This window comes from Drosophila rhopaloa, unplaced genomic scaffold (genome assembly GCF_018152115.1).
Source record: "Drosophila rhopaloa isolate 14029-0021.01 unplaced genomic scaffold, ASM1815211v1 contig_3, whole genome shotgun sequence".
NCBI classification, from domain to species: Eukaryota; Metazoa; Arthropoda; class Insecta; order Diptera; family Drosophilidae; genus Drosophila; species Drosophila rhopaloa.
The window spans coordinates 9,885,343-10,023,850 of record NW_025335123.1 but is presented as its reverse complement, the minus strand read 5'-3'; the positions used below and the strand labels follow the sequence as shown (position 1 = coordinate 10,023,850).

At 47.5% G+C, this 138,508-nt stretch overlaps 14 protein-coding genes and 1 long non-coding RNA gene across 20 annotated transcripts; 10 read left to right on the top strand and 5 right to left on the bottom strand.

The window, feature by feature from the left end:
* The first annotated feature begins 1,253 nt into the window (after positions 1–1,253).
* On the top strand, positions 1,254–18,487 carry LOC108049788 (gastrin/cholecystokinin type B receptor). The gene is given in 6 exon segments (XM_017131103.1): positions 1,254–1,268; positions 1,348–2,122; positions 12,782–12,982; positions 13,047–13,362; positions 17,044–17,343; positions 17,409–18,487. Coding segments are annotated over 6 exon segments (2,025 nt in total). The 3' UTR covers positions 17,827–18,487.
* LOC108049821 (mitochondrial import inner membrane translocase subunit Tim13) lies at positions 2,202–2,699 on the top strand. Its single transcript, XM_017131151.1, has one exon. The coding sequence runs from the start codon at positions 2,275–2,277 to the stop codon at positions 2,590–2,592; it is 318 nt and encodes a 105-aa protein (XP_016986640.1). The 5' UTR covers positions 2,202–2,274; the 3' UTR covers positions 2,593–2,699.
* Positions 14,974–16,928, bottom strand: LOC108049820 (probable cytochrome P450 308a1). The gene is made up of 3 exons (XM_017131150.1): positions 16,121–16,928; positions 15,596–16,066; positions 14,974–15,541 (listed from the first exon to the last, which is right to left on the bottom strand). Exons 1-3 carry the CDS (start codon positions 16,831–16,833, stop codon positions 15,250–15,252), a joined length of 1,476 nt encoding a protein of 491 aa, XP_016986639.1. The 5' UTR covers positions 16,834–16,928; the 3' UTR covers positions 14,974–15,249.
* Positions 18,488–33,686: 15,199 nt separating the features above from the next.
* LOC108049904 (cytochrome P450 18a1) lies at positions 33,687–37,815 on the top strand. The gene is made up of 5 exons (XM_017131302.2): positions 33,687–34,554; positions 35,343–35,464; positions 35,559–35,988; positions 36,093–36,357; positions 36,773–37,815. Exons 1-5 carry the CDS (start codon positions 34,164–34,166, stop codon positions 37,179–37,181), a joined length of 1,617 nt encoding a protein of 538 aa, XP_016986791.1. The 5' UTR covers positions 33,687–34,163; the 3' UTR covers positions 37,182–37,815.
* Positions 37,816–37,898: 83 nt separating this feature from the next.
* Positions 37,899–40,980, bottom strand: LOC108049903 (cytochrome P450 306a1). Its single transcript, XM_017131301.2, has 3 exons — positions 40,475–40,980; positions 40,255–40,403; positions 37,899–39,727 (listed from the first exon to the last, which is right to left on the bottom strand). Exons 1-3 carry the CDS (start codon positions 40,851–40,853, stop codon positions 38,339–38,341), a joined length of 1,917 nt encoding a protein of 638 aa, XP_016986790.1. The 5' UTR covers positions 40,854–40,980; the 3' UTR covers positions 37,899–38,338.
* An 8,648-nt stretch (positions 40,981–49,628) lies between these two features.
* LOC108049848 lies at positions 49,629–49,950 on the bottom strand. The gene is made up of 2 exons (XR_001769559.1): positions 49,869–49,950; positions 49,629–49,800 (listed from the first exon to the last, which is right to left on the bottom strand). It is a non-coding gene; the product is annotated as an uncharacterized LOC108049848 (long non-coding RNA).
* Positions 49,951–65,634: 15,684 nt separating this feature from the next.
* Positions 65,635–67,965, top strand: LOC108049916 (zinc metalloproteinase nas-14). The gene is made up of 4 exons (XM_017131317.2): positions 65,635–65,812; positions 66,376–66,549; positions 66,602–67,038; positions 67,786–67,965. Exons 1-4 carry the CDS (start codon positions 65,635–65,637, stop codon positions 67,963–67,965), a joined length of 969 nt encoding a protein of 322 aa, XP_016986806.1.
* On the bottom strand, positions 67,135–70,688 carry LOC108049915 (serine/threonine-protein kinase fused). The gene is made up of 4 exons (XM_017131316.1): positions 70,487–70,688; positions 69,058–70,421; positions 68,417–68,991; positions 67,135–68,359 (listed from the first exon to the last, which is right to left on the bottom strand). The coding sequence occupies exons 1-4, from the start codon at positions 70,595–70,597 to the stop codon at positions 67,998–68,000; spliced, it is 2,412 nt and encodes an 803-aa protein (XP_016986805.1). The 5' UTR covers positions 70,598–70,688; the 3' UTR covers positions 67,135–67,997.
* Positions 70,689–71,246: 558 nt separating this feature from the next.
* Positions 71,247–75,064, top strand: LOC108049917 (C-mannosyltransferase dpy-19 homolog). The gene is made up of 7 exons (XM_017131318.1): positions 71,247–71,442; positions 71,539–71,800; positions 71,870–72,191; positions 72,253–73,695; positions 73,756–73,949; positions 74,058–74,183; positions 74,309–75,064. The coding sequence occupies exons 1-7, from the start codon at positions 71,397–71,399 to the stop codon at positions 74,511–74,513; spliced, it is 2,598 nt and encodes an 865-aa protein (XP_016986807.1). The 5' UTR covers positions 71,247–71,396; the 3' UTR covers positions 74,514–75,064.
* Positions 75,065–76,132: 1,068 nt separating this feature from the next.
* On the top strand, positions 76,133–78,620 carry LOC108049938 (inhibitor of growth protein 3). Its single transcript, XM_017131345.2, has 2 exons — positions 76,133–76,335; positions 76,415–78,620. Exons 1-2 carry the CDS (start codon positions 76,236–76,238, stop codon positions 78,385–78,387), a joined length of 2,073 nt encoding a protein of 690 aa, XP_016986834.1. The 5' UTR covers positions 76,133–76,235; the 3' UTR covers positions 78,388–78,620.
* A 455-nt stretch (positions 78,621–79,075) lies between these two features.
* LOC108049896 (glucose-induced degradation protein 8-B homolog) lies at positions 79,076–80,156 on the top strand. Its single transcript, XM_017131290.2, has 2 exons — positions 79,076–79,379; positions 79,453–80,156. The coding sequence occupies exons 1-2, from the start codon at positions 79,262–79,264 to the stop codon at positions 80,010–80,012; spliced, it is 678 nt and encodes a 225-aa protein (XP_016986779.1). The 5' UTR covers positions 79,076–79,261; the 3' UTR covers positions 80,013–80,156.
* Positions 80,072–81,367, bottom strand: LOC108049895 (nucleoporin Nup35). The gene is made up of 2 exons (XM_017131289.2): positions 81,115–81,367; positions 80,072–81,051 (listed from the first exon to the last, which is right to left on the bottom strand). The coding sequence occupies exons 1-2, from the start codon at positions 81,263–81,265 to the stop codon at positions 80,183–80,185; spliced, it is 1,020 nt and encodes a 339-aa protein (XP_016986778.1). The 5' UTR covers positions 81,266–81,367; the 3' UTR covers positions 80,072–80,182.
* Positions 81,368–81,448: 81 nt separating this feature from the next.
* LOC108049894 (fibrous sheath CABYR-binding protein) lies at positions 81,449–93,584 on the top strand. Of its 5 annotated transcripts, none has more exons than XR_001769567.2 (7): positions 81,449–81,770; positions 89,045–89,189; positions 89,254–90,011; positions 91,679–91,830; positions 91,895–92,055; positions 92,439–92,680; positions 92,934–93,584. XR_001769567.2 is itself a non-coding variant. In XM_017131288.2 (6 exons), the coding sequence occupies exons 1-6, from the start codon at positions 81,740–81,742 to the stop codon at positions 92,938–92,940; spliced, it is 2,505 nt and encodes an 834-aa protein (XP_016986777.1). In that variant the 5' UTR covers positions 81,449–81,739; the 3' UTR covers positions 92,941–93,584. The 5 variants fall into 5 exon arrangements, 1 of the variants encoding a protein (XP_016986777.1); XR_001769566.2 differs by having other exon boundaries at positions 91,895–92,131; XR_001769565.2 differs by having other exon boundaries at positions 89,254–91,262.
* Positions 93,585–96,225: 2,641 nt separating this feature from the next.
* On the top strand, positions 96,226–107,234 carry LOC108049907 (tumor necrosis factor receptor superfamily member wengen). The gene is made up of 5 exons (XM_017131306.1): positions 96,226–96,651; positions 101,604–102,110; positions 102,171–102,405; positions 105,210–105,389; positions 106,293–107,234. Exons 2-5 carry the CDS (start codon positions 101,604–101,606, stop codon positions 106,418–106,420), a joined length of 1,050 nt encoding a protein of 349 aa, XP_016986795.1. The 5' UTR covers positions 96,226–96,651; the 3' UTR covers positions 106,421–107,234.
* Positions 107,235–113,002: 5,768 nt separating this feature from the next.
* On the top strand, positions 113,003–122,514 carry LOC108049936 (trithorax group protein osa). 2 transcript variants are annotated; one of them, XM_044461064.1, is made up of 7 exons: positions 113,003–113,186; positions 117,285–117,466; positions 117,534–117,657; positions 117,712–118,823; positions 118,889–118,984; positions 119,040–119,319; positions 119,374–122,514. In XM_044461064.1, exons 3-7 carry the CDS (start codon positions 117,564–117,566, stop codon positions 122,355–122,357), a joined length of 4,566 nt encoding a protein of 1,521 aa, XP_044316999.1. In that variant the 5' UTR covers positions 113,003–113,186; positions 117,285–117,466; positions 117,534–117,563; the 3' UTR covers positions 122,358–122,514. The 2 variants fall into 2 exon arrangements, with proteins under 2 accessions (XP_044316999.1, XP_016986831.2); XM_017131342.2 differs by having other exon boundaries at positions 117,282–117,466.
* The last annotated feature ends 15,994 nt before the right edge of the window (positions 122,515–138,508 follow it).

Sequence of the window (138,508 nt, the reverse complement as noted above, 5' to 3'; positions counted from 1 at the left end):
GGCAAACTTTGTCTTTCACGCGGCTCCCTCAAGAGTCAAATGGAATTAATCAATTTAGGCAACCGTTCGACCCAATTTGGGCAACGATCACTTAAGGAGGAGGTCCTTGGGAATGCGGTCCGCCGAAGGATTCCCAGTTGAAGTGACTTCGTGGAAACTTTCGGAGTGCTCACTTGCCCAAAGAATGCGTCTGCACTTAATTTAGTCCCCCAAAGTCGATTACCCGCTTGAGATGAGTAGCGAGTGCCGAAATAAAGTTTGCAACTTGCAACCTGTTGACACCGCAAAGGGTGGACTCCACCAAAGTTCCTTGGCCGCCAAAAACCACTCGGGTCCGGATCCCACTTTATGGCTCCTCCAGTGGCGCAGTGATTTATAAACTCGGGTCGCAGAGCAAACAAACGGCGGCAGTGCCTTAAAGTAATGAGCCAAAGGTGTAAGCAGGTGGCAGGCGGTGCCGAATTGCCGATTTGCCGGAGGTGCGCTAATTAAGTTGACAAATGTGGCCTTTCCTTGTCGTTTCTGATTCCGCATTTCCCCGGGGAGACATGCAAATAATTCAGACAGCGACTGATACTCCCACTGATGCTAAACATTGTGGGGCTCAATCATCTCGTTTGCCCCGGAATGTATGCTAAATTTGTACATTTGCGAAGTTCACTTGGGTGAAAAAATTGTTGGGCATCTTTGGTTGGTAGTAAAAACCGTACAATTTAAACCTTTGCGGAAGAGATTAATCTGCTGATCGGTGACGTAGTGAATGAGAAATTTATAAAGTCTTCTTGATCTCAATTATCTTTGCTTAATCATTTGTATTTCATATCCCAACATCAGAACGATCCTGCATAATCTCACTACTTTTGTTGTAATTTAACATCGGTGGACTTAATTTAAATGGGTATAAATGTTGGAGAGAGCACATAAACTTTTGATAAAGAAATAATTGAACAATTTTTGTTTAATTATTTGCGTTAAGACAGTAATAAAAATCCTGCCTTGTCACAGCACATCAATCTTCAGGCTTTGTCCCTGTTTTCCTCCGCTCTTCCATGGCCAATCAATTACTTCTTGGTAATGATAAAAATGGTCACGGTGCTTTGAAAAATGGTAATTTGCCATAATTAAACTCCCCTTTTGTGAGACAATTCAGGATATCTTTTGTTTCACCAGAGTTAAGTTCGTTTCATGAGAATGATGAATTATATTAGCTTAGCTAAGCTTCGATCGGGACTTTCCTAAAAAAATAACCAAACATGATTCCAATTAAAGTAGTGGAATATCAACAAGTCCGTTGGCAACATGTTGCCACCGAGGCTGTGGTGAATTGTGGACCGCCTCCTTCGGCAGCATGTTGCGGTCGCTTGGCGCCGGCTGGTGGCCACAAAAGTCGCCGACGATTGCCGTCAGTGCTTCGCGAAGATTGCGAGGCGCGACACACGACGCGGAACGCGAACTCCATACCGTTGCGACACCCACACACACACAGCCTGCCCCAAAGTTTTTTTTTTGCGTGACGTCGACGAAGTGCCGCGAGTGCGGGTGTGATTCGAGGGATCCGATTGGAGCCCCTTCGGCCTCACGATTGACGCCCTCTACCGCTTCCTGCGCCAGGCGCTGCCGCTGGCCAAGGAGGCAGTGATCCGCCTGAATGCCAGCCACGAGATCCCCATCCCGCTCCCGATCCCGATCCCGAGTGACGCCGGGGTGACCCTAAGCAGCCCCTCCGTCGATCTCTTCAACTACACCGGCCTGGAACTGGACTTGGGTCTGGGAATGGGTGGTGGTCTGGATCTGGGAGGGACCAGCACTGTGGCGCCCAACGGCGCCGTCAAGTCAACGGCGGGGAACAGGAGTGTGGCACGCGTGAGCGCCGACGTGCCCATCTGGGTGGTGCCCTGCTACTCGGCCATCCTCCTGTGCGCCGTCGTCGGAAATCTGCTGGTGGTGCTCACCCTGGTCCAGAACCGTCGCATGCGCACCATAACCAACGTTTTCCTGCTCAACCTGGCCATCTCGGACATCCTGCTCGGCGTGTTCTGCATGCCGGTGACCCTGGTGGGCACCCTGCTGCGCCACTTCATCTTCGGCGAGCTGCTCTGCAAGCTGATCCAGTTTGCACAGGGTAAGTGTGGTCGATGGGTTGGGGGGCAGGCCAGTTCATTCTTGTCAGGCCCGTGTCCAAATTAAAAGGTGATCCTAGCTCACAACTGTGAATCCGACAATCCGTTAGTCCAGCCCCGAGGCCGAGTCCCCGAATCGCTCGCCAGCAGACCAATGGCCCCCAATCACCACGACCTCGAGCAAATCCGCCAGCAGATCGTGCTGGCCAACATCCAGGAGCTGATTCAGAAGATGACGCATCGGTGCTTCAACGCGTGCATCGTGCTGCCGGGCCTGGAGCTGCGCTCCTCGGAGCGCGACTGCCTGTCCAACTGCATGGATCGGTTCCTGGACTCGGTTCAGGTGGTGTCGCGCCAGTACTTCCGGCGCCGGCGCCGCCAGCAGCAGTTACGCATGGCCTCCTCCGCATCCGCAACCGCATCCGCATCCGCTTCGGCATCTAGTGCTCCCACCGACGAGAGAGGGAAGTGAAGATGATGATTAGGTCCAAGGGACAAACCGACCGATGAATGTTGCAGATGGCCATTTTGGTCCTTCCAACCACAAAACGGAGCAGTCCGTCCCCCCAATCTCCCCCCCTCCGGCTATAAAGCCCACCTGGGAGTTGGATAAGGTCACTTATCTTATGGCTCCCCAAAGCTGCCAGAGGATTTCAGCCCTTTGGCCTTCGGAAATGAACTGGAAATGGAAGTGCAGCGGCAGGAGGAAGTGGCTTTACTTCTGGTGGGGCTACTTATGATGTCTTCGTGTTGGTCTTTAACAAATCCTAGTAGTGTCATCGGTGAATTCAGATTGACAGAAAATAAAGATGTCCTTTTTGTACTTTTTGTACTTCCCTTTGCCTTATAAGACTCCCTTTTTCGGAGTTTAAGAACCCTTGCCTAAACTAAATTTAATGCATAAACTTTCCGGCGTCCCCAGGACACATGTTTGTCCCATAACTTTCAGATGACCATACTAAGCATTTTGATTACGCGCTTATGCACATCGGCTTTCCACTTAAGGAAACTGTCTTCCATCGATTTTACGCACAATTTCCGCGCTTATTTATGGCTTAAATCATATTTCGTTGGCAAGAGCACACTATATCTCATCTCCCCATCCGCCTGTCAATGGCCGCATTTTATGGTGGCCCGCATCTGCGTAACGACAGTCGGGGAACACGGGTTCTGGGTTCTGGGTTCTGGGTTCCTCGAGGGTTCAAACGATTAAATAGGCCCACGCACACAGAACACACTGAGCGTATGTGCGAGAGCTGTTTAAAATCATTTTAACAGAATGACTCAACCCCAAGTTCGAGTTTGATCCTTGAACAGTCCGGTCAGAAAGGAGAGCATGCTTGCCAGACATTAATTTGAGTCCCAGGCACAGATAGGGCTGTCTATCTGGATGGACAGGGCTCACCCGTCTGTGATATAGTTGGCCTTGGGCCTCCAAGGGAGATGCTTCTGACACCTGTCTGTCCCAAGTGCCCGAATTGGGCAGTTAATTGCGGAGCTGGTGGCGGAGAATGGCCTTGCGTGGCATTAATTTGCTTATTTAATCAAAGTGCATGACAAAGTATATTCTAATTAGCCGATGTTCTGGAAGCTGTTCGTTGTTCTGGGAGCTGTTCGTTGTTCTGGGAAGCATCCAATTGGCAGATGCCGAGTCACGGCGAATGCAGTGCGAAAGTTCCCCCATTTAATCCACGCTGATCCCCATTTCCAATGCAAATTACTCGGCAGCCGGGAGCTGCTGCACTGCTGCTGCGCATGTATAGTACTCGGTATTCTGGCCAATTTGCATATGCACACAACGCCAGCACCATAATCGATCCTAAGCCAGAGCACCCAAGTCGCCGTCTAAGCAGTCTGGAATTGCTTTCACCGAGGCAAAATTGCGAAAATCATACCACTAAGCAGCGTCACGTTGCGTTTCTCCTTTAGTGTTCGTCCCCCCACCTCAACCCCCCCTCTCCCCCACCCCCTGCACTTTCATAGCTTGTTTCCTGTTTCCTGCGCCGTTTTAGACGTGCTGGTAATGTTGTTTGTCTTGCTGCAAGTTTGTTTTTGGGGCTGCCGGAACCGCCGCTGCGAAGCCTCTTGGCATCCATCTTAGCCGCCCCCGCAGTAACTTATTAACAACATAATAACAATGGGAGGCAAACAAGTTGAGCGCTCAACTCGAAAATACACGCACACATGCCAATTTGTTGAGCAAGCACTCAGCGTTGTCTTGGTGAGGGGAGAGGGTGGGGTTGGGTTGGTCCTTTGCCAAGGACCTCTCCCCCCACCAACCCACTAACTCCCACGCAGCTTTTCGCCACCACCATCTGTTGCATGGGGCGTCGACTGGCTCGTAAATCTGGAAATGTCATCACTGGGCGATGGGCGATGGCCGATGGTTGAGCTGGCCGAGCTGTGACACCAATTTATGGGATTCAGGACGTCAAGGTGCAGTGCAAAGTCCTGCAACGTCCTGGCGTCCTGGCTTTCGCATGGGCGTGATCACAGCCACACCCTATGATTTATTGCCGTAATTATGCATTTGTGGCCAGTGGCATTTCCTTGGACTGCTGGCTTTGCTCAACTCCACCCACTATCATTCGATTTCCGCAACTGCTTGGGGAAGTACAGCAGGTAATGGCAAATCCCTATAGAAGGACAGCTTTTGCAAATCCATATGGGAACAACTACCTATTTAAAAACGTGTGCAGAAAAAAGTATCTCAAGACGGAAATTATATTTTCAATTTAATAATCTGTTGCAAAAAGTTGTTCCCAACAATGATTACAAAGCATTCAAAGCGTAATTAATTAAGTCATCATCACGTATTATAAATAATTCAACAAAGGTATTGTTCAGCTTTGGGGTAAAACTGAAAGCCTTTCAAAGAGTTTTGTCTCCCAAAAAAGAATTGGTTTCTGGATGGCCAGGTCCATTTGAAAGGACAGAGCAAAAGGTCAAATTGGCGGAATAGACTCTTGTTTATGGCCGCAAGCCTTTCCATTTCGCCCTTTGTTATGGAAGGCACAGAAGAAGAAGACCGTATTCCGTCTGTGGGCCTGTCGACCTGGCTGCACTTGTTGCCCCCAAGGCCGCGGCCTTGAACCCTGACCTGCGGACGGACCACCCATTGGGCTTGGCCAACTCGCTGACAGCTGAGCAAATTAATGATTAATTGAATTTTTTCTCAAATGCCCTGCTTTGTTTTTGCCATTCGTCCAGCTTCTGTTTTTATTTGTTCGTTTTCTTGGCAACACAAATCAGCGCCACGTCGACGTAATCATTAATTTGGCTGGCGGGGAGAAGAAGGAAATGGGAGGAGGAGGAGGAGGTTCTTAAATCCGCCACAGATGCCAACTTGGCCGCAAAGCAAGTTTTGCCACTTTTTCAAGGGCATCAGTAATGAGCAAAATTATGCACACACACTCGAGGAACTCGGTGGGCATTATGGGGGCAAATGGCATAAGTGGAGAAGCGAATTGAAATAAAACTAACCTCGCCGCTCTTGAGTCGCAGCATTCGCATTTTCGTGGGCGGTAACGAGGGGGTGGCAAGCCCACGACCCCCTGACCTCCTGACCTCCAGCGCTCATGTTTGGCTCCAAAGTTTGCACAGAAACGGCAAAGAAACGCTCTTATTTGACTGGGGTCGCAATCGCACGAACTTATGTGTATGCTCTCCATGTTGTTTTTTCGCTTTTAATGAGAGTTAACTGGGCGCAAACTGGAAACTGCGGGGCATCCAATGAATACGAATGTGGGCACTCAACTTAATCCTACTCAATCATAATGAATCCAGCATTCATGGGTCCGCAATTGTCCTCTGTTTGCCAACGACCATCTACTGTTTGCCCATCTGCTCATTCAAACAAGCTTCCGCAGTCGCATTCTGTGCAAAGTGCAAATCGAGACTTTATTGCCCACAGCAAATTGTTTCGAAACGAAATAATGGCGAGTTATGACACCCACACTTACAATCCATTGACATGGCTATTGATTTTCAATTATTTAAATATTTGCAACTAAGGAAAAAAAAACACTCTGCTGGCATTGATGGCCCAGTGGTGTACTTCATCACTGGTCCCGACAAAAAAAAAAAAAAAACATTAAAACATTGCTTTCATCTGCAACCTGTGTTTCCGATTTCAATTTGCATACCGCCGTGAAGGGGCAAAAGTGAAGCGTAAAATGGAAATGTGTTTCTAATAAAAATTTCCTCCTCCACTTGAATGAGTTTTGCGGCTCTTCATATAATTGATCATTGTAATACCACCATCCTTACTTTTCCGCGACCTGTACACTGCTCGAAATCAGTGCAATCTGTGGGTGGAATAAAATCATCATATATATTTTGTAACATTTAAAAACCCATTGTTATTGCTTTCAGGCGAAAGCTTATATTTGTCAAGATCATAATCAAAGCTGTCGTCCATTAAGTGAAATGCACAAAAAAAAAAACCCATTAAAACTGAGCAAATTAAAACGATATTTAATGCCACTTTTTGCGTGTGGTTATTGTTTGCGTGGAGGGAAATGAAATATACTTTTCAGCTGAATTAATGAGTCGGGGCGGGATGGAAAGGTGGGCGGCCGAGTCGGCATCTTATGGGAACATGGCACAAAGTGAAAGGTGATTTTTCATCTCCTTTTCGCCTTTAAAGATTTTCAGGGGCACCTTTTCTTTGCCACAGGTCTCAATGCGAAATAAACTTGGCTTGTGTGAAACACATAGGGGAATGTAGTGGCGAATTCAGGATTCGGTTGTGGGAGTGGAGCTTTAGAATTCAATTTGAGTAGCATACTTATTACCACACTCACTATTATTTGTACGACCCCCCCCCCCCTACGCCACTGATGGAATGCATTGATGTCAGCCGCATACACACAACTCAGCTGTCCACCTTTTGTTGCGGGTCAAGTTGCTGTCGTTCACCGCCCAGAAACCCCCCATCCCCATTGCTTTCCCCACTTTCACCACCTTTTCCTTGAACCCAATTTATTTAGCAATGACTACGCAAGTCATTTAAAAGTGGAGAGGCAAAAGAATGTGAAAACATTGCCATGGCTACAATTATGGCGTGTTTTAATAGTTCGTATTCTGCGTAAAAAATACAGGATAAATCACAAATTGCTGAAGATTGAAAAAAACTGTGTCTTCACTTTATTTCATTTAGTAGTAGTTATTATTATACTAAAATGTGCCACGATGTGCAGTTCTTTGTCACATTTTTGTAATATAGATTAATAGATGATTTAAATGATACCCCAAATTTAAGCATAAGCTTAAAAACTTTCTTTATACATTTGTAAAAAGAGTAAAAGAGGAAAAAGTGAGAAAAAAAAATAGTGCTTCTTGAAGGAGCTACTGCGAACTTTGGACGCGAAATGCATTATTCAATTTTATCTCTTTTTTCACGGCACTGCCAGGCCAAGTGAGAATCTCAGGTCAAGAGTTTAACGTCGAGCTGCGACAGCTACTTGAACTTCTTGGCCCTCCGGAGCTCCTCCGTGATGCAGTGCAGCGACAATTTGGGTGACCGTAAAGCAAGCGACATAATCAGGTCACCAACAATAGATTTCCACCATTTTTCTTCCAACTTCCAACTCATGCATGCGAAATGGAGTTCTCAAGGAGGGCACCGTGTGAATCTTTAATGACGTTAAAGGAAACAGAAACCCAACTATCCGTAGCTCACTAGTTTTCTGTAGCCAGATATTCAAGATAAATGTGTCCAATCATGCGAAAAATATGCAACAGCCTTATGGCCAAGTTTCTTATTACCCAAGTAAATGCGTGATTTTCCGACCACTAACCCCTTCCGCAATCCACTTCCCAACTAACAAGATTTGCCAATAGCCATGTAGGACATTTTAATTTGTTGTGTTTTACAATGCTCCCTTACAAATTCATTTCGATTTGGATGCTCGTGGCTTGAGTCCACTCAGTTTATGGCACTTTTATAACTGGCAAAAAGACACGGCCAGAGTGGCCCCCAGGCGGAAAAGTTACTCCGTCCAAATAACTTTCCGTATCAATACGGGAAAACAATGGGACCCAATTTTTTATACATATATAATTCACAATTTCGCAAGGCGAACGCTGGCGCAATCAAAAAGGAAGAAGTCCGTAAAAATAACAATAATCGGTAAACCGACCATCTGATACTCCTTGTCTGCCACGGCCACGAATCTTTTGTAGGACATAATTGTAGAGGGTAGGGACTCTTTCATACTGGTGTATCGGCAGGGCATTGTGCTTTTCAATCTGGACTGCGATGACAGGCCAAACTTTTGCCAACCGTTTTTTATTGTTGCCTCAAATTTGGAATTATTTTTATTGACGACTCTGGCACGCACAAGCTCCACACAGCCGAGTCCATAAAAATCCACTTTCAGTTATGCCTGCGAGTCGTGTTGGGTAACTGGCAATGGAAATGGCAAAGATGAACTTATTGTCATTGAGTAGCGAATGGGGCGCTAAATCAAAAACAACGACCAGAGGGCAATCCGGAATTGGATTGGATTTGAAAAAAGGACATGGTGAAGACTGGGAAATTGAAAATGGGCCATATTCGGCCATTGATTTGCATCAGCCGCTTAAAGTCATTTCCAATTCGATAATCATAATTTATGAAACTGTTCCTGTATGGCAATTTTCGCATATAAATTGCATTAAATATTTACGTTAGCCGTGGAAAATAGAGTGCGTGGAACTGGGAAATGTTAAAACAAACAAACTGCAAATATTTACGCACCAAATGAAAACCATTTAAATCCAGCTCAGAGGGTCACCGTACGGGTTTTAAAGCCGTAAGGATGCAGGACTCGGCGAACTCTTGGAGCCACCCTCGCATTTAGTTGATGCCACATCACGCTCTGCGGTTGCATCCCCACATTGTTAGCAGTATTTACTTTAAATTACACTCATTTAACAGCCTAAATTATAATGCATTGCAGGGTCTGGGATTATAGTGTTAAATTTGATCCCAAGCCACTTGATGTAAGTGCATTGGCAGGTGGCAGTATTTTAAATTGTTACTCAAATTTCATCCTCAACCTCACAACTTGGGAGTAAATTGCAGGGCAACTAACAAACTCGGATCTGGACCACCGGAAAAGCTTTAGACACTTTTCCCAGGACCGCACTTGCCGTAGAGATGCAGATGTGGATGAGGTGGTGGTCACCACCCACCCAGGTCAGTCAAATGGCCCGTGGCAGGTGGCTTTCCCGAGAGGTTAGCCCGCCGAACTGCAGTTCTCCTGGACGGAGGCCAGTAACACTTTTGCGGTTGCAAGTTTAATTTATTGCAACTTTTAAGATGGCCAAATGGAAAAGTTGAGCCAGAATGCGGGGAAGATCGAAAGGCAAATAGCCAGCAGGAAAATGTTTGGCCACAACCCTCGGAGTAGCCACTTGGCTTTCAGAGTGCGTAATTGGGGGGACGGGGGGATGGGGGGACGGGGGGATGGGGGGATGGAGCGATACCTGACCAGTACACACAGCACAATTAGCAACAACGAAAAGTTGAAAGTTCAATTTATGCAGCGTATAAGGCCAGAGCAGTTCACACTGACCTTTCAACATTGCGGGTGAAGAGTTTTCGCAATATGATTTAGCCAGAAGTCAGAGGCAAGGATAAACAGCAGAAATATGAGGTATGGATGAGCCATTTTAATTGCACCAGGGCAGAAGGAAATAAGAAATTGTGGATTCTCAACTGACCGAACGAAATGAATGTGCAACAAAGATACCAAAATATTAGAAAGATTTTCCGTTTGAGAAACCAGTCTTTCATTTGGCTTCCCACAATTTGCCCAATACATAAAGTTATAAATCCACTCACACTCACCCATGCCTGAATATTTCTGCATGGCTAAATCATATATGTTTTGCCACACAAACACGCACCAGAATCGAAGGGGAAGAGGAGGGGGAGGAGGAGGAGGTGGCCATGCCACGAGGGAAACGGAAACGGGAGCACACGGCTCATTGTGATTTGCTGACCCGAGTTGGCTTTCACCGCTTGGGAATGTGGACACAGGCCTTGGCCCGGCTAATTTCGGCTCCATTCGAGATGGTTGAATGTTGCTCACCGGCAGTGACACCCATTTCTCCTTTTTCCGATCCGATATGTCCGCTTGCATAATTGGAATTGAACTTGCCAGGTTGAATGACGCCTTTGCAGCTTAAACAGTTTTAAACCTATCAAACGGAATTGATAACAAATATAAGTAGTTAGATTAAGCACCCAAATAATATATATATACATATAACAAAAAAACCTTTTTCCCGACATTAAGCTGCACATTAAATAAATCCAAACCATTGTACAAAATATATGAAAATATTTATCACGACAAAACTACAATAAAAGAAAACAGGAAAAGTAAAAAACCCTGGTGGTTAATGCTTTCATTTTTTAAAACGTTAAAACGTCTCTGCCCCATCTGTCATGTTTTTGAAAAAGGTCGCAAACAGCACTGTCTGCCAGATAAAAAATGCATATTTAATAATTTCATTGTTCCACTCAGCAGGGTCCCCAGGAGCTTAGCTCCTTTTATGACTGACTCGACAAAATAATCCCGATAAAAAGAAAGGCGAAGACAGGTTTTCACCTGTGATTATCGGAGATATCTCACACAGATGTGTGTGGGACTTAGCCTGGCATTATGGAAAGCCTGTGTGGCGGAAGAACTCATACCCATATCCAGAATAAATTAGCCAAGTCAAAGTTCCCGATGCTTGTTTCCGTTCAATCAGCGATTCTATTTACGACTGCCATCGACACGGTTTTCCGCTTAGCTGTTTCCACCAAGAAAATTTGGGCGTGCCACACTTTGCGTCTCATTCGATTCATTGTTGGCCCACGTTGCGGTCCGTTTTTCTATTTTCAGCATTTCCATAAAATTTACATTTTTGTTACGGACTGCGGACTGCGGACTGTGGACACAAAATCATTGAGCCGTGCTACGTGGTCCAGTGTCCGTTTTCCCAGGGTAAAGGGTTCGTATGGGGGCGCCACGCGACAGAGCTAAATTTAATTTTGTTAATGAGCTCTGCCCGCTTCATCATCTCGCCAATGTGGCCACACCCGCATCCTTCACAGTCCCACTCAACCCGTTTCCGAGGTGCTCCCACTTCAAGTCCCAGAATCCACTTACCAAGTTATGTCTGTGTGTTTTGGCCTTTATTGCGTTGTTGCTGCTGGCCAGGCTCAGACTGGGGATTGGCATTGGGATTGGGAATGGGATTGGGATTGCGATTGTGATGGCGATTAGAACGACGATGGCCCATTGCAGGGAAAACTTCTGAAAAAAGTGTTCGTAGGTCGGGGACTTTGATTAAATGCGGACCATTGCCGCTATCATAGCGCCATCCCCAAAAAAAACAAGTTGGAGCCGACAAGGACATTAACATTTTAATTGTTCCTGGGACGCAATAGAGTCATGGACCGAGCGGAACAATTGCCAATGAGTGCTCGAATAAAACTTTATGGGGGGAACGAAGGGCGGCTAGGGAAAAGGCCATTAATATCGGAGCCGTAAAAGGCGAATCTTTACGGAGGTTGGACAGCGAATGGCAGGCGTAAATGGGCAATATTTTTGATTCCGACCCCAAATTGACTCCAGTAATTTCTTCCCACAAAGATAATTATGATTCCGTGCTACAAAATCAACAAGATTCCAGTATTATTAAAAGTTTTTAAGGCTTTTCGCCTTTTTTTGTTTTTTTTTTTGGATTACTTATTTATGTTTAATCTGCTGTTTAACAATAATTATATTTTATGATTAATTTTAAAGTAACAGAAAGAAAAGCTAGATAGCGTAGTTCCAAACAGGCTTCAGTAACATTGTTTTCCAAAGTAGTCGCTATTCGACTTTGAAACCAATCAATTTTTAGTGTTTTCGATATGAGTTGCTGACATTTCAATTTAATGTGTTTTTTCCATGTCAATCTGCGGTCGAGCTGCAAGGCTAGATTCTTCACATAGTTAATTCGCGGAATTACCTCAACTTAGTGGCAAATTATAGGGTGACCCAAGAAAGATTTGTTCTTTCACTTCTGTTAAGAGTTAAAGAAGTGGCTGAAATATAGAGTGCGGATGTTGTACAAATGCTTCAGCGCTTTCATCATCAGATCAACACCAAGTTCTATTCAATTTACGAATATTTATGTTTATTGTTTCTGATCTCTCAAGGTTTTTAATTGGGTGTAATTATAATATATTTAAATTCTTTAAATATTGATAACAACTTGTAATCATTATTATTTAAGATAAAGCTATGTAAAAAGGTGACCCAATCCTGTGTTTCGGGTTCCATTACCCGACTTTTTAAAACAGCTTACCTTTTGTTGGTTATTATTACCATATATACCATACCATATTTTGTTGGTTATATATTACCATTTTAAATTCACATTTTTTTAAATTTTATGTGAGTTTTTCGTTGGCTTCTGTGATGAAAGGATTTAATAAGGAGGTTTTAAAACCTTTGAAGAGTTGGTTAAGTTACAAAAGACATAACATTTCATTATGTAACTGTTTTTAGCTAAGTTATGATGTGTTGAAGATGTAATTCGGTGACTATTAAGCTCTCACCCTGACTGGCTTAAATTTCTTAATTTAAATTAAATTCTAATTTTGGTCAACTATCTGATTTCGTTTTTTGCAGCTGCCTCAGTGGCGGTTTCTTCTTGGACACTGGTGGCCATCTCCTGCGAGCGCTACTACGCCATCTGCCATCCTTTGAGATCGCGCACCTGGCAGACGATCAACCACGCCAACAAGATCATCGCCATCATTTGGCTGGGGAGTCTGGTGTGCATGACGCCCATCGCCGCCTTCAGCCAGCTGATGCCGACCAGCCGTCCAGGTGGGTGCTTTGTCCTAGGAGCACAGTCCTCCAGATTAACCTCCCACCCCATCCTCTTTTAAAGGACTGCGCAAGTGCCGCGAGCAGTGGCCGGCGCACAGCCTCAACTACGAGCGGGCCTACAACCTGTTCCTGCTCCTGGCCCTGCTGGTCCTGCCCCTGCTGGCCCTGAGTTTCACCTACCTGTTCATCACCCGCACTCTGTACGTGAGCATGCGCAACGAGCGGGCCATGAACTTCGGCAGCAGTGGCCCGGAGGTGGCCTCCGCCTCCGGAGGACCTGGTAGCCAGCGGCCCCCCAACGGTGGCCACTGCCACCAGTCTCTCGACACGATTGTGCCGCACCAGCAGCACCATTCCCAGTACTACTACGGTAAGGGGTTTGCTTGTTTAAATTTGACAGTTTTTTTCTGTTCCAGCCACAGGGGTCAAAGGGTTGTGTGTGGGCACAGGATGGTGCAGGGTGGTGCCTCCCGGGGGAGGCGTCATTCGAGATTAGTTCAAGCCCACGAACTACGTCACACACAATTTGCACGGCCAAGTTTGCCACGCACGAAAGGCATTCCGCTTAAATCCCGGACGTGGAATGGATGGGTGGATGGAGGATTCCTGGTTGGAGCTTTGCGGTTGGAGCAGGGGAAATGGAGAATGGAGGTTGGAGTTTGGAGGTAGGAGATTGGAGGTAGGAGATTGGAGGAGTTGCAGGTTGGAGCCTCGAGAAGTGCCAACCAAGTCCTCGAAAGAGAGGGTGGACCGGGAAACAATGCCCCCACGATAGCTGCGGGCGTTGAAAGTGATTTCATTTGCATTCGCATCGACGGCTTTAAGAGCACTCCCCGTGGCTAGATGGCTCTGCCTTCCAGATGCTGTGGTGCTGTGAATAATCCCCAGATTAAGGGCGAAAGAATTTCAGTCAGCCCAAGGCAAAGCTGGCCCAAATCAATTCTTCTAATTCGCTCTTAATGCCGACTTAAAGTACGCCCTCAATGTATTCCAAAGCTGCAGTGAATGTCTGCCGAGTGGCAAAGACATGAAAGACTGTAAATATAGAACAGTCCCGGTGGAGAGCCTCCTTGAACTCAGTGGCAGCAAGCTGATAACGTGACATGTATGATAAACGCAAACCACTCGCACAGCGAAGTCATCCGTAGAGTCCCCGTGGAAATCACACTGAGCCTCTGCCGGCAGACTTTTTCATCTTCAGAAATGTTACTCTTGTCCTTGGTCCAATTAAACATGGGAGGAGGTCCTCCTCGAATATGATGTAGTCCCGGGGCGCCTCATTTGCATGAAAGGGTTCCGTGTTAAGCCCTTTAAAGGCGGAGTCCTTTAAGTAAATGGAAAGTGAGCATTAGCATAGACTTCCACTTAAAACGTGAAATCAAAGCTCTCTCGGTGGAGGGGGGGGTTGGAGGTCATCGGGTGATTCATTTCCGGGTGTTGGTGCTCTCTTCTAGGTGGCTGACCTCAGGACACTCCACTGCCACTATCTGGAGGGGACATGGCACCCGGCCTGCTGCCAAAAAGGTCAATATAAGTGCCGTAAATTATGCACGAAGCAAGCGTTTAAGCGCTCGTTAAAGGACGTTACCCCACTCCCTGGATTTCCCGCGGAGGCTGGAGCTTCGTGCCACTTATTTTCACACATATAGTACTACTCGTACTTTCAGCCGGGCATGCTGCTGTGTGACAATAAATTTGATTAAATTTTCAAACTTTTTCGTTTCGCTTCGTTCACGGCCATCGTTTGACATTACCCTGTCATAAATTGCCAGCCCGAAGCGCATACACTGTTTGTGTGTAGGCCGTGCTCGCAAATGTCCTATCATTGACTAGACACTTTCATGGGAATTGCCATATTATTAGAAGCTTTAAATGTTACCCAAGAACTCGTGTATGCTATCATCCGCATACTGCGCTTTTAATGGCATTTTAAATTATATTCAACTCAACTACTTTCCAAACCGCTGATAGCAATTAAAATGATAAAGGACTGGTTTGCAGACCGCATCAGTGAGATTAATATCCTCAATGGTTCTGTTTGGATTACTTTTCACATCAAATTATGTAGCAGCATGAAAATATTGCCTAAAAATATTTAGTTATTAGATGAACTTTAAAACTTTATGTCATGGCAATTATTTCAAGTTTAGACAGTCACAGTTGGAAAATGTTACCATCTTCATTGGTTAGTTTTTCTTTTTTCTAGAAAGTATACGGTTTGAACTTCAGTATTTTTCCTAATAGTCATAACATAATGATGCTCCTCAGTTGGGTGACCTCCTCTCCAAACGCAGCCAAATGCCCTGTTTGGTAGTCGTTAGGAATGTCAGCGGAGACACCTCCACTCTTGCCCGATCCTGGTTGTGGTCCGCCAGAAGGACGCAGTGGTCCTGCAGGAGTGTGACCAGCGCAGCCTTCGTCTGGAGCAACCCGAGCCGCATTCCCGGACACATCCGAGGTCCGGCGCCAAAGCCCAGGAATCGGCAGCCCATCGGTGACTGGTTTAAGAAGCGCTCTGGACGAAACTTGTTGCATTCCGGATACAATTCGGGATCTCTGAAAGGAGAACAATTAGAAGTGCTCCCAAATGAGTTGCAGAAGGGCACCCACAGGTGGATGGCCTGGACAGGTACCACCAGGACGGTGCCCAAATCCACCCTGACTTCGCCGCTGCCATCAGATTTCTGCGCCGGAAGGGTGAAGGATTTGGTGCAGCGCTTCTGCAAGGCCTGCATGGCCGGATGAAGACGCAGTGCCTCGAGGAGCGCTGCTTCGGTATAGCGAAGTTCGCCCAGGGGCGCTTGGGCCAGCAGATTACTGCCATGTCGTTGGGCCACCTCATCCAATTCCATTTGGACCCTTTGCTGTCTATCCCGGTTGAGGGCCAACTCGTAAAGGGTGAATGCCAGGAGCATCGCCGAGGTTTCATAGCCCTCCAACAGAAGTGTGGTGGCGTATCCAGTTAGCTCGTCCTGCCCCAACGTCCGCTTGCCATCCACCAGCCACTGGAGGAGGTTGTCCCCGCCGCTCCTGGCTGCCACCAATTCCCTGAACCAATGCTGCAGGTTTAGGGGCACGTATCTGCAAGGGGGCATGTGGGTTAGAGATACAGATTGAGGGGCTCAGTTGACCCACCGATGGCCGATGAGTCGGCCCAGTCGAGGTGAGTGCAACAGGGCAATCGTCTCCAGCAAACTCCAGGCATTCGGTTGGAAAAGCGGGGCCAACCACTCCAGCCAGCGGCTCGGAATCCCGGTTGCTTCCCGGCGGCCCAGGCAATGGGCATCCAGGCCGAAGACCACAGAGGCAACCACCTGCAGGGTGTACCGGGTGGCCAGCTCCTTGGCATCGAAGCGTTCGCGGGGCACTTGCTCCCGGAGCAACCGACAGGCGGCTGCCACATGGGGCAAGGTCTGGCGCACACGACTGGGCGTGACGAGGGCCACCAGGTCGGCTCGAAAGATCCGCCACCGTTCACCGCAGGCGATGAAGGGATTGTGACTGGCCAGGACATCTCGGTGGGGGTCCACATGGACGACATTGTCCGCGCAGTCGGCAAAGTGGCTGCCCACCAGGATCTGGCGCAGCAGCTCCTGATCCCGCACCAGAATGGCGGGTTCGTTGAACAGGCGATAGAATCCCACGTATTTTAGGCCGTGGCTCTCCCTGTAAATCCGTTCGTAGACTTCCCCGTACGATTGCCTGGCCAGAGCAAAGTTCACCATATTTCCAACCAGTGGCCAGCCGCAGGGTCCTTCCAATCCCAGGCGTAGCCAGTGTCGTCCATGCCATACCGAACGCAGACAAATGACCACCAAGAGGACGCACAAGAACAGTATCAGCAACATCGACGTTTGGACAGCGGGAACAGATATACACAATTGAGTTGGTGAGATTGTTTGGAACACCTTTGCCACGAGACAGCTGAGAGTTGCGTGATTCCATGATATCGACTCATTAGCCGCGTGACGACTATACTTAAAGCGAACGTTTCCAACACGCAAGATACGAGCTAACTAATTTGTTGTATTCGTTTTCCTTTCTGTAGCGGATTACAGCCACTGCGGCAGCAAACGCAGGCTGCTCGGCGGAGGTGGTCCATGTGAAGGACGACGGCATCTCTACTGCATGCGCAGTGCCTCAGTGAAGTCCCTGCGCCAGCATCAGATCAACGGAGTGGGAGTTGGAGGAGGTGCACCCGGAACGGGAGCCACTGACTGCTGCAGTCGGGTGCAGAGGATGCGCCACCAGTTGCAGCAGCAGCAGCAGCAGCAGCAGGGATACATCAGCGACAACGAGTCCCGGCGAAAGTCCTTGTCCCAGCCCAGCCTGCGCATCACGGAGGCGGGCCTGCGAAGGTAAGTGCCCTCCAGAGGAGGCCCCACCAGAAGACCCATGTCCATTTGCCAATTGTGCCGCGCAGGTCCAACGAGAGCAAGAGCCTGGAGAGCAAGAAGCGGGTGGTCAAGATGCTGTTCGTCCTGGTCCTGGAGTTCTTCATCTGCTGGACGCCACTGTACGCGATCAACACGATGACCATGCTGTTGGGGCCGGCAGTGTACGAGTACGTCGGCTACACGTCCATCAGTTTCCTGCAGCTGCTGGCCTACTCCTCCAGCTGCTGCAATCCGATCACCTACTGCTTCATGAACGCCAGCTTCCGGCGCGCCTTCGTGGACACCTTCAAGGGGATGCGGGTGTGCGAGCGCCTCTGCGCCCCCTGCTGCTTCTGGAGGCGCCGCTCCAAGAACGAGACCAACCTCTCCGTGGCCGGCAACTCGATCGCGCTGGCCAACTCGGTCATGTCCAGCCACACGATCCTGGAGAGCCCGCGCCTCTGAGCCAGCCGCCGGCGACAGCAACTGGCGGAGACGGAGTCACTCTAGTCACTCCGGTCACTCAAGTTGCTCTGCGGATCGGTTCGTGTGCGTGGTGGTGCCCCGTTTCCACCGGCAGCAATTTGTGATGATGCAATGTAACTGCAAATGAAACTGTGGTTGTCAACGATTCCGCCGCGTTCTGAATGTGTGTGGATGTGGCGGAGGAGGAGGAGGAGGTTCCGGGTCGGGAGCTCCCTTTTAAACGCCCTTACTCTTACCCCTTACCAATAAGTGTTTTAATATATGTGTGTATGCTTAGAGTTGCGCTAATGCCAGTTATTCAGTGTGAGTTATTAGACTTTGACCTCGCGTTTCTGTGTTTACACCTAAAGGCCGATGCAAATTGAGATCACCACACGCTATAGAGATTGGGGTGGACCTTAGTTGGAAGAATACCTAGGGGTGTCCATTCATTACGGCAATATCGCCCCAAATAATACAAAAATCTACAAAGTCCATAGGAGTAATCAACTTGCTGACCTCCCCCTTTGATTATTACCTAATGTATGGACGCCCAAAAACAGAATAGATTAATTGGAAACTGTGGTCTTAAGAGTATGCAAAATGGTTTCAAGGATTTTTAAAAAAACCGTAGCCTCGTTTTTGGTTTATATCTTGACCCTTTACAAAAAATATACACATTTCTATTACAAACTTTGATTTCTTATCAATTTTCATAATTTTATTTTCTGTATGTTAAAAATCATGAAGTTTTAGTAGTGATTTGCTGAAAATTCATTTTTACTTGTCCCACGTGTCGTATGAGTAATATTTACTGAAATTTGTAAACCATTTTTGCTTGTTTCACGTGTCGTATGAGTAATATTTAAATTTTTTAAATTTTTAGACCATTGTGCTACCCTTAAAGCCCTCAAAATCAGATCTGGTTTTCCGAATTTCCCCGTATAGAAGTCAACCTCTAAAGTAGAAATTCCGCTGATCACGGCACAGTGGAAGGTTTCAACGAATCAAGAAGCATTTGACAGCAGGCTGATTTTACAGGGTAGACAGGGATTCCGGTCGAATTCCTCTCATTCAAAAAAGGTTGTCAGACGGAGCTTATGGAGTGCCAGTCACTCCAAGGTCCAAATTACGTAAATAAGAAACCCGAAACCCGATCGAAATCAATATGGATCGGGGCCAAATCCAATTTTAAGTAGATGAATGTAGCTGAAAATACATCATATGTAAATTTTGAATTGTGGAGTAGCAAACAAATAATAATAAACATGCAAACGTTTCATTTTAGCTCCCACATACACACTTCAACGAACTTGGCAATTGCAATTATTATGATATTTATATATGAATAAATCTCAATGTTTTTTATGTAAATAAGATGAAATCAAATCAAATCAAATAAAGCGACATCTAAATTCGGGTTCAGCACCAGAGCGTTGTATACTTTTGGGCATTCCTTTCGTCTACACTGTTCCCCAAACTTGGTCATCGTAAACACAAGGTCCGTAGTTCGTAGTTCGTAGTCAATGTCGGAGGCTAATTGATTGCCTGCCAGTTTGACCTCACCACGCCACTCGGTGCTAGGATGGGATTTTGGAGATGCAAATCCCCCTCACTGTTGACCTTTTCCAGCTAATGAGTTGGGCATTAATTCCGCTGCTGCATGCGATGGTCCGTTTAAGTAGTCGCTGCCAAAGCATCCTGTTCACCGGTCAGCCAGTGGTTGAGCTGTCAGCCGCAGAGCGGTGAGTCCAGCACAAAGAAGTGTCCAGAGTGAGCAGCCCTCAAGGCATCAAGGCCTCAAAAAGGCTCCACAAATAGCCATAAGGATGAGCGGTGTTAGAATGGGTGCAAAATGGAGTCGGCGGGGTAAAATCAATTGCCGCTTTGAGGACAGAAAATTAATTGGCTTGTGGCGGGGGCTTTGATGTATGATATACGATTCCGGAGTGGGAAGCATTGAAGCAATTTCCACCTCTTTTTAAAGTGCAGGAATGCCGAGTGTCCCTGCCGGGCAATCACTCATGATTGTCGCATTTCAAATTGCCTATGCCGTTGCAATGGGCCAACTGCATATGTAATTTGGCGATGAGAAGGGTCTTACACATATACCATTTCGCACAGCACATGGCCTATTCCCACGGAAACCGACTGGCCAGTCAAGTGCCCTTTGTTGCCCTCTTGAGCTACGTGACAATTACAGCAGCTATTACACGTAATAAACGCTTCGGCCTGGAAATGCCCAAGGAGCAGGACCTGGTCTGGTATTCGCAATTCGAGCCATGTCCCAGTCCAATGCGAACCCTAACCAGATTATGGCCAACTGGCATCTGAACTGGCTATGCCCTTCGGGTCACGTATGCCTTTCCGGCGGTGACTGAATGATCGGTCCAATAACTTATACGCAGGCGGAAATTCCCACGCAATTCCTTATAAACAAGTCCTCCCTGAATTGAAGGGGGGAGGTACATTTATAAAGTATTTATTGTTTGGCAAGTCCTCTTTGTGAAGATTGGGGGGAGGGGGCCACTGATGGGGCTGTAAATCGCAGATGACTACGCTCCATTCTCCTCTGCCACTCATGGAAATACCAACTGTGGACATTTTATTGATGTACTCAACTTGGGCAGCAGTTAGAGAAATAAATGTCTCTAGCGGAGACCAATTTTTCGTTGGTGCTACGTTTCTCAAGTCCCTGTAACAGATTGCCCAACATTATTCGATTTATTAAACTAATAAAATTATTGACAGTACAAAGTTCCAATGCCCTAACATTGTTCACAAAAATAAGGTGCACATAATTCAAACCAAAAAATTTGGATAAAGATCTATAGGCAGTTGCAGTTTCAAATGCGGTTTCAAATGCGGTTTCTTTCTGCAGTAATAAACACATCGTTTAAATGAGCAATCCTTTTTACAGAAACTTTAATGCGGATTGGTAGAGAAATAAGCCACAAACTTAATCTGATGTATCACTTTAACAACATTACATACATTTTTCTATTATGCTGTGCAACAATTAGTCAAAGTCTGTAATTAGAATCATAATTAGAAACCATTAGGAGAATATATTTGTTGTATGCCATCAACGTTTCCAAATATTTGAATTGAGAAATTTCAATTACATGTTGACTGAAAGGATACTTTTTGCCTCACATTTGTCACCGCACATGGCACACAATAAATTTCGGAAAACCTTTTAAACTCTCTCTCAACTCATATTTCTCATAATTAAGGCATATTACGTTGTCCTTTTGTTTTGGTAAAAAGCCGTGCCACCCCTCCACTTCTTGTTGTTCTGTCCCTGCCCCGCCTTCCACATCCCCATCCCATTGGTCAGCCCAACTCCAGGGACAGTAGCGATATGGCACCGCAGTGACACACGTGCCTGCCCAAAAATACAATACCGAAATGCCAAAGAGCTCGGCGTGGATGTGATTGTGATTATGCAACCACATCACAAGCCTGACAATTTGTAGCGCGTCGGGGCATGGAGGTAGATTCAATTTCGAAATGTTCGGAAATCCATGCCGTACCAGGTCATTGCATGCGATGATTACCATTGTGTGGGGAGGGGGGTTTGAGCTACTGGTAGGACAACAGATGCCCCGCCTCTTAAATGGGTCCAGGACTTATAGGATAGGGTACTTGGCCTTCGACCCATCCATAGGTGCTCCATGCAGACAGGCACTAATCGCCAAAGACGACCACAATCGAACTGAAGCTAATTGAGCCGCTGAGCCGGGCTCTTGGAGCTTAGGTGTATGGTCTACGGTGTTTGGTATATGGTCTTTGGTGTATAGTGTTTGGTATATGGTGCCTGGTGTCTGGTCTTTAGTGTCTGGCATTTGGGGGGGGGCCGCTATCGCACTACATAGGGCTGCTCGAAGCCAGACCGACCTTGACCAGATTTCGATTGTTGCCTTTTTGGATTACATTTTCAGTTTCAGTTTAACGGTGAAGGCGAGTGCAGAGGCAAAACAGCAAAGACCACATAAGGCGGATTTGCGCAATGCACAACACACACGCCCTTTTTGCCCGAAATTATACAATTGTCGGCGGGCGGGCCGTTTACTTAACGGATCCCAGTTGAAACGGGTTTCGAATTGTATATTAATTATGCTGTTTATCTGGCTAAATTTCGAAACGCTGCCCAAGTATCGCCTCGGTTTATTTATTTATTTTTTTTTTTTGGGAGAAGTTTTGCGACAGCGTACATCTGACCTTCGGACGAGCGAAATTGTCGACGGCCCGACATGTATATTTGCCTTTTTTTTATCATATATACGCAGGTACTACCCATTATTGGTCGTCTTTGATCCATGAATTCCAAGTGCTTGTCACTTGAAAAATTCGGTGAAAGTTTTAAGCCTACATGAAGTCGGCCTACAAGTATTCGGCCAGATGCCCAGCTACCTGCCAGGTGTGGCATTGCATAAAGGTCCGAGAGAGTGGTGGCGATCGGAGGGGGAAACCGATTGCTGGCCAAGAATCCCAACCACAGCGCCCCCTGGTGGTCGGTCGGCGCAACCAATGACGAAGTGCAGCCAAGATCAGAACCTGTAGAACACCGATCTGTGCTGTATAACAAGTGCCAAGTCCAAATCGATTCGGCTAGCGATGCTGATCAAGATAACGCGTACTTTATAGGCTTTAGGGCTCTTCATACCCTTGCAGAGGGTATTATAAGTTCAATCTAAAGTTTGCAACGCAGTGAAAAGACATTCCGACCCTATAAAGTATATATATTCTTGATCAGCATCACCAGGAGAGTCCCTCAGTTTTAAAGCTATCTGCTTGAAACTTTCCCAAAAGTCTTTCTATTGCAGGTGGTATATAAGACGTAACGAGCCGGATCGGGCAACTATATAATATAGCTCCCATAGGACCAATCGGAAACAAAAAATTTTAAAAAGTATAATTGTTTTTAATTTTTTTTTTAGTTTGGGATTTGGTAATATTTTTATACTATGGAATTACGGTTTTAATTAAATTAAAATCGGACAACAATATCATATAGCTGCCATATAAACGAAAGCAAAATTCAGCGCAAAATCTTCATAACTTGATTGTTTTTAGTAAAATGGGCATAGAAATCGAAATGTAGTCGATTTGTAATAATTGTAAGGGTATAAACTGCCAAAGGTTGCTTCCTTTCTTGTTATTAATTGGAATTACCAAACTTATTGCTCATTTATATTTATTTTTACCAACAAACATTGTTATCGGGCTAATTTAATATCTAATTAAAACCAACACTGTTATAATATATATTTAGAGAGTTATATTTTTAGCCTTTTAAAACCTAAGACTGCCTTAAGATACTTATTACATTACTTTACAAAAATGATGTTAGCAAAGCGTTAGAATAGTTAAAAACCAATTTATTTTATGGTTGAGACTCTTCTTTTCATTATTTGATTAGGTAAAACAATATTAAGTTCGTATTGTTTTAATAGGAAAGCATTTTCTTGTGTGCTGCTGAATTGCTTTTAAGCCCAAGCAATAAGAAAACATTCAAGAACTTCAGGGCATTGAGCCCAAGCACCAGATTTTTGATAAAGAAAAACAATGGCTTTCTATTCGACAGAAAATAGAAGACCTTCAAATAAATCTTCAAAATCAATAAAATTATTTCAAATTGCATTGTTTATTCTATAAACAATAATGGCCCATATAAGTACAGAAACTTTAAATGCAGAATTTTTGCTTGAAGGTTTTAGTATATAAAATTTTTGACTATACTGCGTCTGATTTACACACAGTGGGTTTTCGTTTAACAATAGGGGAATTTTAAGTGCAAGGCTGTGGTATTTGATAAATTTGAGTATAAATTTGGCAATTCATTTTTCATCTATTACTAAACAGTGCTCGAATCCTTGCATTTTCAGTAAGCTCTTGCTCACCATTGCGTATAAGTAATATTTATGTGACTAACTAGTCTCAGGCTTTAAATTCAAATCGCTGCCACTTTCAGCCAGCAGATAAAAGCTGCAGAAAGTGCAGTTTCAATGTCAGTTAAAAGCAAACATCATTTCTTTCCGAAGCACAGAATAAACGTGCAGTTGCGGGTCCATGTGTGTCCATTTCTTGGTGGTCCTCGGGCAGTGGAGAAAATGTCTGCAATAGAATTTTAATTAAATTGCCTGCCACAGACAGCGCATTGTGTGCAAATGTCGATTTAATCCGATTAGGAGAAGCAAACACAACAATGTGGGGATTTGTCAGGTTAGCCAGACAAACGGCTGGATTCGGTGATTTCTTATTAATTTGGCCGACTCAAGGGCAGGCCACTTCATTAGTTCGGGTTAAGGGATATTTGGCGAAATCTCTGATTCTTATGTGCTACTAAAAGTGCCAGCGAATGCCTGAAAACTTTATACATACACACATAGTTTCTATGACGCACTTTCCCAGTTGTTTTTAGCACAGGCCAGATAATGACCTGATGGACCTGATAGCTTATTGGGAGCAGCGAGATTGCATCTTTGTATTCCAGCAGGTGAGAAACTCTGCCACGGGGCCAAGTTATGATGCGTAAACAGTAAACATGGGCCAAGCAGACGTGCCGTATTACCGAATCCAAAACAAAGGTGCCCAAGTTCAAAAGCTAAAAATACTTCGACTGCCCATGACCACGACGAGTGCAATCAGGCACTTTGCGCTGTGCCCAGCACTTTTTCGCAGTGACTAAGGGTCTATTTTCCAGAACTTGTCAGTTCAACTGCGTCATCCTAGGGCTTTGGGTACAGGTACAGGTATGACTCATAACCAGCGAGAACTTTCAAGAAGTTGATAAACAATAAGATACTCCTTTTGCTTACCCCCCATTACCATCCCTCGATCCCAGGCACTGCCAACAGGCAACCACGAAAAACAAGCAGGCAAAGCTCATTTGCATGCCTGTAAAACCAAATAGGTCAATGGACATGAAAACAAGAGTAACCTTGAATGCCGAAAATCAGAATCAGAAAACTATCAGAACCAAAACGTAAACACTCGATATCGACGGGCAAACGTAACCCGTTCGGCCATCATCGATCGTCCACGCGGTTTCTGTTCTGTTTTGGTCTCCTCGCGGATGGCTTTTTTTTTTTTTTTACAACCCAATACGAGAGGTTTCAATGGAGGCAAGCACGCACGCAGCGCGGATCTAGTTCTAAGCGGATGATCAATGGGCAGAGGAGGGGATACGAGCGCCATTCAAAGAATATGGCAAAAAAACCCACCGAGCATTTCAGTCAGCTCTATTTTGGCGGGCTCGCCATATGGCCAGAATGATCAGAGCAGTCAGAATGATCAGAATTGAGCCCGTAAGAGCCCGCATTGCCAGCTGCCAGGTCGTAATCCGGAAATCTACGAACGGGCTCTCATTCACAGGTGCCTCGAAATCAGGTATGCCTTGTTTTGGTTTTTGGCGACTGCTACCAATACCGATACCGATACCCGATGGCGGGAAACAGGAATGTGCGATTGGAAATTGGATGTCATTTGTTTTGGCGAAAAAAATTCGCATTATAATATATTCGATTAGACTATACACCCCGTCATTATCCGATCGCTGCCTTTGATGATCACGGGATGTGTGTTGTTCAGTTCCATTTACGCAAATCGTCGGGTTCTTACAGATTCTGCGGAATATCTAAATTTATGCGTCGTCGGGGGGAGGGCCACCCCAAAGGTGTTTGAACCCCAGGTGACAGAGCCAGGGTGTGTAGTATGTAGTTCCAGGCACCACCTAGCCACCACCACCACCACCATCACCACCCTGGCTTGGACCCAGTGCCAGCCCGCTATGGCGCAATAGCCAGAACCACGGCAAGAATGCTAAACAAACCGCTTGAGATTGAGACTGAGATTGGGCATTGACGTGTTGCCAACTGTGGCATGCCCATGCCCATGCTCAAGCTCATGCTCATGCTCGGCCACACAAGCCCGAGCCGGTGATGCCTGCTCCGGCTCCGGCCGGAGGTGTCAGCGTCCGCGCTCAAGGCCGTGCTATGGCTATGTCTATGTCTATGTCTGTGTCTATGGCTATGGCTGATACTATGGCTAATGCTATGGCTATGGCTATGTCTATGGAGTGGCGCATCGCTCGTCATTATATAATCGGCAGCAGTTCATTTGGTAATTATAATGAGTCTTTCGGCTCGGAGCGCGGGAATGCGCGGCGAACCCGTTTGAATAACTACGCGAGGTGGGGTGGCAGGGCCTCCCCCTCTCAGAGTTCATTGCCACCCAGCCAAGATCTGCAGATGGTCAAGGGTCTTCGCCCAGTGCCACCTTGACTTTCGTCAGTGGATTACCCACATACTTGTATCGCAAGCGTTGCAAATATCTTTTCGACTTTTACTGACTTGATTCGGAATTCCTCCAGGATAATATCTATAACAGAATACTTGTTTGTATAATCGTATCACATAAATATTTGTAAATTTCCAAATAAATGTTAATCCAAATATGTATATTTGCCCTATTTTAATTTTGTTTAATTGATAGTTATATACTTTCATAAGCTTTAGAATGTTATAGTAAATAAATAAATAATTATCTGAAACTTTTACCTTTCCCCAATATAGAAAATATCATTTGGTCTTAAATGTATCTAGTAAGAGTCCGAACTTTTTTTTTGAAAAGCTTCTCATCCTGAAATGCTGAGGCTGTTGGTAGATCCCAAGACAGCGGATACGAATTGGCCTTTCCTCCAGCAGCACCTTCACTTTCTTTTGGTTCTCACTTCATTTGTTTTGACCCTGGGTCCGCATCGAACCAACACGCAGATACGTGGAGATACAAGGGCTGCGAAAGGCAGCCCCCATGAGTCATGGGTCCACGAGTCCACGACTCAACAACAGGTTGAATGACGTCTAGCCCCAACCATACACATAAGCCGCTACCTGCCCCCGGCCTCCAAACTGGCCCTTCTACCACCGGATTGCCAGATCGACAGATTGCCAGACTGAACGATCTGATCAGCAGATCATCAGATCGTCAGATCATCAGATCGTCAGATCATCAGATCGTCAGATCGCCAGATCGAAATGTCGCCGTTTTGTTTACGGTTTGAGCCGGGCCCTTAAAGCTGATCAACAAGCCAGCAGCCGCTGACAGTTTAATGAACCGCATATTCTGTGCATATTTACGAGCGGACCGCTCTGTTTGTGTTTTCGTTTTTATAATTTTTTTTTTTTTTTTTTGTATTTTCATTGGCCGCGAATTGTGGACGACGCAGTGGGTCCCACCCCCACCACCAGAAGTTTTCGTTGCATAATGCAGCGCAAACAGTTTTCCCTTTTTTTTTTGTTTCCCGCCCCAGACGAGTTCAATGAATTGCAGGCATTTTCACACGTACTCCTAGTTTGTTTAAAAAAATAAAAATTAAGAACCAGACCTCTGCAAAAGTGCAGGGGAGCCAAGGGAACAGGAGCGGATTCTGATGATCGTGCGCTTTCTTTAGGGTTCTTTCACGCCCGGCATGAATGACTCTTGGCTTACGTAAAACAACAATTTACAGTGTAGTACGATTTGTTTTATTTTGACCAGCAAATCCAGGAGGGCGTCTGATTTCGCTTGGCTTGGGTGACAGCCTGGGAAGTGGTAATACAACGCCAGCTGTTTGTTTGCAAGGATATAAATAGATGGCAAAAACTGGCGCCAAATTGTATCTTTTCTGTTGATGACATTATGAGCCCTTGTATTTACATATATGAAAGAATATAACCAAAGGAACATTATCTGTTTGGGAAAGAATTTATATAAACGCATTTATCTCAGAGTAAATGATCTCTACAGAAAGATCTCTATTTAAAAGATGAAAGTATAAGAGAATAAGCCCGGCTACTTTTGTACATATTATATAGTAAGTATCACATTATATAATAAGAATTTGTATTAATTAATAACCCTTTTAATTATATAGAAGGATATGTCAAAGGACAAGTAATCTCCGCAGAATCATATCTGATGATAAAATCGCAATATATGTGGCTTGGAATACAAATGAAAGGATATCTGCAGGGAAAAGTGATGCCCGCAGAGCAATATCCTTTTTGGGGATAACATGATGGACAGAACCCTATAATTTGAATGAAAGGGAACACGAATCATTTCTTATCCGGTGAGAAATGCCACTGCCCGACGTGAGTTGAGGCGATTGTATAATCGCGGTAGCGCACCTGACGGCATACCAGCACGAAGCTCTTCACATTTTTTGTCCGCTCAATTGCCGTGAAATTCTCAAGACGTCTCGAGTGGCGGCGTTTTTAGATTCTGCTTCTGGCCCGGCTTCGCGACATCGTGGTGTGATGGTGATGGTGATGGTGGTGAATGGAAACTAATGAATGCTCAAGGCCACAAGGATGAACTGGGCGGCGGGGGTTCAGTGAGAGCGAGGGGTGTGCGGGATATGCAGATGAGACTCAAAGCGTTTCGATTCGATTCCATTCGATTCGCATCGATCGGACGGACTGATTTATTTTTGTTATTGTCGCCGATTTCATAATATTCCACTCGATTCCCGTTCCACAATGTCCAGATCAGAAGCGTCCGCCTGCGACATCTTCGTTGTCATGAGGGTCTGGCGTTTATTTTTGTATTTATTTGTATTTTTCTCTTTAATTCTTCGTTGTTGTTTATGATTTTGTTGCTTACCAGGAATTCGAGTCGCTTTTCAAGTTCAAGAGCACCTCGATAATGAGGTGCTGCTTAGCATATTTCGCGCCACTACGAATGGTGTTCAGTGTTCAGTGTTTGGTGCCATTAGTGCCAATAGGACTATTATGGGCATTCTTCTTCTGCGCAGAACTTTCGGGAATTGTTTACACTTGTTTACAAATTCCAGCGACGGGTCATCGTCATCCCCCTGGTGGCATAAACAACAGAACCGGGTTCAAGGTAATCCACCAGGATGCTTAGATTTCGGGTGTGGGATCATGGCAACGCTTTAATGGTTTTCGCACGCATTTCAAACTACATTAATCTTCAATGAATTGTGATAAGAAAAGACCCATTAAGTGGAAAAATTGCTCTGTTGAATGCAAACATATATGTTGTATTTTGCAGCTTATCGCTGATGCATGCTTTTTTTCCCACCATGTTTCGACCAATTAATAGTTAAGTTCCCTATTACTTTGTTTACAAATATATGTTTTCAATAAACAAAGAAAGGTGACCCATAGCTAGGCACAGTACCTTTGTGCAGGTGATTGAATAATCATTTGTCAGTTAATTAATAGTACTTATTTTAACCAAAATAACCACAATATTTAGTCTTTAATTAGGTACACAATTCCTATTCAAAAAAAATTGGGATTTACAAAGCTGCTTCTCAAAAAATTGTATTTCTAATGCACATTTTTGAATTGGGTCTATTTCTGGTCCTTTTAATGATGTACATTTCTATTTAATTTATGCAACAAGTTCCGTACTGCTTTCAATGTTAGATTATGTATATACAAGTATGTACTTTTAGGCTTAAAAAGTTGAATAAGAATTAATACTTATATTTTCTCTGCCCCTGAATTAGTTATGCCACAGATCGTATTTAATAACATGCTCGTTATGAGCCGCACTGTAAGTGCAAATAGCGCACATGAAAACAATTGGCCAGCCAAATCACTATCAATCGATGATTGTTTTTGCCGCTGTCTGTGTTTTGTGTTTTTTGTTTGGTGTTTTGTGTTCTGCGGGACTGCACGTATTTTGGGAATGTGGAAGGCGTGCAGAGCGCTATCCGTTCATTGAAGACCCCTTTCCACTCCACTCCACTCCACTCCACTCGACTCCATTCGATTCCATTTGATACCACATCCCCATCCCAACACTAACCTGCGTTTGTGGTAGTTAATTCCGAGTGTGTGTGCTTTTTTGGCAGTGGCGAATTTGTTATTTATTGCGATTTGTGTTTAAGTATAGAATGGGGCTTTGTTCGGTTTCCCAAGGTCGCGCCGCGCATTAAAGCATCGCCGTCAGCATCAGAAAACAATTCTAAATATTGCATCACGAGCCAAGGAGCAGGGTGACACCGAAGATGCGATACCCTACAGGGGGTAGTCAGTATCCCCGTCTAAAATAGTGCTCGACCATAGAGATCGACGCACTCAAATATTCCCCATATACCTTACATAGGGTACTTGCAAGATAATACGCATTAGAATATATTGATAGAATTGCGTTCGCAATCGCTGGCGGGCCTTACTTGCGCATTAATTCAGTCTTTCCCCACATATGTATGCGCTGTGTGAAATCACGTTACTCACTATACTATATTCAATATAGCATATATATAGCATATATACTGTATACTTGTAGTATGCATAAATCGCACAGAGAGATATGAGTTGCGAGTGGCGAAAACACGTTATCAAATCGGATGTGTCGGTCCACAATTAATGATATAAGATGTGGTCTGTTGCCACGTGGGAATCACCGGCTATTCCTGGAACCCCATCCCCATCCCCGTTTCACTATCCAATCTCCAATATACAATATCCACTATCCACCATCCAGTATCCCATATCCAATGTCCAGCAACCAGCTCTTCGCATTCCTGCGCCGCCTTGGCCCGTCTACAGATTTCCTGATGTGATGCATACTTTGGCTGTGAGTCATCCAGCTGAGTTGCCCGGCGGCATCCTTGAAGGCCCTTCGTGACTGTACGCTTGGAGTCGGGTCCATTGGGATCTGCCCTCTGCCGACTGATGCCCAGTTGACTGTTTCCAAGTTGCCTGTTTCCAAGTTGCCTGTTTCCAAGTTGCCTGTTCTGCTCGCATCGCGACTAGCAGTCATTAGCCTTTTGGCAGCAGTTCCTGGAAACTTCTGCGCAATGACCGCACTCAAGGCCATTTAGAGAGAGAGATGAAACAGTTTTCCTGTTCTCGTTTTTCATTTCTCTGCTTCGTTGATCCTTAGCATAGTTGGACGTGGACAGGTCCTGCTCTGGAGTCATTGACCCCCGGGGCCATTGTCTCGTTTCAAGTGCTTTGTGTTTTGTATTTCCTAGACAGCCTTTTCGCTGGGTAACCTGAGTGTCCTAGGCTGCAGCTGGCGATCTCGATCTCGATCTCGACTCGGGTTCAATGACTACTGTGTCCCAATCTCGGCACTCTGGCATCTTTACCTGCCTCCGGGGCAAAGGGCTGTGGCTGTAGCTGTACTGACGATCGAGATCGATATTCCCTAGCTGTTACTCATCGAGTTTCTCTGGCGCGTGTTGGCCTTGATATTTGCATCTTCACATTTGGCATTTTGCATTTCGAATCGGGAATTGGAGACTGGGCACTGGGCATTGGGTACTGGGTACCCCATCTAGCTCCCTGGCTCGTGCCGTCTTTCGTCTAATGGAATCTAAATCGCATCGAATGGAATCGAATCGAATCGACAATTGCCTAACAACACACAGATCACAGATCCCCAGATCCCGGGTCATCTGTCCTCGGCGAGATACGTATTCGCGGTATTCTAATGGCGATTAAACAGAGCCGAATCGAAATTGAGCAGATGCAAATTAGTTCATTGGCCGCAGAACAGATATAAATTGTTCAAAAAGCAAAAAGTTTAACCAGCTGCAATTTGCATAAATATTTGTTAATTGTTTCTGGACACAACCGGATCATAGCTTTGGCATGGCTTCAGTCTTAGGGCCAAAAATATAAAACAAGTACAAGCCTTGAGCGATTCCAGGTAGAAGAACTGGGTCAAAGGCATCCAAATTTCTAGGGTTTTCCAGTGGGACGGCCTTCGGCGACTTCATGCTCAAGTCGATGGAAATGCCGCTCCAGTTGGTTTTTGGTCTCTTTAAACCAAACCGATTCCAATGACAACATTTTCATATGCATATGAATATTTCGAAATGTCTTTTGACTGTGCGTATTTTCCGTATTCGACGTCAGCCAAACCGAGGGTCGAACCTTGTCCTTAAGCAAAAAGAACCGGCATAACAGATAAATATTAAAGGCCAAAAACAGCCGAAAACAAACAAAAGCCAAGCCAAAGATACAAAACGAATCTTCGAGTTGAAACAAAACAGACACTTCTGCAGAATTGATTACAGATGCATTTGAATTTAAATTTTGAATTCCGAAAATGAGCTCAAATGGGTGTCTGTTGTTATTTGATGGTTTATTTCGTTATGGTGATTGTTAATATCGATTCTGAACTTGAATACGCTGCAAGCGGTTGACGTCACGCCACAGATTGAAATCCAGAAACCCGTTGAACGGCCCGAGGGAGTTCCAGTGTCCAGTGAAACCCCTCCTCCCCCCCCCCACTCCGCGCCCCTTTCTGGATCACTCCAGCTTGTTTCTAAGCCTCTCTCGGGCCCCCACTCGATCTAGATTGGCGATAACTCGCTGAAGGCTTCGCTATTGACCCAAAATGCAAATTTGCATTGGATTTCGGTCTTTCGATTCCGCTTGGCCCGAGCTGCAGACCATCCGCGGATGAGGTCTCCAGTGCAGCAGCTTCCGCCTTGCGGCTCTGGGTTGCTCTTTATAAAGCCGCCTCTCCTCGTCGCTATTTACCTATCGAATCGAATCCATTTCCACATCGTATCGCAGTAGATCTCGGTTCAGCGAACAACAATATGTTGGGAAATCACTTTCACAGATTTGCAACATCTTAAAATCAGAGCAAATTTAAAGCAGATCCACAGATATACGAGTACATGTAAGAACAAACAAAACAATGACGATCTCAACATTAAATTTTAACATTTAATACATTTCATTCATAAAATATAAACTAAATTGGACCCCAAGTAAACAACTAAAGGTACGGGCATAAATATTTAGCTGTTGTTAATAATCAAATGAATTGTTCTATGAATGTACATACATATGTAGTTAAAAGAGGATTTTAAAATAGTAATAGTAGTAAATTATGAATATATTGTAGTGAGCTGTTTATTTTTAGCTTTATTGGAAGAATCAGATCGCAGTAAAGAGTTATGATCGCAATATTTCATTATAACGCTAAAACATAAATATTAATATTAATGCAGAAAAAAGAAGACTTCTGTAAGGGATCCGAAAGTTAACAGCCATAAATATATTTAAATAACTATAAAGAAGGGGTTATTGGAGAATAAAATATTAAGTTGTTGGGATGATAAGACAAAAAGAAATCATTGGATTTCGACCTGGTAAGCTAAGAGAAAGAGAGAGTGAGAGTGTCGGCTGGGATCTCTTGAGCCCGTCTCTGTTGCGTTTTGCTCAAACCGAATGAGCGCTCGAACATGTTGGTTGCGGTTCGAAGTTGGATTGCTCGCTGCCCGCTCGATCGAACCGAGTGATAGTGGCCACTGCCGCCGACTGAGGCTGCGCTGCTTGTGAGTGTGGGGATGGGGGGTGGGGGGTTGTTTGAGGTTGGAACTTGTTGAACTGTTTGGCGCTGCTTCGTCTAGAGAGCTTGTGACCCAGGGCGGCAGAGGAGGGGGTGGGGGGAGCAAGGGCAGTGGCTGGGGCGGGGGCACAGGGCAATCCCCCCCTTCCCCCTACTACATAGATTCTTAAGCGACTTTGAGGAGGAAGGCAGAGCGGGACGGCTCAGAGCGGAGCGGGCCTCTGCCGGCGTCGAGCCAGAGCCACAGTCAGAGCCAAAAGCCAGAGGCGGAGGCAGAGCGCACAGACGCCAAACAGACGTCGTCGGGCGCTTGGAGCTGAAGAGCTGAGGCTGACGCTGAAGCTGAAGCTGAAGCTCTGAAGCTGAAACTGAAGCCGAAACTGAAGCTGAAGCTGAAGCTAAAGCTAAAGCTGAAGCTGAAGAGCTGCGGCGAGGTGAGGCGGTTGTGGTTCCGCCGAGAAGCCGAAGCCGAGACCGAGCGCCGCGCGCTTCGATCGCCGTCGATCACTCGTTTGGCGCTCTGCTCGCTCGCTCACTCGCGCGCTCGAAGCGGGCTCGAGTTGTTATAAAAGTGGCAAGGACATACGGTCGAGCCATTAGTCGAAAACTATAAACGCTCGACGCGAAATCGTCTCCGGGTCTCCGTCTCCGACTCCGTAACCAAGCGCCAACCGCCAACCGCCAACCGACATTCGACAACCGCCAACCGAAACTGTTTTCGTTACGAATAAATATATATATATTTTTTTTGTTTGTTTTTGGCGCCCATTCCCCCAAAAAGGAATCGAACCGTGTCGAAGGAGTCGAATATTTTTCGAATAATTTTTTTTCAAGTGCCAGTCAATAGCCAATAAAAGCAAAAGTGACCAATGGCCGAGGAGTGCAGTAAATAAGAGACACCACCACCAGCCAAGGGAAATAAGCCAAAGGCGAGAGCCGCCAAAAAAGAAAACCAAGTCAAAACCGCACAGAGAAGCAAAAGAAGGAGAACCACCACCATGCTGGCCGACTCGTACCTGATCAAGTTTCTCCTGCGCCAGCTGCAGGTGCAGCAGGATGGGGATGCCCAGCACCTGCTGATGGTCTTCCTGGGCCTCCTGGCCATTGTCAGCCTGCTCCAGTGGCTGCTGAGGAACTACCGTGAGCTCCGGAAGCTGCCACCGGGTCCGTGGGGACTGCCCGTGATCGGGTATCTGCTGTTCATGGGCAACGAGAAGCACACCCGCTTCATGGAGCTGGCCAAGCGCTATGGATCCCTGTTCTCCACGCGATTGGGCAGCCAGCTGACGGTCGTGATGAGCGACTACAAGATGATCCGCGAGTGTTTCCGGCGCGAGGAGTTCACCGGACGCCCGGACACCCCCTTCATGCAGACCCTCAACGGATACGGTAAGTTTCGGGAACGGAATGGCAGATGAAAACCCCAAAGAGGGAGAGGGGGTTGTGATATAACTGGGGGCTGATAGCCCGCTTACATATATTATTTATGTCAAATTAGTTTTTACTACTCTGTTTACTATGTCCGAGAATAGTATACGTTGCCTGGAAATATTTTCCACAAATCCGCTGCGAAAGCGAAAAGTTATCACGGCATCTGCGGGAACCAAGTCCAGGCTTTGCCCGTATATAGTATGCATATACACAGTACCTGTAGTGAGATTGTAGTGAGATTGCAAAGAATAATCAGACAAAAATGGGCTTTTAAAGCCACACAATTAAGTGAAGAAATTCCACTGGCATTTCTTTGTCGGCGGTTTATTTTCTTTCCGCTCTCTTTGATTTTCGATTTTCGATTTTATTTTTATTTTCATTTTTAATTTTATTTTGATTTCGATTGCCTTTAGCTGCACTTATTATGTATATATATATATAAATATACTGAATGATAAGGCATTGCGGCACTTTTTGTTTTCCTGCCGCAAAATCACGTTTTTGGCTTTTGTTTCGTTTTTGAATGTTGTGCATTTTTCGCTGGGATTTCTTTTCTGGTATTTCGTTATTGCCGGAGCCCCAAACAGTTGACAAAGTAGGGCAACCGTCCCGAGCCCATCAAGAGCCTACCTCAATTAAATGAAAAATAGCGACATAAAAAATTCAAAAATAAAGATAAGAGCGGGCACTCCCCAACCGATGCGATACGCTGCGAAACCACCTCTCATCCCGATCCCCCATTGCAGGCATCATCAACAGCACTGGCAAACTGTGGAAGGATCAGCGCCGCTTTCTGCACGACAAGCTCCGCCAGTTCGGCATGACCTACATGGGCAACGGCAAGCAGCAGATGCAGAAGCGCATCATGGTGAGTGCAGCTAATCCCGACCAGCGATCCGCGGAGCAGCAAGTAACCCCCGCCCTTTCCCTTTCTCTCTCTCTCCCCGCTTGCCTACCGACAGACGGAAGTGCACGAGTTCATCGGTCATCTGCATGCCAGCGATGGCCAGCCCGTGGACATGTCACCCGTCATCTCGGTGGCCGTGAGCAACGTGATCTGCAGCCTGATGATGTCCACACGGTTCAGCATCGACGACCCCAAGTTCCGTCGCTTCAACTTCCTCATCGAGGAGGGCATGCGGCTGTTTGGGGAGATCCACACGGTCGACTACATCCCCACGATGCAGTGCTTCCCCAGCATCTCGACGGCCAAGAACAAGATCGCCCAGAATCGGGCAGAGATGCAGCGCTTCTACCAGGACGTGATCGATGACCACAAGCGCAGCTTTGACCCCAGCAACATCCGCGACCTGGTGGACTTCTATCTCTGCGAGATCGAGAAGGCCAAGGCCGAGGGCACGGATGCCGAGCTCTTCGACGGCAAGAATCATGGTAAGTTGGAGTCCCTCCTCCTCACCCGTCCAAGCCCACAGCAGTCATTTCCAATTGGAACGCCATTGACCTTCAACCCCGTTGTCTCGTTTTGCGTTTTGCAGAGGAGCAAATGGTCCAGGTGATTATCGACCTGTTCTCCGCCGGCATGGAAACCATCAAGACCACGCTGCTGTGGATCAACGTGTTCATGCTGCGCAACCCCAAGGAGATGCGCCGCGTCCAGGACGAACTGGACCAGGTGGTGGGACGCCACCGCCTGCCCACCATTGAGGATCTGCAGTACCTGCCCGTCACCGAGTCCACCATCCTGGAGTCGATGCGCCGTTCCAGCATCGTTCCCTTGGCCACCACTCACTCGCCCACAAGGTAAGCATCGATCGAGATTGGGGGATTGAAAGGGGAGATTGGAAAGCTGGGGAGCAGGGGACCTGGCCAGAGGAGCTATCAGCAGATGGAGTGCTTACGCACTGGCGCGTGGAGATCTACGCAAATGCCGCGAGGTCCGTTCATTCACACCAGATCTCGGCGATTGCCATTCATTGTCGTGGCTCTCCATTCAGCTGGCTCGTGCCCCGGACCCCCTGCTGCCCCCCACCCAATCGAGACCTCACCAGTGCGTGGCCCACTTTTGTTCTACGACCAGATTAGTGGCAGTGCGCAGTGGGCCCAGCCCCTGCCTCTAGCTGATAATGGTCGATGCACCGATGATCACAGAACTAATCACAGTTTCCCCTTCCTGTCCATTCCCCCCTACCCCACCACCCCCCTCTCGCCCATACAGAGATGTGGAACTCAATGGGTACACCATACCGGCCGGCTCGCATGTCATCCCGCTGATCAACAGCGTCCACATGGACCCCAACCTGTGGGAGAAGCCGGAGGAGTTCCGGCCGTCGCGATTCATCGACACGGAGGGCAAGGTGCGCAAGCCGGAGTACTTTATCCCCTTCGGAGTCGGTCGCCGGATGTGCCTGGGCGATGTGCTGGCGCGGATGGAGCTCTTCCTGTTCTTCGCCTCCTTCATGCACTGCTTCGACATCGCCCTGCCCGAGGGCCAGCCGCTGCCCAGCCTGAAGGGCAACGTGGGCGCCACCATCACGCCGGAGGCCTTCAAGGTCTGCCTCAAGCGCCGCCCCCTGGCGCCCACCGCCGCCGATCCGCACCACATGCGCAACGTGGGCGCCAACTGAGGCGGTCTGCCATTTGGGCCGCTCCACAGAGCACGGTTTTGTTCCTACACACAAACAAAAAGCACACAACACAAAGCAGAAAAAGAAACACATTTGAGGAAGGAGAAGGGAGAGGCCACCTCCATTCTGGCCTCGAGCTATCCATGCTATCCATTTAGCCATAAGTTAGTAGCTATCCGCCCGCGGGAGGAGAGGGGATCCTGGATCCGGGATCCCAGCTTGATCCTGGCCAGGATCCGGACAAGACAAGGAGCAGAGCAGCCGGAAACTGTGACCAACACACAGAGGACTGCAACCAATTCTATTCTTTCACCCCCAAGAAGCTGTGTTCAACTAATTGTAATTAAACCCCTAGTTAGGCACCTTAGTTACGTTCGATTCTATTGCTAATGTTAATGTTTTTTATTATTATTAATATTATTATTATTGCCGCTAATATTACGATATGCTATGTCTAAAGCCAGCAGGCCGATTAAGTGTAGTTAGCTAACGTTCTTGTTTATTCCTAGTATTAGTGCTAGCTTAATGTCCAAACAACAAACAACAAAACAAACTGTGGTTTAGTCTTACAAGCACACATCAAAATAGGCAAACGATTCGAAATAAAGAAAAACGTGTGAAAAATACTTGAAAACAAAAACTGGGCCAAATCACTTTTAAATACTTTACTGGTGGACAACAATTGTGCCCTAAATGTTTCATTTAAAACGCCTTAAATCTCATCGAAATGTGAGCCACTCAAATGCGCAGAATTTGGTTTTAAAAGCAAGGGATCTCGGATTTATTATGTTTAGTTTCGAAAGGGTTTGATTTAAAAACAAAAGAAATTATTTACCATAAAATAATGTATGGAATTTGTTAAATCAGAATCCGTTTTTATTTTAATACTCTATCAAAGACACGCGAACGAAACTATTGATTTAAATCTTAAAATAACTTTTCATTTATTGAATTCCTTATTTAACATTAAAAGGTAATTAAATGCTTAGCGAATCATTGTAGTGAAAATGCCTCACCTTTAAATGTAGAAGGCCCAAATGTTTTACCCGCCCAAATAAAACACGCATTCAATAGACCCACCATTCACAAAAGGTTATAATATAATTGTTCAAGAAATAAAAAAAAATGGGATACGAATAGGATACCTAATCTGATACCTAATCCTGCTCCAACTCCGCTTTTGGTGCTTCGCGCAAGTAGACCGCCGGCAGCTTGGTGAAGCGCAGGGTGTGGGGCGCGGGGGTCAGGGTGATGCCGCTCTCGCCCTCCATGTCCACCTGGCCGCCCGTCGGCAGGTCCAGGTGGAAGCGCCTCAGGATGCGCCCCGCGAAGAGCGTGAGGATCATGCGGGCCATCTCGTCGCCAGGACACATGCGGTTGCCCGTCGAAAAGGGGATGAACTGCGGCGGTGCCGCATACGCTCCATCGGGACTGAGGAAGCGCTCCGGGCGAAACTGTTCCGGTTCGGGGAAGGCCTCCGGGTCCATGTGGATGGCCCACTGCAGGGGCACGATCATCGATCCACCCTTGATGTGGTAGTCGCCCATGGTGAAGGGCTGCTTGCTGCCGTGCGGAATGCCCAGCGGCACCACGCTGCGGATGCGCTGCGTCTCGGAAATGCAGGCCCTCAGATAGGTCAGCGGCTCCAGGTCCGCCAAGGTGGGAGCCAGTCCCAGCGGGAGCAGCTCCTCGTGCAGGCGGCGCTGGCAGCGCTGCTCGGTGGCCAAGTAGAGCAGGAACCAGCGCAGGGTGGCCAACGAGGTGTCCACTCCGGCACCGAACAGATCGGCGAGCAGGTGGCGCAGCTGGTCGTCGCAGTAGAGCTGCGAGTACGGGTCCCGGTGGATGAGGAAGTGCTCCAGAATGCAGTGTGGTTCGTACTCCTCCTCGTCGTCGTCCTCGTCGCTCTCTTCTGGCTCCTCTTCTGGATCCTCTCGTGGTTTCTCTTTTGGCCTCACATCTATCTCTTCAGCTGGCTTCTGTTCCTGTCCAGACTCCTGCTGCCTTTCCTGTCCAGACTCCTGCTCCCTTTCCTGTCCAGACTCATGCTCCCTTTCCTCTCCAGAAACCTGCTCCCTTTCCTGTCCAGACTCCTGCTCCTTGGCAACAGCTTCCAGCTTTGCCGCCTCCTCCGCCTTGATTGCCTCCTCCTGCCTGCGCTGCTCCCTCTCCAGCTTCTTCTTCTGGCGCCTCAGCTCCTGGCGCTCCTTGTGCTTCCTCAGCTTCTCCTTGAGACGCTTCTCACAGGCCTCCACTATGCGGTCGTAGATGGCGTGCGTCTTGGCCTTGCCCTCTAACAGGAAGCGGATGTTGCGCTCGTTGGCGGGCAGGTGCCGCAGCCAGGGCAGGAAGTTGACCACGCCCGAGACCCCGATCAGCTTGACGCCCTCCTCCTGCAGCCGCTGCAGGTACAGCCAGTCGGGGTCGTTCCGCTTGTAGGTGACCCCGAACACCAGGTCGTTGATGATGTTGCCCAGCGTGTGGTGGAGGGCCGGTTGCGGGTTGAACTCCGACCCACTGCTGTTTTTCCCCTCGGCCTCATAAAGCTGCAGGGGAAAAGTTAGGACAAAAAAACATTTCTCAATTGGCTTCCATAGAACCTCTATATAAAATAAGGTTACATTATAAACTTAACTTGACTAAGTCATATGATGATCTGATTTCAAAAGGGGCCATTACATTTTGTTATTCATTTTTCGAACATTTAAAAAATGTAAATACTAAAATTTACGACCACTAGAAACTAAATTATTTATAGAGATTAGAAGAGAATTAAACTTCGAATTTTTAGTTATATACCATGTGGAAATCCTTTCTATAAGGCTTTTTACAGATTTGACTTTACGCATAGCAAAATAGTTATCTTAAGTAATGGCACTCGAATTTTTCTTAAAATTCCAATAAATAAAGTTATTGGATTAGATTGCTGAGAAGCTCTTAACATTTTATATCTAAAAATTTGTTGTTAAGCCAGATTTGACGAAAAAGACATGCGAAAACATAAATGATTTTAATGCAATGTCGTAGTTTAAAGCTATCCAAATAATGGATGCAGTGCAGTGGAGCCACTTACCCGGACGCACTCGTCGACGCCCCGGGCGATGCGCCTCTCCAGCCGGGCACGCAGTTCCCCAGGACGACGGGTCATGCCCAGAGCCTTGAGCCAGTCGATCACCTCACGCCGCGCATTCCGCCAGATGTCACGCTGGGCGCAGATGATTCCTGGTATCCGGAAAGGAGGTGGGAGAAAGTGAGCCTTTAGAAGCTCTGGTCAGGATTAGCCGTCGTCTTACCAAATCCACCCATGATGCCGTGCGTAAGGTAGAGTGGGGCCCGGTCGGTCATCACGTCGCGGCGGAAGAAGTCCCTCACCAGAGCCGCATCCGACAGGACCACGGTCCGCACACTGCCCATCTTCAGCTCGAAGATGCCCCCATACCGCTTGGCCAAAGCCTGGAGCGATTTGTGCGGGGCGCGGGAGTTCAGGAAGGGCAGGTAGCCCAGCCAGGGCAGGCCCCAGGGTCCCGGGGGCGAGACTCCGATGATGTCGTCGTACTGGTGCTCGCACAGATAGAGGATCACCATGATCAGCACGCCCGGCACCACCAGCACACTGAGGCACTGCACCGAGGGCATCCAACCGGTGTAGCTCACATCGACGATGGCCGACATCACTTTCGATTTCCGCTCGCTCGCGCTCTCACTTTTACCTTGTTACCTTGTTCTTCTCCTGTTAGAGCCTCTCGGATCCCGACGTCCAGTCGCCAGCAGAGCTCTGCGATTACTGGAATTTCTTTAGAATTTGAAACGGGTCTCTCCTCGGCCAGAAATGCAAACAGGGCAGCGGCGAGCTGTCAACGTGTCTACGTCAGCAACGGGAACGGGATCGGGACAGGAAACGGGCACGGGAACGGGAAGGCCAGACAATGGTAACATCAGCAATATCAATACCCTGGCAGAGTCTGCTATCGGTTGGGTTTTCTGATTTCAGATTTCGGCTGCGAAGAAGGAGAGTGCGAAAGTAAAATTTAAAAACGAAATCGATTACCCGGCCACTGGTATTTATCATATGCACATTCATTACACCCACTCAACGGATTTGGCTGGCTGGGATCGGAGCTAGCTGAGCTACCTTTCGGACTCAATATGGGTATATGGGTATTCAAGGGTATTCAGATACCCTGCTGGCCCATCCCAGACTACCTAACTTCGCATACATTTATTCAATCGACTACCTTTTCATTTCTATATCTGCCACATTTGCACATTTCTTGTGTATTCCTTAATTTCGTGGCTGCTGAATTGGTTTCGATTTGGGTCTACCTAAGCCACAGGCAACCATAGAAAGGCCTAAGGAAATGTCTGGGTTTTTCCCCGCAGCGAACGAACAATCTGTATGATATGGATCAGATAGGAGTAGATATACTACAATGTCAAGACAACAGCCTCAATAATAATATAATATCAAAATGCATGGTTAATGTTGAAAATATTAATAACTAATTTGCTTGACCATCGAACTGTGTTATTTCTCTGTGTGGAAAAGACAAGGAGCTTCTATAGATGCCTTGGCCTGGGGATTTCCAGCAGCCTGGGCCGTCTGAGTCATGTCATGTGCTGCAACTTCTGGAATGGCGAATGGGTATGGGAATGCGTATGGGAATGGGAATGGGAATGGGAAAGGAAGTGGAAAGGGCTCGCGAGGCTGGACAAACAAGTTCAGGGCCAATGGCATGCGCTAAAATAGATCCGCCCGCCAGCGAGCGGGCCGGACAAAGGAGCAGGGCATCAAGATCTACGATCAGTGGGATCGCCGCCGCCTCAGCCGTGGCATTAACTTGAAATTTACCTGTACATTTTAATGACCCGCCAGTGGCAACGGGGCGAGAGAGATCTGGCTGCGTGCAACGGTCGCCGAACCTTTCCATTGTCCCGACACTTGGGACCAGGTCCAGTCCACGTCCACCAGTCCAGCAGTCTGCCAGTCCAGCGACAATGTTCTTGAGTGGCAGACGGTTCAACAGACGCCAAGATCATTGGCCTGTCGGGGCAACATCCTATGGCGAAGGGAAAGGACATGAACCTGAACCTGAACCCGAACCCGAAGACTGTGCTGTGAGCGGATGCTGGCTGTCAACGCGGCCTGAATTATTTTTAAACCCTTTTGACTGCCTTTTGGCTTGGCAGTGTGTTTAAAATAAAACAATCCGCAAAAGATCGAAGCTCGAAGATCCAAGAGGGGGTTGGGCCTGGCCATACAAATGGTTGGGGTCACCAAAACCTAACTTAACTAAAAGTAGTCAGTGTATTGGAATGTTATACCCTTGAATTTGAGCACTTTGACTACTTTCAAGCATTTCTCAAATGCTATACCCTTAAGAAGTCTGTGCTTCGGGGTCACCTATCTTTATGGCCTTCGAGTAATGTTGCATCCTGGAAATCCTGGCTAGTGAAACCACCAAATAGCAAACTTTGAAGATCAAAGAGGGCACGAAGATTGGGTTTGAGGTGGCCACCTCATCCAAAGAGATAGCGCACGACGCATTTCCACACAATCAAGCTGATATATAATGCGTCTAATCAGCGCATTGCGCACGAAATTTCGGAGTGTGCTGGAACTGGAACTGGAAATCGAAATCGAATCGAATCGGGGCCACCTCATGGCACCCAGCTCACGTGGCGTATTCGCGTTCTCTTATCAGGCACACAGTGACACGGGTTTCGTCAAGCGTTTTTATTACAGTTGCAACAGCATATTGATACTGGAGTGGGCTGGGAATGGGTGGATCACCACCCCCTCCCCCGCCTTTGGCTTTGTTCCTTCTGTATGACTGCATCCCATTATGTTTACTCTTTGCACACCCAATATTTTTTCAAAAGCGCACAACCACTCCACACCCCCTCCCGTTCACACCCGAACTGCTGCTGCTGCTGCTGCTGCTGCTCCAGTGCAAAAAATGTGTCAAGGTAGTTTGCATGCTTTATTTTTTAACCCAATTCCAATGTTTATACACTCATCCAATATATGTGTTTGGTTGTTGTGTTGCTTCTATGCGACGAAGCTTTATGGCACGCGCCGCGAATGGAATGGTAATTCAAGCACCGCACCACCCCCCTACACCCCTACCCCCTCACCCGCTCTGAATGTGCTGCGTCCGATGGTTTTTGCGACATTAATGGAGCACAAGCATCTCGCATTTGGTGGCAAAGTCCAAGGTTGAGCTCCAGAACCGCTGGCCAGGCCCTCGTCTGCTCTTTCACTTAATGTCAGCGCTTTTGCACGCCGAGCAGCTCAAGTCGCACCTCGGATACCCCAGCTGACTAAGCTCTACACTGAATGGCCAAACAGCGGAGGCAGTGCATCCGGCAGTCGGCTCCCTTGGCCCCCCCGCCCAGCGGAATGCGCCGACGAATCGGTAAAATCAAGACGTTCAAGCCGATCCGCAGAAGACGACACCCGAGTAAAGTCAGCTGCTTGTGGTCATCCGATCCAGATACAGATTTCGCAGGGACAGGGCACGTTGCATCTGGCGTCTCCCAAAAAAAACCTGCGACTTCGGCAATTAGTGGCTTTGTTTTCTGCGGTTCGTGTGCTTTGCGGCTCGACGGTGACTGTTTGCACGACGGAATGGATGTGATTGGCGTACGAAATCGCATACGAATTTTACAGATACCTTGACATCTTTCATAGGCCAAGCCAGCGTTCGTTTAACCCATCCAACCGACGGCTGCTACGGCAGCCACCCAAAGAACGTGCCGGTGGATTCCAGTGACTGCATTCGCTCGGCTCTTAGAACAGCCAACAGCGTTGGCAATAAAATTAAAAGAATTTACATTCGGTCACATTTTCATTTCATTCTCGGTTTCGATAGCCGCAGCTTCGGAATCAGATTTTTCGAACTTGGACTGGGATCCGGACCCAGACCACATACATCATTCCTGCTATAGTTCTTCATAATCCTCACATTTTAAGAATTCTCGCAAACCACTCTTTAAAGGTTTAAAATTTAACTTTAGGATAGGTTATTTACCAGGAATGGAGTTACGTCTCAAACTTACAGGGTTTATATTTAAAAGTACAATACAGGTACCTTGTTAGCTTATGTTTTTTTCCACTGACAGTAGATTAAAGGGTAAAAATCAGAAAAAGGCAATTTAGACTCTATAAAGTTTAGGAAATAAAAGCCAAAGGGGTGTTTCTAAAATTCTCAAACATTCACGGCCACAAATCGCGTAACTCCATGGCATCCATATTTGTAATTCTAGATACATTTTTGGTATGAGTAACATCAATAATGTTATTATAACTAATTTAATAGGGCTATCAATATGCAAAACAATTAAGTCTTTCAATAATTAAGCTATAATTATTCGAAGAAGGTTTTTTCTGCAATATTATATATACATACACTCATACAAAGCTTATACAAAATTGCTAAATGTTATGCCTTTTATATGTACTTCTAACATAGAAGAGTATTTTTTATCTGAGCTTAAAAAAGCTGTCAATACCTACAAAAAAAATAATTGAAAGGAATAGAAAAACTATTATTAAAGAAAAGAAAAGCGAATTATGGAGTGCAAATTTGTATAAATACAAAAATCCACGAATAAAGTACTCCACTGCCACAATCTAAACTGGGTTTTATTAAGGGGGTTATTTAATTTGGGCGATTTGTAGAATAGTATTATCTTCAAGTGAAAACTTTCTGTTTAAATAATTCGCATTATCAGAACCCCTGGAAGATTTAATTTTTATCATGAAGTGTATCTGTAGTTTGTGTAATTCAAACTCTAGAATTGCGAAAGTTAGCATATTACTTATGAGAATAAGTTCTGTTCTGTTCTGTCCGATCAGATCTGCTCCGATCCAAGCCGATCCAAGCCGAGCCGAGCCAAGCCAAGCCAAGCCAAGTCAGAGGCACAGCCAGAGCGACTGCAGCAGTTCAATGGCTTTTGAGCCATTTTGAGGTCAATGCACCCAGTGCCAGTGGGCTGCTGGGGTGGCGGGTGGCCAAAGATCGGGCCCCACAGCCGAAAACCTTGCGCATGAACGGATCCATGGACATGGACACACACTGGCCGGGCCAACAAGTTGGCCAGTTCGAGCCTGTCTGGCGAATCAGAAAATGAGAGCTGTCGGATATGTGGTCGTGTCTGTATCAGTATCTGCATCTGTATCTGTACAAGTATCTCCATCTGTTTCTGTATCTCCATCTGTATCTGTATCGGTATCTCCATCTGTATGTCGTATGCAAAAAAATGCATTTCGAATGTAAAGTGGGGACTTGGCCGCGTGTCTAGTTGGTTGCTGCCGCTGCTGGTTGACAAATTGCCGCCTCAACTTGTTCTGACACTTTTATTCGGGCGCGTTTTGCTGCTGGCTCTAGCTACCAATGTGGCAACATTCTAATTAAGCTGCGCGCCACACATTGTTTCGACACCTGCCCGCCCATCACACAATCAACAAATACAAAACCAAAAACAAAAACAAAAATAAAACATCAAACGCATGCACGTGCCGCTCACAAACACAGATAGCCGATACGCTCGATTTTAAATGAAGTCATCGTGGAAAATAGTTGGGGGTTTTTCTGGCCGCGTGCCGGGGAAGCACCTCAGATCTTGGCCAGTATTGCGGCCAATTTGTCCTTTCTGCGGACTGATCAGCACTTATTTCTGCGGACTTGGCCGGAAGAATTGCTGGTATTCTCTTTCATATATTTTAACATTATGTTGCAACGAGGATATGAAAGCTTTATGTTATATTCAACTTAAGCGAAATGATATAAAAAAAGCGGGATATACGCATTATTCTCCGAAAACCCCTAAATTTAGCAATTTAAATTGTAAAAAAGTGACCCTCAATTGGACTTCTACAGTCCATAACATTACTAAATTTAATCTGATCTCAAAGTGGCATACCTCTAAAGACTTGTGGGTTGATTCTCTAAAAATCTGCATTCAAAATTTTCATTTTAGCGTTGGTCAAATTTTCGACCCATTTTCATGTTAGTTATTTTCAAGTTTCCGATGTCTTGTAAAAAGGAGACCCTCAATTGGACTTATACAGTCCATAACATTACTAAATTTAATCTGATCTCAAAGTGGCATACCTCTAAAGACTTGTGGGTTGATTCTCTAAAAATCTGCATTCAAAATTTTCATTTTAGCGTTGGTCAAATTTTCGACCCATTTTCATGTTACTTATTTCCAAGTTTCCGATGGCTTGTAAAAAGGTGACCCTCAATTGGACTTCTACAGTCCATAACTTTACTAAATTTTATCCGATCTCAAAGTGACATACCTCTAAAGACTTGTGGGTTGATTCTCTAAAAAATCTGCATTCAAAATTTTCATTTTAGCGTTGGTCAAATTTTCGACCCATTTTCATGTTAGTTATTTCTAAGTTCGATGTCTTGTAAAAAGGTGGCCCTCAATTGGACTTCTACAGTCCATAACTTTACTAAATTTTATCCGATCTCAAAGTGGCATACCTCTAAAGACTTGTGGGTTGATTCTCTAAAAATCTGCATTCAAAATTTTCATTTTAGCGTTGGTCAAATTTATGACCCATTTTCATGTTAGTTATTTTTAAGTTTCCAATGACTTGTAAAAATGAGACCCTCAATTAGACTTACTGAAAATTTTAAAATTCAATGTTTATATTTTTGGTGTATGTGTTATGTTGATTTCTTTAAAAGCTACTATATACCTAATTGATATTAAGTAACGATTTTTAATCGAACAAATCTACATATTGCCCTGAAAAATGTAGTACTGAACCTACATTTTAGTTTTCTTAACTTAATTATGGCTTCAATCCTCTCTAAGCCTTTAAACTAATACAAAGGAAATCTGCATATTTAAACTTAAGAACATTGTATGTATACAAAGGAAATCTGCATATTTAAACTTAAGACCAAAAAGTTAAAAAAAATTACTGATTTTCCCCATGATTTTCTTGATCCGGCTGTCAGTCTTTGAAGTCCGACTGTCCTCCAGATCCGGGGATCCCGCGCATTAGCCGAGGAGTGTCGGAGAGTCGGACTACATATGTGGGGGAGCACCGATCTATGCTAATTCCAAGGCTCTGCATTGGTGGGGTCAACGAATCGCAGCGATTCGATGCTGAAACTGAAGCAGTTCCAATTCCAATTTCAATTCCAATTCCAAGCCACATCGAAGCGACGCTGCTTAATCGCTCATAACCAGCCCACTAATCCGCTAATCATCGCATATATTAGTGGCAGAAACGAAAGAAAACAGCGCGAACAGCGACTGAAATCAATATGACAAAGACAAAGAAAAAGGCGGGTTGTATTCATTTCGTTTTTAGATTTCGATTTCAATTTCAATTTCCTATTGAAAGCGTTCGTTGATCTCGGCCAGTCAGTCAGCCAGTCAGCCAGATCTCAGGCATTCTTGGCTCATCGTGCAGAGTTGGTCTCACAAAGAAAAATCAGCCAAGGTTGTGGGGCAGCTTTTGGGCAGCTATTTATGGGTATGGGTATGGGTATGGATATGGGCATAGGTATATTCCACAAGGGCAAGGGCTGCAGCTTCCCCAACCTGGCCAAGATCATCTCCCAGCGCCAGTGAATACGCACTCGCGCGTCCATGGCGATCGCTCGAATAATAATATGATAATTTCGACTAGGCCTTGGACTAGGCATTGGATAATGCCAGTGCCAGTGCCAGTGTCACAGTGCCAGTTCTATTGCCAGTGCCAGGACCAATCGATCGATCGATCGATTCATCGATCAGCGACTAGCAGCTCGACTGACAAGCTCAATGAAACGCGGCGATCCATTCTGATTGTGCAACGCTCCACGGACTCGCATTGAATATGCTGAAAGGAGGATGGTGATGAGGGAGGGGGGGTCTAATCAGGGGACAAGATTAACAAATCTCATCTTGAGCACTTCCATTTCCATTTTTCCATTTGCATGAATTGCGCTCTCGGGCAATTACAATGTCAGCGATTGGCAATTCAATTACGGCGACAAATCTCAATGCAAATGCACTGCACTGCACTGCACTGCACTGCTACCCTGTAACTACATAGCCACATAGCAGCTAGAATGCGAGGGTGTCTCTCGAGTTTCGAGGCCGTGAACTAGGGGAAGCACCTGGCGCAGTGGTGCATTATATAAAGTGACAAACATCGAACATCGAGTCGGCGACGGCCGGAGCATGCTAATCCGCATCAGCATGCAATTGCGACTCGGCCACTTGGATCCCCGCGATTCATGCGCTGCATGCAAATGCATTGGGCCCCAAAACATGGTACCCACCTCCAAGACCCCCTCCCCCTTCCATTTGTCGTACGGCTGAAGCTAAGAAAGTAGCTCTGAAATCTCTGTGCCCATAAATTACAAGAGATCTCGTAATCAGCAGGCAGAACGCATGAGCTCTTCAACATCTCAGCACCCTTCGTTGATTTATCAGATATGCAACAAGCGGCCAGCCCTATTGTTTTGGCCGTGACTGTGTGCTGGGCCCTGATTTTGGCTAAGAGACAAGCCCCAAACACGCCGGACACGTGACTTTCCACGAGTGGCGCCCACTGCATCAGTGCTGCCAACTTCTTGCCCCAAAAATATGACAAATCGACCAAGGAAAAATATCACATCCCCAGTTTAATTTTGTATACGTAGTCTATTAAATGTAATTACCTAATAAAACAATCAAAACACCTTTAATATCATTGATATTTTTGTAGCCATTTATTTCCTCTTAAAGACATTTTCCACAATTGAAACCACAACTTATTGGTAGAAAATTCTTGACAACCATTGTTCATTTTTTTCCACATTTTAATCTTTTAAAACTTTAAAGAAAATTAGAAAACAAATTATACAGCATACGTACTTATTCAAATTATTAAAAAATAAAAAATACCAAAAATTTCTATATCATACAGCTACACTTTTAAGGAATTACAGTTCTGGCCCAACAGCAACACTGAGCAGCCTGAGTGGGTCAGGCTCTTATCTCTGGAGGAAGGTGATAGTGTGGTGCGGTAATTGATACATTTAACAACCAGCTTGCATCCTGCAACAATGTTGCACGACATGAATGCCGCTTTTACGCCTCTGACCCCCACGGACATATATTGCCGCTGACCCGCGCTAAAGATTGTGGCAGCCACTCCAGGTTTTCTCCTCGCTCGGCTGCTGCGTGGCGGCTTTTTTGAGGCCAAATTTAATTGCAACAACTGCAGCAGCATCAGTTGCAGCAGCATCAGTTGCAGCAGCTTCAGTTGCAGCAGCAGCAGTTGCAGCAGCTTCAGTTGCAGCAGCTTCAGTTGCAGCAGCTTCAGTTGCAGCAGCTTCAGTTGCGGGAACAGGAACCGCAACCCGAGCCTCGTGAAACTCACAAAATTGGCAGCTGGACGACAGAGACGCAGCTTCAATAATAAGTAATTGCCAAATTCTGTGCCTCTTCGTTTTTATGGTTTTATTATTGCTTCATATCCGCAGCGACGACTTTCGCAAGGTAATTGACATGGATTGGGAGCACAGAGAGTCCAGAGTCCAGTGTTTAGTGTCCAGTGACCAGTGGCCAGTGGACCAGCAGCCAAGGGATCTGCGGTACCTGTGCCCCAGGAGGTATGCTACATTGACAAATGGGTGAAATGCCATTAGCGTGTGCAACTACCCCATTAGGGTGTGAGATAATTACCGGCAGGACGTTGGCGACTCCTCCTCCGGCCACTTCTCTTCTGGGGCGACTTCAGTGCGGTGGTGCAGCAGCTTGGCGACATGGTCAAATGACAAGTTGGTTCAGTGGGTCGTTCAACTGGTTGAGCTGCCGCTGCCGAGCGGCGGCGACTCTGCGGCTGCTTTTTGTCGTCGGTCTGCTGGCGGTCGTTGACCGCTGGCCTACAACCGTAGGCTATTGCTACGGCTATGGCTATGTGTATGGGTATGGGTATGGGTATGGTTATGGCTATGGGTATGGCTATGACTATGGCTATCGCTTTGGCTCTGGTTATATGTAGTTGGCTATGCCAGCCGGGTACCGCAACACCCACTCACTCAGATAATGGAGAAGGTGAAAGAGGGGCTTGGCCTGCATTCTAATTGCCGGAGCATTGATTTTGAAAAAGCGAAAGAGTCAGTCATTAAGTCAGTCTGTTTTCCGGTCACTGTGTCATGCGATCCCCGTTCCCAGTTCCCAGTTCGCAGTTCCCAATCCCATTACCATCACCATCACCACCGTCATCACCATTACCATTACCATTACCATTCCCAAGCCAAACACGCACTGCCAAATGGAGCCAAACACTCGCACTCAATGGCGAGATCAATGCACTCCGCCAAGTGTTGACAGTGAGTCGGTTGCCTAATGCATTGCAAAAAGGTTAGAAACAACAACAAGTGGCTTACCTACATTCCCAGCCTGCATCGGTCTGTGTGCGAATTCCATGGTGCACACACAACACTGCACCACATCGCATATCGTACCACTTTGCTTTGGCAGCAAGACGCCCCCACTGCTGCAGCGTGAGTTCATTGACTTTTGCGCAAACGCACAAGCCTCCAATTCCCCTCGCATGCCACAATCCCCCACGATCCCCCGAAGCCCCCAAAACCCCCCGATCCCCCGAAGCCCCGATCCCAATCAATGCAATGCACACTCGCGTAGGCCGTCAACTTGTCCAACAAGTTGGGTAGACGACAACACCGCCAGCTACCAGCTACCAGCTAATGTTGTCGTCATCAGAGCCGCAGATCTCTGGGTATCCGCGTCTCACTCTGGCCTCTTGGCCACCAGTTAGATGGCAGGATAACAGCGGCGTCGCAGCAGTCGCAGATGCCGCAGTTGTCGCAGTTGTCGCGGTTGCCGCAGTGCCGCAGCCACCGCGTCGGCCATGCCAATGGCAGCGGCGTCACTGCGTCTCAGCCGCAACGGTCAATGACCGACCGACTAAAAAACAGCATTGCTAGCACTACCACACACCGCACCACACCACACCACACCACACCGCATCACAACACACACGCACACACTTACACACAGTCACACACAAGCTGCGACTTCCGAGGCGAGTGCTTTTGGCGGGGCCAAAATCCTTGCTTCAATGTCAAGGAAGTCGAAGCGCCGCGAAGGCGACTTCCTTGTGCAGAGGAGTGGGAGTGGGCCACGGGGCAGAGGGGGGAGGATCTACACCCATACCCATACCCATGGCCACCTCCACCTCCCCTTCAAGTGATCGGCATTTGAAATGTGCGCTGCACAGAAAGAAACGTGTATGCGGAATACATATCAATTTCGGAATTCACTTTGCATTTTGAACCTGAAACCAGCATATTGATTTGATATAATTATGATTAAAATAAATCAATTTATTTGAAAGTGGGATTTAAACTCTATGCTTCCTCCCAATACAGCATGTCGTAACAACAAGTTCATATATGCTTATATTGCTGGTTCTATAAATATGTGTATGGAACCTAATTACGATATAATAATGCTTAAATAATTAATTATAAATTTAAAGGCATATTTTTTATTAAAACTACTGATTGATTTCTCATTGATTGAGAAAACCTTTTAAGTTAACACAAAAACACTTAAGTATACCTATATATTAAGTATTATTAATAATAAATTTAGCCTGTTAATGTTCATTTCATACGTTTTTTCCCGGTGTACGTTGTCTTCGGCAACGCCGACGTCGTCGTCAACGTTGGCGCTGCTGCTGACGAAGCCGGCAGCAGCGTTGACTTGTAAACAGAAAAGTTCGTAAACCTTTAAAAGTGAAAGTAAAATCGGACGTAGACCTACATATACCACTGCAAAGGGGCGACGGCTACGACGAGCGTGTGCCGGTGTGCCAGTGTGCGTGTGAGCGTGAGTGTTCCCAAGAAGCAGCTGCCAAACCAGAAACATGGCAACACGCTGGAGAGCTGGAGTGGAGTGGAGCAGGGGGAAGGGGGAAGGGGGAAGGGGGCAGGGTAGCCGGGAAACGTTGGGGCCGAGCTGTGTTGGCAACCAAACAGAACAGAACAGAACAGAGCAGAACAGAGCAGCACAGAGTAAAACACAACAGAACACCGTCTCTTTCGCTCCGAGCGCTCCAGAATATTTTGCGTTCTCTTGGGCATGCAAACGAAAGACTTCAATGGCACGAACTTGCTGGCAAATCGATCAAAAGTAGCTGAAGCGGTGAGATTTTTCGAGGGCTTGTACTTGCAAACGAAAGACTTTAATGACAGAAACTACCTCTATTAATTTACGACATTTCTGAGGGCTTTAGGATGCATTATAAGAGTAATAAATGGAAAGACTGAGGGGTAAGTGGATGTACTTAAAGGAAATACTACTGGCAACCATAAAAACTTCACTTTGACTGCCCCTGCAAACGAAAGACTTCAATGACACGAACTTGCTGGCGAATGCCTATGAACGCAAAGAAAGTAAAGTTAAGCAATTGAGACCCAAGCGACTTCCTCGAGTGACTGGCCAACCTTGGGCGTCCCGCGCATGTGCAGCACGTGCTCCACGAGCAGTCACAACAAATGCGGCAACGACCCCGGCTCCAAACTGGAACCCGCCGTCTGCCGGCATTGAATGAACTCCTGCGGCAAATAAACCGCATCCACATCCACAACTTCCTGTCGATACCGTTACGTATGCATTATGAGTCCAGTCAAAACAACAACAACAACAACAACAACAGCAGCAGCAGCAGCAGCAGCCGCAGTAGCAGTGGCGACAGTAGCAGCAGCAGCAGCGGATTGCGCAAACAGCGGCGGCAACTGGCGAAAAAGAAACAAAAACAACCATTACCCACCCCAACAATAATGCGTTGGGATCAAAAGTCAATAAACTTTAAACGAATTTGTTTTTTGGCAACCGTTTCGGTGTGTTGTTACCTTAACTGTGGTTATTTCGGGCAACTTTCTCGATCAGGCGCCACCCCCTTTGCCGAAAAACTTTCATCATCGATGCGGCACGGATGCCACAAAAAGCCCCCCAAAAAAAAATAACAAAAAAACAAACCAAAATAAAAAAAAAAAACTTAAACTGTACAGTCAATAAACTCAAAAATTGCGTTGACTTTTCGTGTTACATAATAAGCGGAGCCACACACTGATCACAGCTGATCTCGGCTGGCAGAAAAGCCACCGAAAAGTTTGTCAACCCCAATCCAGCGGTCGAAAACAAAACAAATCGAATACAAATCACTCGATTTGTGGGTGGCGGGTGGAGATTCCGATTCCGAAGCCGAAATCGTATCCATTCCAACACCAATCCGATGCCGAAAGGTCGTCGACGTCTCGAGTCACCGGAAGAAGCGTGCCAAAAATATCTAAGCGCCGTGCCCGAAATAGAAGCCACTTGATTTGCCCCGTTCGTTGATCCGTCCGGTCCGGAGATGAAGTCCGGTCCGGTCTGTGCGAGAGTTGACTCAACCAACGACCAATGAGAAGGCAATGAACGCGGACGAAAAGCGGAAGCGCTCTTGGCTAGAACAGCTGGCCGAACAGCTGACCCAGGAGCGGTTTTTGATGGTGAGTGGGGGGGGAGTAGGGGGCGTAGGAGGCGGAGTGCTCTGGGGGCGACGCCGCTCTAGGTTCCTGGTTGCATATTTGGCTTACTGAAAGCGGGGCCAACGGCAGCCAACAGGCAGCGGCGCAGCGATAAACTTCAAAAACTTTGCCGGTCAACGAACCCGCATCTGTATTCAAGCCAGGCCAAGACAAACCCAGTCCGCTGCCTCTGTCGGCGTCGCCGCTAAAGTCGAAGTTAAAGTCTCTGCCGAAGTCGAAGCCACAGCCTCTGCCTCCGTTTCCGTCTCCGTCTCAGTCGGCGTCCAAGTGGTTTTGCCAATCGAATCGCCATGGCCGAGGCTGCGGGAACTTCTAATCAGCTGCTCGGCGACTGAGCTCTCAGCTGGCAAGCAGCAACAACAATTAGAAAGCCAAGAGCCATCACCATCGCCATCACCATCACCATCACCATCACCATCGCCATCCAACGTCATCATCCGCCAACTCTCGCTTCTTCACTTTTTAGTGGGTCTCGGGCTCGGGGTTTCCAGCCCCACCAAATACAGATACATTTACAGAGACAGATACAGATACAGATACAGATACCGATACATATACCTTTACCGATACAGATACAGATACTTTGAATATGAAAGCAATTCGAATGCCCTCAGCTTTGGGTCATTGGAATTGGAGCATAGGACTGGCATATATAAGAGCATATATATCATTAATATCGCAGCAGCAAAGCCAATGGCTTACTTAGAATCCCCCATCAGCTGGCCGACAAAAACGAAAGCTCTAAAGTTCAAAAACCCCAAGCAGCCAAGATTCTTTGTGGCACAATAAAGGTTGATGGCTGTAGATTTCTGATTGCCGGCCACTCCACTCGGAGGCATTTCACTTGGCGAGAGCGAGAAAGTTTCGGCCCGATCGGAGTCGGAATTGGTATTGGAATTGGAATTGGAATTGGAATTGGACTCGGAATTGGAATCCGAATCGGAATCGTAATCGAGTGTATGTGCACTTGGCCAAGACAAATTATAATGATACGACAGACGAATGGGGTCTCGGCATCGGACATCGGCATCCATGCCCATCCGAGCGGAACTGGAGCTCAACCAGATCGAGATCTCGGGGCTGTGCATCCTGGGCAGGAAGTGGCGGATCTGTCGACCGGACTGGGGTGCTGGCCAAACGGGTCGGGCAATCTCTGCCAGGCTTTTCGGGTACTTTCAAAATCGCACTCAACTACGAGTAAGAGGGTGGACGTGGACTAGGAGTCACTGACCGCTGCCTCGCAAAACTGAAGGAGTTCTTATAGATTTCACACCATTTCATACAGGTTTTCAGTTTTATTTTGAAGTTCCTAGTGCAATTTCTCCCATTATTTATAACCCTTAATGCTGATTACTTACACTAAAGCTCTCAAGTTATGGGACTTGCCAACGACTAGCTGTTTTTTAAATGAACTATTACCAATATTATTAGCAACCAAGCAATATTATAACTTATTTAATTTATTTGCAACAAAAATTATACACCTAACTAACATATATTATTAGGACAGGAGGCTAAAGATTTATTTTAAGTTTACACTTATTTAATATTTTCTATGTTCTTTCTTACTTATGAACAAATAAATTAAAGTTTTCATTTATAATACAAAGAATTCTAAACTTAAATATATAAAATTCAATAGAACTTGCTATACAATAATCTTAGTTTGTACAAATAACTTAAATATTTGTGCTGTCTCCTAAGAAATTGAAAAGTATTTAAAGAGTGAGCTGAAAATAAAATGCTTTTTGTGTGGTTTTGAAACTCAGGCACTGGGCTCAATCCAGCAAAACGTTCAGTGCATCTCTTGTCCATATTATTCGATTCGGACCGTACTCTACATATGCTCCATGCTCCAGTGCACCCACATGCACCCCATCTGCTTCCCTTAGCATATCACTTATACGCACCGCTGGCGCACTGGGAGCTGCAGTCGGATTCTGGTTGGGATCGGATATGCCAGCTATATATTCTGATTCTCCGGGCGGTAGTGGTGCTGGTGGTGATGGTGGTGGTGCTGGTGGTGCAGCAGCTTGCTTGACAAGAACTGCATTTCGCTTTACACCTCAACTGCAGCCAGCAACAATGTACACATGGTAAACATACTATACATACTACACATACCGGGCATGTCGCTCTATCTGTGTGTGTGTTTACCTGTTTTAAAAGACACTTTTTTAGTTTATTGAACTTTTGTGCACTTTGAGCGTCACCTCGCACCGCACCCCCCCACCTCCGCCTCCACCTCCCCCTCAGCCGACTTCCACTTCCCAACAACGCTCGTGCGTTGGCGGTGGGGCGAGCGATGAGCGAGCGGACTGCTCCGATCCGATCCGCTCCGCTCCAGCTTCTGGTCTGGCGGTCCGTCGAGGGAGGGGTGGGGGAGGGGGAGGGCTCTCCACTATTGCGCATGCCTAGCCTCGTTCGCCGATCATTTTCATACCGCGATGGCCTTCAAAACGATAATTCAAGCGCTTAATTTTTATCCACGCTCTTTGCAAAGTTTGTTCAACTTGCTGCGCTCCATTGGATGGACTTCTGTCTTGAAAAGCGACTGTGGCTGGGATCGGGATAGTGTGCAGTGGTGGTAGCACTTCCTTTTTATGTAGCACACCTCGGGTCCCTTTTTTTAGCATTCTTCAATGCTACAAATACAAAGAATGCAGTCAAAGCGGAAATCTCAATATGTAGGGCTTACGATGTTTTTTATAGAGTTTTATAGAATTCCCTTAAGAAACCAAAATATTGTTAAATACCTACATCTTTTATCAAATATTAGCACAAGCAACATGTTCAATCTTTCCCGAGCATAAACAGTTGATGATTCTTATTTTAATCATTTTTATTTAGTAGCTATAGCAATTAAGATTTCGTTTAATAAGCTGCCCACGTACCTGCAGAAAACCTTGTATAATTGATGAGCTTAAATAATCTAAGACTACAGTATTAATAACATAATTTGAAAAGTTCTCAACCGTTTTTTTTTTTAAGTTCAAAATAAGCTGTATAGAGATGAGATAAAGATTATTTTTGCATTTTGAATTTTCCTGAAAACTATTTAATTAAAAGAATTCTTTTAGTGAAAAAAATGCATTATGATTAAGTGGTAACACACAGTACCGTTCATTTTTTTTTAGTAAATTAAAAAAAAATGAATTTAATGGCCGAATGCAGAATTCGTATTAAATATTCCCTGGCCATTCAATATAAGAGCGCCAAAACTTGAAACGATTATTTAATTTAATTTTAATTGGAGAAAGTGCAAAGCCCCCCATACATAAAGAAAATAAAAATAAAATGATAAAAGCACACGCACACAGAAACTAAAATTAAGTCGGCTGAACACAAAAAATTAAAAACCCAACCAAACCAAACCAAAGCAAACAATAAACCGACGCATACAAAAACAAAAATGCTTAATCACTTCAAATTACAAACGCATTCGATGACAAATTATGAATGTTGACAACGCTCCGAGCCCTGGCCCAAGCCCAATCCGAAGCCCAAGCCCAAACTTAAACTTAAGTCCATGACAACGGCAAACAACAGCAAACAATCGGAGTGTCCAACCAGTTTTGATTTAAAAACGAAAATAAATAAAATTAATGACCGCAATGGCAACGAAATGCAAATAAAATACAAAGGCAAACCAATCCAATCCAAAACCAAACCAAACTCAAGACCAAAGTCGAACAAAAATTTCTACTTATGCAAAGTGGAAATATTGCCTAAAGAGCCACCGGGGGCGACCCTAAAAGCATGTCACAATCCGTCCAAAGCACTTCATTAGCCACCCCGATCTGGGAATACCCTGTATGTGAATGGGCCCTGTGTCAACTTGGCTATAGAACCAATTCGAATAATAGTGGTAAAACAATTGAAAAGGAAATACTTAAGCTGAGCAATCCCATCTCAGGGGTAACTTCCAGCTGACAAACCTTCCGGTTATTCGCATATGCCCCATTCACTTTTAAGGTAGCGAGCACAGGCGCATTCAAGCGCCAGTTACATTAATTTTCGAATGATTTTTTCATCGATATTTTATATCTTTGGTAGGCATTTGTATTATGCAAAACATGGAAAACACTGAATTTCAAATTGACCAACTATAAAATAAGTTAAGCTGCGGCCGTTGATCTGGGCCTCATCTCTAACTGGCTATCTGTGGCTAATGGTTTGCCACTGGGGGTGTGTGTTGGACGACATTGGACAATACTACTCATATGCGACTATCAAATTAATTTCATGCGCATTGTGCTTGTGCATAAAGGGCCAAGACCTAAGCGGCCCGTATCGAATCGTATCGGATTGGATTGGATCGGATCGGATCAACTTGGGCTTTACGTAAGGCCCTTGAACGTGCAGCGATCGTTAACTTAAAAAAGCGGTGAAATTTTTTCTACTCTCCTTCGTTGAGTGTGCGTGTTTCTCTTTGTTTTATTCGACTGTAACGACACTTGAGTGTCTGTTATAGACCCACATAAGTCACATAACCACCGGGACTGACCCACCCGGCTGAGACTGGAGGCCCACTGCGGTTGCAGCATCAATCCGAAGAGCGCTTCCCTATCCAAAAGTCTCGATCGTTGCCCTCTTTTCAGGGGATTGTACTTGGTCAGCTCTTTTTTTGGGCTTTTGTAGTGTCACCCTGTTCCGGTGTCGTCTTACCCCCAGTCCCCTCGCCCTTCCCCTGGTCACGTGGCGGGAGGGGGGGGGTTGACGTTGTATAACCTTTCTTATCGGACTGACAAAAGGGCTTACGTTAACCCACTCTCACGCTGCGCACCTCAAATATTTGCTCTGAACATTTTGACCGACTTTTCGGCAAGAGAGATAGAGATACAGATACAGAGATATAGATATAGGTAAAGATACAGCCACAAAGAGGTACTCCTCGTGATAACGATCACCGGCAAACATGGAATTCCACAAGGGCGCCAGGCGCACTCCACTTGCTGCCCACTCCCACTCCCACTCCCACAAATAATGAGATGACCACGATGGAGAAAGTCTCGTGCGCCGCGTAGAGCGATAATCGCAACGAGAATGAGAATGGAAATGATGAATGGCGCCCAGCTGAGAACCCCGGCAAGGGTTCAATAAACTGTGTGTGCCAGAGTTGGCCAAAAAGCCGAAAAATAAGAAAAATACACAGCGTCGACTGCGGCGCCATGGAGCAAACTTGCAACGTTTTGTGAAAGCCATGCAAAACCAGGCGAAAAAAGCCAACCCAAAAGGCGAAAAACCAAACCGAACTGGTAAGTGCGTTTGCATTGCACTCTGGCCATATGACATCGTCCCCAGTTCCCAGTGCGATTACACTGCCCCCTTGCCGCCTTTGCCGCCTTTGCCGCCTTGCCCCACCGCCTCCGAATCGCAGGCTCTTTCATACCATCACCCCCCTCCCCGCCACTGTCTCTGCCACCGCCACCGCCGCTGCCCCTGCCTCTCCCTCTGACGACGCCTCAGCCAACATCTCTGCCGACGTCTGCGCGACTGCGTTCGTTGACTTAACGCACTACTAACTCAGTGCCACAGTCACCGACTTTTGAAATGTGTGTTGTAAACACAGACACAGACACAGATACACGCACAGATACAGATACGCCGGCACAGGTAGAGCCACAGATACAGATATAGATACAGATACATATACAGATACAGATACAGACACAGGTACAGATACAGAGATACAGGTAGAGCTACGAGTGTGTGTTCATTTTTGTTCACCATTATTTATGCTAATGATCTTATTCACGTTATTGCCTTCGTTTTGGCCCCGTCTTCCTCCTCCGCCTCTTTGGTTGCCACACCGTCCAAATCCAACCAGATGCAGAGATTTGCCCAGATGGGCACAGGATCCAAAACCGAATCCGAATCCGAATCCGAATCCGATTCGATCTGATATGATCTGATCCGGGATATCCACACTTTCGATGATGCCCCTCGGTTGGTAATGCGGATGCAGTATGCAAATCGCACACGGAAGAAGTCGCCGAGCAGCTGCCAAATTGTTGGCATGGAAGTGAAAGCATCTCCGAAAGTTGTTAAATATGAGATGTGCAGACTTAAGCCACTGGTTTCGGTTTTGGCCAAGAAGAAAGCTCATCTAGGCGGTGGGTTCTGCGAGAGGTCCTGGTAAGCGGAGAGCGAAGAGGTGTCCCCCGGAATGGTGTTCAGATTGGGATGGGACTTTATACATATATGGCTGACGCCTTCTGAAGGTAGGTCATGATGCTCGAGAAACACAAGGAAGAGAAATTTCGCAGCCCCCTCTTTCTCTCACACTCTCTCGCTTTTCTGGCTCTTCTCGCCTCTTCCCTCGGCTGCTGACTGTTTGTGTTGGCCAAACAAAAGCTGGCAAACAGAAAATTTTCAATCAAATCAAACAAATCCTCCTCTCCCGCCCCTCCCTGCCATAGCCACGCCCACCCGCATGGGAGAGGTGTTAGGGCGGTGGCATAAGTGCAAACAATTTGCCGCAGTTTTTAATGCAAATTGCTGGGAACTAAAAGCAAACACTGCGCCACTGCGTCGATTTTTGCATGGCTCGAAAAGAGAAGAAAGCCAGATAGGCCTATACAAATCAGGCCCAAACTGGCCAAAAAAAAAAGCCCCAAGAAGACGACAACGGTACATTTTTGGCCAAACAGCCGTAATACTACAGGCAAACAGACAAACGGACAACAGACAATCGACAACGCAGCTTGACAACTTTTTAATTGCCCTCAAAAAAAAGCGACTCCAAAACTCAAAAAAAAAAATGAAAAAGCGAGGCACTTTTAGAGGGGGCAGCGGAAGCGGATCGTAGACGGGGCCTCGGCGGCAGCGGCACCACCAACAGCCACACAACAACCACAACAACCATGCCAACAACCAGCAACAACACCAACCCATCTCTTCAGATAGGCCGTAAAAATTTCTTTCTGCCTTTGCCATAGCGTTGCGGCTGCAGATTCTGCGCGCAGCAGCAGCAGCAGTTCTTGTTTAATTTTAATGTTTCTTATTTCTTTTCACACTTTAGAAAGTTTGGTTATAAATTTGCTTTTAGGCAGCAGCTGACGGGGATCTTCGCTGAACCAATGAGAGTCTTTTATTTTTATTTTTTGGTTTCCTACTTCTACCTCAGCGAAAAGTGTCCTGAAAGTAAAAGTGATCCCCTGCAGAATGTTTGAATAACCATCTGGTTAAGCCCCCTTTAAAAGCATTTTTAAACAGGTGACAAACACTTGCAACTTTAATATTTCATTATATTTTTCTCGTATTTATAATGTTCAATTTCTCAAAAAAAGGTATTGCATTTCAATTAGTTTAAACCTTAAACGCCCTTTTCCTAAAATAAAAATAAATAAAATAAATTCCCATTATTATGTAAATATTCTAAACTACACGAAAACTACATACTTACTAACTTATTTATTACGTGGAAACTTAAACTTTGATCGTTCGCTTTAAGAAACGAAAATAGTTGTTTTTCATAGCCAAAAAACTACCGATTTTGTCAGATATTTATAATATTTTAATAAAACTATACTATGTATAATATTAATTTACAAAATGCAGTTAAAATGTATTTTCTGTATTACTTGTAAAAAAATTGGTAACCACAGAACGGCAAAACAAACGGCAAAGCCATTTGAAATAATAATTACTAAAATTTGTTAAAAAATTATATTTCAGGATATGTGTCTAGTGACAGCGCTGCCGCTGTCGACGTCTCAGTCGACGTCGCAGTCGCAGTCGCAGTCGACGCCGCCGTCGCAGTCGTGGCCCCGCTCGAGTTCAATGCACTTGATTTGGCATACATTTGGCATTCGGCTTGTTATCAGACATCAGACACAACTGACTGCAGTTGTAGTTGCAGTTGCCGCGATGCCAAGCTGGCCAGCTGCTCAGTTGGAGCCGCGTCTTATCAACGCCGCGGCGCGTTGCCGAATGGCTTGCTCCAATCGCGCGCCAAGTGATAACAGCGGCGGAATCGAGCGGCCGGCGGCTCAAACATGTTCGAGCGGAGTGGAGTGGCCAAAGCGCTCAAACCGCGACTGAAAAGAGAGTGATCCGACGGCAAAGAGTGGGCCAAAGAGAGCCACCAGCTGAGGATCGGTGGCGTATGCGCAATGTGCTGTGCGGCATAAAGTGGCATAGAGTGGCTCAAAGTGGCACAAACCCTGGCCTTAAGCTCCGCCTGTTAGGTAAGCTGGACGGCCTGGACCTGCGCTTTCAATGGCAACATCGTGTGGCATGTGCCACATTTTCGGGGATTCGGCACAGGCGGATGTGATGGCTCCTGCAATGTATGCACGCAAAGTTCATTAACATTTGATGGAGGCGGCTATATGGCGATGGCGATGGGGATACCGGTACTCCACTGCAATGTTCTGCTTTCGCTCTGTCTCTAATTGCTGGCCCCCCAAGCCCCCTCCCCCACCTCCTTCAGAATCATCTCAAATTGCACATATTATAATTTCTCTGGGAGTAGAAAGTTGGTAATCAATCAGTTGCAAGATAACTTTCGCTCTGCTTGCAAATTGCTGCAACTTTTCTAGCAAGTTCGTTGCCTAAGTCTTTCGTTTCGCTTTGGACCACTTGAAAAATCTGAGGAAATCGTCTGAACTAAATGTTTCAATTCGATTGCGACAAGGGATGTGGATAATTGTGGATTACCTTAATCTACACTCGAAAAAAAAACAATCATTTACTCAAACGAAAAAAATATTAAATCTTAAATTACGAGTACATACGAATACATGATTGTACCAGGCAAATTAAAAAAAAAGAAATAAGATTGTAGATTATGAAACCAAACTGTTTACTTGCATCACTTGTGCTTGTATTTATTAAACTTGTTTTTAACATTATGTACGAATTATTTACATATTACAGTAATATGTAAGATTAACAATTGATAAACAAAATTGTGAAGAATAGTTTACTTGCTTTGAGATTTTTTTAAATATATTTTAAATTTTAGTTACGATTATGCCTAATTTTTAATTCTTCGATGTCGCTTAGTTACTACTTTGTTTAGATAATATCTAACTAACTTTGACAGTCAATGCTTACATATCTTTGCAGCTATAAAATAGTAAAAATATTTTCTTGAACATATCTTTCTTTTCACAGCTATGAATTTGATTAGAGTTAATAGTTTTCCGTTTTTAGGAGTAAGATAAGACTTATAGGCAGATAATGACTAAAATTCTTAAGTGGTAACTGGTAATTTTTTATTTGAGTTTGACATATAATGTAGCCATTCCGAAGAACTTTTTAAATGTCTATTTACACAAACCTTAAACCAAAGAATGGCAAGTCACTCAGCAAATATTACTAAGTACATCGCGGTGGCCTATAAAGAATTCAAGTTGGAACTGAAAGTATTTGCACACAATTTTAATTCGAAGTCGGCAATACTTGATTATGCGTTTTTACATAAGTATCTACGTATCCACAGGTAGGTGATGAGCAGCCGCTGAGCTCAGCCCTTTAGGCCATGAGCGAGGTCGGGGAGTCCCCAAAAGTGGCCGGTAAATAAAGTCTCATTAATCAGGCTCCTCTGGATGACCGAATTTGGCTGGCTGATACTTTCGCCCAATGCGTTTGGGGCCGTTGTGCAAAGCACCACAAAAATCCGAAGCCAATTTCACCAATTAAACTAATGTCGAGCTGGCGATAGAAATTTCTTGGAAAAGTCCACCAGTCTAATCCAGTCCAGTCCAGTCCGTCACTTGGCTACTCGGCTACTCACTCGACCAAATGTCGCTAACGCAAAATGGGAAGCGATGCAGTCGGAAAAGCACACAAAAAGCCAGCCAAAAGGCGGCATCAGCCAAAAATGCGCAAAACGAAACCGCCGGCAAAACACACAAAATACAAACCACAGACCACTGCACGCCAAACAAACAGAAAACAGAAAACAGCAAGCAACAAACAACAAACAACAAGCTACAAACTACAAAATACAAAATACAACATACAAAACAAGGCAGTCAGTCGTGAATTTTTGCCGGCGTGGCTGCCACTACTGGCCCACTGGCGCTGTGGCACGTTCGCGTTGTTGCTGCACATTTGTGACCATGAACGTGAAAAATCAGCAAAGTGAAAAATAATTGATTCCGGAAGGAAACTGCCGCAACTGGTTTCGGTTTTGTATTTGGATTTGTTTTGGTGAGTTGCTGTGGCGGTTTTTGCGCGTTTTTGGTGCCGTAACAGGGGAAGAAGTTGTGGAAAGCCAAATCGCTTCGGCGACGGGTGAAATCCGAACACATTTCTGGTCTTTTCAGCAGGGAGCCCTTCGGTTCCACTCGAGATTGCCATTCCATGCCCCCGAAGCCTCGATTTGCCACGACAAGACGACAGTTCTGTGTCAGCAGCGGCCAAAAGGAAGTGGAGAAATCTGATCTCTGGAGAGGAACGGTGGAGCTCCTAGCCCGCATAGCTTGCCTCTTGATGGCTCCGCACACAAGGCCCGTTTCGGGGCCAGTGGCGCAGAAAGTGACTGCTGCCGTTGGCCAAAAGTGAAAAACGACAAACAAAAGGCCAAGAACAAAACCCAAACCCAAATCCAAGCCCACCATCCGATGCACTGCAGCGGCATTCTCAGCGCCATGCAGGAAGTCAATTACCGCCTGGAGCCAAAGACTCTGCATCTCCGCATCTCTGTGTCCATGTATCTTTGCATCTGCGGCCCCGGCAAACTGCAATTGCCGCTTGTCGCAAATTCACAATCTCTGCGCGCTTAACTTTCTCAATTTAAAATTGCATTTGAAACGATGCTGATGACGCGACTGCCAGTTAGCCAGCAAGCTAGCGATTTCCCTCGAATTTTCCGCTGTCGAGCTGGAAGTCGTTGCCATTTGCCGCCAGCCGCCAACTGCCAACCGCCTGCCGTTGACCGAAAAAAGTGTGTCAAGTTTTCGACAAAGATCAAGTACATCGCAGATAGTACGTCAAATGTGTTTTGCTGTCGTTGCCCCTGATTTTGTGCCCGGTGCCCGGAGTTGCTGCATCCGCTGATGCTGCTGCTGCTGTTGCTGCTGCTGCCGGCTAGGCATTTCCACTTGCCATGACCAAAATGTTCTCAAAATCCATTGCAATGTGGCTTAGATTTTGGTGCAATTTCGTAGTGAAAGTGCAGCGGCAGCAGCAGCAACACGAGCCGTCGCTCCACAACGAGTTAGAAAGAAATGTGTTGGTAATTGGTGAGCTAGAGCTGCCACAAGAAAGCCGCTGTGGATCTAGATTGCGGCTCACAGATTGACCAAAATGCCTGTTGGTGGGCTGGCGAATGAATCGCATTCTGATCTCGTGGGTGCCCCTGCGACCCACTCCCGCTCGCCGACCCACTGCCGAGTGACCCACTCATCCGGGTGTGGGTCAGAGAAAGGGAGAAGATGCCAGTGGTTGGCGTTCACTTTTGCCACCGACAGCAGATGCAGATGCCGATGCAGATGCAGATGCCAACTGTCATTGGCCATTGGCCATCAATCGACAGGCGGGGTCAAAGAACTCCCGGCTTTCCATCGCGGACGTGCGCCACGATGAGATCGCGTTAAGATAGGACAAAGACAAAGCCTGGACAGGAAGGGAAATGCCATCGACTGCGAGTGTGCTATTTTCATATGCGCACACCGTTGCCTCTGATAACCCAATATCCCAGTTAAATTTGAAATCAAAAGCCGTAAATGCCGAGGCGGGGGAATTTGAATGCGCGCCGAAAGAGAGAGCCGATAAATCCGTTATGTTATGCATAAATCCGGCGGCGTGGGCGTCAGTCGCGCTCAGTCAACGGTACTCACTCGTACTTTCAATTGGAATCGCCCCGCCTCAATTAGGCAGTCCCATATAAAAGCGTCGACGCGGCCCAGCCGGCGTTTCTTTTACCCAAAACAATGGCGAGGAGCGCGCTCATCGTTCCCGGTCTACTTTGGATCGCGGCCTTGGCCCAGGGCGCCACTTTGCAGCCGGAGTCGGGGTCACCACTCACGAGGAGGGGCCAACTGCGCGGACACCCCGTGCCGCCCACTCCGAGATGGGGCGCCAACATGCAGATGCTGCGCCGCCACAACAGTAGGTACCCACATGGAGCACCCAGCCAAACTCCACCCGAATGTCAAAAAAGTGGAATGGAAACACCCTTAAGTCCCCGGAAACCTCCTCAAAAGCGACAGAAGATCAATCTGAAAAATGTTTTCTAGGTTCTGTTCAAATGTACCCGTGACATGGACAAAACTCTAATATATTCGAGAGCATCGACTTACTTCGAAGTGTTTAAAAACCAATTATACCCTCTTCAGAGATTTTAGGAGGAGACCATTTTTATTTGTTTCATTTTTGGATCATTTACACAATATGTTTGAATTTCGATGTGTGTGATTTAGTTAGTTTTATGGTTTCGCTAAGCTAACAAGTTTGTATCCAAGTTTTTATAGCTGAAATATTATGAGGGCACTAAAGTAAACAAATATTGTTTTGTTTTTTTGGTTAAAAAAGAAATTGCAATGATGTAGAAGTTCCAATCAAGAAATAATATTATAAATCCGCAATACAGGGAAACTGTTGTTAAAACACTTTTAAACGACATAGCTGTATCATCCAAACTCCTACTTATACTCAACCCAACACCCTTCCAGGTCCCGCCTTCAATTTCTGGACGGAGGAGAGCGAGACGAACATCTGGGAGCACTGCGGCCTCTTCGAGGGCGACATCATGCTGCACCGCGAGCTGCTCAGGAACGGGCTGCTCAACGAGCGGCTCACATGGCCAGAGGCCGCCGTGCCCTTCTACATAGACCCCCAGGATTTCAGTGAGTAGTCTTGTCCCGCCAGTTGTACCTATAATCCGCCCAATCCAAGCAGCCGCCAACCAGACCATGGTGATACTGAAGGCCTTCAAGGAGTACCACGACCGCACCTGCATCCGCTTCCGGCCGTACGAGCAGGGCGACAAGCACTGGCTGCTCATCAAGGGCAACTACTCCGGCTGCTGGTCGAGCGTCGGAAGGCGCTCCGGTGGCCAGGTGCTCAACCTGAACACGCCCAAGTGTGTCACCCATGGAGTGGTGGTCCACGAGCTGCTGCACGCGCTCGGCTTCTACCACCAGCAGAGCGCCACGGAGCGGGATGAGTACGTCAAGATCAACTGGGAGAACATCCTTGATGGGCATGCGCACAACTTCAACAAGTACGCCCGCACTCACATCACCAACTTTGGCGTGGAGTATGACTACCAGAGCGTCATGCACTACAGCTCTCGGGCGTTCAGCAAAAACGGCAAGGCCACCATCGAGCCCTTGGTGAGTATCTAATCCCAAAGGGTTCATAAATATACCTTGCATCTCGTAGTCCCAACTCTTAGAAGTTTTCAGTTGCCAAATAGGATACAAATCTCCTTAATAGAACATACATAAATTGAGCATTTATTGCTAATCGTTTACATTCAATAGTTATGATACTACTTATCCATTGAAGATATTTTATGAGCATTCAGTGAATTTGCCTATTATAGGCAACTTATCCTATACAACTTATTTACTCTAACATTAATATATTTTTACCGAAGAATTATTAATTCCTCTTCATCAATTTTACATCAACAATAATTGATATATCGATCCATTTGATAATGTGCATTTTAATTAAACTTATATATTATGGGGGGTCAATAAGATTTCTCAATCATTTAGAAAACAGTTCTCGGTTCATGAAACATTTAAATTTAACAGTTATATAGGCATATCTAAGACAGACAATGATCTGATTAAATTAATGATTCGATAATTTCTTAGAAAATAAGACAGCTATTTCGAACAATAAAAATCATTATTAGTTTCAGGTATGCCTATAATATTTGTACAAGCAAATTAATTACTTGTTTAGTTGGATGTATTCTTCAAAAAATGTTTACAGTTTAGTAGTTCCATAATTAGTGGTTAACAGAACATAAAACCCGTTTCTGTTGAAGGGCGGTGAGATTCTTTAGGAGATTTAATGGTTACTGATAGTTTAATGTCCTGCTGCTCATCCCTATCATTCGCTGCCAGGATCCGTACGCCTCGCTGGGCCAGAGACGCGGCCTCTCCGACAAGGATGTATCCAAGCTGAACGAGATGTACGAACAGGACTGCAGCGAGGACTACCTACTTAGCTTTGACCGCTTCGGAAACTACATCGACGAGCTGCTCGAATACTTCCAGGGCAACTTTCAGGATCTGCTCGGATAGAGACGCCTGAGGCCAATAAAAGAAAGTGCCGGCTAGGTAACGAAAAAAGTGAAGTGGCTGATCTCGTCGAGGGTCTGGGCGGCCTCTCCGCGAAGGGCCGGGTACGAGTGGTGCTCGGACAGCTGTTGCAGTGCAAATCGCAGCTCCCCGTTCCAAATGCGCTGAACTCCTCGCAGACTGAAGCGGGCCAGCAGACGCAGGAGCTGGCAGGCTCGTTGCCGTAACAGGTGGTGGCGGCTCTGCAGGAGCGAGGCGAAGTTTAGCCGCGTATTGAATACGATCCGCTCCACCAACTCGGCGTTTTCGGGCAGCTCGCGCAGCACACAGCCCATCAAGGCCAGCATGCAGCCAGCCAGGCGCACAGAGGCAGAGTCGGAGTCACAGTGTCTAAAGTCTGTCGCGGAATTGAAATGGTTAAGGGGCAGGCTCAGACTAAAAATTGAGCGCTTACCATGAGTGAGAAAGTTAAGGAAGAGATCGCTCGCCGCCAGAATGGCCACGGCATCGCAGAACTGGGTGAGGAACTGCTGCTGCAGGTGCACCAGATGGCAGACCAGTTCGTACAGACTGCAGGCCGTCTCAAGCTCCTCAACAGTTAGCTCCGGGATGCTTCGCAGCGTCCGGCTGAGCGAGCCCACCGTTAGTGGGGCCGAGGCGGCGGAGTCCGAGAGCTGCTTGTGCGACAGAAGCAGCTTGCAGGCGTACATGAGATTGGGCACCAGCTTGACGTCCACATACACGTTGCGGATCAGCTCCAGGTCGACGAGCAGCACGGGATCCACCAGCACAAAGGGCAGCGACAGTAGCTGGGCTACGCTCTTGAGCACCCGGGGAATGGCCTTGGAGTTGCGCAGCGGCGCCACAATGATGCTCACCAGGTTGTGCTGCTTCAGTGAGTCCAGTTCGCCGTCGAGCAGCTCCTGCACCGATCGGTTTAGGAAGGCCAGCCACTCATCGTTCTCGATGGGCGGACTCTGGGACTCATCGCAGCTGTCCCATCCTGGAAGCAGGCAGGGCGGTGTGTTGCTGTGATGAGAAATCGGAATAGTGAGTGCTATGGGGTCTAGGCAATGCTTTGCTAGGGCCACTCACTCGCTGCTCAGCTTCTCCTCGTTGGTTGAGTGCATTGAGTGCTTTAGTTGCTGGGTTTGTTGCTGCGGTGGCTGAGGATTGGGTTGAGAAGGGGGCTTCTTCTCCTGTGTCAGCTTCTCCTGGGTGAGAATCTCAGTGGTCTTGCGTTGCGCCTCCGTGTCGACGCTTTGACCCAAGCGCAGCGAGAAGTTGTCTAGATTCTGGCTGAGCTTCCGCTTCTCCAGATCCTTGCTTCGCGACTGCTTCACGGGAGGAACGACTTTTTGCTTGGCGACCACGCCTCGCAAGGAGGCCTGAAAGTCAAAGTTGTCGTTCATGTGATTGAGGATCATGTTCGAGTTGCCGCTCACGAAGCAGGTATGCGAGTTAACCAGTGGTTGGTGGACCACCGGCAATCCCCGCACACCGACACCGGCCAGATCCCTGAAAGAGGTGTCCGCGAACGGAACAACCACGCGTTGCATGTTGTCCTCCACATCTGTCTCCAGATGCTCTACATCGCTAGGCGCAATGGCGTTGATGCTGTCGCGGGAGGTGCTTATGTTCTCCTGACGCGCCTCGCCGAAGTTTAAAGCGGCAAGGGCTTCTTCCAGATCACCAGTCTCCTCTTTGTTTGAGGAAGGCTTAGCCAGCTTCACCTTGACCGCGGGATTTGTAAAGGGCGACTCTTTGGCCGCCTCCGCCTGCAGCTCGGCGATGAAGATGCGGCCCTCGATGAAGGGGTGGCACAACAGCTGCGTCCACGAAATACGCATGCCGGGATCCTTTTCGAGCAGACCCTGCAGGAAGGAGCGGCACTCGCTGGTTAGCGTGCTCGGCCACTTCACGTCTTCGTGCTTGATCATTTTGACCAGGTGGAGGATGGAGCTGGCGCAGAACGGCGGCTGCCCGGCCATGCTCTCGTAGGCGATGCAGCCGAGGGACCACATGTCCGCATGGTGGTCGTACGGCTGCTCCGCCAGCAGCTCCGGGGCCATGTACAGGGGCGTTCCCTTGATCGAGGTAAGCACGTGGGTGCCCAGCGTCATGTTGCGGGCCAGCCCGAAATCGCAGAGCTTGGCGTGCATGTTCTTGTCCAGCAGCACGTTCTGCGGCTTGAGGTCTCGGTGCAGGATGCGGTTGGAGTGCAGATAGTACAGGGCGGACACCAGGTGCCCGGTCACCCGGCGCGCTGGCTCCTCGCCCATGGCTCCGTTGTACGATAGGTAGCGGTGCAGGTCCATCAGCGCGAACTCGGTGACCACGTAGAGGTCCGTCTTCGACTCAAAGGACTCGATCATCTCGATGACGTGCGGGTGCTTTAGTCGGGCCTGGATGTCGCACTCCCTGCGCAGATTCTTAAGCTCCTTGGTGGCCCTTCCACGCTGCAGGACATGAAGAGTTCGTGTACTTGTTGCGTTTGCACTGCCCACCAGCAGTTAGCACTTACCTTGGAGATCACTTTGATGGCTACCACCTTGCTGTCGTCCTTGCGCGTCGCCTTGTAGACGCACCCGAAGGATCCCTGGCCCACCAGCGAGCTTACCGCGTAACGGTTCATGGTGATTCCGTGTTTTCTTCGGGGTTTTCCCTTTCCTTTACTGGAAATAATATTGTACCACAGTGCGACCGTAGCAGTCTGCGTCCAAAAATACCACTGCCAGGAAAATATACTTTAGTATTTAAGGACATGAAAATACTAGAAAAAGCTATTTCCTGATGAGAATACTTGTACGCCTTTGCCTGAAAAAAAACAAAGTAAATGAGTCCGTTTTTTCGTTTCCATGGTAGGTTTAAAGCTAGGTTTAGTCGTGGACGGAATTACGGAACCGTATTCCCAAAAATTCGATGCACCAATAAAACGCTTATCCCAACCCACGCCAGATAATAAAATGTCCTTTTTGAGTAAAAATCTTTGACAATTGGATAACCTACTAAAGTTCATTGATATGTTCGTTTTTAAAATAGTTACAAGAAAGATTTATTTTTGAAGGGTAAATATTGATGAGTTTGTTGTGAAATACTTTTTCTACTTTTATCTTTTCAGTTATAATATACAAAGAACTATATGAACTATAATGATTAATCTGGCGTAGGCATTAATACTGTGAAATTGTACCAAGGTACATTCATAAGTACCTAATATCAAATTTTCGCCAGTGTGACCGACTAGCCCGAATGTGTGTTTCGCCGGCGCGATACGTTGGCGCAGCACGGTCATGGTCAAAAACAGCTGATCGGTGTGTGTCTGTTTTTTTTTATTGTGCAAAGGGAGCAATAATCGTTGTGAAATAAATAATGGTTGCCACTTCAAACACAGCCACCCAGTGAGACGAGACCAGAACCGCAACGGCAGCACGATGCGCGAGCCCAATCTGTACGTGATCCTGTCGCACGCTCTAATCGGTGAGTGCAGCCGGCGGGCGCCTCTGCCACGCCTCTTCCGCCCTCGGGGGGAACCCAGTTTAATCAGGAATCCCCGATTGCACCTCTGATCCCCAGGCTCCGGCTTCTTCTTCCTGTACGTGCAGCATGTGCGCGTGATCTTCGAGACGCGCACTAACATCCAGCAGCTCAATCAGCTGGAACGGGAGGCGCTCCTGCGGCGCGAGGATGCGCTGTACTACGCCTTCTACAAGCGACTGGCCGACGGACCGGACTTCTGGCACGGCTATGAGCAGCTGAAGAACGTCACGGACATCGAGTATCCGCACAGCGTCAATGTGCTGCAGCGGTTCTACGTTCTGCCGGAGTTGGTCACGGCGTAAGTGGCTGGAGGAGGACTAGAGTCGAAGGCAGCCCATAACCCAACTACTCCCTCTCCCCCAAAAAGGTACTTCTTCCACGTGGTACGTGCCGGCTTCAATCCGATGGTACAGCCCATGCAGTTCTACCTGGAGTTCGTGTGGCTCATGGGCGGGGTGACCCTGCTGGTCCTCTATCTTTACGGGACGCTGCTCAGCGAGAACGTGTTCGGGGGGATATATGGCGTGATCTCGTACCTGATGTTCCACAGCTTCGTGGCCAAAATCTACGAGCGACCGCTGGCGCGGGAGAACTTTGCCTTTCCGTTTATATTTCTGCAGATGTTCTATCTATGCATCTGCATCGGTAGGATCATACATCGGCAGCGGCACACCTCGCGTCTGTTTATGGTAACCTCCCAGTTTGTAAAACGAACAAAGACCAATTAATGATAGCCCTTGCTTTTTGCAGATCTTCGCCATGTCGTTGTTCACCGCCTGCGCCCTGCTGTCCTGGCAGTTCTCCACCTTCATCTTCACCACCCAGATCGTGATCGTGATGACTTCCTGGAACGTGAGCGCCCTGCCCACGGGCCTGGCCAACGCCTTTGCGCTGGACTACTCGCTGTCGCACCTGCTTGGTCACGCTCTGGCCTTTGTGATGTCGCACGGCAACAGCCAGCTTCTCTTCACCTGGCAGCTGAGCGTCTCGCTGTCCCTGTTCTTAATCACGGTGGTGCGACAGCTGCGGCAGGTGCGCAGCCGGAGGCTAGGGCACGCCCACGATCCGCTGCAGGGCGACTACTTCTCGCTGAAGTTCATCCTGCTGGCGCAGCTCTTCGCGAGCAGCATGCAGGGCAAGCTGTTAGAGCTGCTCAACCGGGCGGGTGTGGTCAGTGTGCCTGATGGCGCTAACACGCACTACTGCGATTTGTGGGCCCACTGGGCCCTGCAGGTCAACGTGGGCTTCGTGGCCCACCTCTCCGCCTGCAACCCGCTGTACGCGCGCATCGCCTGGTCGGAACTATGGCAGCTGGTCAAGACGATGATCGTGAAGCCGTACTGCATGTACGGCGTGGTCATGCTAGCCATGTTCTTCCGCCGCTGGCGCAAGAGCGGCGCCCCGGTCAGCGCCGCCAGCGAGGAGCAGCGCGAGCGGGCCCGCAACTACGTGCTGGAGGACTTCCTTGAGGAGCACCGCGTCTCCATGGGCGACATGTCGAACCGGCAGACGGAGCAGCAACTGCAGCAGTGTTTCCGACTACTCGAGACCTGTGACCATGACTATGAACGGTACAAACGCGCCCAGGCCCGCTTGCGCCAGGAGCAACCGCCCGCCCGCGACGACTTCATGCAGGACATCCGGCGGCTGAGGGCCCAGATTCATCGGAACAGTGACAAGCAGCGGAAGGAGCGGGCACAGGGAACCAAAGAGGCGGCCGGTGACGGGGCTGACCAGCTGCCCGAGGAGGATAAGCACCCAGAACCGCAGGAGGAGGAGGAGGTGGAAAAAGATCATGGTGGCCCCGAAGACGAACCCGAGTCCACAGCAGATCCCACTGAAACTCTGCCGTCCAAGTCCCCCAGCCAGGAGGAGGGCGAGCCCTCCGCCGGCCCCAGCTCTAGCACCAGTGGCCAACGACGCCGGAAGCGCAGCACCTCCAGGCGCAGCTCCGTGGTGCCCACGGCCAACGCGCAGATCCTCAACCTGCACTACATGTACAGCTTCCTGCAAATGCTAGTCTTCACCGTCATCGGACTCGCCGTCCGCAAGCTCTTCTTCCTCAGCTTCACGCAGGGCTGCGTCATTGCGCCCACTATTTGCTCCAAGGTGTGGTATCACCGCCAGCGCAACATCTTCTGGTCCGTCTCGCTGGCCGTCTTCCTGCTCAGCATGTTCGATCCCGGCATGGTGGTAAGTTGGATTTCGCCTTATGTGCCACCCAAATGATTGTGTTTTGTGATCCCTGCAAAGAACATTCGCGAGGAGTACTTCCCCACGCGCTACACCCAGAGCGGCGACGACCTGGACAGTATGCTCGAGTGGATCAAGCTGAATACGGAGCGGGATGCGGTCTTTGCCGGCCCCGTGGAGATCATCGGCACCGTGCACCTGACCACCAAGCGACCCATAGTCAATCATGCGCACCTGGAGATGCGTCAAATGGCGTGAGTAGACCTGATAAGAACGAGATAGCTTATCGGCCAGCCCCTCCCGCTGTCCCGCTCTCTTTGGCGTCCATGTCCATTCACTTACGGACTCTTCCGCCTTTTCAGGGACCGCACGGAGCACGTGTACTCGGTCTACAGTCGCCAGCAATCGTCAGACATCTACAACCAGTGCGCCCAGCTGAAGATCCAGTACTTGATCATATCGCTGGACGAGTGCACCAACGAAGTGCGGTGAGTAGATCCAGACGAAGCCCTCGAGATGGGCACTCGAAGTGGCCAAGTAGCATCCATGTTTGGCCAGTGCTTGTCAGATAATTTTCATCCAATTAATGTCCACTTCTGCCTTTACATTGCAGCGATGATTGCGACCTACTGGCCATTTGGGATGACAAGCAGCCGGCGTACCAGAAGTACCCCCAATTCTGCCACGAGCTGCTCCACAAGAACGTGCCCAGTTTCCTGAAGGTGTACGCCAACGAGCACTACGGCATCATCAAGATGTTCTCGCAGAGCGTGCAGATCAACCTCAAGCACAACAAGATGCCCGAGATGTCCATATAGTAGTAGTAGTCGGAGGCGGGATGGTGGGATGGGGAGGAATCGACTGTGTTGTGTTGTACGTAGCTGTGTGACTAGGGATTAGCATCTTACGATGTCTGTGTATTATGATTACGTTTAGTATTGCTGTGGCTTGCTCGCGGGCACGACCACTCCTAGTTCCCCGTTCCCCGTTCCCGTTCCCGTTCCACCTGCAGATAGAAGATAGCAGGAGGCCCCTTCCGCTAGCTAGCAAACTGGATGCATTTAGCAGCTTGACTTGTTTCAGTTCCGCTCCGCGCCGTTGCGTTCAGACTTCGTTTGGATCATTCCCCGCGCCCCTCGCATTCGAATAAGTTAATCTAGCCGTATGGACCGACTCTAAACTCTAAATTCTAATTACTTTCGTTAAGTTTAAGCTAAGCTTTTTACATTTATGTAGTATATGACGTGTGGTCAGAAAAGTGGGTGGATGTGTATGTGTCCCCCGAAATCCACGATCCCAGACCCAAAAACGGGCAAATCGCATTTGCCAGGCAAAAAGTGAAATAAAATGATAAAGTTGAACAACCAGATGCATCGGTTGTGTTTTTTAACCCTTGCAGAGGAGGGCATTGTAACATATTATGGGTCACATAAGTTTGCAACGCAGTGAAGGAGACATTTCCGACCATTAAAGTATATATATTCTGGATCAGCATCACTGATAGGTTGATAAAGCCATTTCCGTCTGTTTCTATAACATTTGGGGGCTCAGTTAAAAACCTAGAGACTTGAAACTTTCGCAATCGTATTTTCATATGAGTACTTAAATAAAGTTTGATAACAGCGCAAATCGGGGTGTCTATATCTTATTTCTCGCTATTTTGGACTTAAATAATGTTTTTATAAATGACATTTGGATAACACTCGGTTTTTTTCGTAGAATTTTGGGTAAATCTTGCTGTTTTTTTCCCAATATGATGGTTTTAAATCATTTTAGATTTAGCGCTTCAGTTGACTATCAGCTATAGCTGACATATGTATTTTCGCGCAGTGCACGTTGTTATCAATTTTCAGTATGTCTGTAAGGGTATTAAAACTTCGGGTTGTCAAAATTTTCTCTCGTTTTCGTTTCTGTCTGAAAATTGTATTTAGAATAAGATTTATTAGATAATTATAAAAAGTAGACTTTTATTTTTCTATCGAAATATTATATATCAGTAATTTTCCGACTCAGACTCAGAAAATGTTTAACATTAAGAATGTTTAAGAACATTTTTTTATTTTTATGATTGCTTTATTATTTGTGATTTACTTGTTTGGGTTTTGTAAAGCTATAAGTATATTTTTTATATCGATTTTATTAATATAATATCGAATTTAATTTATGTCTTAGTGTGTCCATATATATGTTTCTCCTGAATTTGTCTTTCTTAATTATTTAAATGTTATATATTTGCTTATAGAAAGGTTTTGCTTTGTACCACTTACATAGTAGTGTTTTATTCTGAATTAGTGTTCCTTGGTGAAATGTTTTAATATTTTGTGTATTACCTATTATTGTTTTTTGAACAGCATTGTAACGAATTTTACATCACGGTACTTTGGAAAGCAGGATGGATTTTCAAACCTCCAATACGTGGTCACACTATTTTTTACGTTTACCAACACCAGACAAAAAAAGACTCATTTTCGCATTTATTAAATTTTTTGCAAATATTTTAAACTTTCCGCAATTAAAGCGGGCCAGTACACATTGCCAACATGCTTTACCTGGAGGACTACCTGGAGATGATAGAGCACCTGCCGCAGGAGCTGCGCGACCGCTTCACGGAGATGCGCGAACTGGATCTCGCAGTTCAGAGTGAGTGGTCCAAAACAATCAGGAATTCGGGGTTTATCCCCTGACCATCTCCCATTTACCATTCCACTCCGTCCGCCAGACAACATGGACTCCCTGGACAAGAAGACCCACCTGTTCTTTAAGCAGTGCAAGCGCGACGAGCTGCAGCACGAGTCCATGGACACGGAATTCCACAGCCTGCGCGGCGAGTACTTCAAGGTGATGGAGGACGCCGACGAGAAGGTGGCCATCGCCACGCAAATCCACGAGCTGGTCGAGCGCTACCTGCGCCGCCTGGACAGCGAGCTCTTCAAGTTCAAGTGCGAGCTGGAGGCGGACAACAACGGCATCACCGAAATCCTCGAGCGCCGCTCTCTGGAGCTGGATGGCAACTCGACGGCCGCCACCGCCCTGCTGCTGAGCATGAACCAGAAGGAGAACCGATACTTCGGCGCCAGTTCGGCCAATAGTCTGGTGAACAGCTCTGCGGCCCACAGTGCCTCCGGAGCCGACACGGGCTCCTCGGACCTTGCCCTGTTCAGCGGAGCCGCCGGCTCTGGCGGCGCCCTCTCCAGCATCGCCACGGCCCAGCTCAGCTCCAGCCAGCGACACCGCAAACTAGAGAAGCGTCGCGAGACCATCTGCACCGTGCCCGTCCAGGAGAAGCGCGCCAACCTCAACCACTCGCTGCCCGTGGTCGGTTCCGGCTCGACGGCTCCCTCGGCGGCCTCCTCCTCGCCCGCCACAGCGTCCGTAGCTTCCGCCGGCCTGGCCAGCGTCACATCCGCCCAATCGCAGGCCTCCAATCACATCGGCAGCATCGCCGCCACGCATCTCACCCTGCCCGTCACCGTGGGCGTAAGTGTGGGCGTGGGCGTGACCGGCGGCAGTAGCAACCTGGCCAACAACACCCTGACCGCCGGAACGAGCTCACTGGTGCGCCAACTGCCCACGAACCTGGCGCACAGCGTGCTGAGCAGCACAGGCGGAGCAGCTACGGCAGTGGCAGCGGGAGGAACCTCCACACCGGTGGTCACAGCAACCACCGGCCACAGCGGCCACTCGGCCGGCGGGGCCACAGTCACCTACAACCTGCAGCAGCTAGGCGGAGGAGCAGCCGCCTCCAGTGCCATTGCGGCGGCGGCCAGCCAGGCGATCGTGGCCACGCAGCAGATGCAGCAGGGTCGGCGGACGGCCAGTCTCAAGGCCAGCTACGAGGCCATCCACGGAACGGCAGGGACCACGGCGGAGTTCTGGTCGCAGGCGGGCCAGGGCGGTCTGCAGCAGTCGACGGGCGGATCGGTGACAGCGACTGCCGGCACTGCACTGGCCACCGGCGGCGCCAGCGGAGGCAACAGCGGATCGCATCACTCCCAGTCGCACCACAGCAGCCATGGACACGGGCATGGCCATGGGCATGGGCATGGCCACGGGCACGGGCACCACCACAGCAGCAGCGGCCACAGCGGCGGGCACAGCAGCCACCACCAGGAGAAGAAGCAGAAGAAGAAGCTGACCACTGCCTTGGCGCTGCCCTCTTCGCTGGCGGTCCAGCCGCTGGCCGGCTCCTCGTCCGGCAACTCGATTGGCTCGGTATCCTCGTCGATGAGCGTGGAGTCGAGGGACATGCTCTCCATGGTGGCGGTGGCGGCGGCGGCCTCAACGAATCTTTCGGCTGGTGGACTGACTCACGGCTCGCTGGCCATGGCCGGCGGCGGAGGAGGAGGAGGCAGCTTGACGGCGAGTGCTGCAGGCAGCGTTGCAGGCGGCGTGGCTGCCATGAGCCTGCCCACCACCACCACGATGACGCCCGGCTCCAGCCTGACCATCGGCGAGAACGGACTCGTGGTGGAGCAGACGAACGAGGGCGAATGGTCGTACGATCCCAACGAGCCCCGCTACTGCACGTGCAACCAGGTGAGCTACGGCGACATGGTGGCCTGCGACAACGACGCCTGCCCCTACGAGTGGTTCCACTACCCCTGTGTGGGCATCACGCAGCCGCCCAAGGGCAAGTGGTACTGCCCCAAGTGCACCGCCTCCATGCGGCGACGGGGCAACCGCAAGAACTGAGGACCACTTCGCCAGCGGCAGGTGGTAGCTGTCTTCATCCGGCTCCTGGGATTATGTTGGTTAGTTGGTTAGTCCTGGCCGAACCAAAATTGTATTCGTTCGTAACCATAATAATTAAGGGTTCCGACTTAAAATAGAAAAGAAAAATATTCTGCAATAAAGAAATTAATTAATAAATCATTAAGGTCTGGTTTCTCCAGTGCCATTATCCGCAAAATACAAAATCGACCAAATATTTTTTCTTAAGTTATTTTGCTTTTGGGGATTGGTGTGATAAGGGATATTTAAATAAATAAAGCAATTAATGGTATTTTCTCGAATCCGCGTCTGCTAAAGCTACTAGGATTACAAATCAACTTTAGTTGGTCCTAAAGTGATGATTTTTTTGTTTTTTTTTTTAAATTAAGAGGCAAATACTTCGAAAAAATTAAATTTTTTTTATTCTTTTCACAATTAAGCACTTTAATTAAAAGTTCAGAGAACATTGTGATTTCCAAAAGTGGTATATTATTGTTTACTAAGTCATATATTTTCTGTCAAAGGTGTTGCCTCGGAATAAATTTTAAATAAATCCGAATAATTGGATTTAAATTTCGCGCACTCCGAAAATCATCGCATAAATTGAAGGCAAGCGATAGGTACTCCGAAAATCATCGCATAAGTGCACTACCAAAATGGTAAATGCCGTCTGGTCACACTGACAAGAGAAAAGCATAGAAAGAAAAGAAAATTTCCAGCGTCATTTGTGCAGCAAAATTAGTAAACAATAAACAGCGTGGGAAAAAAGGGGTAATTGGGATTTGGAATCAACAGTTCGACGCAGATCGGTTCGAGAAACGGCCTCAAGATTGGCAAAATACGCAAGAGCAAGAAAATGAGCTACAACGAGAAATCGGAGGCCATCACCAAGGAGGAGTGGCTGCAGCGCCTGGAGCAGTTTCCGTTCAAGCAGGCGGACATGAACCGCCTGATCATGAACTACTTGGTCACAGGTAAGCGCCCCATCCAGTGTCCAGTGTCGGCGTAGCCAACTAATCCCGGGGATTCCCCGCCTCTCCAACACAGAGGGCTTCAAGGAGGCCGCCGAGAAGTTCCAGCACGAGGCTGATCTGGAGCCCAGCGTGGAGCTAAGCAGCCTGGACGAGCGCATCCTCATCCGCGAGGCCGTCCAGGCTGGACGCATCGAGGAGGCCACCCAGCTGGTCAACCAGTTGCACCCGGAGCTGCTCGGCAGCGATCGCTATTTGTTCTTCCACCTTCAGCAGCTGCAGCTCATCGAGCTGATCCGGGCCGGCAAGGTGGAGGAGGCCCTGGCCTTCGCCCAGAGCAAGCTGTCCGAGTCCGGCGAGGATGCCATGTTCGAGCTGGAGCGCACGCTGGCCCTGCTCGCCTTCGAGAAGCCTCAGGAGAGCCCGTTCGCCGACCTGCTGGAGCAGTCGTACCGCCAGAAGATCGCCAGCGAGCTGAACTCGGCCATCCTGCGCTGCGAGCACAGCGAGGACTCCACGCCCAAGATGATGTTCCTGCTCAAGCTGATCTTGTGGGCCCAGTCCAAGCTGGACAGCCGCTCTATCAGCTATCCCAAGATGAAGAACCTGGAGACGGCGCACCTGGAGCCCAAGTAAAGGAAGGGGCAGCTGCAGCGGGATCGATGACCGCCCTTTGACTCCTTTTGCTAATGCTATTGCTATTGTATCTCTTTTAATAAGTATGTATGTATGTATGCTGGATGTACGCAGTGATTATTAAATAAGTAGCCGGAAAAGCCAGCCGCCTTCATGCCTTCCTTCCCGCCTCACCAGCCGAAAATGAGGTCCATGGCCTTGTCCATCAGCCCGGAACTCTTCTGGGGCACATCCTTTGTGGGCGAGATGATGTTTACGTCGCGGGCCTGCTTGTACGCCTGCTGGGCGAACGGACGGACGAGGACGGGGCTGGCTGCGGGAGTTGACGGCGGCTCCGCATTGGCCAGCCCGCTGCTGTTCTCCTTGTCGATCACCGAGCGGTCCGAGCAGCGCGCCACGCCCACCATCACATTGCCAGCGATCACCTTGTGGTTGTAGTTCAGCGCCTTGTCGCTCTCGATGCGCGAGGAGAAGCGCACATGCATCCAGTTCCCGTTCTGCGGGGCATGCACCACGTCCACAATGGTGCCGCAGAGGGTGAAGTGCTGCAGCACCATGGAGCTGGCCCCGGGCGAGAACCCAAAGATGGTCACCCAGAAGTCGGCCATGCGGGAGTTGCCCGCTGCTGCTGCTGCTGCTATTGCCTTCGATCCCGCTATCGAAACACCTGGCGAGGCGGTAGCCCCCAGTGGGGAGCACAATGCCCGCATGGAGGCATTGATGGCATTGGGTGCCCCGGGCGCAAAGGAATCGTTGGACTGATAGCTCTGATACGGCGACTGCAGCTGCAGCATGCTGAGCTGATGGCTGCGCTGCTGCGGTGTGGTGGGCTGTTCTCGCAGCGAGTCGAAGAGTCCTTGGGTGGGCGGTCCCGCCTGGTGGTGGCTCAGCGAGTGGGCGTGGCTGTGGCTGGGGGTGGCACTGCCGCCGACTGCGGGCTGGGAAACATTGTGGACGCCTCCTTGGGCGCCAAACAGAGTGCGGGTGTTCATGGCGGATCGGTTGAACTCGTGGGAGCTGCTGCCGCCCGGAGATGTAGCTGGGGGTGGCACGGACACTTGAATATGGTCTCTGGCGGAACCAGACTAGCCTGCGGACTCACCAAAGCTGACATTGTAGCGCCCGGGCTTCGGCGACAGCGTGTTCTTGTGCGGCGTCAGGTTTTGGGGATCGCCCAGGAGGAACGGCGGCAGGTATTGGCTCTGGTTCGAGCCGGGGCTGTTGACCGGGCTGCCCAGCGTCATTGGCTCCATGTTAAAATTGGTCTAAAATGGCGCTTAATGAAAATGTAGGAAAAGCGTTAAGTTTTTGATCGGGACGCCACAGCTGTATGGTTCGAGTGTGGCCAGGCGGTGGGAGCCCGAATTCCCCACCTCTCGCCATTTTGCCTAGGTATTTTCGCAGCCCCGCTACTCTAGGCATATTTCTGCTTTTCATAAGCGGTCACTCTAGCGGCCACTTTGAACAACAACAGCACGCGTCGCGTCTCTCCCTTTTTTTTTTTAACACTCCTGGCATTTTATATTCTGTAGTTTCGTGTCGCGCGTGATTAACAACAAAGGGAACACAGTGTGCGCGGTGTGTCAACAAGAAAAACGTAGTTAGAATAACACCCTGACAACAACAAATTCCGAAGGACAAGCAGACACCAGCGAGAAAGCAAGAGGCAGGACCTTCGCAGCGTGTTAAAAGGATCGAGAGACTTGATCAACGGGATACAGGGTGCCATGTGGAGTCCGACGCACTGCAGTGTAACGGGTGAGTGGGGGCGAGAAATGGAAAACAGGGGACACCCGTTTTTATTTTTTACGGCAAATAAATCGCATTAAAACTTAAACTCGTTTGTCGTGTCCGTGTGTGTGCACGACTGCATTAGTGTGTGCTTCAAATATTGTCATGACAGAATGGTTGTTGTATTCGCAGCTATAGCAATTTGAAATTTCACTTTCTCCCCCGCGCACTCTCTCTCTCTCTCTAGTTATGCTCTCTGTGTTTTCCTGATTTCAGCGATTTTTTATCAGACTTTTGCCTGTTCTGCCTGATAAGATAATTCCCCTGCTTGAACATTCTTACTCATCGCTAGAAAATGGTTTTTGCCTATGCTTAGTCCCCTTCCATTTGCACCCCTGTCTTCTTACCTCTCCATCGCATTCTTGCACACACGCCCATGGTGGCGCTTGTTTTGGGGCCTCTTGTTTTGCCATTGTTTTCGTTTTCTTCAGGGCTGAATGTCAATGAGAAATCGCGAATTCCAATTCGTGACAAAACACAAAGCGCGCTGATTCTGCTGTTCCCACTTGGGCTCTGCCAATGGCAATTATGAAAACAAATATCGAATAATAACAGCCAAACTTTCCTTAATGGCATTTTCTACAAGTCAATGTATTTGTATTCTTTTTTTGGGTATGTTTCGGTTCAATTTAAAGAAGTTCGACTGTAAGCAAGTCGCTGTGTGTGAGTAGTTTAAATGGATAAAGTAAATGAGTCACATTTTGTGAATCCAAAGCTGCGTGAAACGTACACAAATCAAGAAGACAAACACTGGGGCTTTAAAGATAGATAGATTGCCCCGATCCACCTTGAACTTGCCCCGCTATCAGCTCGTACGTTCTTTATTTCACTTGTCATTTATTTTGCATATTTGCACAGCGCACAATGTTTTATTCCGACGATTAAAAGCCATAGCTAGAGTGTTTACGTCATGGGGAATGAGCAAACAAATCATCGCAGTGTCTCTCCGAAATTCGCCTTGTTTGCTTTTTTGTCAATATTTGCCAATTTCTTAATGAGAATATGGAATGAAGTGAGCGCACGCTTCGGAAACAGCTGTTATCGCTGCTGTTCTCAGGTGTTCTCTGTTCCCCCTCCTTTGGAATGTTACGGTGTTCCCACACAGAGAGAATTTGAAGATTTTTCAATTTACACGAATTTCATTTGGCTATGTATAAATATTAAAAAAATATTATTCTAAATAATTCAATTTGATATAAAAATAAAGCTATTGCTCTCAAAAAATGTAAAATTTTATTGTGCACCAAAATCTTTTAAATTTTCCTATTCAGTCATATAACATATATGTATGTCTACCAAACAAAATTTAAATTATTTCCGCAGTAGTGGGTTTGGAACTAGGACTTCTCTAAGCTCTAGCCTATTTTACTCCAGAGGGTATTATAATTTCAGTCAAAAATTTGCAACGTTGTGAAGGATACATTTCCGACCCTAATAAGTATACATATTATGGATCAGCATCAAAAGGGGAGTCGATCTAGCCATGTCCGTCCGTTTTAACGCAAACTAGTCCCTCAGTTTTAAAGCTATCTGCTTGAAACTTTTCCAAAAGTTGTCTTTCTATTGCAGGTAGTATAAAAAATACCTTTCTTGTTTAAAATGTTTGTTTTTGATTCTTTGAATTTGCTTATATTTAAGTACTATGGATTACGGATAAAAATAAAATCCATAGGAAAATCAAAAGTTTAGAGCAAATAAAAATGAAAAAAAAATAATTTGTTATTTTTCTATTTATAGTAATTATTTACTATATCAGAATTACGCTTTACAAAAATGCAGCGCATCGACAATTAGTATTAAACTCCTTTTTTCTGTGTGCAATTCTTAGAGGTTTTTATGTTCCCCTTGCCTTTTCCTTTTCTGTTACTAGTGTTAGATCACCCACAAACCACCTGGCTTTTTACCCTCCTATTTGTGGCTTACTGTTTTGGAACCATTTTGCTCGGGAAAGTTCCTTATCGACTGCGACTCCACCCCAAAGTTGGCCAATTGCGTGCCTTATTTTTAGCCGTAAATTCTTGGCGGCCACTCACTCACTCGCACACCTACGGACACACCTGAAAATGAAAATTCCGCAGCGGGAAATTGTGCAATGCGCAGCGGGCAGCCAAGCAGACCCAAACAAACAAACGGCTAATTTTCCTTTTCATTTCCATTTCGGTTTTGGTTTTGGTTTTATATTTTGTTCTCTTTTGCAACGCATTAAAATGCGGTTGCAGTAAAAATCAGAGCGGACCACTCCGCCCTTTTGTTTGTCGATAAAGAAAGGTGGCAGCACCTAAATACCAGTTTAGAGAATTCAGTAAAGGTTTCTTCTTCTCCTTCTTAAGACATCCGAAATCGATACGATAAGCAAGTCAATATATTTTCATTTAGCGTTTAAACTTGTGGCTAAAGAACGTAATCTTATCAGAGTCATTTGGACAGACATGCTGGAAGACAAGCACATTTTGAGGGCTTTACATTTTAAGACAGTCCATTAAACCTATAAAATGTTTAAACTACCTTCGAAAAATAAAAGCAAGAAATATAGTTACCCTATGCATTTAATAAATTCATAATGATTATTGCTCTTCAATTGAATATCTTTAGGTGGAATAGAAATTGCATATTAATATTTTGGAATCATGTCTAGGAGGTAGAAAGTTCAGAAAGACTCAGTCTTAAAGGAATTTATTTATAATAGTAATACTTTTGTAAATATATTTTTATTAATATTTATAATATTATTTGTTAACTAAATCGTTATTGATAAAAACACATATACCCATTGACTCTATCTACTGTATTTCGTACTGTTCCCACTGGATCGATAATGAAATCTGTGCGATAAGAGGTGGAGAGGGTGCACTTTGGTCACGTCAGCGGGGAGATGGCGTCTTGAGATAATGCCCACCTCTTCCGCCTCATCTTCGTAATACCCGCATCTATGTGGAACCGTTTTAATGCGGCGCTGTCGATGCACTTATGCGAAACAGTTACGTTCCATTGCCCGACCCATTTAGCCAGAATAGAACCGAAGCGGATCGGATCGGATCGGGAGCGGGAGCGGGGAAAAGAGGGGGAAAACAGGTCTGGCTTTGGATTGGATCTCAGTCTGAAACTCTCTTCGCATCGTGGGTCTCCAATTGATTATTTTCCAGTTCCAGCTCTTGGCTGAAATGGCCACTGGCCACATTCCTCCAGCGCTTCCCAAAACCCCCTCCACTCATCGTCTCCTGAATATTCATGCTGGGAATCGGATTCTTTCAGCCCCCTCCTCCTCCCCCTCCATCTGCATTCATATTCAAAACATGCTACGATGAACAGAAGCCACGGAGAAGCTCTCCCCGCTCCCCCTGCTCCGCCACAAATGCTAATTGCCTTTCATTTGGGAAAACTCTGCTTTATGTTTTCTGTTTTCCATTTCCATTTCAAAATCGCACGGCTTCGTGGGTTCATTGCTTGCAAGAAAGAAATTGTTTATGCATAACAATAAAATGATCCGCTGTAGGATGGTGGGATATAGTGGATATAGTGAATAGTGGATCCATTGATAGACCGTTTACTTTGATCGCCGCCTTTTCGCATTTTCGCACGATCCGCACACATGGCCCGATGTTGCAGTTGCAACATTAATTGTTGCTAATGCTTTTCATCAAACGGCAAATGTGCTGTAATGCCGGGCCATGAAGTGGTGGCCCCAGTTGGGTGGCTTGTAGCACGTGCTGCTGACCCCCGACTTGGACATAACCGTAACCCTTAACCCGCTGGCTTTCGATTGAGACAGCTTTTCGTGTAAATAGGTATACACACATTCATGTACATATGTTATGTTGGGAAAGCAGCCACGAGATCAGGCCGAAATTGATCCCAGAAAGCAAGCCTCTAAAAGAAGTCTCGGAGAAATGGGAACGCGACAGTGGTTGGCAAGTGGCTCATTAGCATGCGTGGTTGGATGCCCATGTCCCAAGGAGCATTGGCCTCTCGGGCGCAGTCTGTTTTTCGTACAGAACATTTGTGTGTTTATTTCGCTCTGGCACTCTGCCACGCCCCCGCCCCGCCCCCGAAAAGAGTGCGAGAGCAGAGGAAAAAGTGGAACATGAAAGTGCGTGCTGGGAATTTCACGTTTCCCCGGCATCGCAATAACAAGAGCCAGAAGCTAGCTCTTTTATGATCGCTGCACTGTATCACGAGCGAGGGCTGGCGGGGATTGGCCACGCCAATTGAGTCTCACACACAATCATTGCCCGGGCATAATCTCCGTGACTTGTGCGATCTCCTCTGCCGGATTCCCCAGTTTCCCTAGTTCCCAGTTTCTCTTTGGGAAATGGTCACCTGTGGTGCATCCAGCACTGGCGCACAGAAACCAGAAAAGCAGGCGGAAAATAAAACAAACAGGCAAAGGCACACCGAGAAATGATTTCATTGAAATTAATTAACCCAAAAGTTGACCTCTCCTCAAACACACACACAAACAAGTCAGAAAGGTCGGCAATATGCGACGGCAGATGTTTATTCTACTGTTGCCGTCTGGGGTCGCATAAAACAATACAAAATAAAGGTGCAGTCGCTTGTTTGTCCCTTCATTCCCCCGGCTCCCCCGTGTATTTGTGGAGGCTTTTAGCTATAATTGACTGTAAACCAGGGGGAAAAGTGGGGGAAGATTAAATCATTCTAGTGCCAGTTTGTATTGAGGGTTATTTCTGGATCTGGACTGGTAACTGGGAATCGAATGATTCCGTCGACAAAAACAGTTCGATCGCACTAAGAAATTTCTCTTTTTGGCATCGAAGCCGACCGTTATTTTCGGCGGCATATTTGGGCCACGCGCAGAAAATGAACGACAGGTGACTCATTGTGGAGTTTTGGAGCTCAAAACGCGTGAGTAATACAATCCAGCCGATCCTTACCTGGGCCCAAAAGATAGCGTTTCTATCGGTTGTTATAGATAATTGCGTTTGAGTTTGGCGATGTTAATTGAATCAGACATTGAATCATCTAGTCACCCGCCTTTTTGTTTACCCCCGAAAAACTCTCGATTACGCCGTCCCTTGCACGTGATTAAATCGAAATTGAAATGGGAAAAGTGCAAAAAGTGTTAAAAGTGTTGGGCTTCTGTTTTGGCAGTGATTTTATCGCCCCTCTACCAGATCGAAGCACTCGGGGGCACCAAGCTCACATGCTGATCATCGCCAGGCGAAAAAATCAAATGCGCAACTATGGCACAGTGGAATGAAAACAAATTGATATGGATCAAATTATGAACGACCTTCTCAAATCGAAGGGGTTTGCTAAAATGTTTCCGAGGTATAAAAGTGCCCGAAATAAAGCCATTTTGGTCCACTGTGGGGGCAGCGTCATTAGTTTCGAGAGGCGGCCATAAAAGCGGACCAACTTAACGGTTTCGCCGTTGGTGGATCGCCGCTCTAGCCGCTGCCCGCCTCCCCCCTCCCCCTTCCCTCACCCATTGCCGTTTGGTTTTGGTTTTGGTTTTGTTTTTGGCTCTGCTTGCCATGTTTTTTTTTTGTAACTTTTGCCATTTAGCATTTGGCATTTCTATTTTGGGGCGCCCCTCCATGCAAAAGCACAAACTTACTTGTAAACATCACGTTATGAGGGGAAAATAATGGCAGGGCATTGGAAGAGTCCATCGATCTCTGGGCGGATTTGCATGTCTCGTCATCCGCTGAACCGCTGCACGAAATTGCCGGGCGGTTATTGACAGCCATACTCGTGGCCATCCATCTTCACAACGATCCATCCATCTGCAGCTATTTTGTTTTGCCGGAGAAATAAAAGCCAAGAGCGATTAGAAGATGAGCCGGTGAGCTCTCACTCATTGATCTTTGGGAGCAGCTGGATTATCGATATTAGCCGCCGGCTTTTCTCTGTCTTTAGCCTCAATTATGGGCCAGTAAAAAAGAGGTAAAACGGGACAGACGAGATACAGCACTGGCAAATTGGCTTACAGGCATGCAGGCAAATGGAAAGACGGGAAAACTGTTAATGCGATAATAATTATGAGACGCCCACCCCGGAGAGGAAAAAAGACAAGACAAGTGGAAGGGTGGCACTTGCACTCGTACAGAAACCGAACCTGAAAACGAAAACGAAAAAGATGCACAAATTTGCAGGCCAGGCCCATTGTTTTTGTGCTTCCCCGGTTTTCATCTAGTCGATTTTCACCGCCTTTCGTTGACACCACTTTTTACTTTTTGTTTTATTGTTTATGGCCGGTAATTGCTTCTTTTCTCTACAACTCACTTTTTTTTTCTTCATTTTTTTGGCATTACGAAACGCTGGAGGGGATTGCGATTGCGAAAAGAGACTTCGTGCAAGTGCACAGTCACATTTGAATAATCGAAATGTGTGGCAACTGGCGGGGAGGAGCTTCTGCCCCTCGGTTTCCACATGTGGGGTGAACATCTGGGCGGTGGAATGACCTCTTCCCGGGACGGCCCAAAAATAGATAGCTCTTCCGTTCTGTTCTGGCAGTGACTTAATTTCTGTCCCCGCCGTTTACGTTTTCGTCTTCATTACATTCCCATTTCCGGCAGTTGTGCAGTCAAAACAGCACCGAACTGGAATCGGAGCCGGCGCCGAGGTCTATGCGAAAATACAAAACGCTAAAGGCAAATAAAAAGCGAATCTAAGCCAGTGATTGTCGCCACTCGGTTGAGTGAATCACTTCCCAAATTCGCGGGTGCCGCGTCCAGCGGACCCAAAAGCAAATTTCGAGTTTCACTCGAGCGCCTCGTGACCTCGAGCCCGACCAGAGCATCCGGCAGATATGAAAGCCACCACCGACACGCCAACCACGCAACCGCACAACCGCGATTCGCATCCCATCCCAAATCCGAAATCCCAGCATTGTTTGCCGCCGGCCGACTCCTCCAGATACATTTATGCATGGCCTGTGGTTCTCTTTTTTTAGCGGCAAATAATACTTGATGATCCAAACTTTTAGTTCTTACTTTGCGCATACCATTTTGTTTAAGCTGGGTTCCCTTTGTCTTGTTTAGTTGAAGCTGAAAATGTGAGACTCTTACAAATTTCGGAAAGTATTAATCATTAGACTTGGTAAACATTTATACAGAAAAATAGACGATATAATTTTCAGACTTCGTTAGTCATTTCCTTAGATGGTTTGTTTATGCGCTTGGCTGTGAGTCAAACCCTTTGTCATCCAGTTAAGATTCTGGACCTCATTGCAAAGGCAATCCAAATCTCTAATCCGTCCCCTTTCCCTCAAATTACAGTGCAGCGGGCGCGGGGACTGCTCACCAAGGGCAAGAATGGCACCAACAACTGCTTCGTCACCATTGCCCTGGGCAAGGAGAAGTACCAGACGTCCGTCAAGGACAAGGCCGAGACGAGTGTCAACTGGAACGAGGAGTGCGAACTGTAAGTCCAGAGCTTGGAGTGCCTTACATTGTGTTTCCACTGTATTATTACCCTCTCCTCGCAGGAAAATTCCTGACCAGGGCAACCGCGCCGAGCTCACTCTGACCTGCCTGCACCGGAATAATCTGGGCATCGATGAGTTCCTGGGCCAGGCCTCGCTGCCCCTCAACGAGATGGATGTGTACGACCGGCCACGCGCCAAGTGGTTCAAGCTGGAGAGCAAGCCCGGCAAGGAGAAGAAGAACAAGGAGCGTGGCGAGCTGGAGGTGCGCATCGCCTTCGTGGTGAAGTCTGGCTCGCTGACCGACCTCAGCAAGAAGGACAAGCACAAGTCTTCCATCGGCCAGCTGGCCAGTTCCGTGGGCGGCAGCCTGCTGTCCATCGGCAATGGCGAGAAGCGGCGGAGCATCAAGAAGCTGGCAGGTTCGATAACCTCCAAGCTGCACATCCGCAGCAAGAAGAAGCAGGAGGCGGGGGCCGACGACAGCAGCTCCTTCGGCGGCTCCTTCGCCAGCCTGGGCACGCCCAACAGCTCGAATGGCCGGGGCCAGAACGGCGGCAGTGGGCGACGACGAGGCGGCCAGAGGGCGGGCGAAGCCGATCCCGGCGTAATCAGCGAGGACGAAGACGAGGACGAATTTGTGTTCGACAACCTCTCGCACAAGAGCTCGGGCAGCTCGCTCAACATCCAACGCACCGGCCTCCAGCCGCCGCCATCCGGTACGCCCAACTTTGCGCCGCGCCACCCATCGCCCCTGCTGAGCAACGGAGTGGGTGGTCTCGCCGGAAACGGAGTCGGAATCGGAAGCGGCAGCGGGAAAGGTAAGCCAGCGGTTTTGCCAGCGACGCTCGATGAGGATGCGCCCATCGACGCGGAGATGGAACAGCTTGAGCTCGATTTCAGTGTCCGTGCCCACGCCCGCGCCAATGCCAGCGCAAATGCTAGCGCAGGCGGAAGCGGAAGCGCCAGCACCAGCACTGTGCCGCCTCCCTCGAAGCCGCCGCGTATCCCGCTGGCGGATGAGCAGCAGGTTTCTGGGAGCTTGGAGCGAGAGAAGCCAAAGGAGAAGCCAACCGAGTCGGTAAGCGACAAGGACGAGTGGGCGTCAAAGTTGTATGGTGGTGGCAAGTACCTGGAGATCGGTAGCACTGACTCCTTGAAGCGGCGCAGCTGGGAAGATCGTGTCCCACTTCCCCCCAGTGTCGAGGAGCCGCCGCCATTGCCCTCGTCCAGCTCCTCGTCCAGTTCCAGCTCGGAAAGCGATGACGAGGACGGGCACCCACCGCACACAGCGCCGCCACCTGTACCCGTGCTTGCTTCTGTACCCGTGCCTGCTTCTGCACCCGTACCTGCTTCTATAACCGTTCCATCCGTTGCTACTGACTCAGTAGTGGCCACCTCATCCTCGCTCTTCTCCCCCGATGTGGAGCACCGCAACTTTGATACCTTCAACGCCAGCTTCGCCAAGTACGAGCAGCGCAACAGCACCGCCATCTTTGCAGATGAGCCTGAGTTGGAGGATTTGACCGTGGAATTGGAGAAGCCGGCGCCGACGCCCACGCCCACAGCACGCCCCAAGCCACAGCCTCGCTCTGTGGCGGATCCGAGGGCAGAGGAGGAGAGGGCCAACGAAGAGGCTGCGCGCCTGCAGCGCGCCGCAGAGGATGCCCGTTTGGAGGCGGAACTGCGTCTGAATGAGGAGCGTCTGCGCGAGGAAGAGGCGGCCATGCGGCGAGAACTGGCTGAGGAGAAGGAGCGCCAAAACCAGCTGCAGCTGGACGAGCAGCAGCGACGCGAGGCAAAGCGCTGGGAAGAGGACCAAAGGCTTCTGAGCTTCGCCAAGCGCTCCACTTCCCTAGAGGAGCCGGCCACAGAGCAGCCGCAGCTGAAGCGTATGGGCGAGCAGGAGTTTGCGCCGAAGCAGGAGCCTGAGGTGGAAACGGCTGAGCCGGAGCACAACTTCCTTACGCCCGAGCAGTCGCCCAAGGAGTTCCAGACGAACGGCAGTGGGAGCGGGAGCGGGGAGCGCTGGGAGAAGCGACTGGGCAAGTTCAAATACGGCAACAAGCGAGGTGAGCTGATGAACCCGATCCGAACCGAACCGAAACCGAACCAACCACAACCTCAGCCACAGTGAAACTCCTGACCTCTCCAAAACAAAAATTCTGGCGGCGGGCAGGGAGTGCGGCAAAACGCTGGCGGATCGCGAAGCGCACACGAAACCGAACCAAGCTAACTTCCAGTCAACGCTGTCATCTGTCGCGCCATCCTCCTCCGAAGCGTTTTCCATGCACCTTCATTTCCCCTCGTTTCCTACTTTACCTGTCTGTGTTTCCCGTCTGTTTCCCCGACTGTTTTCTGTTGTTTCCGTTGTGTTTTTGCATCCGCCAGTGAATTTGCATCGGAGCTTGAGCCACCCCAGCTCCTCCCTCATCCGCGCGCCTTTTCCTTGGTATCTTAACTAATAAACCTTTTTTTCCCCCCTAAGACAAATACAACAACGACAACGAGAGCAGCTCTCCCAGTCCCAAGTCCACGGAGCGCATCATTATTGGTCACGAAAAGTCGGGATCCCATGCGGAGCGCCGCTCGGAGATATCCGCCCAGCTGGCGAAGAAATACGAGGGCAAGTCCCGGGAGGTGGGTGTCCCATTCATGTTTCTTTTGTGTCCCAAGCACTCATATTTTTGTGTTTCCCATCCAGGAACTAATGCTAATTGCCAATGGAATGGAGAACGAGGCTTTGCTGCAGCGACAGCGCGTTAAGGAGCTGGAGGACTACCTGGACAACCTGCTGCTGCGCGTGATGGAGACGCACCCGAAGATCCTGCAGAACCCCTATTCGCGCACCACGTCCGCCAAGAGGTACGGCACCTGGTCGTTCTGGTCGCTTCCCCGGACCACGCTCACCCACTAACAAACTGCATGCCCCTGACCGCCGGTAGGATTGTTGATAGCCCCTCTCGATCAAAATTCGATGTCCCGCTGGATGGAAATTATTTTTATTATATTTTATACATGATGTTTTGTGTGTGTTCAGTCCATTCGCCTTCAATATGAACAATCCTACTCCGATCTGAATGCGCTTCTCTCTTAACCCCGTGTGTTGCCAACCTTTACCATTCACCATCCACCACCCGCACTCGCAAATAACCACTTACCACCGATGTGCTCTGTTCGTTTCTGTTCTTGTTTTGTTTGCCTTTCCTTTTTAACCGAATGCATTTTTGTGATTTCTCTTTATTTAGTTATAAAAATTACATCAATATGAATGACTTTCTAAAGTAAGTGCTACGCATGTTGCAAGTTGCATTTAAGTAGACACTTAACCAACAATCCCCAACAACAACAACAACAACAACAACATCACCACCAACACCACAACCCCCAACAACAACAACAACAACTGCGTGACACGAGTAACAAGAACTGAGGCGACTTGTCCGGCTGAAAAAAGAGAAGGAACCACTGTGGCGGGATTGGGATCGAAGTAAGAAGAACCGATGACCCACTGACTTTTCACCCCATCATCTCCGCTGTATTTCGCCCGCCCGCTCGCTCTGTCTCTGTCTTTATTGAACAGCTAGCCTTCTCTTTCCGTTTCGCTTGCCTGTTGTGTCGATGTGTCGATGGTTTCCTATTCCCCCAGAGCTCAAGACTTTCACCCACCCGCACCCACTCACCTAGCACCCGTAACGCCTCCGAGACTTGGTTATACTTATCCCATTCGTTCTATATTGCAGCGGTTAAACAGCCAAACTGGTCATCGTCACGAATCGGTTCACTTGTCCAAGAACAGCTGGAGGAGATTGCCGGGGAGAAGTTGTGTGTAAACGAATCGAAACACCAATCGAACACCATGTTGCCTTTGTCGTGAACAGCGAAATTCAAGTGCTTTCTAAACCGTAATACTAAGAGGGAAACTAAATGTACACGTAAATCAGTTAAGCTTAAGAAGTCCAAAATTTGTTGTTAATCTGATATTTCTATAGCATTCGTTGTTCTTCGTTTGCCTCGTACTAAACCGAACTAAATTAATTGTACTATACTACTACTATTTGGCAATCGCTAGATCATTGATTTGCCTTTATTGGAGTTTCTTGTCGATTGATTGAAATTATCTAAAAGTATTTTGTTTATTTTTTTTGTGTGTCAAATTTTTTGTAATATTTTGTGCAAAAAGAGTTTGAGATGTTTTTGTAAAGTGCCGCGAGGGAAGTGGCCTTAGTGGATTAAGTCTTAAATTATTTATGTTTAGCTGTTAAGCAAAAGGGGGGAAGGGTGACAACATGTGTCGCCTGCAAAAACACCACACACAGTTGAAATATGTTGATACTACAATGATTTTACTTATTGATATACACGCAACCAGAATAAAAACATTTTTAACCTTATTTAACTTTGTTTTTACATTTTTTGAGAGATTTAAACCACGATCATTTTGAGTTATGCCACTTTGAAATCGGTTGTCTGTAGAAAAAGTTATGAGCTTAGAAGTGCAGTTTTTTGGCACTTTTCCGAAAACCCATTTTTCGAAAATTTGGAAAGGGGTTACATCATTAAAAATGACAAAAAATCGACCCAAAAAAAAAAAAAGTAGGAACGCAGATTTTTAGGGAATTAAACCACGATCATTTTGAGGTATGCCACTTTGAATTGTGATGTCTGTAGAAAAAGTTATGAGCTTAGAACTGCAGTTTTTTGGAACTTTTCCGAAAACCCATTTTTCGAGAATTTGAAAAGGGGTTACATCATTGAAAATTACGAAAAATCGACCCAAAAAAAAAAAAAAAAAGTAGGAACGCAGATTTTTAGGGAATTAAACCACGATCATTTTGAGGTATGCCTCTTTGAATTGGGATGTCTGTAGAAAAAGTTATGAGCAGTTTTTTTGGCACTTTTCCGAAAACCCATTTTCAAAAATTTGAAAAGGGGTTCTTGAAAATTACGAAAAATCGACCCAAAAAAAAAAAAAAAAAAGGAACGCAGATTTTTAGGGAATTAAACCACGATCATTTTGAGGTATGCCACTTTGAATTGTGATGTCTGTAGAAAAAGTTATGAGCTTAGAACTACAGTTTTTTGGAACTTTTCCGAAAACCCATTTTTCGAGAATTTGGAAAGGGGTTACATCATTGAAAATTACGAAAAATCGACCCAAAAAAAAAAAAAAAAAGTAGGAACGCAGATTTTTAGGGAATTAAACCACGATCATTTTGAGGTATGCCTCTTTGAATTGGGATGTCTGTAGAAAAAGTTATGAGCTTAGAACTGCAGTTTTTTGGCACTTTTCCGAAAACCCATTTTCAAAAATTTGAAAAGGGGTTCTTGAAAATGACAAAAAATCGACCCAAAAAAAAAAAAAAAAGTAGGAACGCAGATTTTTAGGGAATTAAACCACGATCATTTTGAGGTATGCCACTTTGAATTGTGATGTCTGTAGAAAAAGTTATGAGCTTAGAACTGCAGTTTTTTGGAACTTTTCCGAAAACCCATTTTTCGAGAATTTGGAAAGGGGTTACATCATTGAAAATTACGAAAAATCGACCCAAAAAAAAAAAAAAAAAAAGTAGGAACGCAGATTTTTAGGGAATTAAACCACGATCATTTTAAGGTATGCCTCTTTGAATTGGGATGTCTGTAGAAAAAGTTATGAGCTTAGAACTGCAGTTTTTTGGCACTTTTCCGAAAACCCATTTTCAAAAATTTGAAAAGGGGTTCTTGAAAATGACAAAAAATCGACCCAAAAATAAAAAAAAAGTATGAACGAAGATTTTTAGGGAATTAAGCCACGATCATTTTGAGGTATGCCACTTTGAATTGGGAGGTCTGTAGAAAAAGTTATGAGCTTAGAACAAGTTATGAGCTTAGAAGTGCAGTTTTTTGGCACTTTTCCGAAAACGCATTTTTCGAAAATTTGGAAAGGGGTTACATCATTGAAAATTACGAAAAATCGACCCAAAAATAAAAAAAAAAAAGTAGGAACGCAGATTTTCAGGGAATTAAACCACGATCATTTTGAGGTATGCCACTTTGAATTGGGAGGTCTGTAGAAAAAGTTATGAGCTTAAAACTGCAGTTTTTTGACACTTTTCTGCAAAGCCATTTTAAAGTTCATAATCCCCAAATATTAAATATTATTTAACAATGAAGCTGATCAAGAATATATACACTGACTGAAATTATAATACCGTCTGCAAGGGTATACAAATATGTCGTCCGATCCTGGCATGGTGCTCACAGTGGCAGCACCAAAGTATGCAACTAAACTCATAAGTTTAAGTTGGGTTTGAAATGAATAACAAAATACTGTCTACTTTAAAGCTTATCCTCAATCAGTATTTAAAGGTTACCAGTGCAAAAGTTTGCTGGCATTAAAAACGCAGCACAAAAGTAAGCAGATCTTAAAATGAACCACAAATTTTATTTAAGTTTTTATATTTATTTCAAGCCGCTAACACTTGATTCCGTTTATTAAATAAATGGTTAACGTAAGGAATGTCTTACCTAGTTAAATTGGTCAAAAAATTCTCAAAATATTGTCCTTTTTTATTTTTTCTTAACTTTAGTTTATAACCAAGCTTACAATTTGTAAGTAAATAAATAAATGAACATTTATTTTCAAGTTCGAGTGCCAATCTTTGTAATGTAAGAATATTCCATTATTTCCATATTTATGATCTTAATACTGATATTTTCCGCGAAAAATTATAAATTATGCAAAATCTTGGCTTGTAATGGATTAAATACTGATATATTTGCGTTAAAAATTAACTTTGTGAAAAATGCGAATAAGAACTTAAAAAGAAGCGTAGTTTTCAAAGAAAAAGTAAGTAAGTATCCTGAAACTGTGACTGCAACGATCTGGTGACAGCACTCGAAGCACGGCATACTCTTAGGCCCACGGAGAAAGTGATCGTGGGTGGGAATGGTATTCGGATTCCGATTCGGAATCGTCGTTTTCCCGAGAGAGGAGAGTCGATCCGATCCGAGCTGAGGCAGCGCGTATAGAGGCAGCGCCGCAGTGGGCCGCCCTCAGTCTCTCACAGCCCGCGAATAGCTGCGCATCGCTGCGATCGAGCGCCAAAGAAAACCGAGGAAAGCCGAGGAAAACGTATTTCCCACTTGCCCAACCATTTTTCCTGGCGCTGCTCGCACTCGCGACGGCCACAAAGTGCAGTAGTGTATCTCAACGAATTCCGACGATTTTTTTTCCTGTTGCGGGGCCAAGTGCGAAACGAAAAGAAAAGTGCTAATTGTGCAATTGATTGACACGACGATCGATCTGTTTTATCGGTGGCAGTGCGAGGATCATTAGATCATTGGGAGTGCTCGCGTTTCAAACATGAAAACATGAAGCCTGCCGCGAATTGAAAGGCATAAATAGAAGGCAGCAGCAAAAGGCAGAGCAGACGCAGATCGCGCAGATCGCAAACAACAAACGAGTGAAGAAGCGAAAAAGTGAGTGATTTATTTATTGCACAGCCACAGTGGCAGTCACAGTCACAGCCACAGTGACAGTCAAAAGCACAGACACAGGCTCAGGTTTATTATTTGTGCCCGTCCGCCGGCAGATCGCAGCCAAAGTGAAGCCCACTTGCATGCGGAGATCCCTCCGATCTCCGATCTCCTATCTCCATCCACTCACGGCTGGTTATGCTATATATGCTATGTATGCTTATATTCTATATATGCTATATACGCTATGTTGTGTTATGGTTTATGGCTTATGGTTATGCCCGTCGGCTCATCTTCATTCCGCTCTGTTATGCTTCAGTTTCTGTTTCTGTTTCGGAAGCGGCGGCGATGATCTCCGGACTTTGGGGCCACGGGGGCCGGGATGTGGGGGGATGCGGACGCAGACACACCGAAATGGAATGGAATTGAATTAAATCAAATGATAAAACATATAAATCGAGTGCAGAAACAGAGGCAGCCCTCTGTGTGCGGCAACAGAAACAAAAAGACACGGAAAAATGAAGCGAAAATCGGAATTGGATCCGCGCAAAAAAAAAAAAAAATAAGGCAAAAACAGAAGAAAAAAAAAACAGAGCAGGAGCAAAAAACCAGAATCCGAATCCAAATCCGAAACAGAAACAGAATCAGAATCAGAGAGACAATCATAATCACAGAACCCCCATACAGGGCGGACAACTGACGAGATGGATGGACAGATACAGATTGGCTGTGCCATTGGGGGGCTACTACTCCGACATGAATTCAGTATCTGCAATACAGAGATACAGAGATACAGCTACAGATGCAGATACAGATACACTTAGCGAGGCTCGTACAGATACAGATACAGATACAGCTACAGATTCAGACGGCGGAAGGAAAAGATGCAAAGGGTAAACCGGAGACGGCATCCGCACTTGTTGGCAGCTCCTGTAAAATAATAATAAATAGGAAAAACATGCATAGAACTCCGCGGCTAATGTTGCTTACATAACGCCAGAAGCGGAGGGATATTGTTGCCTGCTCTGTTTGTTTCCCCTCTAAATGTCAAAATTCCAAAAAGTCTGAGTTGTCTGTGCCGCCTGCCAATGTAAAAATAAGTTATGTGCAGTTGCCGATACACAAATATATTGCTACAGATGCTACAGATGTACTGTACTTGGTGCGCAGAGGTGATCGCATCTCTGGCACCGCTCCGATCGATCAATATTTCCAGTTTCTTAACCCACACTCTCTACACACACCCCCCTCCCCATCCATAGAATTTGCCGGTTTTTTCGCATTGGTAGATGATTTGCACTTCGCAGAGTTGGGGCATGTCTTGTTGTTGTTCCAGTTGCTGTTGTTCAATGCACACTTGGGTAAACACCAATTCACCGGCCAACAATTCAGGCGAGAGGGGCTGCTAACTGAAAAGCCAAACCTCTGGGCACTTCCAATTCCACTAAATGGCTGCCCAAATGCCAAATGCCGCTTGATCGGGTTGTGTTCCCATCTAGCCGCTGTTGTTCTTCTTCATCGTCAGCGTTGTTGTTTCATTAAATTCCCTGCTCGTTGCCCCATGAAAAGTGCTTAATGGTTTTGTCGCGTTTTGGAATTTACACAACGACAGAGAGAGAGAGAGCGGGGCACACGAAAACAAAAAACAAAAAAAACAAAAAAGCGAAAAAAGTGAAAAAAGCGTACAAAAAAGTCCAACAGCAGATTCAGAATCATAAAATTCGTGAGCGTTCAGCTGACAGTTTAATAAATGCCGCTGCCTCTCACTCTGGCGCATTCATCAGCTTCCATTTGGGGCGATTGCTGGGATTGCTGGGGCAGCAAGTGGGCGGGAGAGGCTGTCAAGATGCGAGCGAGAAGAAGCAGTGCCTGGAATTCCTCACAGAGCTTGAGAATTCCCCACTTGGCAATCGTATAGCCAGCATTTCGTCTCCATTTCATCTAAAATCCCGGTTAATCCCTTTAACATAACTTTAACCGTTCATTATTCCTTATCCATAATTTATGTTGAACTCCGCTTTGTAATTATAACTCCTCGTTGTAATTATAAATATTTTTATTGCTCAGACCATTTTATTTATTTATTTAGTATTCGCCTGTTTTATTATTTTTCTTATTCGGTTTTATAGTTTATCCATACTGTATGCAGAACTTCACTTTATTTTTGCTAATGTTTTGCTTTTCTTATAAGGTAATGTTTTATACCTTTAATACTTTGATTATTTGATTCTCTTTCCTATTTTCACACATGTCCGACTTAATTCTCTACGCAGTAAAATAGTTCTTAACACAAGGAAATGAATTATAATTTGTATCATTTATTAAGTGTTTCACTCTAGCTGTTTGAAAATCGTTTTCAACAGGGTAACCCCTAATTGGAAAATCGAACTTTTCTTGGTAACTCTCCTTGGTAAACTCATCCAAATTCTTGTTCAAACCATAGAAGTTGCCATTTTTGTATAAGTAAAGAGGAACCCAAAGTCATCGCCAAGATCATGACTTCACTTACTGCAGCCACATCTTTGGCTGCAGTTTGTTTCGTTTGATGTGCATTTTATTTTAGGTCGCGAGTTAAAAATACGCCAATCTCTCTGCTGGTGCTTTATTTTCTTTGGCAGCGACAGCCGCCAGAAAAGCGAAGGGACACCACCTCCACTCCACTCCGCTCGTTCGGGCCCGTTCCCTGGGACACTTTGGTAATTGCATTGGAAATGTGGACACGAAAATGCTGTCCCAGATGTTGTGTGTGTTTTTTTTTTGCTTCCAATCCCATTTGCCACCTTTCTGGGTCTTTGGAGCCCAGCAGAAATCGAGCAATCGGCTTGGAGCCGTTCAGCTGACCCATTTAGAAAGGCACCTCCTCCTCCTTCTCAGGCGCCTCAGCCTCAATTAGTGCAGCATAAGAGGCAGAAACGCAACATGATTTAAATTGCTGTCACTGTCAGTTGTCAGACAGCGGCGACAACAGCAGCACGAGCTACAAAAACACCAGACACCAGACGGCAGACAGAAGACAGAAGCGATCGCAGAATGTATCTTATAGAAACACGGTTGCTGACATAATAATCCACTGCTGCTACTACCCCTTTCCATTCCTCTCCTTTCCCGCCGCCTCCAGTCTTGGCCAGAAGTCAGACACATGGGCTAAGAGTGTGCTGCTCTGGGATCCACCATCCGCCATTCCGCTGTCACTCAAACTGGCTGCCCGTCTTTGGCTCGCCGAGATCAGTGATCGCTTTGGGTGCCACAGCCATGATCCACATTCGGTTGAGCAATTCGAAATAAATATTCCTTATGAATTCGCACAGAGAAACTATTCCAAAACGGTTAACAATTCGGAGCACGATCTGTCCACTATTTATGGGGAATGAAATGGGATTGGATGGGGCTGACGACTCTTAGAATCACGATCACGATCATTGGGTTGTGGAGAAAGCATTATTTACCAGTGGACTCACAACCGGAACCATTATGTTTATACAGGTTTCTGGTCGAAGAAATCGCAGGGAAATAAAATCTAATCAGCATAAACAAACGCGTTTTTAATGACGTGAGGCGGGAGGAAGTGCCTTCTAGGGAGTTTCCGATACGAAATTCATTTGAAACGAAAATACAAATAGAAATACAAATAGAAATAGAAATACAAATAAAAATAAAAAGCGTCTGGAACACACTTGTCGCTCATGCTAATGAGCTCCCCCGCCACATGTTTAATTGTCAATTGATCGCCAATTCCAATTTCACCCGATCGATTTGCCTTCTGGTTGGTAACTCAATCCATCCGCTCGAGCTTGAACCCGCACCCATAGCCAGTGGAAGTCTTCCTCCTACTCTCCACCCCCTCCCCATCGTATCCCCTACACCACCCTAACCCCACCCGCTGTTATGGTGACGGTGGCCATAATGGTTGATTTTAATTAAATATTTCTTCTTCCTGTTGTTGTTTCCCTCGTTCGCGTTTGCATTTGCTCTATGGCATGGCCATGGTGGAGGCCCTCTGCTCTACCTCCCTCCCCCCCCATCCGCTTCCCCGCTTCCCAGGGCATGACAAGTGCACGACCCCACCCCATCCAATCCCATCCCATCCCATCCAGAGTTGGTGAATGGGTTGTTATTGTGGCAGAGAAAAGTCCAGATTTTCCAGGGAAAAACCACGAAGCGGCTTCTGGTTTTTCGGGATCGGGACACCACTTCTTCTTCTTCTTCTTGGAGACTCTTTCTCCTCAGTGGAACGGAAGTGGCCCCTGGCTTTCTTGTTTTCCACTTGGCTTGGCCATCGCGTTTGCCGCATAAATAATAATCGCTGCCTATAATAGTTTGTCGTTAATGCGCCAAGGAATCAAAACGAATCGAATCGAATCCGGGGAGGAGCTGAACTCAGAACGTAGAACGTAGAACTCAGAACGGCAACATAAACAAACAGAGGAGGAAAAGGAAGAGGATGAGGATTGAACCCAAGCCGCCGTTGTTGATAGTTGTTGCAAGTCGGGAGTCGGTAGTTGGTTGTCTGTAGTCCATAGTCGGTAGTCGGTGGTCGGTGGTCTATAGAAGGGAACTACCCCAGCACCCGCCATCATTAAAGTTGATTGCAAACTGTACGCATTTATGATCACCATCACCATCAGCACCACATCAGACCGAGACCGAGACCGATGATCGTGACGACGATCGTCATCATTGCGATCATTGCGATGATGAGGGAGATGGCGTCGCATTATCAGCGACTGCGACAGCGACAGTATTAGCATGACTATGACCGTTGGCCGTTTATTAGTTTGCCGTTGCGCGAATTATTTTTATAGAAGATGGCTTCTGGTCTCCAGCTGGCTCCTAAGTGCCTTCTATATCAATAAGCGCGAAGTGGGAGTAGTTCCCATGGGAAAGCCGTGCAGCTGGTTCCCATCAAATGTTGTCGCCCATAAAAGTATCGTTCCTCCTCTTGTTGTTCTTCGCAGATGATGCCGCCAAGACTGCCGGGCCATGGCCATGGAGCAGCAACGACCCCGTCAACGAGTAGGAGTAGCAGTGGCCACCACTTAACGAGAACGCCGGCGAACACAACGTTTCACAAGCGGCGACGGAGGCGACAACAGGCCCAGATCAGCGGCAGTCACATCAGCCTCAGTCCCGGCGGCTACCTGGCCCTGCTCTTGCTCTCCGCCACCTGCTCCCTGGTGGCCAGCAGCTCCTCCACCTCCACCTCCTCCGCAGACACAGCCATTGCGCCGCCGGATCCTCCTCCGGCCAGCCAGCCGGTGGCCACCATCTCCTCCAGCTCGCCCTGCGCCCCGCAGCACTGGTGGGATTCGCAGCGCGATCGCTGCATCCCGTGCACCCGCTGCCAGGGCGAGATGATACCGCTGCGGCCCTGCCAGCTGCACACGGACACCATCTGCGGCTCCATATACGACCTGAAGATCGACTGGGTCGTGCTGGCCAAGACCGAGCCCAACTGGAAGGAGGTGAGTTTGCTTTGCTCAGAGGGAAGGGCCCGATTAGGAGTGACTTTACTTTTTCCGCAGCGCCGAAAGTCCTCGGAGTACGAGCACTTCGAGCACAATGCCCCACTGCAGCATCTGACCCACGAGCAACTGCAGCAGCTGCACGAGGAGGCGGCCGCCGCCTGGGTCCTGGACTGGCAGACCGGCGTCCTCTACGTGGCCGTGCTCACCTGCCTGGTCTTCTTCTCGGTGGCCGCCTGCATCCTCATCCACCACATGCGCCAGTGGCGCCGCATGGAGCGACGCCTGGATCAGGGTGAGTAAATGGTTCTAGCCTAGTTTAGTCCCAGTGCTTTTCACATTCACACGCTCCTCTGGGCACATTTCACCTGCCAGATCGATACGATCCCCCCTCCTCCTCCTACTTATTAATTCAGAGCGCGTCGTTTTGGCCAAGGGCCCGACAGTCCCAAATCCCAGGCAGATCTCCCTGCCTTCTGGCTGCCTGCCTGCTTGGCATGCTTAACGAGCACACATACATATTTATAAGACGACGGGCCCAGAACACGACACTTTGATGTATGGAGGCCCGCCAATTCGACCAGGGCCAGTCGAATCTCTCGCGGAGATTTCCAGCGAATTGTTGCACGATCAGCTGGGCTAAGGGGCATATTAAAGAGGAGCCGAAGAGCCGGAGGACTAGGCAGTGGCGTAGGCAGGGGAAGGGTACTTAGGAGGTTAGTCAAAGCCCCCAACTCGGCTTAAAACTGGTAGAAATGTTGGTAGTATTTTAAAAGTAAAGTACAAACCATTTGTTTTGAAACAAAACCCCTTCACACTCAATTCCGAACAAGCCACTGGCAATTGGACTTGCCTTTCGACTTGGACTTGGTCTGCGCCTGCGCCTACGCCAAAGTAGAACGATATGTCCAAATGTTTTTTGGCGCATGCGAGTCGCGACTCGCGGTTTGCATGCCAAATGGCATGAGCACAATTAGCAGGCACTGTGGCTTCCCTCTCGACCATGTAGGACCTGACCGAAACATGGTACAGTTGCCCTTGGATCACCGCTCAAATGGAGCATGTCAGACATCGCAGCGGGAATGGACGAGTGACTGACTGTCCGATGGGGAGTGCGCTGCTCCCGAAAAGAGTTTCTGCTGCACAGACGCGGACCACATGTTGCAAGACCCCATCATCGCGTTTGGAGGAGCCACAGCTCTCCCCGCCCACGTGGAGATTTATGCCGTGTTTTGATAGCGCTTCTTGTTGATCCAACCCGAGATGTTGTTCCTTCGCATGTAATCATAATTCAGGGCGTGTCGACACACCGCGTCCCACGCTGCGTGTCCAGCGTGGAAAATTTATGGATCTGCAGTTGAGGCGGCGAGAAAAATGGGCGGGGTTGGTTGGGGAAACTCTCTCCACTCTCTCCAGTTCGAGAGGCACTTGCAGCCGGAAGCGGATCTCCTCGGGCAGGTAAAAATCTCAGGTCTCTTCTGGAATAACATCTACTCAAAATGTTCGCCCCCTTCCGCTCAAGGACAAGCGGATGTTTGTCGAAACATTTCCGCGGGCATGTGGAGAATTTCCGAAATCATGTCACACAAGCCCGGGAAAAACATGTTTTCCACGCACAGCAGGCAGGAAACGAAACGAAATGAAATGATGGAAAGGGAAATAAAGGGAAGGGAAGGGAAAGAAAGGGAAAGACCCGGGGAGGAGTTCGGTACAACAGAATTCGGTGATCATCGACAGATTTAAAATAGTGTGACATGCGGAGGTAAAGGGGCAGATTCTGGCTGCACTTGAAGCGGAGTTTCCCCGCTAATGGTGCTGCCCCCCACTCCAGTCGCTTCCGCCTCGAGGGATCTATAAATACAGATACGCCCTGTTCCCTGTTCCATGTTCCCTATTCCCTATTCTTTGGCTAAATGATTGAACCAGCTGCGGGAAACTGTTGCTCTTGCCAGTGGGAAGGTGCAACAGCAACAGCAACAGCAACCGCACTGCAACTGCAACTGCAACACTTCCCGTTCAAGCGCATCATTGACAATTGGGGAGTCCTCCTTCCCATTGGCACGCGCTGCATTGTGGACTCCTTCAACTTGAATAGGGAATCCGCGGCACAGGGCAAGGCGATAAATTTTCGAGCGGAGAAAAAATGTTGCACATTTGCATTTCCTTCTCCATGTTTTTCGCGCTACCCAGACCATTTCCATAAATAGATCGACGGTTGGTGGCTGCTGAAGAAAGGCAGGCACTCCGCCATTCATCGATTTTGTCCCACTTTGCGAGTCCGGCAATTCATAAAAACTTTCTCGTTCTCGTTTTGCCCCAGAGCAGAGCTCACCCATTTGCTTCCTGGACTTTGATTTTCCACGCTGCCCGTTTATGTTCACTAATCTTTTCCGTGGAAAACTCAAAGGCAGCGATATTGCTCCTCCAAACAATCCCAGAACCGAAACGCACACAGGCACAGAGACACCTCATTTGGGAGCCTCACATGTGGCCACAAAATGAAAATGGGAAATGGAAAAATTGGAAATGGAAATGGACAGGGGGAGGGAGAGGGGTGAGGGGAAAGGGGAAACCAAATTCGAATCCAATTGAACTGCGCAAATTTGAAAATTGTGTTGGCCTCGCTTCGCTTTTTTCTCTGGCGTTGTTTTCTTTTCTATTTCCAAGAGATTTTATTGTTCGCGCTGCCGCTGGCCGATTGTTTATAATAAAAGGCGTTGAACGATGGACCAAAGGAAAGAAGACGCACATCATCCACGGGCGGCCGATTCTCTTCTTCTTCTCGCTTGGGCAATGGAACTTAATTTTCGTGTTCAGTTTATAAATAAATGATAAATTATCTGTTGCTGGCCTCGTTCGCCGATGCCGCCCACTGGCCACTGGATTGGTGGGGCTAAAGGGGAGGCAGGGGAAGGGAAGGGGGCGCCGCCGCCTCTTGTTTACAATTCGCAACTCGCTGGGATTGGGGTTTCCTGTGTGCCACCTAATAAACATTTAAGATCGATCGAAGGCCCTTTGTTTTGCAGTGCGAGCTACCGAATCGAGCATCTGAAAGGGGTTTTCCACTCATCTCATCTCTTGTTTTTTTTTTTGTTGCAGATGTGGAGGAGCTGTCGACCAAGCTGATGGCCAAGCTGGCGGAGGTGCAGAGCCTGGACGGAGGCACCTTCTTCATCGGCAACGCGGACGCCTTGCGGGGACTGCCCAACTCCGCAGCGGCGACGCATGCAGCTGCGGCGCAGTCGGGAATCTTCCAGCCGCAACACGTGCTGCTGCCTGGTAAGTGTCCAGGCACTCCAGATCCTCCATCCCAGATCCCCGACCGAGGTCAGCCACTCGAGGAGCCTGGCAGGAGGCGGGACTCTCAGCGGGACTCGGTCGGCGACTCCTCGTAGGAACTATCTAATAGTTCGCTTTCATTCTACCCATTTGCATAGCATTCTTCATTCTACTTCAGCACTTTTACCCTATAAATTGGGAAGATTTGATCATTAGCACAAAATATAAGTGACCTGCGGTGTTCGAAGAAAAACTTTTTTCGACAGCCCCTTTATTTATTTATCAGAGCTAACGACATTAAACTAGTTTAAAGTAACTAGTTTTTTTTATTAATTTAAAAATAAAACCAAAATGAAGTCAAAAAGTCTAAAGAAAGGTTGCCGAAGTATTTTTTTCTTGATACATTATTAATTTAAACCGATGCGAATGATGTATATCTCATAATGTTTTTGGGCATACTCTATCTAACTTGCATAAAATGTGATAATTTTTATTTCGGTTACATTTTTAGTTGAGTTTACTGATGTGCTTTTTTTTTAATGTATATGAAAAGTTATAGGCAGTTTTAGTGGCAGATCACGTTGCGTTTTATTTATCCAAGCTATTATAAGCTATTCAGGTTATCATAACTTGGATAAATACAATGTTACGTGATCTGCCATTGGGGTTTATTGACCCCAAGCAGTTGTTACTTAGATTCGCTAAAAAGTGACCCAGAGCTTAGCTTCTGGGGTCGTAAATTATCCAATTGAAGGCGGTATGGGAATCCATATATTTGAAATGCAAATGAAAACGATATCGGGGGTGCGGGTGGAATTTAAATGAAGGCTGTCACCCGCTTTCGACAGCCACGCTTGTGGCCTGCCCCACTTAACCGTCTCCTCTTCTTCGATCTTCTTGCAGAGAAACGCGGCAAGCACCACGAGCGTCGGATCCTGAAGACCCTTCAGCCCGGAAATGTCTACATCGAGGAGAGCAACGCGGGGCTGGGCGGCATGGGCGTGGGTCTGGGCATGCGCCCCAAGGGCTGAGCGAACGGGAAGGGGAAAGGGGGAGAGGGGGGGGACATACTTAAGGAGTGGCGACGGAGGAGCAAGGACGAAGCATCAACGGAACCGGAACAGGAAACGGAACCGGAACCGGAACCGACAACGGATGGAGGGAAGAACTTTGTACAAACGGCCGCTTAAAGGAAAAACGGAAGGGAACCGAAACTATTATTATTTTTTATATTATTAATCTTATTCTTATTATTACGATTTTTTTTGTCCTAATATTTAATTGAATCGTTATGTTGACTTGTTTGTAATGCGCGGACAGATGAGGACGCGGGCTTCCCGTTGTGGGGGAATCCCGGGCGATGCGGCAGAATGTTTTGTACATAGAGATGAGGCATGTGGCACCCACCCACAAAGTATATGATTAACACGATTATGATTAACAAATTTCTACTTAATGTAAATATTAAGGCGATCGAACCCGCGAACCCAACCTAACGAAAACGGAAAGGAATGGAACGAAACCAAGCAATATCGGCAACATATCAGCTACTATATAGACCGCATATAGACGCGCGTATTGTTAACATCACCCATATCCCCCAAACACTATACACGTATGTATGTACACTTAACCAAGTAAAACAAATATCAAACGAGAGCATTTTCCGGCTAGCTGCTACCGAGCTTAATCGAATTAACTGTAACAGTAATGGTAAAGATACAGATACAACTACTTATAATAATGATAATTAACGGATAACTATATCGATAGGGAGAAATGTCTATGTCCTAAGTGCTATCAGTGTGCAAACAGCAATAAAAAGTTCTATGATTATACGAGAAATGCTTGTCTTTCGTTTTTATTTTGGGTCAAAATGTTATTGTAAAATATATTGTATTAAATTGTATTTTGTAAATTAGCTTTCCAAATGAATTCCGTTTTTGAAAATAAAGGGGAAAACGATAAAATTGCAATCTTGTATTTTAGTTTAAAAACAATGTTTAAAACAATTCATGTGCAATAAAGCTCATAGTAAACATACAAAACCAATTCTACTTTATTAAAGAATGAGTAAACATATCTAATAAGTTTAATTATATTAGATATTTTTAAAGATGTGAATTAGATCATCATTTAGTAGAAGACTAGTTTCGTGAGTTATTCCAAATTGTATATGTATTTGGGTGCCGTTTTCCAACTAGCCAGTGCTTTTCTGGCCCCAGAGTGTCTACAATCTCGGCATCAGCATAATGGAACTGTCGCCTTGAAGCCACATAGCATCTCCACCCACAATGTGCATCGGAACACATGTGGGTGCATGCATAATTGCGTGTCCATGGATGCCGGAGCTCTTCTCGGCGAGGGCGGAGTGCCAGGAAACGTCTTTCAGTGGAAATAGAAATGAAAATGAAAATGAAAATGAAAATGGAAATAGGCGGCTGCCTTCTCTAGCGTTGGGTGCACTTTGCATTTGGCATTTGCATTTTTACAGAATTGTCTCCAAGTTAACATTGAAAATGGTCGGCAAGCGACGACAACCGAATGCCTTTGCATTTATTAATGTTGCTCGTTGTGCAGTTACACAATCTTAAACGATGGCTGCCTATATTATTGCCTATAATATTTGTAAATTCGTATAGACGGCGACGGGCCGACTGTGAAACGCGCAAAAAATTTCCAATGAAAAGCCAGTGCTCCTCGTCCCTCGCCCCGCATCTCTTTCACCATATAGTATTGACCATTCCGCGCACGGAACGCAAGAGTTTCTGATTGCCCAGAGATTGCCCAGCCATGGGCTTTGATGGCCTGGCCAGCAGAAATTAATTAGCCGCGACGTGGCATAAATTAGCAACGGCCAACTGGCGGGCCAAAGAGTTCAGAGTCTAGTTGGGAGCTGGGAAAAGCAGCCAGCCCTGAGGAGATCTCACCAGATCTCTCCAAGGAGCGAGAAACTCCAGCTGGGTGTCCACTTTCACCCGCAACTCCTCCTGGCGCCTCCAGTTCCGATTTCGGTTCTCCTGTTCCCCAGTTTTCCTGCTCGCCAGTTTTCCCAGCTGCCGCGGCACATGCCAAACTCATTTGGGATATTTTTAACATGCAACTGGGAGGAGATCTGTCGCAGCTGCTCGAGATGCACTTGAGTCGGATGGGTCGGTCGTAAAGAGCAGAAGCGGAAGGAAGTGGGCATTAGCATTAGGCGAGAGATACTGGGTTCATAAAGCCATTCGGTGTCGGAAATTAATAGCCCATGGCTGCTCCTTCACTTCTCCACTTCTCCACTCCTCAGTTTTTGGGAACGTGATTGCCAATTGCTCAATGAATCAAAAATAGCGCCACGAGTGCGGCTCTTGAATGAAAAATGCCGATTGGGGATCTCGGGTGACTGGAGGGCAGTGGGAGTAGGGCTTTGTGAGCTTCGGAATGCGCACGTCGATCGCTTTTGGCACTTGGCACTTGGCCATCGGGCGATGGCAATGGCAACCTGTCCAAATGCGGTCAACATGGCATTTGATACGCTTTGCCGGCGCATTTGGACGTCGATTTCGATTTGAGTTTGGCCACGGTGCTGGTGATTGTGCGATTTTTGGCCCGCTTCCGTTGGCCGAGAAACGTCGGCGGCGGAAATGCGAAACGAAAAATGCAAAACGATCTAGCGGCGATCGTTGTGTGGCGAAGGGGGAAAATAGCAAAAACCAGATTAATGGGAAAAACAAACAAACATATGCGGGAAAACCTCAGCGGAAAGGCGACAGGAAATGAGTTTTCCCCACCCCCATTGGACTTATTGGGTAACGGCAGGAAGTGAATGGGAAATCGAGCAGAGATCTGTGCATTTCCCACGCAAACAAAGCTGGTAATGGAACTCGAATGAGGATTCCGCATTTCGGAGGAACTTGAAAGCATTATAGCTACGGCAGGCCCCCGGTTCGTGTCTCTGCTAAGCGAGTCCTGCCAAGAAATGGCCCACAGATGACGCCAGGTGTACTGGAATTCGAGTGCTGACCCCCAGATCTTACCCCTCGCCAAACAAAGGCTTTCCCTGTCATGACCCGAATCACGGTGAGCCACTTCCCCGGGAGACCTACCTGTAGCCCCCGAGCACCTTCATCCTTACTTCTTACTCCTCCTTCCCTCCTGCCGTATCCCTCTGTATCCTTTTGTGTAATTGCACGTTGCGGCACGCGAAATTAAACAGAAAGATAGCTCAAGTGGGTCGGGGGGGTTGGGGGGGTTGGGGGTGGAGAGATAATGAAGCGGTTGGAGGACCGAGCAGGCGGAGACCCACAGCTCGAGGGGCTGGCTAAATGGCGAAAGAATGACAAACGCCCAGAAGGAGCACAAGTTGGCGCCCACGGCAAAAAGTCCAAGGGGCTTGGGGAACGGGAGTGTTATATCTCGTCGTCTATTGTTCCCAAAAGTGTTTTTATTTAGCTCGACCAGCTCAGCAGCTCCAAGAAGTTTCACGGCCCCCAGGAAACCTCCCCCTCTTCCCCCCCGCGAGGAGTCCTTGCCATTTGCACAGACTTTACGTTTGTTTTATTATCTTTTATTATTGCCTTTGCTGCTTTTGTCTAATTTCGCTGTTGTCTTTTTCTGGCTCCCGCACCCCTTCTCCATCCACCCCTTGTTGTCGCCTCGCACTTCCCTGTTTCCCACCCCTGTCACCCCCCCACCTTCCTCCTTGGTGCTAAATTGGCCGTTAAGATGCTAAAGATGCGGATTTCGGTGATTTACAAACTTGCTCCCATTGTTGTTCTCCTGGCCTGGAAAAGGGGATTATTGTTTTAACCAAGTTCCTGATGAATCTGAGAGGAATATATTTCTAAAGTTTAACAATCCAATATATATGTTTTATTTCTTACACCAGCTAAATATGTTATATCATTGAAATATAGAACTTAAGTTATTCAATTTATTTCAATATATATGTATATATATATATTGCAGCAACGTTACCAAATCCGCACAGATCAATTAGCTACTATCATTTGGCAAAACAACTTTTTCAATACTTTTTTTTAAGCCATTCTCAAAAATGTTGGAGTTAACTTTTTAAAATAAGCAGTAAATAAACACAAAGTTCAAAACGAAAGTTTTAAAACAGATGACTTTCACATATTTATAAGGAGTGTTACATTATGATTTTATCGCGATAATTGGTCTAAATTAAAATTTGTCAGATGTGAATGCCAATCGATTAGAATTTGTTTAACGAATTCAACGAATTCTTTCATTTGACCATCATTTTCGTTTTGATAATAAAAACCGAAACTCGAGTTTATTCTTTTGGCCTTTTAGACACAAGAACAAATTTTATAAGGGTTTTTCGCTCTAATTTCGACAAAATAAGATGTACAGGCAAAATAATGAGTTTTATTTTTACCTCTATCAAGAAGCATAAAACAAAACACAAAATATTTTCGATCCTCATGTCCCATCTGTGTATTGTATAATCTTTGATAGTACGTACCATTCAAGATACCTTTTTTGTCAACGCCAAAAGGATTCTATACCCATACAATCCCCCATTTTGGTTGCTTTTGTGTTTGCCTTGCATTGTTTGGCCTTGTTTCGGCTGCTTTGGGCCAAGAAGTTGCGGCGGAAATCGCGCTAATTTCGCCGCCTCTTAGTTTTGGCCACGAAACGGTAGTTTGCGGCAGGCCGTGGACAGATGGGATCGGATTGATTGCGGCCAGACGCGGAAGTGGATGCGGATTGGGATCGATGTTTGGTGTTAAGTGTTTGGCGTTAAGTGGTTGTGGTGGGTCAGGTGTCCTGCACTCCCCCTTCACTGCTCCCCTCCTCCACTCCCCCTAAACCCCCGCAACTCCTTTCTGGGCGACAGTCATTTCCCGCTCCCGATTTTCACAGGCTTCATTAGCTGCGTTTTTCTGCGGGCTTCGCCCTTTTTGGACCTTCCGGAGGTGAACGCCATGTGACGGTGTTGATTTTCACACAACGCAGCGTGAAATTAGAAATCAACAACATGTCCTGTCACAGCCACCGCACAAATGGCCATGGGTTTGGGGATGGGCGATGGAGGAGGTCTAGACCAGGTCAGGTGTCGCTATTTGGCAAATCAGTTTTGTCTGCCTGCGCTGCAGTTTCGCAGCTCCTGCATTTTGCGGTTTTCCGTTGGCCGTCTGCCGCTGACAGACCAAATTAAAATGTCCCCTGCTGCAAGGACCTCCTCTGCAAGGACTGCAGGATGGGGGGCCTGTCTGCGTGTCACTTAATGACCAATTTGCCAGGCCCAGTCGGGCGCCCACAGCTGTCGCATTTCGCATTTCGTATTTCGCGTTTTGGCCTCTCGTCTCAGTTGACTTTCGCTGCGATAAATCTTCGAGTCACAAAAATTGGCAGGCAAACAACACAAAACAGTACAACAAATCTTAAGTTCGTGGCCCTCCTGATAAGCACCACTGACAAGGACAATGGAAGGAACAAGCCGGCAAGGAGCAACCAGCAGCCGCAATCGCTAAGAGAATTACAACATGTCGCAGTTTGTTCCAAATTTGAATAAATTTCAAATTCGTCGGCACACCAATCCCCCTTCCACCAAAAGTTTGCGCTTGGCTACAATTAACTTTTAAGTATGCCATTTCACAGATACCGCAGATATCGCTGCGATATAAAAAGAGCTATATGCAAAGTCGGGGTTGAAGTTGCCAGCAGCAGTTGAGGAATAATTTCCAGCAATTTATCATGTCACAGCGAGCACAACAATGGAACAAAGGCCAACCAAAGGGTATCATCGAATTGCGAATGCCCTGCTCTTGAGTTTTCAAAACAAGTTTCTAATTGAAACAAAAGGGGGATCCATGGAAATGACTAGGTTTACAAAATCTAATATAAAGGTGTCTGAATGAATGCAACATTTTATTTTGAGTCTATTTTTCGAGGCATACTTTTAGACACTTTTATTGGCACTTCCTTGTTATTTATATGGTTCAAGAAATTTAAGTGATTACGTATAGAAACTTAAAAAATAATTTTATATTTGTAGAGCTTCTGTTTGTGTTCCTCTTTAAGATGTGCAAAGTATTTATTTTTATTTAATAAAAGTCCATTTTCTTTTGTGGATTTTAGGATTCCCTGCATATTAGTGCGACTCTTTTGTAGTGTATTTAAACCAAAGTGCGTGCGATTTCCGTTTCCGCTCCTCTGGCAGCCATAACGAATTTTTGCATAAATACCACAGGACGAGGGGAAGGACTTAGGCAAAGACAGCTTGTTAATCGCCGGCCATTTATCTGGCTTAATGAAATTTGCGAGAAATCAAATCGGGTGGCCGTTTTCTTGGTCGCTATTAGCCACAAGCTGCAACCGATCCCAGTGTCCTTGCGTCACGTGGCAGGCACTGAATGCCGCTGGGGCACCCATCCCCGTTTCCAGGACCACGTGCGAAATTAAATTGACGCGCTCTTGACGGATTCCGCTCGAGCTGCTAAACACCGACCGGGGAATTGGCCACACTGACTGGAGGAGCAGCTTGCCACCTGTCAGGATTGATAAGAACTCTGTTTTTTTTTTTTATTTTGGGCCATCCAAGTGGGCTTTGAGAATGTGTTCATAGCGCCTCGATAGTTCGACTGGTTCTGGCTGGCAGTTCGATTGAAACAACGACAGTGTCAGCATCAGAGAAAAAATTATTAAAAAAAGAGAAAAAAAACAAAAAGCAAAAACGCAAATCTTTCGGAGTTTACAAACGAACTTTTCACGCAACAGCCATCGACATTGTCCAGATCCAACACCACATATTGACCAGCTTCAGCACGCGGAGATCGGAACCAGGTGAGTCCTCTGCAGACACTATTTCCAGACCCGATCCCTATTTCCCCCTCCATGAATCCCCTCGTGCTGATGTCCTGTGGTCCTTTGGTCCGCCCGTCTGGCCACGCGTAACCGTAACTAAACATTTGCATTAGGCGCCGTGCCGCAATAACCGCTAAACAGGCAATGCAAACAGTTTAACTGACATCTAGCGGGGATTGGGATTGGGATTTGGGTGCTGGGGTGCTGGGGTTTTTGGGGCTGTGTCGCTTAAATAAATTTTGTGGCAAATCGCAAAATCGCTAAAAGGGCAAGCCCTGCTGCGCCATGCCGCAATTGGCAATCGACGCCGCAAATCGCGTTTTAAGCCCTGCGTGCGATTAGTTTAATTGCCAAAAGGGGGCAAGGGGGCAAGGGGCAGGAGCTGGATGTTGGTGCAACAGGACAATGCAACATTTGCATAGCGGTTGCGGTGGTCCTCGCACTCGCACTCGCCATCGCGCTTAATGCGAAAATAAGGATTAACCAATGAAATTTATAAATGCGCAGCTCCACCCGGCCCACTGCAAATTGAGTGCATAAATTGGCCGCATCCTCCGTTTGACCAGGCAACTGGGTACTGGAAACTGGGAGCAAAAACCTGGGACAGGCAATCTATTTTGGATTAAATCAAATCGAAATAAACGATTTTTAATGGCCTGGCTCCCTGGTCCGTTGTGTCTGCTCCGGGTGGCACAGTGGCAAAAACGAGGTCATTAATTATTTCTTCAAAAGCAAAAGATAAGCCCAACCAGGCCGAGAGCTCTCCACTGCCACTGCCACTTCCACCCCCTCCCCCCCATTCCAATGGCACAACGAGGTGACCCCTTCGAGGGTTCGTTCGGTTCGCATCCTTTTTGGCGTTTTGTGTCATTAGCTTAAAACCGAAACCAGAAAGGACGCAGGACAATGGTCAGGCCGCACACAAACACACACACGCATCAGCGTTATCCTCGACGGCGGCCGCATGTGGCACCAAAAGATTAATTAATCTTTAAGGACTCATTGTGTGCTGTTTTTGCCACTGCTGCACCCACTCCATTTGACTCATTAGGACATTCGGACAGGACATTTGCATGTGCAGCGAGCCAAAATGAATTTATGGCCTGGTCAAAACGAGCAGGGATTTGTGGCAGCCAAGCTAGCTCTAAATGAATCCCCCCTTTTTCCTTTCCCCCCTCTGAATTTGGTGTATCCTCCATTTCATCCTAAGCTCGACATTTGTCACACACACTTTCTGGCCACGTCTTCCTCCCCTGGCATTTATTTTGATTAGCCATTGACATTCATTTCTATTTGTTGCTTTCTTATCGTAAGCCCAAGCCATCAGCATCATCATCTGGTAGGATGGCCAGGATGACCAGCAAAGCCCGTGTCCTTTGTCAGGAGCTATTCCTAGATTACTGTGGCATGCAACTTACCAAATGCCACACATAGTTGCCTCTGCCCCGGGAATTTCCAGTTTCGTTTGTCAAAGTTTCACGTATAAAATATTTACTGCTGATTATTTGCCCAGGTTAATGCTTTTCGTGTTTGGCGGGATGGATGGGCAGGATGGGCAGGGGGTTGGGGGATTTCTGGGCGGGATGGGGCTGGCATTAAGTGGAGCGCAAAAGTTATCCTTTGATGCGCTCGGGCCGCATTCCATCTAATTTATTAGCTGGCACACGTGAATTATTGCTGCGTCTCAGAGTTTTCAACTCTTCCACTTTGACTGGCAACTGGGAATTGTTGTGGCCCATCTGTGGGGAAGGGGAGGGGAGGGGGGGCGTTACTAAAATGGCACTAACTATTCGGGTAAGAGGATGAGGATGGAGTTGGGATTTCACTGAAAATCTCACTTCGGGTTTTGGCATGGGTATATCCTTTGCTTTCCAAGTTCTTGGAAATATAATTATTTTTGGTGGCCAAATACATACTCGATTTTCTGGTGTATTTACCGAAATTTGGTTCTAGGTTTTGGAATGCGAGTTTTTAATGGTACCATCAATTGACATTAATTGGAATGGGCTTAATCGAAAATATTAACTAACCATAACAAAATGTTCTTTTCAATAAATAGAGAGTCAGACTTTAAATTAAAGAAGTACATATATTTAAAATAAGGCTTATTTAGGTCAAGTTATAAGTTCAGAAGGATAGATTCTTAAGGGTTCTAAACAAAATACCAATGGATACAACTCTTATGGCGTTCTTCATTCAAATCATTCCCAAAATGACGCTGATTTTTCTTTTGCTCTCATGCCTCGTTTAATAACTATTTCTAGGGGCACTGAGATTTGGAAAGTAGACAACTTTTGGTGCTAAGCTCCCGGAAATAAAACTATTTTTAAGGGCATATTAATGCATTTTTGTTGGACGTCAGAGCCATTGCATTGCAAAAGCAAGTAACTCCTAACCGTGAGTTACGTTTCGCCGGTTAATGGGAGACCGGCTTAGTGGCTCCCGGCTTTAATGGCCCAAGTTTTCGGAACGGAAACTAGACGAACACGGTTGCCACACGTGGAGGCGACTCCTTTGGCGGGCTGTTAAAATGATTAATGGAGTGTGTGTGGCATGCACGTTAACGCCCTTGCGAGAGGAGCAAGTTACCGGGACAGATGTTGTCATAAATAAAAAGAAGCTGAAAAGAAGATGAAGATGCCCAGGGGGGGTTGAACAGGACAGGAGGGGAGAGTAGAGGAGAGGAAAGGGGAGGGGGGCTGTTGGCAACATGTAAATAAACATACATGTGTGCGCAGTTATTTATGCATGTGTGGGCGAGTCTGTTTGGGCCACATTAATGTCAAATCAGGCGCATAAATTGCGTAAAACGCTCAATTTATTAAACGAAGCGTGCTCGAAGGGGGCGTGGCCGTGACAAGTGTATTTGCCAGTTAATAAATGTCGCAACCACTGGGGAACATTCCGCGAATCCACCTTGGATTGGAGGCGGAGGTGGCATAGTTAAGTGAGGCCTTCGACGCCTGGACGCATCCTTTCGCTGAAGCCTGCTCCAGTCGAGGATTCTCGACTCCTCCTCCTCCTTCTCACCCCACTCCACACACACAGGCCGCAAGTGGCAATTGTTCAATTCAGAAATTGCCATCAATCGATTTGGCTTATTGTGCCGCAATCGTGGTGCTCGGCTGGAATAGTGACAAAGGCAATCACAACAGCGTAGATTCAGATATGCCTGGCCAAAGGGCTCATAAAAATTTTAAATCGCTTTCGCCACCGAGTGGCCGGTCAAGTCGACCTGTCGACTACCCTGCACTATAGAGATAACTATCGAGATGTATAATGCAAATACCTAAAGGCTTATCCCCAATGATTACATTCTTAAATTTAATATGTAATATTTAAAAACAAGAATAGGCTTGTCAAATAAACACGGGAAATTCTAAAAGCAAATGGAATTACCTGATTGTTAGCTCAATACTTGCAGGGCATCAGCAGGTCGCATACTCCCTAAACTTGATTTGCCTTGGATTTGCTTGTTTCGCGTTTTGTTTCGCTCTCGTTTTGCAATTGCATGGGGCACGGAGTACGGAGGACGAAGGACGAAGGACGTGCCTGGCTCTCTGTCTTCGCATGTGTGTGTGTAGGTGTCAAGGGTGCTGTCCTGGCCGGGAAATGAAATCCCCACCACCCCCTGGGCGGGATTGCATATTTTGCTGCCTCACGAACATGAGCGCTCGTTAAACGGATGAGTTAAAAGTCAAAAGCCCTAAAGGATTTTATTTGAATTGCGGTCTGTGCCGCGCCGTTCGACGTCTCTCCTCCGGGAGCAACACCCCCTGCTCCTGCCTCCTGCCTCGTGCTCCTTGCAACCCCTTCCTTTGCCCTTTGTGTGCCATGTTTTATTTAAAGTTTATCTTCGCCGTCCCTTTTGCCCCGCCCTTGCTCCTTTCTCCTTTGCCTCACGCTAATTTCGCGCCAAGGCGAGGCAGTAAAAAAATATGCGCAAAATAAAATGTGGAAAAATATTTTGGCGCAAGATGGAGGAGAACAAAAGGGTTTCATCCTCGTCGGCACGTCGCCGTTTCAAAGCCGTGTTGAAAAATATTTGAAATAATTGCAAAAATGTTTTCACAGCAGCCACGCAGACACAGGATATCCAGCGGGAGGAAGCAGCACCAGGAGACGGTGGGGGAGGGGGGGAGGGTGGGTAGCTGGAGCATTGTCTTGCCCATGCGAAGCACGTCCTTGAACTGGAGCACACGAGTCTGGCACAAGGAGAGCTGATCCCTCCGCATCCTTCGCAAGACAGCCGCAGAAGTGTAAGCGAGTCCTAATCAAATCACACACACATAACGAGTCACGCAACATGGCCTCTTGTGCATCCAGGAATCCTTGGACTCTCCTCTCCTTTTCAACATGACGGAACCGGTAGTGTCCACTGGCGAACTGGGTCCTCCTCCTCCGCTGGCCGGCCCAATAGCGAACGGAGAGACTGCCAACTCCTCCGCTGGTAAGTCCTTGGCCTTTCCTGACTTCCCTCTTATCCTCGCATCGAGCACTGCAGATCTTGAGCCGCCGCCAGATCAGGAACCAGGGGCAGAGCCAGAGCCTAAACCAGGACCTGAACCAGGACCTCCACCAGGACCTCCACCGGATCCAGGGCCAGCACCAGAACAAGGACTTGAGCCAGCACTACCAAGACCAGCACCAGAACAAGGACCGGAAACAGGACCCGTAGCAGGTGCAGTACTAGAACAAGGACCTGAGACAGTGCCAGTACCAGTACCAGTACTAGTACTAGAGCAAAGACCTGAGGCAGAACCAGGACCTGAACCACCACCAAGTCCGGAACCACCGCCAGACCCTGCACCTGCCACACAGCCTCCGCCAAGGACGCCCAGCGGCAATCCGGATGCCCCAGCCAAGATGGACACACCGCAGAGCGTGTCGGACACCTCGAGCGGAGCCCAGATGTCGCCCTACGCACCCGTCTTCTATCCCATGGGCTCCTACAAGGCCAAGGAGCGGGCCAATGACTCAGAGAATGCTCCACGCAAGCCGCCGTTGCGGCACTCCTTCGAGTTTGGTTTGGAGAATGGAACTGGACCTTACATCGGACCGGGAGGCGATATCCCGCGGAGCTATCTCTTTCTCAAATCAGGCCGTGGCGAGCGCAACTGCAACAGCTTTGGCTTGGGCATGGATCAGGAGTCCGGCGAGCAGGGCGCCGGAGGACTGGGACTGTCCACATCACCACCTGCATCACCATCGGAGCCGCCCACCACGTGGGTGCCCTGCTTCCGACCGAACACCATCAATGAGCCGCCGGCGGCAGTGCCGGAGCCGGATCTGTCCAGGGAGACGGAGTGCGGTACCAACCACAATCGCAGCCGGGTTTTCGACGGCACCGAGACGACGACCTCGCCGCCGGGTTCCTCCGGATTGGCTGGAGATCCGGATAAGGGGACCTGGGCAAAGTTCCCGCCCTTCGGTAACTTCGCCGGGCAAATGGACGAGTTCATGGCCACACTGCGAAACCTGCTGATACGAGCCAATGACCTGCTGGCGCCGCTGCTCCAAGGTCCCTTCCAGCACATGACGCCCACCCAGATGGCCGCCTACACCACCGCCATTCTGGAGACACCGCCGCTGCATCCGAGTCTCTTCCTGCCGGCGGTAAGATTAGGTGCACAGTTCTGATGACCACCTGACCACCTGACCCTCTCTAACCTCTCCCGCAGAATGCCCCACGTCCCTGGGCGACCGCCACTGGACTCGACCTGCCCTACGACAGCCATCCGCACAGCCTCACGCCCGAGGATCTGGCCCGCATCCAGGTGAGTTGGTGGCGATTCGAGGCCAGCTACCCCTCCTCCCCCGCCATCCCCGCAGGCGATTCCCAAGCTGGTGGATGCCACCACCCAGACGGAGTTCCGGTGCAAGTGCATGCTGCTCTCGCCGAGTGAAGGTGAATCTGTGCCTCCGCAGGCCTACTTCCCGGGATCACCGGCGGTCTTCGAGATGTCCCCCAACGGACCTCGGATGAGAGGACATCCGGGTGGTGGCCCTAGCGGACCCATGATGCAGCAACCGTATCCACCTGGACCACCGAACGGACCGCCACAAAACGGACCACCGACGCAGCAGTTTGGCCTTTGGGGCAGGCCCATGGGTAAGTTACTCTGCCAGGTCTATAATCGAATCCACTTTATACGCTCTTCGCCAGGAATGCCAATGCACCCACATCAGGGGTCGCATCCCCATCCCCAGTCGCATCCCCATCCCCAGACGCATCGCCATCCCCAGACGCATCCCCATCCCCAGACGCACCCCCATCCCCAGCCGCATCCACAGTCGCATCACATGCAGCCACCACATCCCCATTCGCATGGTTCCTTCCAGCATCCGAGTTACCCGAACCCCCATCCGGGAATGCAGCCGGGTCATCCGATGGCGCCGCATCACCCCCAGCCGCACAAGTTGGGCGGATCACTGCGCTATCCGGAGTCGGGTCGCTTCGGCTACCGCTCGGGTCAGTTCGGTGGGGGCAACCAGTGCCGCTACGGACCCATTGGCAGCGGACGTCCCGGCCAGAGTAACGGCGGACGAGGCTACCCGAATGCGAACTTTGGTGGTCGGGGAGATCCGGTCGTGGTGAGGCCCTCTGGCAGTCACCAAGCGGCCCAGGCCCATGGCCCATCCACCTCGGGCGGCAGTCCAGGTCGGCCGGTTGAACTGGAGATGCAGCTGTGGCTGAACCTGGACGGAACCTATACCGCTAGGAGGAGGCCGTCGGACACGTCGCGCAGCGAGAACTCCGCCAGCGTGAACCTCAGTTTCCGATCGCGGATCGAGGCGGGGGGGTCGGAGCGGCGGGGCAGCGCGGGAAGCAGCAACATCGAGGAGGAGGAGGAGGCCAACGGCGAGGATGGCGAAGAGGAGGAAGGCGACGAGGAAGGTGAGGAAGAGGAGGAAGGCGACGAAGAGGAGGAGGGGGGCGAGGATGAAGGGGAGGAGGATGACGAGGAAGAGGATGAGGGGGAAGATGAGGAGGAGGAGGACGAGGAGGAGGAAGAGGAGGAGCAGGTGGCGCGGGCCAACGAACCTCGAGAACTCGGGGTCGAGGATATAGCCGGCCTGGTGGAGCAGCAGATCAACGAACTGGTCGGTTCCAATTCCCGGCCCTTCTGCTTCGGCGAGGTCGATTTCGTTAACTACGTCTTGTCGGAGACCCCCCTTCTGCCCAATCGCTCCCAGACGGGCTATGGAGCCACCTACCAGGAGCACCAAATGCCGCAGACGCCGCGCGGCAACGTGCCCTGCGCCCAGGTGCAGCCCCACGTCATGCCCCCCACCCATTTCCCGGGCTATGCCGTTGCTCGGGACCATCGGGAGCTCCCCTCCCAGACAATGCCACCAATGCCACAAATGCCACCAATGCCACCAATGCAACAAATGCCTCAAATGCCACCAATCCCTCAAATGCCTCCAATGCCCGGAAACGGCTTTGGTCCCAATGGAGCTCCCCCAATCGGCTTCCAAGTTCCAGCTGACAACCAGCCGAAGGAGCCGGAGCACTTTAACAACAACCACTACAATAACTACGGCCCCATGTACGGCCAGCAGCGACCCAATCCCGACTACCCAGCCAATCCAGCCAATCCAGCCATGATGGGCCACGAGCCTGGTCCCAGTGGGATCTACATGAGACCAGCCGGTCCACCGCCCACCATGTACCAAATGCGGCAGGAGCGGCCCATGATGATGCAAAACGTCAATGGCAACCTGGGTTTGATGAATGGCAACGGACACGGGCAGGGACCCGGACACGGATACGGCAACGGACGTGGTCGCGGCTACAGTCCGAGTCCCAGTCGAGGACCTCATGGTCCGCATGGCCACCACATGACCCACCAGCAGTATCAATCCCACCCCGGGATGCCCTTTAACGGCAACATCGGCCAGAACATGCTGCCCCCGCAAATGAGCGGTGGTCCAGTGAACCATGTGAACCACGTGAACCACATGAACCATGTCAACCACATGAACCACATGGGCAGAGGCAGAGGCATGGGAATGGGGGTCGGATTGCTGCCCCTGCCGGTGCAGATGCTCAGCCCGAGCCGGATGCCACAGCCGAACATGCAGCAGAGTATTCAGCAGGGTATGCCGCAGCCCAACATGCCATATGGTATGCCGCAAGGAATGGCACAGGGTATGCCACAGGGTATGCCGCAAGGTCTGGGACAGGGTGTGCCACAGGGTATGCCACAGGGTGTGCCACAGGGCATGCAACAGGGTGTGCCACAGGGTATGCCACATGGTATGCCGCAGAATATGCAACAGGGTATGCCGCAGACTATACCACACAGTATGCCACAGGCTATGCAACAGGGTATGCCACAGAATATGCAACAGGGTATGCCACAGGGTATACCACAGAATATGCAACAGGGTATGCCACAGGGTATACCACAGAATATGCAACAGGGTATGCCACAGAATATGCAACAGGGTATGCCGCAGAGTATGCCACACAGTATGCAACAGGGTATGCCACAGGGCTTGTCACAGAATATGCAACAGGGTGTGCAGCAGGGTATGCAACAGGGTATACCACAGGGTATGCAACAAGGTATGCCTCAGGATATGTCACAGGGTATGTCGCAGGGTATGCAACAGGGAGTACCACAGGGTGTACCACAAGGTGTACCACAAGGTGTATCACAAGGTGTATCACAAGGTGTACCACAGGGTATACCCACAAGTATGAACCATCCCAATATGCAGCAAGGAATGCCCATGAATATCCCACCGTCCAATCGCAACACGAGTCCCCGCGTCAATCTCAATGCGATGCAAAATTTCCACCTGAATGGCAACAGTCCGGAGCTGAACAAGATGCCAATGCCGTACATAGGTGAAGGAGGAGCCGGAAGAGGCAACACGCCCAACAGAATGGGACCAGAAATGTCGATCGGTGGCGAGATGGTGCAGCAAATGACAGCGACTCCTGGACACGATCTCCGACAGCACTGTGGCCCCAAGCCGCATGACCCCAGCCCACGTCAATCCGGATCGAGGGTTGCGTCGCCAGCCGCGCCGAGACCACCCAGCACTCAGCCGCAGGGTGAGGAAGGACCTGCCCCCGAAGGGGCAACCTGCCAGCAGAAGATCACCCAACCGTCCTACGCCTCCGTGTTGCAATAGAATTGCACCGGGGCGGGGCAGTTTCTTTTCATTCAAATTTTACGTGTAAAACATGGCCACTTCGTTCCAAATTCAATCTAGTCAAATCGAAATTCACTTGTTTCTTTGTTTCCTTATTTTTTTGGTTAAATAAAACACGCACACTCCGCACAATTTAGATTTCATTGAGAATCCACCCCTCATCCGCTGGCCATTCCATATTCATATAACGATGTGCGAATAGCAAATCGCGGCATTAGCCATGGATGATGATGATTATGCCCCCTGCCTTAAATCCCAATCGGAATCTGAGTCAAAAAAATAGGAAAGGAAATGTGTTTACGCCGTGGAATTCTCAAGTGGGCCACAAGGGGCAGGGTGGGCTGTGAACCCTTTGAACTAATCGGGCTAATCTTTTACGCTGCCTGCATTCTAAAGCGTCCTTTGCCAGCCGCCTCAAGAGGGAGTCCCGTATCCAGTTTCCACTGGCGAGGATTGGGTGAGGTGAGGAGGAGGAGGAGGAGGGGAATCTCCCCGTGCATTTCGCATGCATGCTTACAGCTCTTCTCATGTGTGAGGCGAATGTAATTAAATGCAAGTCGCGGCAAATAAACATTAAACATTTAAAAGAGGGAAACCCGACTACGGGGAACATGCTGGCTGAGTTCTACTCTCTGGTGCATCCCAGCGAGTGGCCACTGTGCCGGCCGAGCTTTGTGTTTACCCAACGCCCATAGTTTGACCAGACATTTAACGCTTCCCTGAACCGCAACCGCATTGGCTACATTTTTAATCTACAATTAACCACAGCTGCGGTGCAATTGGAATGGGAATGGGAATCCGAATCGGAATCGAAATCGGAGTGGATGCCACCGGGTTAAGGGCAGGCCATTGGAGGATCAATGGGGGGCAGTATCAATATTGATTCTATTAATTATAAAAACATTAAGTGCCGGCCAACAAATGTAATTAAACGCGTTAAACAATTGCAGTGGGCGAATAATGGCAGAAAAATGCCATCGTCCGACCAATGCCAATCCCAATTCCAATCCCAATCCCAATTCCAATTCCAACCCAATCCGAGTCCACTCCGTCCGTTGCTGATGCACGGCGATAAGCACGTTTTCAATTCGCACACAGCGCGGGAACACAGAGGAGTCCGTCCGTCTGTCCGTCCATCCAGGTGGCAGCCGGAGAACAGGGAACCGGAGAGGAGGTGATCGGATTGTCGCACATTAATGACGAAATTATTGTTTCAATTGCTTTCAACCGTTGTCAATGCAAATTTTATGCAAATACTTTCGCGATTCCGAGCCGGGTGTGCTGGCCTCTCTTAAATGCCATTGTGGCCAATAAGTCAATAATAATTATGGCCCGCCGCTGTCCATTGTTCTGGCCTCCCCGCCCCCTCTTCTGTCCATTTCGAAATAGGCGTTAATTACTTTTATCTGGCCATGGCCAAACAAACAAAATAATAAAACTGCAACGCAACGTTTAGCGCCTGCGGCCCATAAACTTCCCTTGGCAATATATGCATATTTATTTATAAACAATTAATATTATGGCCATTGTTGTTGCTGGAGGCGAAGCACGGGCTGCGCATAAATTAAGCAAAAATCGGTCAGAAATTGGTATACTTTAAAATCAACAAGAAAGAAGCAAGGTTCGGCAAGCCGAAGTTTTTATGCCCTTGTAGATGTTATACAAGTTTAATATTTTATATTTCAATGCCTAATATGGTAAAAAAAATATATAGCAAAAAAAACTGTGAAACTATAATAACAAAATAAAAGATGACAAAAAATCGATCCAAAACTCCAAGCCAAGTTCAAAACACAGTTTTTTAGAGAATTGGGCCACAATCATTTTAAAGTATGCCACTTTGAAATCGGATGTCTGTAAGAAAAGTTATGGGCTAAGAAGTGCAGGATTTAGGTAACTTTTCTGCAAACCCATTTTTCGAAAATTTGGAAAGGGGTTACATTGCTTAAAATTATGAAAAATCGACCCCAAAATAAAGTAAAAAGTGGAAACACAGATTTTTAGAGAATTGAGCCACAATCATTTTAAAGTATGCCACTTTGAAATCGGATGTCTGTAAGAAAAGTTATGGGCTAAAAAGTGCAGGATTTAGGTAACTTTTCTGCAAACCCATTTTTCGAAAATTTGGAAAGGGGTTACATTGCTTAAAATGATGAAAAATCGACCCAAACATAAAAAAAAATGTGGAAACACAGATTCTTAGAGAATTGGGCCACAATCATTTTAAAGTATGCCACTTTGAAATCAGATGTCTGTAAGAAAAGTTATGGGCTAAGAAGTGCAGGATTTAGGTAACTTTTCTGCAAGCCCATTTTTCGAAAATTAAAATATCGAAAAATCGACTCCAAAATACAAAACAAGTTGAAAATACAGATTTTACGAGAATTAAATTACTATCATTTAAAATTATGCCACTTTAAAACGACAAAAAACTTTTGACTTAAATTATAATACACTCTACAAAGGGTTTACAAATTGTAATGCAGACTATCAGCGATTTTGCCACGTCGTAATCGCAAATCACAAAACTATAATAATAATCCAAAAAAAAGTTAATGATAGAAAGTCACTGTTTTTAATATAAACTTTAATTTTAGTTCCTGTAAAATTTATGGATATACTGTGTAGTTTTTAAGAAATGAACCATGGCAAATTTGCCATTTCCTGTTTGTTTATACTTGTCACTATTTTTTGTTACACCCCGAAATAATTAAATATTAATAAGCCAATTTATTTTTAATCCAAATTGCGCACCACTTTAGAAGAAAAAGGATTGGTCAGAAGTCAAGTGAGTAGCGGGGGCGATGGGCGAGGAGCAGAGGACTCATCTGCACTGGGCTAAAACCCACCTCCACTCGATCCAAGGCCCTCTGCTGGTGACTGCCTCCTGCATGGGTCATATAATATAATTAATGCTATGAATTACTTGAGAGCTCCGCATCCTGCGCATCCTTCGCATCCTTCCGTGTGGGTCGGTTTATGCGGAGGCCGAATCACGATATTTGCCCGGCTTCTCAGGGTGTAACCTGCAGTTCGGCCAGATTCCGATGCAGTCTGCGGCATCAACAGCAGACGCCCGTCCTCCTCTTCCATCCAGGACCCGTCGGGTCGGGTCGGGTCGGTTATCCTGGGCTGCCGTTGTTGGGGATATTCCAACACGTTGCTGCTTGGTCAGCCACATGCACTTAATTGCTTTATGAGGCGGTCACTCGCTTGTTATAGACTTCAATTTGATTTTTCTGCGAGGCGCGTGTGTGTGCCAGTCAGTGGAAAACGAGACGCTGGGGATCAATTATTTTCCGGAGACCGGAATGCCGGGGCTGTTGGGGCTACTGGGGATGCACTGCCGCAGGCCAGAGACGTCGGCGGCGGCGGAAGAGCCGTTGACCCCAAATGATATTTTAAATGCAGATTTTGGCACCCGAAACTTTTTTAATCATTCCGATGGCACTCTCCATCAAACCGGCTACGATGCCGATGCTGATGGTAATGATAATTGTGATGAGGATCGCCGGGATATGGAACTTTGCGTTTGGGACTGGGACTGCGACTGCCACTGCGACATGGAGCACGTCAGCAGGTCGCAACTTTTTAATGTCAGTTCCGCGCACTTTTTCCACCGTCGAGGTGCGAAAAGAAATTGAGCCAGTTAGCAGTTGGCCGGGAGTCGAAAGTGGGCTACCCTGTGGCGTTCAAGTTCCTTTACGGGATGCGGCAGTGGAGCTACCACGGAAATACCCAGCGTCAGGTGGCGAAACTTTGCCAGGAAACTGGAAGTTTGTAATGGCTTTTTGTTTGCGACTCACGCACACAAATCATTGCCCCACAACCCTTACTTTGTATTCGGATGAGGGTTTCCATGGCGAAGTCGTTTGATACAAGTTTTTCGCAAGAAGCATTCCACCTTTTCCACATTTTTTTTTTTCCATCCATTTCTAAGCCGGATTCCTGGCAAGGCAGGGATATGCGAACACTTAACATAATTTGCTGCCCCCATGACGGACTGACTGGCTGACCAGTGGCCAGGACAACGTCTTGGACTTGGAATGGTCGTCCACATTCTGATTATATTAAAATTGTTGCACATCATTTGATTTGATTTAAGGAATGCCTCGTAAGTCTTTTTTCAGGCATTGTGCGAAAGTGGGATAGCGGAAAATTGGGAAATGGGAAATGGAAAATGGTAACCGTTGCCATGGCTCCCCCCTATCGTGCAATTTGTACATTACATACGGGGAGTATATGAAGTATTTAGACCGCCCACCCTCGCTACATGGAATTTCCATTTTGGCACTTAAGTCAGCCAAAGTCAATTATAATCAACGCCTACCCAGCAGGCATTTCCCGGCCAAGACAAAGCATCCCCGGCGCAGAAAGGATTAAAAAGCAGAAAGGAGGACGCAGCGGGCATATGTATGAGCTCAACTTATGCAAAAGTGTTTCAAGACTTTGGCTGATTGCCAGCCAAGATGAGGTGGGGCAGCCGACGGCAATGTTCGGAGTGCTTTTCACCGTCAGTAACAGTTTTCGTTTGCTTGCCACACACACACACACACGTTCATCCATCTCTCATTACCGTCCATAAATATGCCACAGAAAGTGTCAGTTTTCGCACTTACCAAACGCAGTTTCAGTGCGGGCAGAAGGATGAAAGCATAACCCCTCCGTCAGGACTGGCAGATGTCCTGATATCCACCGCAAACTTAATTGCTTCACTCCGGCCTGGACTTCTTAATGGGTCCCTGCTCCACTTCTGCATTCTCCATTCTGCGCTCTGCGTTCTGCGTTCTTATCGCGACAAGGCCAAAAAACCATCAAGAGCATCCCGCCCAGCTTGGACTCAAACTCGAACTCGGACTCAGATTCGGTTGCAGAATCAGTTTGTGTTTCTGTTGCGGTCTGTGGCACGCAAATTATATGCAAACGAGCTTAATATCCGGCCAAACAGAGCCACGGCATACACACGCACACTCGAAAGGAGAGGCGAGTCCTGGCCTGCTGAATGTCCGCACTTCCATCCCCCCCACTTGATCCTTTTTTCCCTTTTCTTGCCATTTAACATCAAGTTTCAGCGCATATAACTCACTCGCACACAGCCGTAATCCCCTGCTCCGTGCAACCAAGTCCACTGATAATTTCACTGCACTCCACTGATAACAACATTTAATTTAATGCCCGAGGTCAGCAATATTCCATTTATTATTGGATTAAATTCGGCAGCAAAGTTTTTTGCCCCATGCAGCAGGCGGATGCGGATGAGGATGCGGATGTGGAGGCGGATGACGGTGAGGATGGGGATGCGGATGCGGATGAGGGACGTCCACTATCAGGAATCCCTGCAGGAATCTTGTCGAGCCTCGCTTCTTCCCGCCATGAGTGTGTGTGTGTGTTTTGCGGATTTTTATGTGGCACACACTTGTCGCACTTGTCGTCGTTGTCCCAGCATGTCCTGCCTGCTGCTCGTCGTCCTTTTTATCCTGAATTCTCCTGCCTTGCGACTAGACGACAGGAAATGTATTTACAATTTTTTATGTATCGTTTTTTTTTTTTTTTTGCCCTGCCAGCCGCATGAAATTTGCATGACTCGCTGACTGAGTGACTGGCAGGCGGGGGGAGTGGGGCGGGGGGTGTGCTGGTCCTGGTCCTGGTCCTGGCTGCAGGTCCACTCTGGCCAGGACAAAATGCCCATAAGGGATTAGCTGCCGCTGCTGCCTTTTTCGTTCGCCTCTTATGCCCCCGGTTGCGTCCTCACGGAATTTGTTGCAAAACTCATTTAAGCCAAGTTATGTCGAGTATGTAAATTGTTTTGGCCGCTTACCGATTCTCGCAATGCCACGTATTTTTTTGTGTGCCACCAAACTTAATTGTTTTAGATGCAAAGTCATCAGGGCGGCCAGCATGAGGATGAGGGGCGTGGTGGCGGGAGGGTCGGATTGGGAGTGGCAGTAAACAAACAACATAACGGAAGGAAGTATCTCACTCGAATCTCAGTCAACCATAAAGCCCAACACACACGATGAATTTATGCATGAAATTGTCGACGCCCGCGTCCTGTCCCACGTCCTGCCCCTCGCCCCCGCTCCCCCTGGCCGCCCGATTTTCGGGATGTCTGTGGCCTATCGAAAGGAAATTGAAACAAAACCTCATTGCAAACAGTCGTCGGCGGTGGAAGGAGCGGGAATGTTATGTCCTGGCTTCTGTTGCAGGCAGACATCGCACAATTTCCACTTCCGTATGTGTGTGAGTGTGTGTGTGTGTGCTCGTTCTCATTCGCAGGACACTTTTTGCCCAAGCTGATAACAGTGTTCGTCTGCTCCAACTCCACCTCCAACTCCACCTTCAACTCCACCTCCAACTCCTGCTCCTGCTAATGTGTCACATGTAGAATGCGGGTGCCAGGATTCATTTCTCTCTCTCGCTGCGCATCTGTGTGTGTGCAAATGTCCTGTCTGTCTGCTGTGTCATGTCCTGTTTGTCTTGTTTGTTACCCAGTCCGCTCGTAAATAGAGCATAAATGGTTAATTCAATCATCTTTTTCGTCTGACAAGACGAATTACACTCGCAGCAGCTGGCACAACTTTAAAGTCAACAGCCCAGATTTAGACAACCCCACCCGCCCCACGCCCCCTCCCTCCCCACAAACTTGGGATTGGGCCACTTAATTGAGCTATGAAAAGGTCGAAAATCCAATGAAATTCCAGGCCAGTGCATAAACTGCATGAGCTGCAACTGACTTGGCTTCGCCCACTGATACCAATATTGTCTGCTTGGAATAGGCAAAGGTTGAGTGGCTTCGGGACTCAATGGGTGGTTTGGTTGGCAAAGCCCCCAGCCGGAAAGTGGCCCGCACATCTGAGCTCCATTCAAGCAAATCGCATTAAGGCTCATTTGTTTTGGCAGCTGCACATTAAGTACCTCACTGGAAAGTCGGAGGTCGAGGTCTAGGCAGTGCAAAACTGGGGCTAGGATTAGGCACAATTGTGTATACTCTACCAGCGAAGGTTAAAGCTAAAGAGGTTGCATACTCCACAATCAAGAAGGACTGCCTGACATGCATACCCTTTCCATTTGCCAGCTGGTACCACCGAACCTTGCACATATCTGGCTTTTCAGTAGACCAACCAATTTCCCACCACTATTTGCCAAACGTGGTCTCCCCGATAACATCTCCTTCAGTCCTTGTCCAGCATCTTCATCACACGTTGCGCCCACAAAAAGTTTGCGCCCAGCTCCACCAGCCTCGAAAAGGATGAAAAGTTCCCAACAAAAGTCTCAAATTTGTTCCAATGTAAACTGTCGCTTGGCTGGGCCTTATCAACAATTGCCCAAAGACGCAACCTCGGAAGGAGCTAGACTTTGGGCGATAGACGATAGAAGCCGTTGCCCCGTCCAAGGGAATAGTTTTAAGCTGCTTAACAGCTTCTTTGCATGTGCTGGCGAAAGTTTTTGGACGTTGGCAACTTGATTTAGTGCTCTCTGACCTCAGTTTAAACATAAACAGCCGCGTCCAACCCAACCCTTCTCGTTACAACCCCACTCGGGCGGGACAAAAGTTTTCACTGGCAAGTAAAGACATAAATGGGATTATGATCTTATCACGTGCCCAGCAGCCAATGCTGCCTCCGCATCCGCATCCGCTTCCTGGCTCAGACATATTCGGGAACATTATAACAACACCTTCGCTCCTCCGGTGGACAACTTGTTCTGCGACTGCTTGGACAAACAAGTTTGCGGCTCAGCTTTGTCAAAGATTTATTCCTTGAGGTTAAGCGAAGGCTGGCCAGGAGCAGGCCCATCCTTCTTTTGGCCAACGTTTCAGTTTGCAACGACTTAATATGGAAAATTTTAAGTACATTTTCCCTGGACGCCAAAAGAGTGGGGGGAGGGGGGCGAAAGACAGAAGAGCTGGGTGAAACTTTGGTGGTGGCAATCTTTAATTAAGAGCGGATTAGTTTGGACATGGGTTCGATCTGCATCTGCCTCAGACGGAACGACCTCCATCCCATCATCATCCAGGAGTCCCAGTCCCTGTGCGGTGCCACTTCCAATCTTTGCTCTTTTTCGGTTTTGCTCTGATTTGCATCTGCGGTTTTGCAACCACCAGCAGCTGGCTTCATTAGTTAGCCCACTACTACTCCTACTCCCCCTCCGATGGAATGTACTTCTTCTGGCAGACTTTTTGAGTGCGCCATTAAAATTTAATGCTTGTAAGAGATCAGCGGCAAATGGCATCCAGCAGTCTCCAGTCTCGATTCCAGATTAGCTGTCAGAAGTTGTTCAATTTAATTTCACGCTCCTTCTTCCTGACCTGGCGCCATCTTAATGTTCCTCGAGTTGCCAATTTTTTCCATACCCAAGCTCTAACAACACCCCCCCCCCACCCATGTCAGATGATAACGCTGTATCTTTCTAGTTCGCTTTTTAATGGCTTTGGGAAATTGCACGCGCCGTTTACGCGCTCGTTAGAGAAGCTCCAGAAATGTGCCCATCACTGTTCCGTACAGCATTATGGTTATTGATAAACCAGCGGAAGTCGGTGGCCGGAGGAAGCCATCAATGGCTGCTTTTCTGGGGGGGCAGGAGGATGAAGATGAGTGACGAGAGGCTGGTCCAATTAACCCGAAGCCAATGCAGACAATGGGCCAATTGGCAGGTTAAAGTCGGAAAGTAACGATACGAGCACTTGGTTATTCAAGGGACGTAGCCACAACTCCAGTCCGACATGTAAATACTTTCTTATAATTTTTACAATTCTAATTATGCAGCCGCCGAATTACAAGCGACAGCGATGATTATGGCGGGCACTTGGCATAATTAAGATGGAAAGCGGAGCAGTTACTCCATGTGTGTGTGCGCCGTGCCGCCTGAGATTGTTCCCAGCATGCATAAAAAATAAGAGACAGGCGACAGCGACGGCATTTTAAAACTTTCACAAATTAAGACGAGCGGTGGCAGGCGGCAGACGCAACCCCTTGACTATTTCCGTATTCCCGTCTGGGCAGGACCAACCTCCCTGGCGGGGATCAAGGAACCGGGAACCGGGAACCACCCACTCAGCCGCCTTCGCTGAGCTCATGTTAATCAGGTTATGATAATTATTTGTAACAAATTGTTGCCAGCCAGCGAACTGGAGGGGTTGCAATTAAAATGTGGAAACAACTCCACGGTGCGTCAAATCGGGCCAAAGCTGGTGGAAAACTTTATGGAAATGACAAGGCAGCCAGAGACCCAGCGACATTTTCATTTAGACAATTAAAATTTAAAGTGGCGTTAAATTATACAGGCATTAACGAGGCAACCAGTGTACTAGGAGGGGGAGGCAGTGAACCATGTCCAGGCCGGGACACAACTATATAGCTCCAAAGAGTGCCCCTCAATTATTCAGATGGCACTAGCTCAAAAACTTTTCTCTTTGCACCTTTTGTCCCCTCCTCCCGAAATCGCGTGTCACTTTGTCAGCTACGTAAGTTGTGAGTTTCGCCCAGCCCCACCACCACATTCACCTCAACTGTCAAAATGGTGGAAATGAACTCGGCTTTCCACTATCTCCGCAAGTCGGGAAACTCACTCAAAGCCAAACCGCAGGTCGGCAAGCCAAGACTCAGATAGTTTTCTTGGCCCGGGGAACAGGGAGCATAAGTTACAGGCAGGTGCCCGATAAAAGTTTTGAGTTGACAATTAAGAAATTAAGTTGCCACTTAGGCAAACTGTCAGAGTCAGTTTGACAAGCAGTCACATAAGCCAACGCAAACGCAAACGCACGACTCTGCAGATAAAGATAGGGATACGCCGGAAGACGTATACATCATACACACCAGCACTTCACTTCGGATACCCTTTCTTAGGCCATTCCTGTTGACTATTGCAGTAGATTCGAATGGCAAAAATTGGATGAAAGATACTTATAATGGGATGGTTGTGAATTGATTGGTTGTGAGTTATTTCTGGGCTTAGGCATATTGGAGATCATTTATCGGGGTCACCAAACACGGTCTTCATACCCACAAACCATTGGAGGTACACCACTTAGAAACTCTAGGTCCCCACAGCATTAAAATTGGTCAAAATCTAATAAATAAGTAAGAAGCAACATATAAATGCAGAATAATAGAAAATCCAACCACAAGTTTTGGGCGGTACATTACATTAAAATCGAAGTACCGTAGCTGATGGATATCATTATTAATCGGGGTCACCTAATTTCAGCTGATTTGATGTTGAGGTCACCATATCAAGCTGATTTGATGTTGCTGTTTGGGAGAAGTACTCCTGAAAGGGTATTCCGCATTCGCCTGGCTGGGAACTTTTTGTGCCCGCTTCGTTTACATTATCAACAGACTAACACCTTGCCAGTCCGTCCGTGTGCGAGTTAGTGTGCTACCTGATATATCCGTTGCCGCTCGTAGCTATAAATGCCACTCATAATTAAATCAAATGTTTGTCTGCTGCTCGCAAACTTTTGCTCGTTCTTTGCGTGAAGCTTAAACATTAATTTCCTACGTGCGCGTTAGTTGTTGTTATTGCTACTCTATCACGGCCAAAAGGTAAATAGAAAGCGGCAAGTTCCTCCCCAGGGGAGGCTTTTCATATGCCAATCCCCCACCTGCTTTCAACCCCCCTCCCTTCATAGTTTGTGCTCTAATGAGCGTTTGTCTGTGGCAAGCGTATCATTTGCTGCCTCGTCTTGCGTTCCTGTAAATTTTCAGCCTAATGTCTTCATACGTCTGGTCCGCCATTCCACGCCACTCCACTCCACTCCACTCCATTCCGATCCGATCCCTTTCCCTCGAGCGCTTGGCATATTGCGATACCTTGCGTGTTCGGATGCGTTTGGCATGCCAGAATGATATTAGTCACACACCGATGGAGAACAGGGGGGGCGAATTGGCCGGGGCAGACAGATGGAGATACATTTGCACAACAGCATCATTTGGCAGTTCCATAGTTGCCAACGCCATTCGGGAAAGAATGAAGTTGGGTTGGGGGTCAAAGCCTCCTCCTGAATTGTTGCCATTGCTCCTGCCTCTGTGGGTTGAACATATTTGGTGCGCCATATGAATTTCTGGGCTCTAAAGTACCGGTTTTCCGGGGACCACAACATCCCCCCTCCCCCCCATTCACCTTTGATTTCCATTACAGCCCGCCAACTTTGACATTATTCTTCAGTCAACAACACAAAAAATTGAATAGCGGGTAAATGTTTGGCAACTTCCGGTTTAAAATGGCCATCCCAGGAGCCATTTTGACAAATCTGCGGGCCAGTGGACGTGGAGTGGCGGGGGTGGGGGAGGTGTGGGCTGCATAATGGATGCGGCGATAAAAGCCAGCGACGGGCAACAAAAGAGCCACCAGGACCATGTAAACGATACATAATTTCCGCTGCAAGGAGGGCAGAATGGGCAGGTATTCAGTATTCTGGTCGGCCGTCTTGCATTTTATTACTCCAACTCTGAAGCCTCGGGCGCAGTGAGCCGTGAGCTTTTATAAACTTATCTCATAACATTAATTGTGGTCAACACTTTTCGGCCATTTAACCCAAAATGGCCGGCAGTTGGGGGGCCACACAGTGCTCCATGTATGTACTATATACGTGTGTTTACATTGTCAGTGATTTATGCAACTGCGCCACATGAGCCATAAATACCGAAATGCCAAAACTTTTACCCTGGCCAGGTGAAGGTTACGTGTGTGTGATGTGTGTGTGGTGTGTGTGTGGTGTGTTTGGTGTGCTCCCAAGTGGCCAACTAAGCGGTCAAAAGGCTCTGGCCCACGCAACGCGTCGTACAAACGGGCCAAAGTTAAATATTTAAGCAGGCCAAAAGCAGAGCGAAAACAAGTCAATTAATTTGAAACGACCCTCCGTTGTGGAGAAAGTTCTGCGGCATAAATAAGAGTGCTCGATAAACGGTATTACTATGCACTCGGAATAAAGTTAACCCGAATTTCTTCAGTCTTCAATTGAATGTTAAATTTCAATGTTTTATTTTTCACTATGAAGGATAGTGGAAGTATTTATTCCTTTGTTATTAGATCGGTTTCAGCTCCATAACTCTATAGTTTAGAGAAATACCAATTGTACCGCACATTTTCTAGGCATAGAAAATAGGGGTTAATTTTTGCTTAGTGTGTTCGAGATATGCCATTATATCAATCGCATGACGCAACGGAAAGGGAGTCCAAAGGCGGGAAAAACAAATATCGCTGCATGCTTTTTGGCATCGTCAGCATGGCTCGAAGGACCAAAGGACCAAGGGACCAAAGGACATGGACACGGTTACAAGCTCATTAAACGATTCGCAGCCTCAGGTGGAGCAGGGGGGGCCGAATAGAGCCGTTAATTTCTTTTTATGAACCAGCTGGGAAACATTCCGGCACAACGAAGGCCAAAGGGCCCAAAACAACAGCCAACAATAGGCGAACAAAAAATTAAGAAAATAAAACTTACACTCGAGATAGAGATCTGAGACGCCAGCCAGCGGCTCTGGTGGAGATTGTCCCCCCAGTTCGAGTTCCACTCCAACTCCTGCTCACAATCCCAGAGAAGCAACAACTGAACAAGCGAACAACTGCTGTAATCAGCAGTTAACGAAATATAAAAACAAAAAGGGACATCGGACTGCTGGCTGTGCGCTAACGAGCAATTAGATTTCATTCTAAGCTGGGGAATTAATTGCAGTTCCTTCCTTCCTCGCCGGCCCAGCGGGAGTCCTTGGGGCAAAGTCTTGGCAGTCCCAAGGAGGCTGCGATCCCCGCCATATGCTGTCGACTCTGCTCCTTGGGATTGTGATTCATGGAGGCGGGGGGAGGGGGGGTTGTCAATTGGCCGAGGAGGGACCGCATCTTCACACTACTTGACAACGTAAGCACCTTTCGAAATTGCACATTAGCACATTAGTCTAGTCCGCCGCCCAGACGGCCTTGCTTTACCTCCCACCCCCCTCCCCCCTCCCCGCCATGCCCATAATGAGCTTCGGTTTTTGCCCCACACTTTGTGATTAATTCTTTATTGTGCTTGGGGCAAATAATTGGGGTTGGCCCCGGCCAAGATTTGTTTGGCTTAGACGAGCTCCTAACGGCCCATTTTGAGCCATAACGAACTGGCCCAAAATTAGTACGCAGCTTATGGCCAAGTCATTCCCGCCATGTGCCGTGTGGGAATACGGATACGTATATGGATATGGATATGGATACGGATACCCACTTTTGGCGCAAGTGTCGCCCCGGCAATTTGCAACTAAACTCGGACCGTGCTTTAAATTGTCACCCCTCGCCGGCGCACCCCGTTGACTATCGAAGTCATTTAACCAAAAAGCGATTAATCTATAAACACATAAACAACATGCCCAGCCGGAAAGGGAGCTTCGTACGTTGCAAGGCAGCCAAAACAAAAAGAGACGAAAAAAAACGGATGAAAAACAGGCGAAAACCCAGCGGCGGACACTGAAAAATGGCCAAAATCAGTGGGAAAAATCGAAAATCGAAAATCGCGCCATGGGCAAACGGGCAATAGGCTCTTGGCTGGCAGTTTATGCAAATGTTTGGCCACATGCAGTGTGTCGCAGCCGATTTCCGGCCATGTGTGACAGTGGCCAGTGGTCAGTTGGTGGACAGGGGGTGAGTGGGGGGGCGGGGAGGCTGGGAGGCAATAAAAGTAGCCGCCGCCGTCGTAAATAAAAAGGGAAAAGTCAGCCACCAGGGAACCGAGTTTCGAGTCGGGGATGCGAATCGAGGGATACCCTCGTGATTTTCGCAAGGGATCACCTCAGCCTGACAGATGATCGGAAAAGGTCGCTAAAGATTTCCATTTCGAACGCGTTTTACTTGCAGAACAGATGGGTAGTACCTTCTCAGCAACTCCTTCCGTCTAGTCGGGTTTATCTTTCGAAGCCCGTTCCGTGGTCCTTGCTCTGTTGTAACTGTTGTGGCCGGCGCCCATTTATCGGTATTTGGGCATTTGCAATTTATGCGACTCCCCTTTTAGGAAGGAACCTCGTCCTGCCTGAAAACTGGACTTTAAACGCCCCCATCGTTGACATTTGCATGGCCATTTCATATGCAGGCTATTATTGTTAAATGACTTCGGCTGGCAACAACTTGAAGTATTCCCAGAACCTGATAACTTATGAATGGGCTGTATACATTTCCCGAATCTAGACATTGGTCACTCATAATTCCCCATTTCCGCCTTAATTTAATGTAAATTCAATGATTAACGAAGCAATTTGAATGGCGGAGCTAAGTGCGCCCAAAGGATTTGGGGTGGGCAAGAAAATGGAGCCAAGAAAAAAAAAGGGAATAAAAAGAAAGGACCATAAAGGAGCTTGTGTAAAGAAGTCAGAAGCCGGAAATATTTTCCCAGGCGCAGGGAGCAAGGCGGAAATCACAAAATAAGCAAATTGTCTGGCAAAATAAAAATTGCTTCCGCAACGCACGGACGCAACTGGTCCTGGGAGGATGTCCTGCAGGACAACTTGTTGCAGTTTCAGCTGAAATTGACAGGCGTTGAATATATTCTCAACACTTCATTAAATTCAATATTCAAAATCTGAAGTTACACATTTTATTTGTTTGTGGTTGCCATTAATGTGAAAACAGCAAAGTACTTTCTCTTTTTCAGTTCCTATTTCCTGTGCTCCCTTGCTCATCCTTGTAATTATGTATGTGTTCGGATCCCCATCTTCCTTCGACTGACTGACAATGGAAACCCTAGTACTGTGCTTTGATCTAACAAACAAATTGGCGCACAGGTGAAGTCGGGGGGGAGGAGTGGTGAACGAGCGATGACAAAAACGTAACACCCCTGCCCCTCAGAGGAGGTGTTCCAATTATGTGGGGGGAGGGGGGGGGGGGTGAGCTATTAGCGCCCTTTTCCAGGAGCGGGGAGGGTGGCACATTCTAATGAGTTGCCTGGCAGCCTTTGGACATTGAAATGCGAGTGCCGAAATCTGCTACTTCTCTGTTATTTTGACGCCCCACTTGGGCGGTGGATGTGGATGTGGAGGGGATGGATATGGAGATGGAAAGCGAAATGGAGCGATGATGACTGGGGACTCACATGTGTTGTCGTGTGTGTGTGCTCGTCTTGTTTTTCTGGTTTATTGGGCTAATTCAATAACCAACAAAACCGAAGCAGGCAGGCGGTAAAAAACCGATGCCGAACAAGGACAGCTCTTCAATTGGGGGTTGGCAGGCAGAGGCAGAGGCAGAGGCAGTCGGCCTTAATGCATGACAGTTATCTGCCCACAGGATTTCCGTTTTAGATCATCACACAGGGAAAACACACACACACACCCACACACACAGGAGCAAATATTCCGGCTATGTCCTGGCAGGATATTTCGGGGCCATTGGCTGTTCGCACTCAATCAGATAGCTCCAATCTCCTTAGCCAAAGGAATTCGGCAACCACAAGCCACAAATTGTGGGTGGGTGGATGGCGGCGATGTCCTTTTACAGCAGGACTTCAAGCACGGCTTTAACTGAGCACACTCCTCCCTGTGGGCATATTTTTGCATGTGTTTTAATTTGGCAGGCACTAAATCAATTCCCACCCCCCCAAACGAACACACACACACACACGAGTTTATAACTTTATCGGGCATAACGAGTGTATTATCCTGGCACAGGCTGGCACACGTCCTGCCCCCTTCCTCCCCCCTCCCCTGTGTTGTCTTGTTTTGCTGCGGCATTTAAAAATAACTTTAATGGAAAATTTATCGATCTGACAAGGGTCTGAGTTTGGCTCTGGGATGGAGCTACTCCTGCTCCAGCTCCAGGTCCTGTTGCTGATCCCCGAACGGAGATAAGCGACGCACAAGCACAAAGCCAACGTGTGTAGGCAGTAAATCGCCTGAAAAGAAATCAACAAGGATATTATGCTCCTGCCTGTATTGTTGGCCATTTTGCAGGTTGATTTTCCCCTTTTGTTGCTCTGTGCCCCCCAGAAAACATATTAAGACATTTTAGTGCCGTTTTCACTTCATTAGTTTCGATTTGGCAGCGATTCGTTGTGAATGCATTTTAGATAAAGGATTCTGGTGGAGGGGCAATCGATGGAGGGATGCAACTGACTGCTTCCTCCACTTCCACTTCCACCTCCATCTTCTTCGAGTTAGGACTCCCGACAGACT

Excerpts from the sequence above, each read along its gene's own strand:
- LOC108049936 (XM_044461064.1), top strand. The coding sequence starts at position 117,564 with ATGACGGAACCGGTAGTGTCCACTGGCGAACTGGGTCCTCCTCCTCCG. Across the intron at positions 117,658-117,711 it reads GACTGCCAACTCCTCCGCTG|ATCTTGAGCCGCCGCCAGAT; the intron begins GTAAGTCCTTGG and ends CGAGCACTGCAG. Across the intron at positions 119,320-119,373 it reads CCTTTGGGGCAGGCCCATGG|GAATGCCAATGCACCCACAT; the intron begins GTAAGTTACTCT and ends GCTCTTCGCCAG.
- LOC108049916 (XM_017131317.2), top strand. The coding sequence starts at position 65,635 with ATGGCGAGGAGCGCGCTCATCGTTCCCGGTCTACTTTGGATCGCGGCC. Across the intron at positions 65,813-66,375 it reads GATGCTGCGCCGCCACAACA|GTCCCGCCTTCAATTTCTGG; the intron begins GTAGGTACCCAC and ends ACACCCTTCCAG. Across the intron at positions 67,039-67,785 it reads AGGCCACCATCGAGCCCTTG|GATCCGTACGCCTCGCTGGG; the intron begins GTGAGTATCTAA and ends ATTCGCTGCCAG.
- LOC108049915 (XM_017131316.1), bottom strand. The coding sequence starts at position 70,597 with ATGAACCGTTACGCGGTAAGCTCGCTGGTGGGCCAGGGATCCTTCGGG. Across the intron at positions 68,992-69,057 it reads GAGGAGAAGCTGAGCAGCGA|CAACACACCGCCCTGCCTGC; the intron begins GTGAGTGGCCCT and ends TTCTCATCACAG. Across the intron at positions 68,360-68,416 it reads CCTTAACTTTCTCACTCATG|ACTTTAGACACTGTGACTCC; the intron begins GTAAGCGCTCAA and ends ATTCCGCGACAG.
- LOC108049938 (XM_017131345.2), top strand. The coding sequence starts at position 76,236 with ATGCTTTACCTGGAGGACTACCTGGAGATGATAGAGCACCTGCCGCAG. Across the intron at positions 76,336-76,414 it reads ACTGGATCTCGCAGTTCAGA|ACAACATGGACTCCCTGGAC; the intron begins GTGAGTGGTCCA and ends TCCGTCCGCCAG.
- LOC108049820 (XM_017131150.1), bottom strand. The coding sequence starts at position 16,833 with ATGTTGCTGATACTGTTCTTGTGCGTCCTCTTGGTGGTCATTTGTCTG. Across the intron at positions 16,067-16,120 it reads GGCCGACTCATCGGCCATCG|ATACGTGCCCCTAAACCTGC; the intron begins GTGGGTCAACTG and ends GCCCCCTTGCAG. Across the intron at positions 15,542-15,595 it reads CCTGTCCAGGCCATCCACCT|AGATCCCGAATTGTATCCGG; the intron begins GTGGGTGCCCTT and ends TTCTCCTTTCAG.
- LOC108049904 (XM_017131302.2), top strand. The coding sequence starts at position 34,164 with ATGCTGGCCGACTCGTACCTGATCAAGTTTCTCCTGCGCCAGCTGCAG. Across the intron at positions 35,989-36,092 it reads CTTCGACGGCAAGAATCATG|AGGAGCAAATGGTCCAGGTG; the intron begins GTAAGTTGGAGT and ends TGCGTTTTGCAG. Across the intron at positions 36,358-36,772 it reads ACCACTCACTCGCCCACAAG|AGATGTGGAACTCAATGGGT; the intron begins GTAAGCATCGAT and ends TCGCCCATACAG.
- LOC108049894 (XM_017131288.2), top strand. The coding sequence starts at position 81,740 with ATGTGGAGTCCGACGCACTGCAGTGTAACGG. Across the intron at positions 91,263-91,678 it reads CAAATACGGCAACAAGCGAG|ACAAATACAACAACGACAAC; the intron begins GTGAGCTGATGA and ends TTCCCCCCTAAG. Across the intron at positions 91,831-91,894 it reads ACGAGGGCAAGTCCCGGGAG|GAACTAATGCTAATTGCCAA; the intron begins GTGGGTGTCCCA and ends TTTCCCATCCAG.
- LOC108049903 (XM_017131301.2), bottom strand. The coding sequence starts at position 40,853 with ATGTCGGCCATCGTCGATGTGAGCTACACCGGTTGGATGCCCTCGGTG. Across the intron at positions 40,404-40,474 it reads CGGCATCATGGGTGGATTTG|GAATCATCTGCGCCCAGCGT; the intron begins GTAAGACGACGG and ends TCCGGATACCAG. Across the intron at positions 39,728-40,254 it reads GCGTCGACGAGTGCGTCCGG|CTTTATGAGGCCGAGGGGAA; the intron begins GTAAGTGGCTCC and ends TTTCCCCTGCAG.
- LOC108049907 (XM_017131306.1), top strand. The coding sequence starts at position 101,604 with ATGATGCCGCCAAGACTGCCGGGCCATGGCCATGGAGCAGCAACGACC. Across the intron at positions 102,111-102,170 it reads CCGAGCCCAACTGGAAGGAG|CGCCGAAAGTCCTCGGAGTA; the intron begins GTGAGTTTGCTT and ends CTTTTTCCGCAG. Across the intron at positions 105,390-106,292 it reads GCAACACGTGCTGCTGCCTG|AGAAACGCGGCAAGCACCAC; the intron begins GTAAGTGTCCAG and ends ATCTTCTTGCAG.
- LOC108049821 (XM_017131151.1), top strand. The coding sequence starts at position 2,275 with ATGGCCCCCAATCACCACGACCTCGAGCAAATCCGCCAGCAGATCGTG.
- LOC108049917 (XM_017131318.1), top strand. The coding sequence starts at position 71,397 with ATGCGCGAGCCCAATCTGTACGTGATCCTGTCGCACGCTCTAATCG. Across the intron at positions 71,801-71,869 it reads CTGCCGGAGTTGGTCACGGC|GTACTTCTTCCACGTGGTAC; the intron begins GTAAGTGGCTGG and ends TCCCCCAAAAAG. Across the intron at positions 73,696-73,755 it reads TGTTCGATCCCGGCATGGTG|AACATTCGCGAGGAGTACTT; the intron begins GTAAGTTGGATT and ends ATCCCTGCAAAG.
- LOC108049895 (XM_017131289.2), bottom strand. The coding sequence starts at position 81,265 with ATGGAGCCAATGACGCTGGGCAGCCCGGTCAACAGCCCCGGCTCGAAC. Across the intron at positions 81,052-81,114 it reads GCGCTACAATGTCAGCTTTG|CTACATCTCCGGGCGGCAGC; the intron begins GTGAGTCCGCAG and ends TGCCACCCCCAG.
- LOC108049896 (XM_017131290.2), top strand. The coding sequence starts at position 79,262 with ATGAGCTACAACGAGAAATCGGAGGCCATCACCAAGGAGGAGTGGCTG. Across the intron at positions 79,380-79,452 it reads CATGAACTACTTGGTCACAG|AGGGCTTCAAGGAGGCCGCC; the intron begins GTAAGCGCCCCA and ends TCTCCAACACAG.